General features: G+C 41.8%; 7 protein-coding genes across 8 annotated transcripts; 2 read left to right on the top strand and 5 right to left on the bottom strand.

Moving 5' to 3' along the window:
* Nucleotides 1-224: 224 nt before the first annotated feature.
* Nucleotides 225-11,007, bottom strand: utp4 (UTP4 small subunit processome component). The gene is made up of 16 exons (XM_086109839.1): nt 10,560-11,007; nt 9,252-9,440; nt 9,049-9,133; nt 8,803-8,892; nt 8,508-8,719; nt 7,386-7,557; nt 6,892-6,983; nt 6,627-6,723; nt 6,086-6,150; nt 4,585-4,707; nt 4,270-4,426; nt 3,299-3,405; nt 3,119-3,214; nt 2,829-3,014; nt 2,631-2,741; nt 225-484 (listed from the first exon to the last, which is right to left on the bottom strand). Exons 1-16 carry the CDS (start codon nt 10,716-10,718, stop codon nt 368-370), a joined length of 2,058 nt encoding a protein of 685 aa, XP_085965965.1. The 5' UTR covers nt 10,719-11,007; the 3' UTR covers nt 225-367.
* A 45-nt stretch (nt 11,008-11,052) lies between these two features.
* Nucleotides 11,053-13,822, top strand: chtf8 (CTF8, chromosome transmission fidelity factor 8 homolog (S. cerevisiae)). The gene is made up of 3 exons (XM_086109840.1): nt 11,053-11,230; nt 11,363-11,486; nt 13,058-13,822. Exons 1-3 carry the CDS (start codon nt 11,211-11,213, stop codon nt 13,319-13,321), a joined length of 408 nt encoding a protein of 135 aa, XP_085965966.1. The 5' UTR covers nt 11,053-11,210; the 3' UTR covers nt 13,322-13,822.
* Nucleotides 13,823-17,122: 3,300 nt separating this feature from the next.
* On the bottom strand, nt 17,123-29,207 carry has3 (hyaluronan synthase 3). The gene is made up of 5 exons (XM_086110324.1): nt 29,155-29,207; nt 23,373-23,466; nt 22,754-23,301; nt 20,156-20,257; nt 17,123-20,082 (listed from the first exon to the last, which is right to left on the bottom strand). The coding sequence occupies exons 2-5, from the start codon at nt 23,464-23,466 to the stop codon at nt 19,153-19,155; spliced, it is 1,674 nt and encodes a 557-aa protein (XP_085966450.1). The 5' UTR covers nt 29,155-29,207; the 3' UTR covers nt 17,123-19,152.
* A 4,316-nt stretch (nt 29,208-33,523) lies between these two features.
* On the bottom strand, nt 33,524-55,811 carry tango6 (transport and golgi organization 6 homolog (Drosophila)). Its single transcript, XM_086108256.1, has 18 exons — nt 54,681-55,811; nt 53,212-53,870; nt 52,860-52,976; nt 52,387-52,534; nt 52,194-52,297; nt 51,825-51,987; nt 50,102-50,169; nt 48,679-48,791; nt 46,375-46,551; nt 46,174-46,300; nt 45,391-45,597; nt 44,210-44,353; nt 43,334-43,819; nt 42,725-42,782; nt 42,456-42,614; nt 39,534-39,685; nt 39,223-39,336; nt 33,524-35,434 (listed from the first exon to the last, which is right to left on the bottom strand). Exons 1-18 carry the CDS (start codon nt 54,730-54,732, stop codon nt 35,258-35,260), a joined length of 3,225 nt encoding a protein of 1,074 aa, XP_085964382.1. The 5' UTR covers nt 54,733-55,811; the 3' UTR covers nt 33,524-35,257.
* A 132-nt stretch (nt 55,812-55,943) lies between these two features.
* cry2 (cryptochrome circadian regulator 2) lies at nt 55,944-72,100 on the bottom strand. The gene is made up of 12 exons (XM_086108258.1): nt 71,798-72,100; nt 70,455-70,563; nt 68,896-69,038; nt 63,420-63,604; nt 63,081-63,169; nt 62,678-62,818; nt 62,462-62,587; nt 61,351-61,536; nt 61,111-61,262; nt 60,295-60,497; nt 58,563-58,643; nt 55,944-58,460 (listed from the first exon to the last, which is right to left on the bottom strand). The coding sequence occupies exons 1-12, from the start codon at nt 71,953-71,955 to the stop codon at nt 57,913-57,915; spliced, it is 2,121 nt and encodes a 706-aa protein (XP_085964384.1). The 5' UTR covers nt 71,956-72,100; the 3' UTR covers nt 55,944-57,912.
* A 5,590-nt stretch (nt 72,101-77,690) lies between these two features.
* On the top strand, nt 77,691-97,373 carry LOC147205738 (C-Jun-amino-terminal kinase-interacting protein 1-like). 2 transcript variants are annotated; one of them, XR_015100742.1, is made up of 13 exons: nt 77,691-77,814; nt 82,231-82,306; nt 82,776-83,363; nt 84,538-85,116; nt 86,914-87,165; nt 87,513-87,588; nt 87,684-87,850; nt 91,381-91,484; nt 92,398-92,508; nt 92,963-93,033; nt 93,153-94,306; nt 94,732-94,828; nt 94,977-97,373. XR_015100742.1 is itself a non-coding variant. In XM_086109555.1 (13 exons), exons 1-12 carry the CDS (start codon nt 77,743-77,745, stop codon nt 94,802-94,804), a joined length of 2,268 nt encoding a protein of 755 aa, XP_085965681.1. In that variant the 5' UTR covers nt 77,691-77,742; the 3' UTR covers nt 94,805-94,828; nt 94,977-97,373. The 2 variants fall into 2 exon arrangements, 1 of the variants encoding a protein (XP_085965681.1); XM_086109555.1 differs by having other exon boundaries at nt 93,153-93,251.
* A 3,713-nt stretch (nt 97,374-101,086) lies between these two features.
* cstpp1 (centriolar satellite-associated tubulin polyglutamylase complex regulator 1) lies at nt 101,087-106,804 on the bottom strand. Its single transcript, XM_086110179.1, has 9 exons — nt 106,600-106,804; nt 106,327-106,429; nt 106,072-106,202; nt 105,541-105,625; nt 104,909-104,994; nt 104,132-104,333; nt 102,968-103,077; nt 102,046-102,109; nt 101,087-101,892 (listed from the first exon to the last, which is right to left on the bottom strand). Exons 1-9 carry the CDS (start codon nt 106,652-106,654, stop codon nt 101,724-101,726), a joined length of 1,005 nt encoding a protein of 334 aa, XP_085966305.1. The 5' UTR covers nt 106,655-106,804; the 3' UTR covers nt 101,087-101,723.
* Nucleotides 106,805-108,643: the final 1,839 nt, after the last annotated feature.

Here is a 108,643-nt window from a genome sequence, read left to right on the forward strand (position 1 = left end):
ATTCCTGGACTATCACTTCAGATCTCTCCTCTTTCTCTCTCGTTCTATGTATATTTATTGCAGACTCCAACTGAAATGTGATCTGTCCCATCGGTTGTGAACTTTGGACCGGACACAGCAGGTGTGACATCATTCGCAAGGATGATCAAACCAAGCCATTTAACCTTTGCATATCAAGTCCCTCTTGTGAGCATAGTGAACACTAAAATGATAAGAGGACAGAAAACAGTTGGATTGTTTATTTATCAAAACGCTTTAACAAAGTGGAAACCTTCGGCTATTTTTGGATGTGGTCCAACAAACCGCTCTTTGACTCATGAGATCTGTAGCGGCAAGCCGGACGAAAGCTGCTTTTCTGTGCTTTTGTTTATGTGCCAAACTTCTTCTGTCGTACGGGTGCAGGCAGCTGAGATTGGATGTCCGTCAGCGGGCGCTCCACCGCAACTAGGGACTGGTCATCCAGCAGAGTCAAACTCAAGAGGTACTGCGGGGAGCAAAGTGTAAACGTCAATGCTGCTACCTGCGATTCACTAAACAACACCGAGATTATTTTTAGTGTCGTTCATATTAGAGTCAATCAATACTGTTCAACTTGGCCAATTTCTGATCATGTATGTCACTTCAAAGAGTTTGTACAAGTATTCAGCACCACCTATCCGTGGCCTCTGTGAACAGGCCCCTCCCTGTATCGCTGAACTTATCCATCCCTCCTTGTTTTCACATGGTATGAAGTTCAATAGCGTCAACCTCTTTAGTGTCTCACGCGCCTGTCTAAAAACAGGTGGCAATTGCGCATTCCAAACAGTCGCTCCCAAACTGGCAAATGCTCGGTTGTGTTGGCGGAGTCAATGGAAAGATTTAAAAAGAACGGAGACTTTGCTTTTTAACTGGGCCATTTTTAATCTTAGGGGCACATTGTTTATCTTGTGGCTTGTTTAAAATGTTGTTTTTTTCCAGCCTACTTATACGTTTGAATTTTATGCACTTGAACTGTGTCTTGAAAAACACTTTATAGCCTTTGTGAAATTTGATCAATAAACACCAACTACAATTCCAGTCAAGATGACAAAACAGAAATACAAGGACATGCAAATGCTTTTCTGTAAGGCTATACTCAATTGAATAGGCTACAAAGACAAGGTATTTAAGGCTCAAACTGATAATCTTTGTTTTTTGAGGCGAGGAGAATATTCACTCATTTTGAATTTGTTGTCTGCATGACACTCCAAAAAAGTGGACACAGGTGAATGTCTACCACTGTGACCATCATCATCACTCAATAAAAGTGTTTGGGAACTGAGGACACTCATTGTTGGAGCTTTGCAGTTGGAATTCTTTCCTATTCAAGCTTGATGTACAACTTCAGTTGCTCAGCAGTCCGCGGTGTGCATTGTATTTTCAATAGTGCATCAACAATTGAATTGAATGAAGTAGCGTGAAAACATAATTTCCAAATACTGATACTTTGGGGCGCTGTTACTGTGCCAGGCGGGACCAGCGCTTCAGCCCTTGCGCCGAAGGCAGAAGCCCGTCTGTGAGGTCCTCGGTCAAGTTAAATCCTCCTCTTTGAATAAATAAATATCCGAGCCTGGATGCAGACTTTGTCACGTTCACAGCCATGTAACCTATCTAGAACCATTGGCTTTTTAGGAACGAAAGGACATTGTATGAATCGGCTTCCTTAATTCACAGAAGCTGTGCGCTGCACCCTAAATATTTTATATACAAGAATAAATATACTGTATATCCCAAAATAAAAACAAATTTAAAAAACACTCTTCTTCACGCATGTGCAGTGAATTTTATGTTTAAGTGTGACCTGCATCACCTACAGTTCTTAGCAGTCAGCAGTCTGCAATTGCAGCTTGCGATCAGAGCTGTTGTGATATCTTTTTTTTTTCTTTTTCAGTTTGTTTCATCTGCAATTCACCGATGCGACAGGCAAAGAAAGAATGGGAATCTACAGCGCCAGGAGAGGCATTTTAACTAATTCAGTACCGGCCAATTCTAGACCAAGTCTGAAAAGACGTTTAAAAACGTCTTTGAGAGTGAATGAGTTAAAATGGTGCGCGCGAGCTACGATGGTGATGTTTCATACGGTGCGTCCCATGCCTTTGCGTCAGGTCTCCCACGAAGATAAGCAGTGATTTCCTTTTTCACAAACTCTTGTATCTACTTTATTTTTCTGTTTTGTTCATGTTAGGGGTCGTTATGGCTGTTGCTCATCATGGCATGCATGCGTGCCTATGTGCACGTAGGCATGGGCGCGTGCGTGTACGCATACATGTGCGGTAGCGGTCGATCGCGAAGGTTGGTTGGCCTGAAAAGTAGCTCTTCAGTCAAAAAAGGGAAGGCACCCCTGCTCTGTCATACGTCCGCCAGGAGGAGTGGCCTAAAATCTTAAAAATATAGTGCAAAATGCTTATGTCAGTAATATTATTTTTTTCACAACAGAGCCCTAAATTCTCAATGTCGACATTTGAGGTCTGCACAATGTTCTCAAATTACATTGCAGTAAATTTAAAAGTTGGCCATCATTGATTCACAACGGGAAAAAAAATTGAGCCAGTATGCATCCCTACATTTCGCCTACCTTCTTAAGAAATGTACTGTAAGCATCATAAGGGTACCTGAAAGGTTTTACATATCTTGAATGCGTGGCTCTGTCTTATCCTCTCAGACTCCGGAAGACTCCTGAGTGTCATCTGGTTGGAGAGCTGAGACCTTGCTTCAGGGAGGGGCTATGTGTGGTAGACAAAATGGCCCCATTAACTCGAATTACACTCGTCACAATACAAGGCAGAGTGGCTTTTGGTCGCTTCACGCACCAGGCTCTTGTCGACGATGCAGAACATAAACATATCGTGCAGAAGTATATGAGCCGAGTTCTTGGGATTGAAGGTGACATGGGTGATGGGCGTGTCCCTCTGCAACCACAGAGGGTGCAGCCCTTGTTTCTGCAGCTTGCGACTCCAATCGGTGTATTCCTTTTGCACTAGAGAGAACTCAAATATCTGCGTGGGATAAATGCACATGCGAGATGGGCACGTAATGTGAGGGCAAGATTCATTTGGGGTATTATAAGACGGATATGAACAGCAGTGAGCGAGGTGTTCACCTGCTGGTCAGCGTGCGCTATGATGAGGTTTCTGGTGGTGGGGTTGATGGCCAAGGCGGTCGGACAGGAGCTGTACACCGGCACTGTGCAGTGAAGCTACGTGCGCAAGCAAATAGGAACAAGCTCATTTAGTGTACCGATTCACATTTTGTGCACAGAAAAAAAAAAATCTCACATCACCTTCAGCTTTTGAAGGTTGTAAACGTGGATCTCAAAGCCTGTATTGGCTGTAACGAGCCACTTGCCGTCATCACTTTCATGCAACAGGTGGACTGGGTGTCTGGAAGCTGAACCACACAAACATACATGCTCATGATGACCTGGTAATCACGTCTTAGGATGTGACAAGCAAGTATATCTATACAGTAAGTTTGTTTTACAGATTTAATTTCGAACCTTGTGATGACAGGTTTATGAATGTTTGAAATCAAAGCTAGCCCAATATCAAAATTGCTGTCTGATTTGTAACTCCACAACTAACATTCAATGCACGTTTCTACGCAAGTTCATTCATGGAAAAGTCGCACTGTTGCTTGGCTTGTCAATTGTACTTTTCACAGTACAGTCGTCTCTTGTTATATCGCGGATCCTTTTTTATGGATTCAGTGCATCACTGATTTTGTGAGTGCGTGTGTGTGTGTGGGCTGCACACGAGAGGCGAGTTTACCACTTTTAATTTCACTGTATGAGTTCAACTCTGCATAGTGTATGGTTTTTGGTTCCATTTTAAAATGCACTCAACATTTCTAGCTAAAAACATGAAGGGCACAGTATGGCCTTCAATTTAAGTTGCACTATCATTTATAAACATGTCAGAAATGAGCTGCAAACTTGATAAAAGTTGAAGATGCAATCATTTTAATTGTCTATTGTTACGAATTTGAACATACCTTAAATAATTCAAGCTGTAAGCCAATGATGGTTATATAAGAGCAGCTGCTTTACAAACGATACGATTAGTCGACTACTTGCAATTACTGTTGATGATAAGTCGACGATCAAAATCATTTGTGGCAGCCCGACAATAGACACAGCTATAATAAATACTTGATCACCACTTTGGTCATTTCATCTATTGCGGGGGTGGTCTGGAATGCAACCCCCAACGATAACTAACTCAAATGGGTCCAGACAAAGAAAGCCAATTTCACCTGGCTGAGGGTTGAGGGTGTGAACATATTTGCATTCCGACTGGCTGAGAGAAACCACAATGACCGATGACTGGCTGCAGGATGCAAAGAGTTTGGCGGAATCTGAAGAAAAGCAAAGCTGCTGGGCTGAGTTCAGGATCTTGGGTAGTTTCGAAACCTATGGGGAGGCAGAAAAAACAGGCAAGAGGTCACCCGGGTCGTCCTGGCATTGCATGCCATGACATGCAGACCAATCATGCAATATCCATGAGATGCGTCTGGTGGTTTTGCTACAAGTCAAAATCACATTTGTCACATCAGCAATGAAATCCGTACCTTTGTGATACGAATGTTGTTGTGGTCGATCTGTAGCATGTAAAGACGAACGCTGGAGACAGTCGAGTACGCCAGCCACTCTCCGCATGGCGACAGAGCACTGCACCGGATATGATCTTCACCCTGCACACATCAGCACACGCGTCACAGCTTATCGGTACAGTTGGAACTGGCTGCGAGCAAGATATTTGTCTCTACCGATTAGCTCTTTTGGAACCATTCACAGCATTGTCAGAGGGAGCGCGGTGGGTGCTTCAGTAAAACCAAAATTCTTTACAGATTAACATTGTTGATGGCAATTGTAGGGGGGGGGGGCATTTCATTCAGAAATGGGATTCTAATCAACTTCGAGAGACTCCCAACCTAAACAAAGCACGATGGACTGCTCAGTCATACTCGCTTGATGATGTCTTCATGTCAGAGGAAACTGGGGAAAGGATTTGCAATAAATGCTAAATAGACATGCTCAACCAACTGATGTAACAAGCGTCATGTAACAAGCAGCAAGCCACACAACTCACTCTCTGAATTCATTTTGGGTCTATATGCAGTTACATTAATTCAGTGCAGGCAAGTGTCCGGAACTCGAGGGAGTGGTGGGCTTGAACGGGCAGTTAGATGCTACTGTATTGTCACGACCATAGGGCGCACTGAAAAGTCTTCAATTTTCTCCAAAATGGAGGGGGCGCCTAATATCTATGCACTGAGTTGCAAACTCTGTGAATACTGTTGTGTGACATAGATGAGGGTTCTGCTTGACTCACTGAGATTTCACCCACACCTTGTTATAAAGAGGACAGCAAGCGCACGTTAAAGTGGGAAGGGTGGGCGTGAAAGAGGATGCAGAAGGCACGCCCCCAGTATGTAGATTGTTTTCAATACTTTTTATGAAAGTGAGGCGAATAGGATGATTAAGGTGCAGTGTGCAATAACACAAAAAATATATTACAAACATGCAGAGACACACAAATGTTTTTTTTTTTTCTCCTCTATACTCTTTGCGAACGACTTGGGACCAGTCCGCGAGCTACCGGCCGATCGCGATCGATGTAATAGGCACCCTGAAATACTTGAATCAAGTACAACCGAATTCGGTTGTGCTCCTGCTGCCTTTTTAAAAAATAATACGCTAGTGTGGATGGATGCTACCAAATTTTTTGATTCGAGCATACGTTTGACCACATCTGCCATCCAATGATGCAGTGCGTGTTGTGTGTGTTAAATACAGAAATAGCCCCCGTAACCGACACGTTGCCTCTTAATACAGTGCACCGTATGGTCGTGAAAATACTGTACGTTACATTCCGAATTTGCAATCTACTTGATCTGCTCACTTTTTAGATTATCTTGTACAGTTATGCAATATTGACGTCAAAATTCCATTGCATTTTATCGGTCTCCTCCAGAGATAAGCATCAGGCTCCCACGCGACACTATATTGTCACATGAGCTCTTGACCACTACGCGCTGGACATGTGAAATTGAACTTGACAGGACACACCTTCCTTTTCAGATGAATCAGTTTCTCTGGTTTCCTCTTCACAAGTAGACTCTCACCGGGTTTTCCTGATAACAAACAGTGATAACATGATACTCGGCCCAATATAAAGTGTTATAAAGTGTGTTAATTGTTTAAGAGGCAATATTAGACTTAGGTGACAAACTTTAAAAGCAAAGGTTAGGCTTGTCAGTGTTTATTGGTGGCTAGCAAGTGCTCTGTGGTAAAATTCCGTCTTCGGCTGAGGCAAGCAATGTTCCTTCAAAATTTCCATGCAACTCAGCAGTCACACAAACTCCCTGATCCTTTCTTGGACCACGGCGAACAAACGACACGGGCTTACTGGTACTACGTCAAACATGGGTGTTGCGCGCTCGACACACAGCCCAATACAGATTAAAACAGTTTTGTATACCCTGTGGGCTTTCGACTTGACATGTGACAAGCAACTACAAATAATCGCATGTTTACAAATTTATTACTGTATGTGTTGGCCTCCAAAATGAGCATATGTATGAGAATTGGTGTGTTATTGTCCTCTCACCCTGCCCCTCACTTTCTCCTAGTCTCCACAGCTCGAGATGATCAGAGAACTGGAACAGCAGCAGCCCAGACTTCTTGGCACAACACACGAGACTCCTCTGCGTGGAAAATAAACAAGACACCACGCTCTGTATTTTGTTCGATGTTCGGCTGACTGTCAAATAATATATTAAAATGATCCATCTTCATATTAAAAATGACATGTGGCTAACTGTATGTACTGAATCAAACATGAATTCCCTTGAGTACTAAAGTACAGTACTTACGTGAGGGAAGACTATTTTACGTAGAGCTGACTCTTGGGTGTTCTTTTCCCCCTTATCCAGCAGGGGTCGTACTACGACCTGGGTATCCATACCTGAAAGGAGACGCCAAGAAAACATTGGACTGTACCCACTTTCGATCCATAGCTTAATACCAAGCGTCAGATCACGTGTATCATGGCTTATTCTGCAAATGTTTTGAACAGCGATCAAGGCAACAACACACGGTGGGCCTCCAACGTGTTCACTTGTTGCTGCATGCAACACTTCATCTCCAATTAGATTCAAGTTCAATTTGGGAGGGCATTATTGGGTTGTGAATTGAAGAAAACATTGACGTTTTATGTCAAAATGAAGAAAAAATTCAAATGGTAAAAAAGAAAAAAAAGCATAACTAACAAGACCATTCCAAATAAATATTACCCCAAGTCAAAGATTCTAGATAAAAAGCATCAAATATAAATCAGACCAACCACAAATGAACAACCACAACTGACCTCCAGAAACAACAGAAATCTCAGTGTGAACCAGTGCCCTCACGTCATGTGTGTGGTTTTTAAAGGTTCTGGTTCGGACCCAGTCCTTATCCTGTTGGTTGACGGTGCGAGAAAGAAACTGGAACTGGACCACAGTGCCTTCTGATGTCCCGGCTATGAGACTGCTTTCATCCTATGAAGAACCATTTAGCACAGTGATTCTCCCAGCAATGTTTATATCGTGCAGCAGTCTAGCATCTTGACTATAAAATTTGCACCGCTGTTCAGAGACAATACAGTGAACCAAAAATATGTTATACAGCTTACACCCCTTCCATCCTGGGTTTCGGGTTCACGATCCTGGGATCTTGCAATTTTTTTTGTAAAAGTTATTCATTTTGTATTCCCACTATTTGCTGTCATTTTGCGGTGTTGTTTTGACCTGAAATCCCGCGCGTCACAATGAAATACTCGTACCTACTGGTTCAGCCAATTAGAGCATCACTCTCATTTTATCAGCTACTGATCGGCTGTAGTGTTCTGTCAGTAGATGCATCGTGCATTGCTCGCCTTGCCGATCACTTCTGCGTTTTCCATGCGGTACATAACATAATGTTAGTGGGGTGGGATCCTGACATGGACAGTTCCAAAACAGCATTGACAGAGTCACCTGTCACTTCTGCGCTCAGAGCTTCTTTTCTCATGCAGAGTGACTCTGAAACTGGCCAACTAACTGAAGCTCACAACAAACTCTGCAACACCCAACAATGCAGAACGAGGTCTGGATTGTTAGGACGAAGTAACGATACGTTGAAAGAAGCAATGATTTTCTGGAAGTAACCCTGCGAATAAGCACAGGATTTTTTTTCTCTATCCATTGATCTTAAAAAGGGACAGAAACCTTATTGTAGTAAAGAGCGGGCCTTTATCAACAACTGTTTTTGTATTTTGCACTTGTGCTCTGAATGCAGTATTACAAGCGAGTTATCCCACATGCGCCTTATTTTTGAAATTCAGCTTTTGGAAACGTCACTCCCAGTCCCTTAATACAATATGTTTAAATATATTTTGCACATGTATCGCGTGTATTTTGACTAAAATGATGCTCCATTTGAAAATGTGTGTCTGAAATGTTTTACTTGCCTGGGAGACAGAAAGAGCAAGCACGTCCCACTTGGTGACGAGATGAGTGTGGACAAGTGTTCCTGTAATTCCGTCCCACATCTGGACCTTTCCGGCAGAATCACCACTAATGATCGTGTGATTGGATAAGAAGACGATACTCCAAACGACAACCTCCCTGCTTTTGGAAGCTCCCACAAGTCTTTCAACATGCATTCTGTGAATGCTGTGACCTGAAATAAGGGGAATAAATTCATAAGGGTCATCAGTGTTTAATTATTTGCTAAAAAATAGTGTCAAGTTTGTAGCAATTTACCAGTCTCAACATCAAATATTCGGATCATGTCCACCACGCCAGCAGCCAGCAGCTTGCCAGAGGGATGCCAGGAAAGACTGATGATACGACCTCAAGATCACAGTAACAGACATAAGTACAATATAACAACATAAGTTGCCCTCACAAGACAATTACTGTCCAACCGTGTGTATGCGTTGGCAGAATGACAGAGAAGCAAGAAAAGGTTTTCTCAAAAACTGTAAAAAAAAAAAAAAAACTTCTTACATTTCTGCCTGTCAAAGCTCCTCTGAAACTGAATTCTGTCCTCCAGTATTTCAAATATCTTCACTGTCCCATCTTCACATCCAACCTGAAACAAAAAATACGCATTGTCACTCCAAATGACAACATTTACATATTGATTCATCACGGTGGGAAAAACAACCCACATGCAAAAGAAATAAGTGACCCATAACGTGCTGACTTACCGCCAGCAGCGTTCTCATGCTGTTGCAGCCGATGGTCCAGATTGGACCGCCATAAGCATCCACGCTGCACTTGGGCTGCAAGTTCTCCAGGTCATACTCTGTGATCTCTCCACGCAAACCAGCACTGAAGAGACGCTGACCCACCCAGCACAGAGCCTCAATGCCCGCGTTATCCCGACCGGGGATCACCTGGACCAAAATAGCAGAAATGGTCACCGCAGAATTCAATGCGCATGCACAAGGAGCCGTTAACCACAACAATTAAAACTGTAATTTATCAGTTCCAGAACACCAATAGCAATTTGAGCATTTTTCCTTTAAGTGTGACAACAACATTGCTTAACTGTGGCAAAAGCATTAGCCCATTTCCCGAACAGTTACATTTCATTTATACAGCTAAACTTAGAGGTTTTTCTAGAGTTAGAACCTGACTCTCAAATATAAGGACGTACTCTTTGCTTGTGTACAGCATCATAAAAGAACTCACAAAATACACTAAAGCAATTCCAAATAATAGAAGTATGATTAGGGAACTTACAATTATTTTAAGAATCAATTAAGCTGTCAATTGTTTTTAGGGATTTTATGAATTGGACTTTTTTTAATGTGTTCATTTCCATCCCTTTATTCAAAAACAGGACATTATTGTAAATTGGCAGTGCAGAAAATGCACAAATTATCATTAATTTACAGGTTCGGTCCATAACACCCACCAGAAAATCAGCAGAAACTGATTGTTATTTTCCCAAAATAAAAGCAGATATTTGCAAATGTATTTTTTTGTGTTGATCAGTCTGCCTTAATGGAGGACTACAGAAATCTCAGAATATTTTACTGTGAAATCCGGAGGATTGGTTACAATTTAGATTTAACAAGGTCTCTAAACGATTAACTGCTTATCCAAAATAATTATTGATTCATTTGATGATTGATTAGTTGTCGTTTAATCGTTGCACATCTAATTATGATCGTGACCTCTTGACCAAGACCAAATAAAAGTTCCTCACATGCATTCCTGAGCCAAGAAAGTACTTAGAGTTCTGGACAGGACGGTTCGTTTTAGTGGTTGAATATTTGCTTGGTTAAATGAATGCCACATTTACCATGAAATTGTAATTTATGAACTTGCTATTTTAAAACTGATCGACTAAATGAAAATATTGCTGCTTAACAAAACTAAACGCTGCAGACGCATCTGGTGTCGCGAGGGGGTAATAGTGCGACAGTTCATACTTACGGAGCAATTTGAAATATGTACGAGAGTGAATTGTGGCCGAATGCTGTGGAATCGATGAGTGAGGCTCTTACCTTCTCTTGGAAGTAGTTGTCTGTGAAGTTAAAGACCTCCACTGTTCCGTCAGCCCGGGCCACTGCAAGCCTCTCGGTGCGGCAATTGAACACCATGGCTCGGATAGAGCTGGGCATGTAGTCGAAGAAACGAACGCGGTGCACCTTAAACTCACCCATTTTCTCCAAAAGGGAGAACCACCCGCAGGTAGCTTCTCAACACCAGTATGGGAGGTTGGCAAACACGTGGATTTGGTCCGTGCTAGCGGTTTAAACAGCCAACATGTCGAACAATAGCGCTTGTAAGGTGACCGGAAGAACCCGTTCAAGATACAAAACAATGTGCTACCTGACGATAGAGGCAGCTTTCCCGCGTTATCATAGAGGCTCGCACAACTTTGAAAGAATTTACACACGCTGGAAAGACATGGGAAGCCACGTTGAAATCCTCTGACCCGGAAATGATAAAGAAGCCACCCACTACTACCGGAACTACGTCACTGGTCGGAGGACCATTCTGCTGGCGGGAAACGTGACTTGTGTCAACTACCTTTGGCTTTTACTTTTCGCTCCACTATACGGTATATGGTTAGCTGCGTTTATTTTGAATGTGTCCGTAGTTTACTGATCGTTTGTACTTCTTTAATATATTGAGAAGTACGAGTGTGCACAATGGTTCAAATAGTCATAAGGTAAGAGGTGAACGAACTTGTGATCTACCTTTGACAACGTTTTTAGTCCACGAAGTACCGTTTGTACAGTAATGACATATACCAATACAACGTGTCACTGTGTATTCTTCTGGTTGATGACTGCCTTTGTAGAGGGAGTGTTGATGGCAGCAGTCCTCCGGAGTGGCTGTTGATCGAGCTGCAGGGAGAGATGATATCCAGACATAACTCAGGCCTCGCAGGAAGCGTGATGGGAGACCTGATCTACACCCAAGAGGTAAACGATGAACAAGACAGGGAACAGTTTTAAACTTGATAACAGGAGATTGTTTACACTGACACTGAACAACACTCAATAACCAAAATACAGTGTTATTAATGACACTAATCCAATATTGCTGCTATACAAAGCCCTATATAGAACTAAACTTATTTTAAAAGTGTCACTTGTAATAGTATGAGTCAACAGAAAAGCAGTAAATCAATTGGAGTGCGTGGATTTTGACTGTTCTCCTGGTGCGTGCATGGACTTTCACCAGGTACTCTGGTTTCTTCCCATATTCCCCAAAATAAACATGTTAGTGCAATTAAAGGTGCCATGCAATCAATGTCCTATTTTTGCCTCCTGTTTTAATATGTGGTAGGTCAAAGTAAATCTGTGACATGGTTTGACAGTGGGAAAAAAAAGTCTTAAAAAAAGAAATGGATTTAATTTGGCATCAGTGTGACATAGATTCTACACTCATGGTTGCTGTATGCTTACTCAATCCAGGAAACGTAGCAGAGTGGCGACAGTGCACCTGTGGATGAGTAATAAACGGCTTCACTTTATTTTGGAAGAAACCCCGAAGCATTTTGGATCCAGAATTGTGTTGTGTTCAGGGACATTTCATGGAGGATCACTACATTAACTGTCTTAAGCTTTCAGACATGCTACAAATACATTTCCTGCTTTTCAAGCAACACAGTCACACACACATTGGTCACGAGCTGGCACAACATCACCGTGGAGGCAGCCATGCTGTTTTTTTTTTCTCCTGATGTTTAATCAGAATAAAATATCACATAACGTAATATTCTAAATACTAAAAACAAAAATGAAAAACAAGTTAGAAGACCAAGTTAAATCCTTTTTTTCTTCCCAACATTTTCTAAATGGGTCAGTTTGACCCACAACATAACAGGAGGGCTAAACCAGGTATTGACCTCTGTTTCGTTCGAAGTGAATTGAAGTGAAGAACAAAGGAAATGTTTTTTTAAAGTAGCCTTTGACAACACATGTACAGTATATTGTATTTTTAAAAGCAGTTTCAAAAGATTTTGATGTACTGCCATGAAGTTCCCTTAGCCAGAGTCTAAGTGTTTTTTAACTGCTTGTTGTAAGGTGTCCTTGAGTTCTTAGAAAGGCGCCCACAAATAAAATGTATTATTATTATGATTATAAGCTGCACTGTGTTTGTTTATAGAGTGAACCAGTGGCGAAAGCGCCAGGCAGCTGCACTTTGTGTTGCTTCTTTAATGTGTTCATTGTAGGAACTTGGTACGCCGCTGCACTGAAACGGAAAAGTCCAAATCAGAATATTCTGCAAGAAGTGTTTTACAGTAGTAGCTCTCCGCGACCCACACTAAAGAGGTCCGCAATGCACTTTTGGATCCTGCCCACCAGTTGTGAATCACTGTTCTAGATGACTCCTGTGATTGTCTTTTTCCCCCCTTAAATTTGACTAGGTTGTTAAAAACCAGACCCCTGCTCAGCTCTTTTCTGTCCAGTTTGGTTCAATCTGAGCTGCTAGTTCTCTGTTCTCCCTCGATCTTTCATCAGTCCCTTGTTCTTTCTTTTCCCAACAGGGGGTGCCCGTGTTGATAGTAGGACATCACATATTGTACGGGAAGCTGGTCAAATTGGAGAAAGCCTTTGCCGTCCTGACTAAGCATCCTGCCCAATCACAGGGCGTTCTGGGCAGCACCGGCAGCCATAATGCCTCCCAGGTTGCCATGGAAACAGAGCTGCATGGATCCACCTCCTATTCTGTGTCGGCACTCATCAAGAGAAAACTTATCTTTAAGACGCGACCCAAACCCATCATCACGAATGTACCCAAGAAAGTATAGTGTGGCCGGACCGCATGTTATTATGTAGTGTAAGCATATATTATGGAAAACACGTTTTAATGTTTGTGTACAAGTAGTTCGGTCTCTGGAGCTGGACTGGCTGAATTTCCAGAGCGAAAGAACCACTTTGACGATCATGTCAAGACTAAAAGTTAGGCAGAGATTCCATGTTAGCACATATTAGCGGTATTTAACTGCGGGACCAGCATTAGCTTCTGATAATGATAATGGTTGGCGATGGCCTGGAGCGGAGCAATATTTACCAGTAGTGTGTCTGTTTGGCGATGTTTCCATGTGTCAGAAAAAAAAAACACTTTCATTATCTTTGGTGCTCGTTTATTTTCCACACTCTGCTTCTGTTTTTTTAAGCTAGTAGCGAGGGGGGGAAAGCAGATCGCTAACTGCTGGCAATGTGAGGATTTATTGGAATGTATTTTCAAATGCTGTTGTCATTGTATGGGCCGCCTGTTTTGATAAACTGTATTTTATTAAAGCATTATAGTAAGTAGTAGTGTAATTTTATCTCTCTCTCTCTATCATGGAAACTTGCCTTTGCCCAAATAAGGTCCTTCCCAAAAGCAGAAGTTAGGTTGAATCAGTTTATTGGCTTAACCGTTGTGTACCTCACTGCTGTTTCCTTGGCAACATTCAGCAATCAGAGAGAGGAGGAAGAAGGGGAGTGGGAAGACATCCATCAATTCATCCATTTTCTGTACTGCTTATCATCATTGCCAGTCAGTCAAGTGCACATTTTGACGAACAACAATTGTACACATATGGACAATATAAGGCTTTTAAATAGGGGCCAGACAGTGAGGCATGCGTGCTAATCGCCAGCCTACTGTGTTACCAGAATACAAGAAATGACGCAAAAACATATCATGTGACCATCGATTATTGACAGACTCATACACAAATACTCTATATTAAATATAATATACTACAGGAAAGAAAGTCTTATATTCACAGGGAGTCAGTGACGGTGTGGTTGGTAGCTCGGATGACTTCAGTGCAGGCAGTGTGGGTTCAGTTCCCACTCAGTGATGGTGTGAATGTGTGTACTAACTGTTGTCTGTGCTCTGTGACTGACTGGCAGTCCGTCCAGGGTGTAGTAAGCAGGATACACGGTTGAGAAAATAGACGCATTGCACAACATCATTTGGTGCGACAGTGACTCAATGGGTCCAGATGCAAAATTACCATTGAGCATATGCAGTATATAAAGTTGCCCGTATGTAAAGAGTTCAGCAAAATGTCATAGTTTTCCAAGTCCATTTTAATAGGTGTCAGTGATTTGTGACAACATTAGAGGTTAATGATACAGTACATGGAATGCCTAATTGAAATGGTGTCACTGAAATGAGAATGGTCAGCATGAGTTGAGTGAGCTCAGCAAAAATTGTTCCGAGAGAATATCTCAACATCTAATCAGTTTCACGAGTGGGCTTCTGGCACAGCCAACATATTAGTACTGTGTTTCTCTGGAGAAGGCGACTCCCATGCTGTGTTTCCTCAGAGGGACAAAAAGCTTTTCTGTTAGTCCCAAAAGACTGAGTGGAGCAATTCATTTAGCTGCTGTGGCACTCATGGTCACCTTTTCTCACGTTTCTCACTCACCTCTCTCCCTCTAATATGCAGTCACACACACTGGCGGCAACACACTCAGTGCTGTGTTGTCTGTATTCGTGTCGGAGCTGATTTGAATGAAAAGGAGTGATTTAATACTCGGTGGTGTGTCAGAAAGGTTCCAGGACTACCCTCATAAAATACACGTTTCACATTTTCACACTATAGATTTCCCCCTTTCAATATGAGTTACAAGATTAAAGAGCATGTCTACAAAAAGTAGACTGTGACTCTTGCTTCATTCAGTGCAAATGTAGAATTGTGGCCGTCATACCATGACATTGTGCCTGCTCATAATGCCACAGTGCTGTGCATCTGAAAAGAACATCGCTGTACTGAAAAAAAAGACAACTCCCTACTCATCTAACCTGGCTCCGTGTTTGTTTTCCCCTTTTCCCCAAGATCAAGGGGGTCACAAGGGGATCCATTTTGATGATGTAGACATGAAAATTGCTGTGACGACAGGGCATGATGGCGTAGAAGAAAAGGCTATGTAGTAGATTCCTGAGGGAAAATTTGAAAACTTGTAGTTTGTAGTTTATATGTAGGTTATCCATCCATCCATTTTCAACAACACTTATCCTGAAGAGGGTTGCGGGAAGTGCTGGAGCCTATCCCAGCTGACTCCGGGCAAAAGGCGGAGTAACCCCTCAACTGGTCGCCAGTCAGTCACAGGGTACACATAACATCCATACACACCCACATTCACACCGTCACTGAGTGGGAACCGATCCCACGCTGCCCGCACACACGTCAGGCGAGTGTATATATCAGTGGTTCTTAACCTGTGTTCGATCGAACCCTAGGGGTTCGGTGATTCGATCTCAGGGATTCGACGGAGCCTCTGTCATGGAGGTTAAGACACACCGACACAACATGTCATTTAGTTATGACACGCCCGCTTGGCCATCACTGGCTGGTTCATTTTGTGCACAATTGAAAAAAACTTCAAGTCAACTTATGACTTGAATTTTTTGTAACTTTTTTTCTATTTATAATAAATGTTTTTATGTCTTGAATTTGTAAAAAAAAAATTAAATCATATTTTTATTTTTCGCAAATGAAGGGTACAGTGAATGTGCATATGAACTGGTTGGGTTTGGTACCTCTAACAAGGTTAAGAACCACTGGTCGGTTAAAATATTGTATATTTTGTGACACCAACGCTGGTAGCTTTTTTTTTTTTTAATGTACCGGTATTTATTTTTTATTTCCGAACGTCTGATCATCCTTCCAGACATTTACAATGGCGCTTGTCCTCATTTGGGCTGCAGGTGAGCTGGAACCTATCCAAGCTGACTTTGAGGGAGAGGTAGAGTATACTGGTCAACAACCAATCGGGAGAAAAAAAAAAGACAACTGTTCATTCCTAATCAAACCTTTGGGCAATTTAGATTTGGTCTAACATGCATGTTTTCAGAACGTGTTTATAATTTTGTCTGACAATGCACAGATTGATGGTTTCATTATGTTTATATGAGCTCAGTTCTGGCCTTTCTGCGTGAAGTTTATAGGTTCTCTCCATACTTGTGTGTGTTTTCTCCTGGTATTCCAGCTTTGTCCCACATTCCAAAAACATGCTTCTTGGGTTGACTGAAGACACAGCGGGGCAAGAATTGGTTGCTTGTCTATTTGTGCCCAGGTATTGACGAGCAATGAGTCCAGTCTACTCTCCGTCTGTCGTTCAAAGTCAGCGTGGCCCCTATGTGGTATAAAAAATGGATGGCTTGATGTACTTCAGCAAGTGAAAAGCCCTTTTTGCTGATTTGCTGAAGAAATCACAGACATTATGAAGCACCTTGCATCCAATCCATTGTGACCTATGTCCTTTTAAGGGCAAATGTTGTAAATTCAAGAGCCAATAGGAGGCCAAGGCTAAGGGTGGGAGCACAGAACAATTGCTCTCCTGTCGTTACATTTTTAAAGTGGTGCCAGATGCAAGAATAGTATTAATCCATTTGTAATATGATATCTACACATTCTAGAATAGCAGTCAATCCAGAACAGATGTGGTCAGACAAAAAAAGAGATTGGACATTGTTGTTGGATAAACCCCTTTTTCAACCTTGGTTTTAATGTGGTCAACAATCATCACACTATCCTCAGCCATATAATTTGCTACCACCACGACATACTTAATGAAATATACAAGTATGAATGAAGGGCAGCACTGTGTCAAAGGCAGATCATATTTTATTGACTGAGAAACATTCCAGTGATTTCCTGAGATCATCATCAAACAGGACAGATCTGACACACTGAATTGTCATTTTGCTTGGGTGACGTGAAAAAAAAAAGTGTGAAACAGAAAACACAAGGTTCCCAAGTCTCTCGCAAGGAAATGTCTTTGGTCCTCAGTTACAGTTAAAAATATTTTCTTCTACATTTACCGTAAAAGGTCAAGAGAACAGTCCCCTTTGGTGAAACCATAACTTGCGACACAGATGATGCTTTGGCACCTCGGCAACGTCTTAAAGGGATCACACGCAAATCGGAATCACGAAGCTAAAAAATTCTTCAGACCAAAATGAGACATAGAAATGGATATGCAACAGAATGTTAAATTAGACTAGCACCAAAATTACCACTGCATGTCACAAGTTTTGAGAACTCTTTCTAGAAGCTTGATCAAAGTTGGGACAGGCCAACACTTACATAGCCACTCTGTCACATTCTTTGTGCTTTCAATATAATCCATCCACTCTATGTGCTGGTTGGTACAGTCTCTGTCAACATATAGCCACGAGCGCATATCCAGTTTTGGGTCTTATGTCTCCTCATCACAATTGAGGCCCCCTCCGCTTCACCCAGGCCGTGAATTTCTGGTGAGAAAGCCGCATTCCGTGTTCTGTACAAGTGTGCATTGTTGAGTTGAAATGAAGCCTGCTGTGTACATTCATCAGCATTCAGCACCAAGAACATTTGAGTAATTTTCTTTGTGGTTGCCTACTGGTTCATTTGTCTGTGTTTTGTTACAATTACAAAGCACATATGCGAGTGCCAATTCGATGAGAGTTATGAAAATAGGGAAATGACATGGTTTGGGGTGCTCACACCACTGAAGCTTCAAATAAGATGAATCGGACCCTTAACTACCCACCTTTTTTGGCACTAAGAAGGTGTTGCTCGTGATAAATGCAAAATAAGGGATGTTTATTTATAGAGTTGAAAACAAAATCTACCCCCTCAGGTGGTTTGTGCAATATGTTGTTTGCAATCAGTTGGGGGCACACGCATTCTTTAAACACAGTAAAATCCCAAATTAATCCACCCATCCATTTTCTGTTCCGTGAGTGTAAATGGTAAAATTATCAATTATTATTATTATTCCTATTATTATTATTATTATTTTTGCAACTACTACTACTATTTTACAAAACTGTAAAACTTTATTTATCATGATACCTTTCAGTACAGGCATATTCAGGAAATTGACATTTGATTAAATGGTCGAGAATGCTTTACTGTATGCTGAGCATGATCAGGATCTTTTAGTGTGGTGGTTTCCTCAACATCTTATAAATTCAAATCATGAAATCTAAATGTAAATAGTGACTGCTTTTAGTCAGGCTCTTTGGTCACTTCAGTTGACGAACCGACCAAATCAGTTGCTCTTATGTTAATTTACTTCAGCCTCTCCTTGATCTCAGTCCCTATAACTGATAGGTTCCTTCAGTTGCGTTGCTGCAGATATTCTTTCAGGTCATGAAGTATCAGACAGAATGCAGCTTTGATCTCCTTTTGCTGTTCTTCTGTTAATTAACTTGACTTTCTCGTTGTTTGTTTCGGCTCTTAAGTTCTGTAGTTGTATGTACCGTTTATATGAAGTCAAAACATTTAAATCAGACCAACCATCTTTACTGCACTTAGTTCCATTTGATTCATTCTTTGCGCTAAACGCATCACGAGCACCATTCCGGACCGCTTTGTTGTGGTTGCACAGCTAACCCGTACCCATGGACTACGTGATGTTCAAATAAAGCGTATGAACACTGGGTCACTCCTTTCCGTGCAAGCGGCGTCATGCTTTATGGATGCAGTCATCTCACAAGTTTTCCCCTGACTGAATCGGATTTCACATGCCCACCTTTTTAGCACCGGTAGTACAGACGTGACCGTGCCGTTGCTCCGGCAGTTCACAGAGGTGTGCGGATACAGCAGTTGGTCTTCATGTTGTTGACCTGTCGAGCCTTCTTCAAGCAGTTTTATGCCTCGGCATATGGCAGGTGAAACTGATCCTCCCGCTTGTTGCACCGTTTGGCTACAATTGCAAGGTAAAGCACCAGCAGAATGAGCCAATAGCAGGCATAGAGTATTGTCCCCGCTATTAACAAAACCTTTTCGGACTCACTCAATGGCTGACGTGTTTCACAGTAAATCGTATACACCACGCCCCCGAGCAGCACCATCGTCCACACTGTCACAGGGACAGCACCGATCAGGTTTACCACGATCTTCCTGCGGCCCGAAGTTCCCCACCCTGCTTTGTTGATTGTTAGTAAAGCAAATATTTTGGCAGGGAGTAAACTGGACATGTAGAGCAGAGAATAGAGCGACATGAAGATCATGACCAGGCTACCGCGCAAGAAACAGGCGTAGGTGGCCTTCAACATCCCAACCAGCTGGACGGTCAACAAGAAGAGCAAAATGTTCCATAGCCTTCCGCGGTAGAAGAGATGGATGACCGTGGCTACCAAGAAGAACGGGAAGAAGCCAGTGACTACAGATTCATAGGTCATCCAGAGGCTGTGCTTATGAAACCACAAAGCGTTATAGAGCCACTCCCGGAAGTACGATTTACTCCAGCGAGTCTGCTGGTTGAGCCAACGCAGGTACTGTGTTGGCGTTTCAGTCTGACACTGCGATCGGGCTGTGTATTTTGTCTTGTAGCCGAAGCTCAGCACTCGGTTGGTGAGGTGACGGTCGTCGCCGAAGCTGCACTTGGAGCCCAGGAAGGTTTGATGGTACCAGGCTTCCAGGAAGCGCTGGAGAAGGCAATTCCTGTACATCCCCAGAGGGCCGCTGATACACTGGACACATCCGAAGTAGGACTGGCAGGCACGCTCAATATTGAAGGCCATCCAGTAACGCACGCTGCTGAGGAAGGAGATCCAGGAGTCGTACTTGTTCAGGATCTGACAAACAGGAAAGAACTGTTCTTCCATTGCAAGGAGATATTTTCGTGATGAACTCTGGCCGATGTTCTACCTGCACATCTCCCCCAACTCCTCCTACTGCCGCATCGGCTTCCAAGATCTTCAACATCTCAATGGTACATGCTGGGTCCAGAACTGTGTCAGAGTCACACACCTGGAAAAGACACAGCAAACATACCCTAGTGACCGTACCGCAATGTCTGTTGCCCAAATCTTCATGGGTCATGACTGTATCCATTGGCCAGAGAACAAAGGATGTACTTGTAAAACAGCTGGCATTTGGAGGTTGTTAGCCGGGGGATGGTAGCCATCAATTTTCTATACCACATAGCCTGTTTCGTGGATCTTTGGTATACAATGGTTGCAACTTACAGAATGCACTATAGTTACAAAAGACACACGATTGCACATCTTCTTCTGGAGTAAATGTTTTTGGTTACTGTTTTTCAGTTGATGATTTTGTATTTGTTGACAAATGATCTTTTTTTTTTTTTTTTTTTTTTGCTGTGACTGTGTGTCTCGACAAAAGTGTAAATTCAGGTTATATTGGTGTCATAGGAACCATGGCAAGGGCTGCAGCCGATCCCAGCAGAGTACATTGGACTGGTTGCTAGTCACTCGCAACATGCTCATCAGAGAAGCAGTTACTGCAGGGGGCTGCTGGAGAAACAGTCTGGGTGTGTCTGCTTATTCCACAAAAAAAGGCTTCAAGTATTCCAAAAAAGTGCAACAAATCCAATCTTTTCAAGGTTATAACATCTAATAACAGTTTAGAATGTTCACGTTTCTTCAGTACGTGAACAAGATTGGTGATCTTTCTCGTTCTCATCTCCTTGCTATGTAGCATACTGCGAAGTCCTCAGCATCTCGAGTTGAGTCATGACGTCAGATTTTTGTGCATTCAAGATGTGCCGGTGTGCGCCTGTGTTCAACAAAAAACACCCCCTATTGTTTTTTTTTGGGCAGATTTTGAAAACGACATAACTGGGACTTGGCGCCAAGTTCTCTTGGTGGGGGTTACACTAATATTGAACTTTCATTCCAAGTAGGAGGCTGCAAAATATTCTTCATAAATTTGAGACCCCTGATTTACTGGGAATAATTATGATGTTTGCAATGTGATTCACACTACCAAGGGCTTCTGCCATTTCTACATTTCCTTGTATTGGTCCAGTATCGAGGAAGCACATGGGGACTAGTGGTTTGCACTTTTACCTCACATTTGAGGACTGGCATTCTAACCTAGGTCAGGGTTCTCTGTGTTTTCTCACGTTACCCAGATTTCTTCCCTCATCCTCCGGGGCATACTTGTTGGTTTAATTGAAAACTCTAACTTGCTTATTGGAGTGACGGGAGTGCTGATAGTTGGTTGTCTGTAACCAGTCCTAGGTGTACCTTTCTTTCAAATTCAGCTGTGATAGGCTCTTGCTCAACTACAACAGGATAGAAAATGGATGGATGGTCCATTGTGGATTTACAATTAGTCCTGTATCAGTAGGATTTGTCCATCCATCCATTTTCCGAACCGCTGAATCCTCACTAGGGTTGCGGGGGGTGCTGGAGCCTATCCCAGCCGTCTTCGGGCAGTAGGCGGGGGAAACCCTGAACCGGTTGCCAGCCAATCGCAGGGCACACAGAGACGAACAACCATGCGCGCTCACACTCACACCTAGGGACAATTTAGTGTGTTCAATCAGCCTGCCATGCATGTTTTTGGAACGTGGGAGGAAACCGGAGCACCCGGAGAAAACCCACGCAGGCCCGGGGAGAACATGCAAACTCCACACAGGGAGGCCGGAGCTTGAATTGAACCCGGTACCTCTGCACTGTGAAGTCGATGTGCTAACCACTGGACTACCGGGCCGCCTCAGTAGGATTTGTATAACATTTAATTAATTTGAGTAATAATCTTCCAAAAATTGAGGTTCCAAATCTAAAACAAAGAATTACACATTGCGTATTGAAAACAACCACATAGCTTAGCCTTTGGGCTGCCATCTTAAGACGATGCTAACATGGGCAATGATTAGCATCTGTATTGATGATTAGCATTGATTAGCATCTGTATGATTAGCAACTGTGCAACAGATATTGGACCACAAATTGTGCAGCAACACATGTAGACAGACAATATAAGAGTACTCAGTCATATATTGTATTCTTTATACTCTGCGAGGAGTGATTCTATGAATCCCATTTGAGTTAGGCAGGACACAATCCTCTGCAATGATTGGCTGCTGAATCCGGGCTTGAAGCTAAGTGTGAAGTGACCTGAGCATGAACTGTTATTCATAATGCTCCTAGGTGGCCAAGGCACGCCCACCGGAATTAGCAGTCCAAATACAGGTATGCATTGAATTGGATGGGAAAGTATAACAACATTAGGTTGCTATTTAATGGGGGCTGAGAACAGATTCATGGCATTTCTATTCAACTCAATGGGAAAATGATGATGATTTGGAGAGACAATTTGAGAGTGTTCTGAGGTGCGAACATGGTCAAAGAATGAATTACCGTAAATTCGTATCTTAAGTGACCATTGTACATGATACAATATGACATGATAGCCCCCTCCAATCAATTGATAATTATGCCCGTTTTTACATGCAGTCTCATATTATCAAGACTTTTATTAGCGAGCGGTTCTTACCTGCACATAATCCACAGTGTCCCCCAATGCTTTAAAGGCCGTGTACATCACCTCCCTCTTCCCTCCCCACTCCTGCATGATACAGGAAAAGCGACAACCTCTGACCAGCCGAGTGACTCGTAACGTCTCCTCCACGTGAACTGTGCTCCCCCCACCTCTGTCAGCCCCTTCTCCACTCCCATCGCTGTGGTAGTTTCCCTTCCATACCATACTGCCCGCCTGCTCAGCCCCACCCATCACCTCCTGGAAAATGTCCATCATGTAACGGTCCTCTGGTCGGTTGCCATCCACTACCAGCACTACTTTTAGTCCTGGGAAAGAAATCCGCCTGATACTGCGCAGACACTTCCTTAAGTAGTCCGGGTCTTCCTGGTAGGCAGCGATGCAGAGGGCAACAGAGCGGCGGAGATGTTGAGGATGGGTGGGGATCTTCATGCGCCGATGCTCCAGAAAGGCAAAAAGGCTCTGGAGGAGAAGGTGGAGAGAGAGGAAGGCACCATAGAGGCCAAAGGAGAGGTGGTGCTGCTCTGTTTGGATGAACTGGTAACCTGTTTAGTGCAAGAGCAAAGTGAAGTCAGATATCTCATTGAAAATCAAAGAGGACGATCGACAAGCTAACCTGTGATATAGGCCAGCAGGATGGTGAAGAGGACCACCACTGCAAAAAGGGTGGTGACCACGATGTTCACCGCATTCCTGCAGCGGGAGGTCATCTGGGCATCACGCAAAAAGGCCAAAGTTAGGATAAGAAAGTAGCGAAAGTAAATGCAGCGCAGGAGAAGATGGGGAGAAATAACGATGAAGTGGGGGGGGGGGGCTGCTTTCAGTGAAGCATTCATCCGGTGTTGCAACATTCCAAGATTTCCAAATTGGAAACCAAGTGGCTAGGAATAACTGTGGACTGACCAGCTGTGCATAGAAAGGAAACTTAAATGTCTCATACGTACTGAAAAACATGATTCAGTGTTACTTTATTATTCCTGAACGTTTAGCTCAACTTCTCATGGAATGGTTTTGGAAAGTTCTGGGAACTGAATCGAAATGTTCTTCCCCTTTTCCTTCCACAGTCAGTCCTTTGACACCACCGGTGCATATGCGAGTCTTTCGGAACGCTTGAAAAGTGTCAATAATTGACCCAAGTGCCATGTCCTGGTGTTTTTTTTCCCTTCATCAGCTGAAAACACATCAACATTAGTCTCTGACATCATGAACACACAGCGCAAAAGACATGTCACAGGAAAATACAAATAAACTCATCAAGGTCGATTTCAATTGCTCTTGTCGTACTTCTCAGTCTACTCGTATGAGTAGAGCGCCCTGGGCAATGGGTTCTACGCGTAGAATGAAGAGAAACTACCGGTAATGTTCTTTTATATTAGTAAGATTTCCCACATTGGATATTCCACTTGGTTACATGAATACTGTTACTATTTGTGTAATAGTTGTAGGATTAGTGTACAACAGCAACATATTACTACAACAAATAAAAAGAAATATTACCACCAATCTGATAACCGCTCACAATTCAAACATAAAATTGCAGTCATTTTGTTTTATTTCCTATTCAGACTGCCGCTCTATTTTATCACCACCATTAAACTGTGAGCAGTGCCGGAGCTTATTACATTTCAAAATTCAATGTTCCGTATATATATATATATATATATATATATATGTATATATAAATTAAAAAATTCCTCGTCTCACCCCGCCTCGGGTGGTGTCCGTCCCTCATTCAGCTCGGGTCCTCTACCAGAGGCCAGGAAGCTTGAGGGTTCTGCGCAGTATCCTTGCTGTTCCCAGCACTGCACATTTCTGGACTGAGATGTCCGATGTTGTTCCCGGGATCTGTTGCAACCACTCATCTAGTTTGGGGGTCACTGCCCCGAGTGCTCCGACCACCACAGGCACGACTGTCACCTTTACCTTCCAGGCTCTCTCCAGCTCCTCTCTGAGCCCTTGGTATTTCTCAAGTTTCTCGTGTTCCTTCTTTCTGATGTTCCCATCACTTGGGACCGCTACATCCACTACAACGGCTTTCCTCTGCCCTTTATCTATGATCACGATATCTGGTTGGTTCGCCATTACCATCTTGTCAGTCTGGATCTAGAAGTCCCACAGGATCTTCGCTCTGTCATTCTCCACCACCTTCGGAGGTGTTTCCCATTTTGACCTTGGGGTTTCCAGTCCATACTCCGCACAGATGTTTCGGTAGACTATGCCAGCCACCTGGTTATGGCGTTCCACGTAGGCTTTCCCTGCCAGCATCTTACACCCTGCAGTTATGTGTTGGATCATCTCAGATGCCTCTTTGCACAACCTACACCTTGGGTCTTGTCTGGTGTGGTATATCTGGGCCTCGATGGCTCTGGTGCTCAGGGCCTGCTCCTGAGCAGCCAGGATGAGTGCCTCTGTGCTGTCCTTCAGGCCAGCCCTCTCTAGCCACTGATAGGACTTCTTGAGATCGGCCACTTCAGTTATGGTCCGGTGGTACATCCCGTGTAGGGGCTTGTCCTCCCATGATGGCCTCATCTTCTGTTCCCCATTGTCTGAGACATTCTCTGAGTACGTCATCCGTTGGAGCCTTCTCCTTGATGTATTCATGGGGCTTGGATGTTTCATCCTGGACAGTGGCTCTTACACTCACACTCACTAGTCCCCGGCCTCCTTCCTTTCGGCTTGCGTACAGTCTCAGGGTGCTGGATTTGGGATGGAACCCTCCGTGCATGGTTAGGAGCTTTCGGGTCTTAACGTCCGTGGTCTGAATCTCTTCCTTTGGCCACCTTATTATTCCTGCAGGGTATCTGATCACTGGCAGGGCATAGCTGTTTATTGCCCGGGTCTTATTCTTGCCATTGCCATATATATATATATATATATATATATATATATAAATTTCTCACTCTGTGAAGATTCAGCATGGGAATAAAGGGTTGCGGGTTTGAAACCTGCTGTGTATGAAAACAATAGAGTTGGAACTGTTTGTCGGAGAGATGCCAGTTTGCTTTTTTTGAGCAGTGACCATTTTGGATGTGTATAAATTGGTCCCATCGAGTCAAGCGCTTCCTGGATCCACACTATCAGTGTTGTGTCTTTCATCTTCCTCCATCCTGCCCCTCCCCAGACCTCCTCTTATACCCTTTTCCCACTGAAACCCGTGGATAGTAGTGATCCGTGGCGACATGCAACCAATTGGCATATTGTCCCTTTCCTATTGATCAACAGAAGGCAATTCTGTCCTCGTGATAACATAGCAGGATCTTGTGCAAATCGTAATGCTATGCAAACTGCTTTCAAAACGGCAACTTACATATAGTCTACTTCTGGGGGAAAAAAAGGTTGCGATATAGAGTTTAACTCTTTTTTTTTTTCTTTCATGTGACATTCTCACGAGGATATCCTGGAGCCTTTGTTGACTGGAGGGGTTTCAGAATTGATTAAAGGTCAGTCTGGGTGTGGCTGGTGCTCAGGACCAATGTACCTGGAGGTACAATCCACTCCTTTCATCCACATGCTCCTAACATTTCCTCCCAACCAGCCCCCATCAAAACCTTGAGACACAGCCCGATATTTATATCAGTACGTTCAGGTCTGGGCGGCCCATGTACACATGTACAGCTTGTTGAGAGACATTAGATTTGCATTAACCCACAAATCCCAGTATGTCTGTGCTTGATTTTTCTTATTGCAGTATAACCACAATACGGTGAGCACTATTAAAGGGGTAAAATAATTTGTTGTAGCTCATGGAGAAAACGATGACTGGTACAAAATAACAGAAATCAACCCAAAATGGTGCTCATGAACAGCCCAAATGAAATGCGAGCATCTTGGGCATTTGGTCTTGAATATCATTGTAGTTTGTCGGAAATATGGCTGTGTGGGAATGAGAAGGCAGGGCCGGCATGGTGACGGTAGGATGGAGGAAACTTCATGTTCTGGGTCTTTAGGTGAAGTAAACTGCAGCCTCTCGCAATCCCAATTTTTTGCAATGAGTCAGATTATGACTGTTTAAATTAACGTCAACAGTAAATCACCCTGATCGGAATCGAATGTGTGAATGATGGCTAACCATTGTGGAGTCCAGGAATGGACAACTTCAATGCTGGAAGGGGCTACCAGCATTTTATTTACCGGTATTTCATTAGCGCTACTGGGGGACCACATCGAATCACATCCGTCCTAACCAGATGCACGACAAAATTCCTTCAGGTCATTTTAAATATGGACCAAACACATGCGTATGTCACCTTTATATTGAACCAATGTACAGTATATCACAGTGTATCAAGATATTTCATTTTTCATAACTTGTGTGCATTTGTTTCACAAAACTCAACTCAAACTGTTCATATTATTTAGGTACTCCATGTTTGCCATGCATTTCATTCCAGATTCTGCAAAAAATATTATCAGACCTACTCACATTGTAGTATAAGGCAATGTAAGACCCAGGGTGAGTGCACCGAACACACATCTGTCATCTAGGGGTGTGTGGTCATATTCCAATTTATAACTATAGAGCGGATCCCTGCTTTTCACAGGCCACGAAGAGAGAAAATGCAGGTAGATTTCACACTCACTGAAATGCATTGGGGAATTTATTTAGTTTTTTTATACGCCCACCCCCCCAAAAAAAATCTTCAAAAAAATACAGCTGATATAGCCCGCCTTCCTCCTCTTCCTTTATAAAATGTTTTGTACATTAAAATTAACAGTGCTTAAATTGTTTTTAGACTTATGATGGTTAAAGATGTCAAAGGTTACTGACCAAAGTTGTGCAAACTTTTTTTTTTTTTTAAATTACAGCGTCAGTTTGACCTTCAAATTGGTTGTTTTATATTCCAGGGTGTCCGAGAAATTTTTGTGTATGTGTGTGTATATGTATGTTTCAGTGTCATTTCCATTAATGGCCAATATTTGCATTATATCTCCAAATTGCATGGCGGCCCGGTAGTACAGTGGTTAGCACGTCGACTTCACAGTGCAGAAGTACCGGGTTCAATTCCAGCTCCGGCCTCCCTGTGTGGAGTTTGCATGTTCTCCCCGGGCCTGCGTGGGTTTTCTCCGGGTCCTCCGGTTTCCTCCCACGTTCCAAAAACATGCATGGCTGATTGAACACGCTAAAAATTGTCCCTAGGTGTGAATGTGAGTGTGCATGGTTGTTCGTCTCTGTGTGCCCTGCGATTGGCTGGCAACCGGTTCAGGGTGTCCCCCGCCTACTGCCCGAAGACGGCTGGGATAGGCTCCAGCAACCCCCGTGACCCTAGTGAGGACTAAGCTGTTTGGAAAATGGATGGATGGATCTCCAAATTGCAATGATATAATATGTAAGTTGTGTGCTCTGCTAAATGCATGAACAGTAAGTCATCTTTTCAGTACAAAAAATACTCCAAGATGTATATACAGTACTTGTTTTCAAATGATAAAAATATCTCAAAACATGTTTTTCATTCTAACGTACTAAATGACAACAAATGTCAACATTTAATGTCATGTAATCGATGCTGATATACGCACGGTCTAACTATGCTGGAGTTAAGAGTCATATGGCTCATTCTTACAGCGGAGCAATGCCGACAGGACTGTTAAGTCCTCTCGGCACACATTTAACAGCGGCAGCATAAGGCACACTGCAGAATTGCACTGCGCCATACAAGGAGGGCGACCCAATACTGTACTGTGGCGTCCGTCGGAGAAATATTACACCGTTCATTAAGATGCCGTGCGAGTCCGACACTTCTGCAAACTACAACCGCAATAGTTCACAAAATAAAGATGAATGTCTGACGGTGTCAAGCACAACTGAACATTATTCCAATACACATATAAGATCCGCGTTTGTTGTAGAAGTAGGATTCCCCCCGACTCCCCAATGCATTTTAATGGTCGTCAATTACCCGCGGATTTTCACCATTTGCGAGTAAGCTCGGTCACGATCCCCCACGAATGGCAACGGTTGAATGTATAGAAAAGTGAGTTGCACCTTAACAAGCACACACACTCACGTGTGTACACACACACACCAAAAAACAAACAAACATAATTTCTCTCCCTCACTTCGTCCACTCAAACATGAACACACTCAGCTCTTTGTCTTCAAACTCAACTTTAATGTCGCTTCCTTGAGCTTTTAAAAACTTTTCCATTCAGGGTCGCTCCCTCAGAACATGTTTGCACATGGATGAATACTCTCATTCATCCTCCTTTACAACAAACCCTCACAATTGAATTCACCTAATTATTGCTTTAAGCGCAGTTACAATACTAAACTAAAAAAAAAAAAAACAAGAAAAAGAGGGGGGGGGTGGTATCTTTTCTCCTCTCCCGGTGGGCATCAATTTACATTATAAGGACACACTGCTGTCTCCTTGTCGTAGGAAATTGAATGACTTGCTTACCTTTCTGATCCAGTGGGCCCTCCGTCTTTGCCTCCCCCCCCCCAAAGATCTGTCCTCCCAGTCCGTGCGTTCGGCTGGGACGTTCTCTCCTTCCCTTAGCACAGCACTCTCCTTGTTCCGTCCCCCTCCCTCCACCAGTTCACACTACATCTTTATTCCAGTGTGCTCGCTTCATTCGCAGGATCCCAAAAATACAGCCGGCAGCTTAAACCACTGCGAGACCACTTCTGTGAGACAGCCCCCCTACAAACCACCTCCTCCACCACCCTCCCCCCGTTCTGTCTCCCAGGACGCTCTCTGATGAAGCCCTTGAAGACTGGATACGATCAGTCCAGTTCTTCTCCTAGTTCTCCATCCTGGCTGGCCCAGTGGGAGGTCAAGAAGGTTGAAGGTTGCCCATGGCTCATCCGCAGCTGTCCCGCTGTCACGGGCCGCAGTATCAGCTGCACTTCAAACCTCCGGCGCGCAGATGGTTTTCCATCCCTCTCCCACGGGCTCTTATCTCCCGCCGCCACCGTCCTGTCCTTGCCTCTCTCTCCCCCCCGCTCCCTCTTGTACCTCCACACTGAAGCCTTGCCTTGCCTTTCTCACTGCAATGCAGCCAGTGGAATCCGACAAGCCACGGTTTGGATGTGTGGAGCCACCTCTCGCCTTCCCTCGGCCTGACTCAAAGCATCTTTTATGGGCTTATTTATTCTTCCCTCCCTCCTTCCCTCCCCTGCTCTGAGGCTTAGCTGCCGGTTCCATGAAACAGACTGCCTGAATTCCTCAGTGGGATCAATAGGAGGCTGCCACTTACAAATACTTCCTTAAAAGCCCTGTAATAAATAGTATACATTTATCCAATAGGGAGATGAGGCAGAAAGGGTTCATCTTATTGTAACTACTTGATATTCATACCATCCCTGTCGTGCTTCTCTACATGAGTGACCTTGAGCTTGATGATTAGGGAACACGTGATGTGAGAGTCTCATCCCAAAATATCACAAACGAGTTTGATTATCTTTGGGACAATTACCAGGCAATTAAATGAGTCAAAACAATAAACCGGAGTAAGTAAAAAAAAATAGGCACTTGTGTAGGAAACTGGATCGTCGATTCCTCCTGCTAAAAGTCATTCAGCTACGATCAAAATGATTCATCGATTTGTCAACATTTGAATTAAGGTGACATTATGGTGAAATCTTTAATCTGGAATTATGACACAAAAAAGTGATAAAATACGATTTAGGGATATACCCAGCCATTTTCTATTACACAAGTCCTCAAGATGTAAAAATTTTGTTTTTGCAGTGAAGGTATGTGTTGTTTTTTTAATTGTAGAGTGATACTTAAGACGGTACGCTTTTAACGGGGTGGTAAACTCATTTTTGTCGCAGGCCACATCGTAGTTCTGGTTTCCCCCGAGGGGCGTTATGACTGTGAACCCGCATAAATATGATTGCCTTATCACATATACACAACAAATTGATGGATAACTAGTTTTGAAATTAGAAGCCAGTTAAGTTGTTTGTTCAACTATTTCTCAATTTATTTTAAAGGGGGGGGGGGATTGGTAACAAAAAAAAGCAATATCTCATATCAAAAAATGAAGACTATTTGCAACAAACAAGAAGTTGAGACACGATTTGCCGATGCTACATAAAATGATGCCGCAGGCTGGATCTGGCCCCCGGGCCTTGAGTTTGACAACCATGTTTTAAATGCTATCATCTTGCTCAATATCAAGAATAAGCAAAAAGTGAAGATGATCTGGAGGCCTGTGTAAAGATGGCAGGGGCGAGTTCCTAACGAGGTAACGTCAAGTTATTCACTGTATTTTTCATTTGTGATAATAAATCTCATTGAAAAAATATCGGTCATCAGTGTTAAATCAGGGGAGTCCAAACTATGGCCCAGGTGCCATTTTAGACAGCATTACTTGCATATAAAATGCTCATGTTTTGCTTCTAAATTTAATAATAGTGATTCAACTGTTGCTCAGTACAGGGGCAGCACTCTTCTAATGGAATAAAGTGACAAAAGCCATCCCAAAATCCAAAAAAATATATATCCTAAACTCTATTTTATACCTTTAACAGAAATCCGTATTGTAGCAGGTTTTACAGAAATTTAATCTCAAACAAAACAGAATTACTTATTGGCTTGGCTTTTGCAAGGTTTAATCAATGAACGTTAGAATAATTTTTTAATGACCCTTGCAACCTTCCGTTTTCAAGTCTGATACCCCCGCTTGAAATTGATACAGTCCCCGATAGTCATCAGCTCTTTACGAATATTCACAAGTGATTACACACATTTTGACAGTAACTACATTAGTGATGCACAACCACCAGTAGATGGCAGCGATGCACCATTTTAAATATGAAATCAACCTCGTTAGGAGAAATGGCTGCATTTTGTGAAACATTCAGAAGTTTTTTGAAATTTGAGAAAGCAGCTATGATTTAAGAGGTAATAACTTATTCAAAAAACTCAAAACAAGAACAAACATCAAGCAAAGAAGTGTATCTATCAAAGGTGTTAATCTGTGGAATAATCTCGAAACGGACCTGAAAATGAGTAAATCGCTTGCTGAGTTCAAAAACAAATTCAAAAAAATAGTACAAACAACCTACATCAATCAGAGTTAAAATGATAAATTCAAAACATGAAATATAATGATAAATCAGAACTAAGTTGATAAATAGAGAAAGGTATATAAATATCCATTATGAATACAAGAGAAAATTGACACAAGAGTGTCAGGGTGTGGAAGTATATAATCCCGATACAAACCAAAAGTTGTAAAAATATCACGGTTAAGGGTAAAGTATGAGCCTTAATGGAGACTTCTTTCTTCTTACTTTTTTCTTTTCTGATTGATATAAAAATGATTTATTAGATACAATCACATAACGGGGTAGGACTAGATAAGTTTTTTACTTCTTCCTACTCCCTTGAACATAACTGTGTTGAATGAAGATTGATTTCTTTCTTTTTACTTTTTTTTATCTACCTTATTTTCTGTCAAATTATTACTGTATATATGTTTTATGTTCAATAAACAAACAAACAAAAAACTCACCTCTATTGCTGATTATAAAAGAATTTAAAAAAAGGCAAAACTTGTCTTCATTTGTTCCTGGTGAAAGGAGAGACTATTATTTTATTTGGTTGGTGTGTATATAATCATATGGGTCACAATATCCTACGGGTCTTCAAAAAGTCAAAATGCTCGAAAATGTGGCAGTTAATTTCAACTGATGAAGTGTCTCCATACTTTTGTCAACATCATATATTCAGAGATTTGGTTCTGGAAAGCACCAAACCAAGTGACTCATTCCACTTTGAAGTCCCCACAGAACAGTATATACGACCCCAGAATAAACACAGCTTTGATTAAGATGCTGGTTCAGTGAGGCTGCATTTGTAAAGCGCCTCATGCCACTGCAATACCTCGATTCCGTATGTCTCCATGGAAACCAGGCTGAAGTCTGCCATGTTTGCCGTCTGAGGGGGGAGAGGGGAGGCTTCGTACACCGAGGTGGATGGATGAGAGGGATGGAGGACAAAAGATGGAATGCCTCATGAGTCGGCCCCTGTTCAAACCCTAAAAGCCATTTGGGCGTGTTTATTTGGCACCCCCACCTTCCAATTCAGTATAAATGTACAGCTTTGTATGACAATACTCCAAGGCACATTTCTAACAGATTACTTACATTGCATTTCCAAACAAATGCCTTACTCTGATCCTGTTGAAGAAAAAAAATGGCCAATTAAAATATCGGCGCTGTCCTGTGATGAACATGTATGTCCATCTTGGTCATTTTTTTTTGAAAGGTTTACGTTAATTGGATGTTCGGAATGCTCCACGAACGTAAAAGTTTTTAAAAAAAATGACAAACATGATACATGTTTTTCACAGGCTAGCATATGGTACTGACGTTAATTCATTTCAAATGTGCATAAAGGGATTCGAGTTATTCCACGCACATGCGTGGTTGACACCACTCAAAGCGGGATAAACAGATCAATTCTCTCTCTTACACCTTCATGTCAAGTGGGGTGGGCCATTTCTGGTACGTATCTAGAAGCGTTCCATGGAAATGTATTCAATCCAGATTGGCATTTTCCATGTTAAATAAGGATAACTCACGGAATTTATGCCGATTTATTTTTAGTTTTCACAATGAGTAACACATGAACATAATGAATATTTTAGTTTGTCATGAGCACAGTCAGGTAATCTAAAACAGTATATATAAAGTCACGTCCAAAAGAATTGGAACGGCAAAGTCGTTTCCTATATAAAGTCACCTCTAAAAGTATTGGATACAGTATATTGAAGACATTTGAGTTTCAGATCAAAAGATGAACCTGAGACAAGTTCAGAAGTCCAACTTTTATTTCATGGCATTTGCATCTAAATGTGTTGGACAACTAAGGAGAGAGCACATTTTGCTTGAGCCCACCCACTTCTCAAGTGAACACTAAGATTGTTGGTTTTTTTTTTTTTTTTAATATTATAGTTTAACTCATTCAATCCCCTCAGTCCCAGCATTTTACTGGATTTTGACTGATCTTGCAAGGCCCACATAATATTTGGTTCAAATGCTATATAAACATGGAACCTAAAATAAAGTTTGGACTCTCTTCTTTCAGGAAAAAAAAAGTTCTTCCATTGTTCAGCAATCGGGCATTACAAAATGGCTAAATTTCATGGAAATGGCGATTCCTGGGCAAAAAACAGAGAAAAATAGCTTTTTGTAAAAGCATGCATTTCAATCACGTGAGGCACCACTGCCACCGGTCGCTGTTTGACATGATTGACAATGCAAACGGCTTATTCTCATTCACAGATTGCATCGGACCCTCCTCCTTTCTATGACGCAAAACAAAGACTTAGACATACAAGTACGTCCTTGGTAGGCGGGCGCCTAATTTTAAAAAGACGTACAAGTACGTCTTGCGGAATGAACGAGTTAAATGATTTTGGGGAATGTTAAGCCAATATTTCTGCTACAACATGCTTTCCCCCAACGTTTATGTTGACAAACCTGAAATGTTATAAATATCTCATTCGTTCCCGTGAAAGCCATTAATATCTCATGGAAAATTCAAAGTCTGCAGCAATTTTTCAACCCTCATTCCAAATAACACAATGTGCTCGGTGGTTGCGCCTTCTCGGCAGCATGGGTATACCAGCACTGTTGACTGGGAGGAATGTCGGCGCCATTTGACTGTCGTTGCTGGACAGTCCCGGGGCGTTTGTGTCTTGCGCCTGTAATGGGCAGCATTTTTCACAGCCCCGCTTTGTTCAGCGGAGAGATCGGTGCTGTTGAACGGTCTGCGGCTGGATGGATGTAAGTCTTGAGGATCCGACGATGAGAAGAAAGGAGCGTTAGCGCGGAGCGCCGATGCGGATTTGGAACTGGGAGTCGCGGCTTGGAGTTTGAAGCGGATTACGTGGGACAGGAGAAGTGAACTCATCTCTTTTCGTCAATGGACGCTACAGCTTCGTGTTTGCTTTCAAAACTTAGCTTGTAGCAGACGTGTGCACATTTTCAGCATGACGTCTCTGATCCACTGGTGAAAGGACACTTTGATCCTCTCCTCTTTCATCTAGAACTGCTTCAGACAACAAAGTGTATGCAGAAAAGTGGTGAAGATTGCACGCCTATGTGTTGTGTTGTGTTATTTTTGTTATTTTGACTTCAAAATGGCGCCGCGAGAGTGGCTGCCTTTCCAGCAGCTCCTATATTTTGTTGTTCTACTTCTTCCTTTCATAACTTTGCTGCTGTGAATTGGGAATTTCTCCATTGCGAGACTAATAAAGGTTTTCTTATCTTATAATTCCTAAAAGGGTAATTAAGTCATACAGTACATGATAACAAAAACGTATTGACTCTTCTTCAGGCGAAGACATGATTAGTAAAACTTTACAGGATCAATATGTTAGACCACAACTGAATATACTGACATTGTCGATCCACTCGTCCTTATTAAAAAATGCAATGTGATGCACTGTGATTCTGTAGGGTTGCGGCCAAGACTATGTCACATGGAGTGAAGCATTGTGCTAGAAGTAAAGAAAAAAGTAATACTGTAAAAGATCTAACTTTTAGGGGAGGACAACTATCTTCTTCTCCAACTTTGGTTTGGGAAAGATGAGGCTTCGCATAACGTCATCCAGCTCCTCCAGAGCCAGCTGGGCGTGAAGCACGGCGACCTCATCCGAGTCAGATCGAAGCACCCACTTTAGAGCTCGGTACAGGTCCAACAAAACGTCACTGAGGACCTGATGGACACGGAGAGAAGTGATGGAAGTTACACCGGTGAAATGATGGTGAAGCCAGCTCCAATCCTTTTCGCACAATGAGATAATCCTGACATGACCCTTCACCCTCCACACGAGCGTCACCACCTGGCCTAACCTTTGTGATGTGTTTCTGCTCTCATGTCACCGGGTATCATTAAACCCTGTACAGCTGGTGCACTGCAGCTGCTGTTCACTAATGACAGAGCCTGGTCTAAGATCAGAACCACAGCCACACCTGAACCGCTCATCACATTTCTGTTTTGGTAGCGGTTGGAGGTCAAGGTTTTAATGAGTACCTAGCAGCGATTGAATAATAAAAGAATCAATAATGCTGCTTAATTCATTGAGGGCAGCCTAGAGGAATGGTTTGCATGACCGGCTCACAATTATGAGGTTCTGGGTGCAGTGTTCATGTTCTCTCTGAGCATGCGTGCGTTTTCTCTAAATACTCTGGCCTCCTCCCACATTTCCCGTGCAAAATGTAAATGATTGGTTAACTGACAACTCCAGTAAAGAAGACTCAATTGACCATAGGTGTGAATGTATCACTGAAATGTATCACCAAAATAAATACTTTTCAAATAAACCATGAAAGTTCCTTCAGGAAATGTATTGACAAAGATGCAACAGACATTTTTATTTTAGTTTTAGAAACGTAAAATGGAGTTTGAGTAATTTTTTTTTAATGCACTCTCGAACATTTGTTTTTTCTTGAGTTTGTTACTTTGTTTTCGTTAACTATTATAACGTTGATGTTCTATGAGGGTTTGAGAATGGAACGCTGTGTCGCGTTGCATTGCAAGTTGGGTGCTTGCCACACCGTCACACGGCATCAAAGTCGAAAGTGTTCAGTTCGAGGGCACCGTCGCATTGATGTGAGAAGGTGCATCTAATAAAAGACTGGCTGGTGCAGTGATTTCAGAGTGCTAACAGCAATAGTCCAACTAGCGGGAGAATCCTCTCTATTACATACAAGTCGTTACGTAAGGACCTCCAAATATGGGCAAGTAACGGTGTGTGCTTTCAATATTTTGGTGTGTCTGTCAAACATAAAAACACTGATGCAGGAAATTTGATTATTTACATAATTATGTCTGTTGTTTCCATAGGTAACTGCACCTGTGTGAATCAAGTCAAAACAGTTTTAAAGTTAGCTCAAGGACACGGCGCACACCTTGAACAAATTGCTCTCACGATTAAATGAATTCCACAAAACACTTGTGATAAAGTGTTTAGAGCAGTGTTTTCCGAGCCAAGGCACATTTCTTTCATTGAAAAATTCCGCGGCACACCACTACCCAAAAATGTGAAAAAAAGCTTATTTTAACAGTCGAGTGTTATATTGTTACTATAATATATACCGCAAATTCCGGGCTACAGACCGCACCTGATTAAGAGCTCAGATTTATGAAGAAAAATCTATTTTGTAATTATGTGCGCCGCACCGTACTATAAACCGCTGGCCAATGAGTAGGCGGGGGTTTGCTTCTGCGTCCCTGCCGCCGTGGAGCGCCTCCGGGTGAGGCCGCTGATGCGGTCCCCCGCTGAACCCCCGCAGAAAAACCCCGCAAATTTCTTAAGGTTAAAATAATCTCCATATTTTTATGAGCATGATAAATGCATTTGCACAACGAAATTACGCTGAAACACATAAGAGGCCAGACAAAGAGATCTTGATGTGCATTTGCGTAATTACGAGGAGAAATACTGCAACCCACTAGGCTTTAAATAGAATAATGCAAATCATATAAATGGGAAAAGATATATGAAATTATTTCTCTAGTCAGCCGCTTAAAAATGATCATCGTTGGCAGCTTTAGGCCCGATGCTGCGCGGCTCAAAACACAGGTAAAATGTGTTCTCTCGTGGCCGTTTGTTTTCAGTATGACGGCGGAGTCACTTTTTTCATTTACAGTCCGAGTGAGAAGCAAATCAAATGTCAGAGGGTCTTCGTCCATATTTATTATTTCATCTGGGCTGATGGAATTCTCCGCTATCTTTGTTTGTGTGAATGTGCGGAACGAAGCAAGTTTGTCCTTGTAATTGGGAGGGAGCTGCTGACACAACGTCGTGCGTGCCCTAATAGACAGGCTTTTCCATTTCATGAATCTATAACAACACGACGGCCCACCTTTAAAACCTTTAAAAGCGTTGGTTGTCTTTTTACACTGGCTCAGTTCTTCTTGCCGGAGCCTCCACCTTCGCACCATCGACTCGTCTATGCCAAGATTACGGGCAGCAGCTCGATTTCCTTCTTTAACTGCCAGAGTGATCGCTTTTAGTTTAAAAGCTGCATCATATGCTTTTCGTCTGGTATTCTCCATGTTGATCAGGGTTAGAAGAAAGACCGAAATAAGGAAATTGTGATTACCGGTAATCATACAATTTCATTGGACCCCTGTGTACTACTCATTCATTTTATTGGTCGACTGTTGCCGGGTAACACATTTTTCCCCCGCTATGGCAAAAAGAGCGGAAGTTGTGATTAGTCATACAATCTCATTGGACCTCAGTGAAAGCCTCATTCATTTTATTGGTCCACATTTTTCCCGCGATGGAAAAAATACATTAAAAAGCCGCTTCATATTACACGCCGCAATGTTGAAAGTGTGGGAAAAAAGTAGCGGCTTGTAATCCGGAATTTACGTTATTATTATTTTTTTTTTTAACGTTGAAAATTAACGCTATATTATAACACATTGAATAAGAATCAAATCAACAACAATCCAATATTTGGTGCATTCGTTTTAATGGCAAGTAAAATATAGCCAATTAGAACTTTAACTTGCTCAGGGTCGGATTTTTTTTCTGTGTGCCAGCCGGTTGTTTTTCTCCAACAATATCTCAATATTGTACCAATCCCTTTTCCCATCTTAAGTCTTTATATAATTCCAACATCATTCAAATGACTTTTTTGTTGAATGTATCGCTTGAGATAGTCCAGCTTCCATTTAGTCCGTATTTTTCCATCGGAAAATGTGCTTACAGTTTCAGCTTTGCTGCATGTTTTGCAGACCGCGGCACAGGGTTGGAAAAACACTGGTTTAGTGAATGTGTTGATATGGTATTTCCCAAATTATTTTGAAAATTAACTATACAGTCAATGGAGCCCTTTTGCGACTTGACTGAGATGGCCATGGGAGGAGCTTGATTTTGTCTCTGGTGAATCATGTCTACAATTTTCATTATGAGAGTATGTTTCTGCAATAAAAATTGAATTGATTTTCAGGCTATGAAACACATCTTAACCAGGGGTGCCAATAATTATGGAGGACAATGGAACATTTTTTTGTACAATTGGTCAATAATTGAATAGCAATATGTATCGTGATAGATCAATATCAATATAAAGATGCCTTCTATAAATGCTGTAGACATTATGCTGTTAGATGTGCGCTACAATTTCAAGCACGTACAAGGAAATTTGGAGGGTGTTTTGAGCGCAACCGAGATAGAATGATATGTCTGCCAAGTACGAAGAAGCAGCAGCTGAAACAAAAAAGAAGCGTGCCCATGTACACGGACGTGCGTATGTGGCACAGGGTGGGAAGATTCCCAGAGTAATCACAATTCATAGTCCATAGGATAATCGATTCCAAAAAGATTTGTTTGTGACAACCTGAGCTGCTTGTTTTAAATGCCGTACCACTATGCTTGCTTTGCAGTCCCATAATAATCCACTGTGAATTGAAAGTTGCAAGTTTGAGGAATATTTTATTTTGGGGAATGCAACACTATGCATTACGTAAATGACTGTATGTTTGTACCTGGGTGGTTTTGTCACTGAGGCCCCGGAGCAGCAAGGTGATAACATGGACGGCAGCTCTCCTCACCTCTGCTTCCTTCTCTGTCCTTATCAGAGCAGTGAGACAGGAGCTCAGCTGAACAACACACAAGTGAGACACATCACTGCTATGGAGATTTGCAACAATCGTTCTCCGGTGTCAAAACTGTTTCATCATGGAAACAGGAATATCAGTAGGATGCATCCTGTCACCGTAGAAGCATTTGCAATCATGTTTCATGATGTCCATCTGTTTTCATAAAGGTACAGTACTGCCATTTGTTTCAACTTTACCTCTTGGGCCAGCGGACCGAGTGCATAATCGAGTCTCTGGCACAGTTCTCCCAGGTTAGAGAGACTGCTGGCACGGACGCTTTGGTCACAGTCTCTGGTTCCTCTCAGGAACACCGAAATCAGGGGACGACCGAGGTGGGGCGCCAACTCCCCTGCAGGAGGAAAAGGGAAGAAGATGAGAAGGTGGTTCCATTGAACATGTTGCTTACCACAACTGCTGTTAGCCGAGTTGTATTATTTGTATTAAGATTACTCAATAAAGGTGGATGAGAGGGCCTAAAACAGGACTGACTTCTTAAAACTGAGGTAGTGAGAAACTCACACGAGTCTCTCTAACGCCGGCTTAGGAAAATTCCCGTTCCCTCCGGTGACTGCGTTAGAGTAGGCGAGGGACGATGGGAGTTTTAACCCTTTAAACAGAGTTGGCCAGGACTTTCCCAAGAGTCCTATAGGTAATCGGGATCTGACAATACTTTTGTAGTTTTACAATTTCTAGCTGTCTGCGAGGCAATGAAAGTTGAGAGTGAGAGTCTGAAGATGATTTGATGACCGAGGACGATGGGGAGAGCGAGCGAGCGAGCTTTTGTATTGAGGTGTGCACAGCACTGTTGACCACTGGAAAAAAAAAAATCCATGACATTAGAGATTATTCGAAGTTGACTCGACTATCATTACCTTAACGTCGACTACAACAAATATAAAGTTGTTCATCCCCTAATGTACTTACTATCAAGTCAATATGACAATATCATATACCGGTACTTGTATTGCATAAAAAATATATATTGATTTTGCTTTACATGCGATGATATTATTCCAATTATTGTTACTTATTGCATCAAGATGCAGCAAAAAAAAAATAAATTATTTGTCCCAATTATTTGTGCTTTTAACATTTCTAGGTTGCACATAGATGCATGGTGGAGAAGTACGATAAATCCTTATTCCCATTACCAACCAGTGGATCACCAAATAATTCTTACATTGTTATTTTGAGATACTAGCCAAGATCTTCCCCCCATAAACTGCCAAAGCAAACAGAAAGCCAAGACCGCTGGTGAGAGACGGCCAACATCAAATAACTTCACAGCCAAAAAAGCCTTAAAAAAATAAAAAAAAAAACCTTTACTGCTCACCACCCTGGAGAAGAAACACAGCTCTCTATCGACCAAAGAATGATTTCAGGCTGTATTATGTGCACTAGCTATAACTCTCACTCCCCTTAACAAGCTGTGATGATAGTTGATGCACTGAGAGTCTTGCAAAAAGTGAGAGCAATGGCAACTCAACAGGGAGAGCTGATTGGCTTATGGTACTGAGATCTGTTGAGTGCATTCTGTAAATTACAATTCCATTGACTCCATTGGGAAAGATAAACATCTCATTGATGTGTTGTTATCCAAGTCCACATCTCAGTAGGTAGTATGAGTCATGTTTGTAAAGGACAAACTGAAACGTCCAGCCAACCTTAAGGGATTTTTTTTTTTTTTAACTCTCTCAGGGAAACACAGCAATGGGATTCTGGCAGATAAAACCAACAAAAGGAAGGGGAGTTAAACCGAGATTTTAGTCATAGGTTTTGTGGTGAATGTCTTCTATGCATAAAATGAATAAAATATGCCTCTGCACTAACATTTATTGGAAAAATTACATGATTCTGCACGGGGAAAAAATGGATCCAGAAAATGTCATTTTACCAGGAATTTGGATGTTTCATTAAGCATAATTAATAATCCACGCAGCCTCATGAGGCTCACGGTTGAGCAGGAGCCTTTACAGTATTTCTGCTGACTTTACAGGGGAAACACAAGTGCACAGGTGACAAACTCGAGGCCCGGGGGCCAGATTTGGCTCACCACATAATTTTATGTGGCCCGCGAAAGCAGCTCAAACATGTCAACTTCCATGATCCTTTCTAAAATGTCGACCAAAATTTTAAATTCTCACATGTAATAAATAACAGATATATTCTCACCATTTTCTTGTTACCAACCCCCTCACGATAGTAGCTTAAACAATAGTTGAATCAACACTTACTTATTCTTGACTTCTTTATATGGTTTCAGTCATAACGGCCCTCCAAGTGAGATGGAAACTAAAATGTGGCCCGCGCCATAAATGAGTTTGACACCCATGCACTAGAGATTGTTCGCCACTCGCCAGCCAATTGCAGGCCACGTAGAGTACCTGTATACACAACCATTAACGTTCACATTCACAGCCAATTAACCTAACATGCATGTTTTGGGGAAAGTGGGAGAAAGCTGGAGTACCCAGAGAAAATCTCCACAAGCTCAGAGGTGAAATCGCAATGTTCGCCAATGTTCAAATTCACACTGCATTATGGTGGGAACATAGTGAAGCATCAACAGCATAATTCCTGCAACTACAGTACGGTACTTGCCAACAACCTGCATAGGGCACAATAAACTCAGGCCTGAAAGTGGTTTACTGCATGAATGGGATCCCAAATGGTTTGAAAAAGTAGGAAACGGGAAGAGAGCACATTTGGTGGAGGATGAAAATAAATGGAGAGCGAATGCAGTGAGATTCCCCAAGCTAGCAAAGGTAACATTTAATGGTGGTGCCATCAAAACAATGTGCTCTTCAACACTTAGAGGCTGTTTATATATTCTGTAATCATCTTGCGCATTTCATGCATCAGCTTTCTATCAGCGTTGAATTGCAGGCGCTCTTGTTGATCCTTCATGTTGAGGTAGCTTTATGGATAAATGTTATGGATGAAGGTGTATTGCCAACGCAACTATGTTGCACATCTTTGTTTCAAATATAATTTGACAACTATGTTTGTCCATTTGAGACTGAATTTCAGAAATCCCTTAGGAACATAAAGTAATGACAATATATCAGCAACTGTGAAGTAGCGATACACAAAATGCATAATGAGGTGATGATACCCACCCATAGCCCTGCTTGCCCTCATTAGGACTTCTCCCGTTTTAAGTCGAAATTCCAAAGACTGGTCCTTGTTGGATGTCGAGAGTGAGGAACCTTGTTGAAAATCTTTCAGGAGCCTTTCCAGAATTCTCTCAGGATAGAAATCAGCCAATGAAGCAAGTCCTAAAGATAGTAAACATGATGTCTTTGCATGAGGAATTAAAGATACTCAAAGAGTTCTCCCACAATTATAACGCTATATGTTATTCACAAACAAACAAAAATTACATTACCTTGAATGGCTGACAGGTAGACAAAGGAGTCCTCATGATCCAGGTTTTCAAGAAAGAGCTAGTGAAAACAAATGGACTGCTTTATTAATCGCCACATACTGAACACTAGAAGATGATGTACACAATCATATTTTAAGCAAGACAGACATACAAATCAAAGAGGACCCAAACTGGGAAAAAGCACCAAGACTACAAAGGGAATAATTCAAAACTCACCCCCAGGAATAAAGATAACCTCGCGTTACCATATGGAAAAACATTCATAAAATGACACAAACACAATAAAAATCAATATTGGGAGGTTGGGCTGTCCAGACAGATGGTTAATGGCTGTCCAATGTGAGAGCGAGGGCACGTCGATAAAAGAGAATATTGAAGCAGTTGTTATTCCTTACATGCGTGAGGCAACTAACAAGTCCCTCGGTATCACCGATGTTGCCCCGAGAGGAGCGGGCTCAAGTGTTCATTCATTATACACACAGACATACAATTGCACCAGAAGAGGCTGTCGAAACCCGCAGCACCCAACACACCTGCACCTCTTCTTAAAAATGGACGTACATTCATCGCACTGACTAAATGGGGGAAAATCAACAACACACAACTTACAATCAGGACTTTCTCCTGGGCTTGTACAATTTCTTGGTCTCTGGATTGCACCATTTGGGTCAATTTCCTCAGGGCAAATGCTCTGGTTGGAACATCGGGGTGACACGCCTCAAGCAGCCAATCAGAAAAGGCCTTAGAGGAATGTGACATTTCACCTGCCACAGAGTCCTCAGAGGACGTTGGCTCTTTGATATGGGATTGTTTAAGATTGTTCGTGACGGATAGAGGTGACGGGGGACAAGTCTGTGGTGTCTTTGTTTCAATCTCGCTTCTTTTCTTTGAAGGCAGAATGTCGCTCTTGGGTGGTAGGTTGCTGTCCTTGGAGCCTGAGAAAGCGCTGGAAGTGAGATGATAGGCACCGTGGGTAGCAATGACCGCTCTTAAATTTGAGGCCAGCTCTTGGATGAACACCTCCGGATGTTGCTGAGAAAGAGTCGCTAGCGGCCGGAGCAGTCTTGACATAGAAGAGTAGACGTCAGGGGAAAGCTGTGGATAACATTGAAGTACAAGTGAAACATTTCTTGATGTGGTATTTCATGACTGGAATGATCAAGAGCTGCCTCATTAAGGGAAGCCGTCGATTGTATCTGGCGAGCGTGAGGGATAAAATGAAAGCAGAGGGGAAAACGATCACTAACATGCAATATGTCATCATTTCTGATTGTAGATACAGATATTGTATGTCAGATGCAAACATTCGAATAGTTGCTGCCGGTCAATGTCATGTTGACTGTTCAGAACCATCGTGGTACAATTGTAAAAGTCATGACCCAAATAATGATGACGATACAACCACAGTGTATTCAAGAATCATATGTTTGACAAGATTGTTTTTCATTTGAGTGACTACAGTACATGTGTCTCAGAAGGGAGTACCTGGGGTTCAGAAAGCAGAGTTGCCACCAGGCCCATCGCCATACTCAGTGTTTGGTTTTCGATCGGGTTTTCAATGAGAACACCATTTGCCTTATCCAGAACGATGCATGCCCTCTGAAGCAGAGAATCTATAAAGTCGATCACCTGCGGAGAAGACAGAATGACATCAAACATTGTCTTTGGACAAACGCTGCCTCTTAAGTACAGTGTTGTGGAAAATAAAAGAGCAATCACTATTTTACAAGAGCAAAGACGTACAAAATGCTTGTGGGAAAAATTATGAGAAGTATTTTATCTAAGAACCTTCAACCACTATAACACGATCCAGAGGTTTGCGTGCCAGAAATAAGTTTATTCAACGATGTAATGCTAATGTACGAGAGTCATTTCTTAATCTGTCAGGCAACGTGTTCGTACTACATTTCAAACCAAACAAATATTTACTCTGCTTATCAAATACATTATCGAAACTGTAATGCCCCTTCCCTTAATCTGCTTCAATTTAACAACCACTGAGCATTTATTTTCCCAATAGTATGACTCAACATTGCCTGCTTTCATTATTTGACTCCTAGCCCGAGCCAAATAAGAAAATTGTTTTTTCCCTACAGCCATGAGTGTATCTCCCATTAAGAAAATAAATAAATAAAACAACAACCTTGAATTGCTGTCTAAATTGTTCATCTAGAATCTAGATCATACTACAAATGCCAACGTACACAGATATTTTGCCTGCCAATTTAACGGAGGAATAAATTGAATTGTGGTGTTTTGTTCATGAATGGATAGGGACACTTCAATTGTAAGGGATTCTTCAATGCTTTAAAAGTCGCTATCGTTGTAGGCCAGCTTTCTCTCTTTTGCTTGACGTAATTGCAATTGGTTTTATCATGTTATGGCTCCAGAATGGTGAGCCTGTATTCCGTCTCGAGATTACAGAGGAATGTGGTGACAATCTGGAAATCGACTAAATACAGTGAACCCAAAAGAACGAACAGAATGCATGTGACTGTTAAAACAAAGGCTGCACGGAAAATAATCAATCTTTCTTTGTGATGAAAAATGAAACATAACCAACCACGAAATATTACATTTGTCACTGTCCTAATGTAGCAGAAGGACTTATCATTGATTGTTCAGCATTCCAGATGCATCTGTGGGGACGTACATTGGTCACAAACCTGTATGTTTTTTCTCAGTATCACAGTATGCTGAAGGGACTCCACCATTATGGCCAACACCTGAAGCAAAGCCAATGTGTGGCCTTGCCTTGCAACCCGACCCTGTTGCTCCTGCTCCACCTCCAAGAGTGTCATGGAAGATATGTTCAAGTGCTGTCCATCCTTCTCCTCTTCTTCCTCAGCTACTGCCGTCCAGCTGGTTAGCTCCTGCAGGAACACCACCGCCCCCAAAAAACATTTTGGAAATTGAGTATTTATTAACCACGTTAATAAGAAACATTTGAAGTCCTTCATGATGCATTTCTCCGTAGTGTCACTTACTTGGTTCCCATTAGTTGAAGATATCGATTGTGCAGAATTAACAATATTTATTCCTCACAAGTATGTAACTGCAGACCAGCATTCATAAAGGAATATATTGAAGTTGCAATGGACCTAATGAACAATGAACTTAATTTGAGGATGGTCACAGTGCAAATCAGAGTGTATTCAGTTCATGCTGTACCCTCTTTTGAAATATCACTGCCACCAGTCAGCTAACCTTTTCCCTGTGGTTCATTCCACATCAGTGACCTAAAGGGTATAAGCAGTAAAAACCAATGATCTTCTGGTTGTGAGGCTTGTTAAAGGAGGGAATCGGGACAACTCCTGCCTTGTGTGGTGCATTATAGTTATCTCTGATTTTGACAAGATGACTGGATTTGCAGTCAGAGCTTGACCGAGGTGAACAAATGACAATCGCATTGTTAAAAAAAAAAAAAAAAAAAACACTGGTTTTCTCACCTGCAGCAGGTCAAGGAAGAAATCTCCGGGCACATCACTGTCTTTGAGTTCAGCCAGCAGGTGAGTCAGACATTCTAGCCTCCACTGCTCGCCTGTCAGCTTCTCATACAGAGCATCATCCTCATCACTGAGAGACAAACCATGGTCAAGATTATAATAGAGACCTTTTGTAAAGACCCCCCTTAGAACTAGATCCATCACCTGCAGCCTACTCTACAGCTAAGTTGGACTCCACCATTGCTGCCGGGGCTAAAATGGAAGCCTTTTGCTACGTCATTCTTGAGATACTGTAAACCTGAGAGCTGCCTGAGTAGCGATAGGACGGCAGAGGTCTCAGCATGGCTCAGGTACCACAGCAAAATATCCTGACATGGAGCTCTGTGAAGCAGAAAGAACACGCACACGCACACACACACACACACACACACACACACACACACACACACACACACACACACACACACACACACACACACACATTTGTCCAATGATCTATAAAAACAACAAACCATGTGACATTGCTCTCGTCTCTTATTGGTCAGTAGCGGCTACAAGAATGCATACAGGTTGGTTTGGTTCAGAAATTCATTCATCTTCCGAACCGCTTCATCCTCACTCGGGTCGCGGGGTGCTGCAGCCTATCCCAGCTGTCTTCGGGCAGTCGGCGGGGGACACCCCGAATAGGTAGCCAGCCAATCGCAGGGCACACAGAGACGAACAACCATGCACGCCCTCACTCACACCTAGGGACAATTTTGAGTGATCAATCAGCCTGCCAGGCATGTGGGAGGAAACCGGAGTACCCAAAGAAAACCCACTCAGGCCCGGGGAGAACATGCAAACTCCACACAGGGAGGCCGGAGCTGGAATTGAACCCGGTACCACTGCACTGTGAAGTCGACGCGCTAACCACTGGACTACCGGGCCGCCCTGGTTCAGAAATGTAAGGCGCAAAACTGTCCTTTGTTGATAACTTTAATATGTAGATGAAGAATCTATTACAGCAGTCTAATCACGTAGCGTCCTTACTGTATTTGTTTTCTCATCCTTCCACTAATCCCTTCCTCTCTTTTTCTTTCTGGCCTCCACCCTCCCTTACTCCCTCTGCCTGTCTCTCATCTCAACCAACCAAATCGAAGCAGACAGACTCGGCACACACTGAATCTCAGTAGTGTGGGTTCTACCCCCGATTCCACGGAGTTTATCATCAGAGTGCTTTCAGTTCATTTTCCTGAATGTTATAGCAGCGGGGTACAATTCAACTGGTGAAGAGAAGCTTTAAACCTAAGTCCACAAAATACAATCATGTGCAGTACTTGCAATAAGATCAATAGAGAATCATATTTCATTTTAGTGAAAATTGTGAGAGATGAGATTGACGGTGCGCTAACACTCGTTACGTTTGGTTGAATTGAAACCAACACCGGAGCTCAAATGTGAACGCAGCGCCGTCCAATGAAGAGGATCAGTAATAAACGCAGTTAGCATAGAGAAAACGCATAGTGAACAGTACAAACAAGCAAATGCATCGGAAGAGCGGGCTCTCTGCCAGTCTGTGAATGTGGGTTGACCAGGCATGCAAAGGTGTTTTTTAAAATACAAAAGACTGCACATTTTATCCACCAGAGAGCATTGTAAAAGCAGAGCAACCAAGACATGACTTTATGCATCATTTAACTGCTTAGCCTTTGGCCCGATAATAAAAATGTCAGTGTGAACACTAAATGAAAAGGGCACAATGTGCACAGAATGCACTTACAATTTATCCATCCATTCATCCATGGTCTATCTCGTCATGGATTTTTTAATTGCCTTTTACGTCCTCTGGTCTGTTTATAAAAATGTCAGTGTGAACATTAAACAAATTGGACTGAAGAGGGCACCAACTACCAGACACACACGTGTGTGTGTGTGTGTGTGTGTGTGTGTGTGTGTGTGTGTGTGTGTGTGTGTGTGTGTGTGTGTGTGTGTGTGTGTGAATGCAGCCAGGGCATCACAACCTCATTGGAGAACAAAATTATTTTCAAAACTAAACACATTTTTAACAACTACTGAATGTCTCTTCATTTTAGAATAATAAACAACAAACGACAGTTTAGAATACTCCTAAAAAGAAAAAACTCAATTCACATCACATAACCGAAAATGTATTGTTAATTTATTTATAACACTAATTATAATCTCAATTTCAACCTCTGTATATTTTCGTTGCACATCACATAGAGAATTAGAAGAACTGGGACACACAAACTGTGTTGTCCCCATGAACTGGGGTTAATCGGAGAGTTTGGTGCCTTAACAGTAGTTAGGATGTAGACAAGCATCTCTCCAACAACTAGTTTGCAATGACTTTTCTCTGCAGCTGCTCTTGAGGCATGACACTCCGTTTCCAAAGAGAAGTTCTTGCAGATGACCTATCGTCCCCAAATGTGGAGAAACTGGGAAGCTTTAAAGACACCATGCATAAAGAGCGAATGGCAGTCCTGATAAAACAAAAAAATGTACCGTAGGTTGCAGACGTTCTGCTTGGTGAAACAGAAGAGTGTGAAGACAACTGGAAGAACTTCTTCCAATGCTCTGAGAAGAGGAGTTGAAGGGCTGTTGCCCACAACCCAAATCTGACCACAAGAAATCCATAGGGAAAAAAAAACACTGTGATATGCATGACATTGGAGTATAAAAAATAAAACAAAAAACAAAAACATTTAACCCTATAAACTCATATATACTCATTAAACATGCAATAGAAAGAGTAGTATATAGGGGTATTCACACGGCAACTTTTGCTCCGGTGCAGCACCTGGGTTGCCCCCGTAGAACGTTCACACGTACAAAGTTACACCAGAGTAGCCCCTGAAAATAGCTTACACCGGAGCAAATTTAACCCTGCTCAAGGAGGTGGTTTAAAAATTTGCTCCGTAGTAAATGCTCGTTTGCGGGGCAGCACCGATGTAAAATGGTACGGGTGAACGCTACCTGGGTAGCGAGGGTAGACTCGCTACGCATGAGAAGAGTGGATTACATACGGGTAGTATGCGTTGCTTTCGTGCTCTGTTGTACTTCCGTCATCTTCCCTTTTGTAGGAGACTGGAGTGTCTTGGAGTTGTTTGTGTAGTTGGTTCCTCTGTTGTGTGTTCACAACCCCCCCATAGAATTTATTTTGTGATTTCCTCTCTTGATTTTCTGTTTGGCTTTTCTGAGTGTCCATTGAAGTCATCGTTGATTTACGTTTTCGGGGGCAGTCATTGAACGCCTCTCGAACAGAAGGCACAGAGACCGAGAAGGAGAAGAACGTGCCTGTAGTTGCTTGAGTTAAACAAATTAATACAGAGTATGTTTTAAAAAGAAACACCACGACAGCTCTTTGTTTTATTTCCGCATTAATACTATCTTATTGCACGGCCGCAGAAACTGCCATGTGAACGCAAGTGAGGCTGCACCGGGGTAAACACGCTTCTCTTTAGTCAGCAGCTTTTAACGTGTGAACGCTCCACAAAATTTGCATCGGTGTAAGATATATCGCAACAAAATACGTCAGTGCAGCACCGATGCAAATGTGTGCCGTGTGAACACCCCTTATTACTGTGGTGCTTGGGTACTGGTTTCGCTTAGTAATAGCAGTTGTTATAGAGGGCTCTATTTTTGTGTCTATTGTAAGTTTGGCGCAAGGTAAGATCTAAATCTGCGCAGGCGGGGGGAGGGGCAAGGTGAACTACGTTTTGGTAATTTCGCAGACCCGTGCAAGCCAGTTCATTGTAGCTCATTCAAGAAAAAAAAAAAATTGTGTCTTGTCGCATAGTGGCCGTGAACGCGACAGACCTTATTTTTGAAATTGAACTTCATCATAAACCGAGGACAACCTGTTTTTTTTCTCCAAAAATATTTCATTCTTATGAGCCACACTGCAGACGCTTCTAGACGAACTGACCTTGTTAATGTCCTCCACACATTGTGTCATCTCCCATTCCTCCACGGCAACTTGGCAGTCCACATCAGCTGGAAAAAAAATCAGGCAGTACTTTGTTTATTGGCATTTTTCCAATTGAAACAGGTGCTTACATGTCGATCACCAAGTGGACAGTTAGGTGTCCCCATTGTATATGTTGACAAAATAAAATCTCAATCGGAAATACTCATCGGTTTGCAGACGAGTAGGTAGAAGGAACGATAGTTTTTTTTTTGACCGCCTTGAGTTTGCCACCTTATTTGTTTTTGTTTTGAAAGGATAGAACACATTTTGGAGCATTTCGCTACAGTTGGATAATCATGAACATTTGTAAATAGAAATGTCTAAACAACACGAGACTTTTCACAAGTGCAATAAAGCATGTCAAACCACTCTTACATGTCTACTCCCCTGAGTGGCTTTAAATTGGATTTAGCCACTATGTTTTAGTCCAAAAATTATATCGCTCCTTCTGTCCTGTTACACACTTACGTGAAGCACAGTTTGACAGGTTGATATTTTGGGGCCCTTTGCTTGACATCAAAGTTTGTGCGGCCCCCATCTGTTTTGCCGTGGGTTTTTTTTCTTAATCACTGAGGGGGCTACCATAGCTGAGGGTCATGACAGCTTTTGGAAAACATCATTCCAGAGTGACACCAAGTATAAGGAAAAGGTATTCTGTCAACCAGTCTCAATCATAATCTTTTTCAAAACCTGCCGTGAAGAGAGAGCTTAAAGAGAAGAACAGGACACAGAATGTTTTTCTGTTGATCACAAGGGCACCGCAAGATGCCTTAAACGCAAAGAGAACGTTGCAGCAGTCAAGAAATCAAATGTCATTAGTCCACAAGACATGCTGGGGAGTATGCAACGTAGCAGGGAGATGAGTGAGAGAGAAGACCAGGTCACCAATCTTGCTCGCGTTCTGAAGAACCATGAATGTTCCAAACTATTATTCATAAAAGTGGATTAGATGTACACTTTTTTTTAACACATACTTGAACTCCTCTTTTATGGAATACCTGATGAGGCCCAGACATACTGTACCTAGTCGCTACCTATATAATAACTAGCCTAAGGGAGCAACATAGTGTAAAATATATTAAACTAGATGCTTATCTTATTTTTGTTCCAAAACTTCTTAGGACCTATGAAATTTTATGTCAACGGGTGGTAGCGAGCTCAAGAAAAACACCGTAATAGAAAACATGTTATCGCAAACGATGTAGACTTGCCACAGTTACGGTACCTTGAAAAAGTAACTTAGTTTACGGATTTTTTGTTTTTAACAGTAGCAAAGTTAGATTAAAGGCCCTACTTAAAATTCAATGTACTTAACCAGAAGTGCATTTTTAACAGTGATGTTAATGAATGAAGTTTGTTTTTATTAAAAAGAAAATAAAGAGAATATTTACTTTAAAAAGACTAGGGGGTTACTCAACATAACTGGACTAAAGTACTTCTTAAAAAAAAAAAAATATCTTCATTGTTTACAAACAATTACATTTGGGAACTCCTGCAGTCACATAATCCGGTGGGAATTTTACTTCAAGATTGAATGCATATATGATTAATTGTTAATGGAAAACAGACACATTTTGGAGTAACATCACAGCATCACTGGCTATAGCCCTACATCTGACAGATTTGACAATTTCATCTATTGAAAATAAAATCTTTTGCACGTGTTGGGATTGTTACTAACCAGCAGCCGTGATGCAGTGGTAGAGAGGACTCAACACAGGAACCAGCAAGTAGGGCTGAGCAAATCTGGTTTTCTCTTGCAGCAAATTGAGAGCTGCCCTTGTGGCCACACACTGAAACTGTTGAGCTGTAAGCTTGTCTTTGATATGCAAGAGCTCAAGGATCTACACCAACACAAACCAATCAAATTCATGCAATTAGATGAGGGTAATTAATGAAACTACGACAATGGACTCCAGATCAAACAACCCTAAATGGTGTAAACGGTTAAATTACAACACAGACTGATTAATATGTTTCATGATGGTGCTCTATGAGGCATTTTTTCAGTCCCATTATTTTCATAGTAGCTTTGAGTGTGTAAACTGACCTGAGAACAGACTTGCTTATAGTAGGTGTCAGCTGATTCAGACTGTTGGGGGCATGCTGTGAGAATCTTGGCTATACTGTCACATTTCTTCCAATCTGACCCACCTAGAGGACATAAGCAGTATCAAAGAAAGAAGCTCAATGAGACATTTCTGTTTGGCGTTTCTGGGATTCATCATTTGCCACTCGCCCACCTGTTCCTCCCTCCAGGATGGCTCTGACTACAGCCTGGACCCCATTAGGCTGCATCAGACGCTCAGATAGTAACTGACCACAAAGACGCCTCAGCCAGGCAGGAGCTCCCCTGCTTCTGGAACTACCAGAGCTTCCTAATGGACCAGACTTATGGGAGAGACATCAGACGGTACATTCAGCCTCCTTCCCATGACTGCATTTGGGCCTCATAGTTGCATATTGGTATTTTTCTTCCCTTTATTTTTATTTATTTCATCCATCCGGCCATTTTCTATACTGCATAATATTCTCATTAGGGTCAGAGGTGAGATGGAAATTATCCCAGCCGATTTTGGGTCAGAGGCGGGGTACAACCTGGAGGAGTCGCCAGCAAATCACAGGGCATACATTGAGACCCCAACCTCAAAACTGATGTACTAATCACTATTCCACCGTCCAGCCTCTATTTTATTTAAACAAGACTCAGGCATACCTGCTTGGCTCCACCTTGTAAAATGAGAAGCTCCTTGATAACGACTGGCTGATACACTTTTACCAGAAGACTTTGGAGAACGTCCCGACTGTTTCTACGTTCCTCTTCACTCAACTCCTAAAGAGAGAAAAAAAATCTCAGCCTGTGCCAGCATTTTGACAGAAAATTTTAAAACATACAGTACAATCCACCAAACACACAATTTGTACAATCTCATGAGATCCAATACAACAGTCATATTCAAGAAGGCCGCCTTGGGTAATGATGATTTCCTTAATTAGTCATGACAGAGACACACGAGTTGAATTCAATCAACGGAGAGAGCAAATAAACCAACATGAGGAAGCACTACCTGAACATTCTTTGTGCTGCTTGTCATCTTGGACTTCTGTGGCTGATAACCGAGCTGACAGAGTGCCGCTATCACATCTCCCAGGTGCCGGGTGAACACCAGCGTGGCAAGAGATGACAGTTCAGCCAAGCGCAACAACATAGTTGTTGTTGTCAGAAGCTGGTGTGCTGCTCCAACAGCAGTTTGACCAGACACCATTTTTTCCACCATGGCGCCAAATGCAGACCTGTGACCTAGTGGCACACCTACTCCTGGAGCCAAGAATGGACAGAGGCCAAAAGAAACCACAAATTGAAGGGCTGTTCCAATTGTTTTCTGTTGAGAGAAACTGAGGACATCTGGTGGTAACGGGGGAGCCATCTCCGGGGTGCGTAATTTGGCAGAAGGAGCAGGTGCCTGCTGGAAAAGCTTGAGTTCAGCAGAAAGGTGGCGTGCTAAGCTGAGCAGTAGAAGCAGACACTCCTGGACAAAGCTCCAAATCACATCCTCTGTATCATTTAAGTACCAGCTTGCGTCAACCAATACATCTTCCCTGAGTCTCCTTGCCTCCGGCAGACTGTTGTTACTGTGTAGCTGCTCCAGGAGAACATCTATGTTCCCCCGCAGTGCTAACCGAAGCGCCTCCTCCTTTGAGGTTTGTGCATTACATCCAGACGCTTCTGCAAACAAAACACCACCAACATTATCGTGACACATAACAATATGCACCTTGCTATGCAGTTGGTTGATAACGTAATCAACAAAATAAAGATCTACAAATGACCACAGATGATAATTCATTATACCATTAAAATGATTGTTTCTTGAAAAAACTAAAATAAATGCAACAAAAAAAATAATGGAGTTAAAAATCCGTTTTCGTTGTCGACCAGTGAGCCCATAATTTGCAAACTGAAACGGTTCCGTGTTATTTGTGGGCGAAGGTTTGCAAATCGGTGAGCACCAGCGAATGTTGTTTTTTTTTCGTCAGGGTTCCTTCAAGGTTGCACACAATCTCCCAAGATGTTCGCCAACAATGTAAACGGCCTAAAACAGGACCTCTTGTCGAAATAATAATAATAATAATAATAATACATTTTATTTGAAAGCGCTTTTTATCATACTCAAAGACACTTTACAAGAGCTTAAAACACAGGATAAAAATGTGCACTTAAAACAAGCATACATAATTTACAAAAGCACATTTAGATGAACAAAAAGCAAAAATGGGTAAAAGAGATTAAAATGTTTAATATGTTAAAACATTTGATGGTGACAAGAAAAACTGTTTGCAACCTTACAACTGTTTGGGAATGTCTGGCAAACGTATTTCCAATTGTTTGCAACATTGAACGAATCATGACACACATGCATAAATAAATAGACATCTGTTACGTGCGTAAAAAGCTTGGCGGCGATACGGGCTTTCGGAACGTTTCCAATTACGTGGTCATTTCCATTCAAACCGCTATACATTGTGAACCACTTACCAGCAAGGGGTTTCGTGAGCACATTCAATGCTGAGATTATTTCCGCAATCATGATGTCTTCAAATACACGTTTAACTTGTGAATGAGTCCTTCTTTTACAGCATGTTTTAGGAAAGTGTTCGCCAGATTATCAAAAACAAGTTATTGGCGCTGAAATAATACGTCACGACGCACAATAATTTGGTAATAGGGTTGCATTTAGGAACTGTCGGGGGAAAAGAATTCATGCAGAAGCTGCAAGTCTGGCCATGAAAATAGAATTAGATTGTAATCTTCCTTTCAATAAACTCTCTCTCTCTCCACACGCACACACGCACACTCTCCCTCAGATTTATGGACCGCCATAAAAAAAAAAGAAGAAATAAGAAATTATGTACCGCCATTGCTTGGCAATCCTCTCAAGGCTGTGGTCATCCCTGTCACACGTGCACCTTTCGTAACCGTATTTTCCCCTTTTACGTAACACTAAGTACTCTGTGCTGAGTGTTTCTAAAACAGCGCTCTATGAGCATCCAGATTATTTTGACCTTTTGCAATTTGTCACTGATGGTTTTGTGCACAACCATGAAGTAAATTGTCTCCCCCATGATTCTGAAGCCTGCTAAATCAGATTGAGGCAAATTAAAGACTGAGGAAAACCTTTGCAATTGCTTTGTGTTAACTAGCTGACAAACGTGGGGTACAATGTTGAACTTTGTCATTCTAACTTTGTGAAACACGGGATTTTTTTGGTATACAGGTATCTGCTATAATCATCAAAAATGAAGCAAAGGCTTGAAATATTTTACTTTGAGTGTAGTGACCTAAGATAGTATAAATGGTTCACTTTTTAAAACAAGTTATTGAAATAAATGGACTTCCCCCCGATATTCTATTTTTTGGGGAACGACACCTGTCTATTTGCATGTGAATACAAATTCGTACTCTCATGTTGAAGAAATGTTACAACCTTTTATTCATTCATTCATCTTCCGAACCGCTTCATCCTCACTAGGGTCGCGGGGTGTGCTGGAGCCTATCCCAGCAGTCCTCGGGCAGGAGGCGGGGGACACCCTGAATCGGATTCCAGCCAATCGCAGGGCACCACAACTTTTTAGTCACTCACAATACATCTCATGTTCACTGGCTGATACAATGAATACTGTTGAACATTAATTTTAATTATGGAGCCTGTAGGAAAAGACAACTACAAAAGTGTGCATTTACTGTAAATATGACCCTTTGTGTAATGAAGTCTATTAGTAAAAGAGACAGTGAATGAAGTGAGGTTTAAATATTTTATGTACAAACTCTGATAAATACAATATTTGGAGGAGAACACCTCAGGCTTTTTTCTACATTCATTAAATACAAGCAACATTATCAATTGCCAGAAGAAAAGTATGGCAAATATTAAAACTTGACTGCACTTTAGTATTATGAGACTTCACAAAAAAATCCAAGCCTGGTGCCACAAAGGATATAACAAATGCAAACTACACATTTCCCCCTTTGTCGAAGGACCCTGTAATCTAACACACTTTCTCGATTCTTCGAAGACCATTAAAAAATGATTTCTTTGCAGTGAACGCAAATGTATGAATTCTATTTTCGCATCAACTCTGCTGTGTTCTAACAAAGGTCAGTTGCTCCACAGGGGAAAGCAAATGGTCCATTCATGTTTGTATATGCTTGACACATAAGTAGGTGGGGTGATACTTCGTTGCAGCCGCCAGTATGGTTATAATCGAATGGTCTTTCTCATTTCTCTAAAAACATTTGTCCTGTCTCTTGTCGACTAAGGGTTCATATTTTTCCCATTACAGTGACTATGAACTCAGCGCATTCTGAGTAGGCATACAATCAAGGTGAAGTAGCCACAAGTTGTCCTGCCACAATTCCGATCTCTCAGGCACTCAACATAACAAATGCCGCAAGACCTCTTTGTCAAGGTGCTTGGTTTGTACTCTGGCCCACATTGAAGAGGGGAAACTCATAGTTTGGCCTTGAAAGACATCTTTCCAGTCACGGGACCTTTCTGACACCTAGTATACTGTATAGCTATACAGTACATTATATACATGTGTGCTACCAAAGGTATGTTGTGTATTGCTGTATATTGAAGGACCTACAATGTAATGAGTTCATTCCATTTGACGCCTGCCTCAATATTTCCATTTTCACCAAGTTGCAATGCAGACCACAGAACATCTTAAATCTGCCACCCTGGAAGCTATTCAGTATAAAATAGCTTTACGGCAAATGTCAAAACACACTGCTTTATCCCGTCAGTTAATCAAGAATTGTTTGCCCTCTGGGCTGAAGTGCACAGACGCTTCAGGTGATCCTGTGCTGTCGGATTTCAATGAAGATGTTCATACAAATCGGAGAAAGCAGGCAAGTCTAGATTGTGAAACAAGACTGTCTCGAGTAGCAATTCAATGTGGTGCTGCATGTTTGTTGAGTCCCTCACTTAAGATTCAACAATGTACAATCACCCAATTCATGTTTGAAATATTACACGGCAATTATCATTTACTTTCAAGATGCAACTGCAGTCTCCCATTTTGTTTTCGACCAAATTAACTCAAGTAAAATGCCGTGGGACTGCTTCAACTAGAAGACACTGTAAATACACACTCACCAGACTCTGAATTTGGCACACCTGCAGAATCTAAAGAGATCTACTCCAGGAAGTGTTTCAGTAAAGATGCCTTTTCAAAATGAGGCTTGGTTTATTTTTAAGGTTTATGTTTGACGTTGTGTACAATTGCATCATACCTTGAGGAGCATGAATAAGATTTTGATTGGGAAGTTCTGAACAACTGCAGTTGTTATTAATGTTGTTCATTCATGGAGTAAACACATTGTCAGTGTCAATCAAAACTGACATTTTGCTAGTCAAGAAAATGCAAAAGTCATTGAATCTAATCGGATTTTGCATCGGCACCTGTGGTGAGTGTGTATTTTTCAAAACACCTCATTCTGTCTATTTGTCCAGTTTTCCAGAACAGATGTAAGATGCTATTTACCCTTAACGATACAAAACAGAAGAGAGAAAATGAAATGTGGGTTTGTGGACTATTTGCGCTACTGAGATGTTGGCAAAATGTTGATTTTAAGCAACAACAAACAAAAATACAGAGAAATTAGTATTTGGAGCTGAATCTTCAAAATGCAATAATGCGTTTAATCACTCTGTTTTGACATGTTTCGAAACGCAATGAAGCTTTTAATGTATGGTGTATGACTGTTAATGTCCTGCGTAAGCTTCCTCTTCCATTCTCTCTTCTTCCATCTCAACACTTTCTTCCATCTTTTCATTTCCTTTTCCTGGCTCCGTCTCTTCCTCCTCACCTCTCCTCTCTCCTTCTCTGGCGACTGCATGGGAGCTATGTCGTCCTCGTTGCCTCTGACCACGGCGTACCTTACGGGTAAAGCTTTTTCTTCTTGTTCCGAAAGAAGATGCCTGGGTTTGGGCTGTAGCCGGACTAGGAGAAGGTGGCAATGTGGAACACCCTAAGGAAGGCGTGCACGTCCTAGCTAAGGGGCTCTGGGCCGGTGGGGGCACTAATGAAGAGGGAGACTCTACACCTGCTGAGTGGTCGGCACATGTTGATGTTATGGTTGCGGAGGGGTGCATTTGTGAATCTGAACAGTTGACGGGTGTGTGGGATAAGCATCTCATTTCATCGCTCTCCAGTTCGGGGTTTAAAACAGTGTGGGAAGATGTACAGACTGTGGATGAATCAGGAGGTGCAACACAGCCAGTTGCTTTGTCGTGAACTACGGAGGGAGAGTCTGGGGATGGGAGAAAGAAAACATTGGCATGCGCCGTTTTTATTTATGAAAGCAATTGTGACGTATTTGTGGAAGAATAAGAAATATGTGGTAAGCCCTCACCGGGGCCACTGCTGGTCTGGGACTCATCGGTCATTAGTGGCTCTGCCTCCTCCTGGATCGTTGGTACTGATGCAAGCAGGCCTGAAACACAAACAATGATTAAACCTGATACAATTACAAGACATATCATTTGCTAATTTCTGCCATTTATTTTCATATTGTCTAAAGAAACGTACTACGTACAGTACAAACAGACCTCTCCCAAGCCTTAAGTGATATTGCAGATGACTGTTTGAAAGTACTCTACAAACAGAGCTCAAGTGATTTGAGATAATGGCGCCCCTCTTGGGTAAATATGTATTTTCCATAGTTTTCAACTTTCTGGAACCAAACGTTGACACAACAATCCTGTTTTACAGAATAAAAACATGTTTTTCCAGCAGTGTTTGTTTCTTTGTTTTTCTTGGTTCAGGTAAGAAGCATAACAAGAAAAACTGACTTGCGCCTTTGTGAAATTTAAATTAGACATTACGATCAGGTTTTGACAATATTGTCATCGATACATGAAACTTTAAAAAAAATGCAAATAAGCTATCGCTTTGAAGTACAGTGGAGCATCAGTTCACAAATGCTCCAGTTAAAAATGAGGCTTATAAACAACATTTTTCAAAAAGATGAAATGTCAAAGGAGGAGAGTCGCTGCTAATGTGACATCAAGTGAAAAAGGAGAGAGGAGATTTCATGTTCCTTCCACTAATCATTACGTTGAGAGGTTACCCCACCCCAAAATGCAGACAAACCAACCACTGTTAGAAAATTGCAGTAGTTGATTTATATGCAACCGTAAGCTGCTGGAACCAATGAGTGACGTTGTGCACACTCATTGTGAAACTAGAAATTCAATCTCCCGATTCCCCGTCAGTAGCATGGGTCAACAGTTTATAAATAAACAAATAAATAAATAAAGCACGCCCTATTTGGCATAGAGCACGCAATAACTAAAAATAAATATGTAAATATGTACAACCTCTCAAGGAATACAGTCAAGTGCAAAGAACTGATTCGAATAAAGCAATGCTTCAAATAACATTTTGAAATATGCTCACTGCATATGCTCACTGCGTTTTTACTTTTTCCTCTTGGTACGACCATCCAACGTGGGGATTGAAGTGGATCAGTTGAAAATCACGGGATTGACACTAATTTCCAATCACGTGATCAGATTGGGACATTTCTAATATTGACAATTATACATACTGTACATCAGGCTTCAAACTTATGGAATAGTTACATGTAATAAATATGAATATCAGTGTTACTTGCATACAACTAACATCGACCATTTAGTTAGTCGGGCTCTACTTATTTTTGTACTTTCGGGTCTGATTAAATCCATTTATGGGCCTCATATAGCCCATGGGCCCTAAATTTGACACCACTGAGGTGGCCTGTGCACAAAGGAGTAAAACCTCGGCACCACCTATATACCAGTGTGAAGGAGGAATACAGCTCTCTTTCTCGCACCGCCCTGGGGAATATAGCCATGACTTTGTACACCTTGAGACCACGAACAGTTGGAACAGCAGGTTGCAAAATACAGTATAGGGGCCGACGTCACTGTTTGGTTTTATGTTCCTAAAAATGAATGCTTTACAATCTATTTTTTTTAAAATGCCGAAACACCTGACATTGCCTTCTGGATATCAATTACGGATATCTTAGTGAGACAGAAAATTACTTCTGGGCATGCCATACATGCTTTACACATCAACACAGCACAAGACAGACTTACTGAGTCCTCTGTAATGTGACAGTTGCTGGTAAACTTGTTTCATCCTCTCAATGTTGAGTCTGCTGCTCTCGGCGTGGTTGATCATTGGTTTGGGATAGTCCACTCCCAGCACACAGTTTGCCGCCTTCTGGACTGACTCTGGCGCGTTCCAGGGCTCATAGATGTAGCGATTTGGGTAGTCCTTTAAGATGGGGATGTAACGCCTGCAGGAGAATAAAATGTTTTACCTTAAATATATCTTTTAAAGATTAAGGGTGGCCATGTATTCAATATAGGGGAGGGGGCGGGGGTGCGGGGGGACAAAAAACACAAACAAAACAAAGCCCATGCCGCATGTGCCTTATGAAGGATTTTACTCTCTGTTGTGATGCATCTAACCTTAGAAGCAGTATTATGCACTGCACTCATTGCACTTCAAAGTCTGTAGACTGCTATATAGTACCTGCATTTGACCTGGTGGTTGCTCATCTGCTTATTTCCTGAAATATATTTTATTGTCGTTTTTATAACACAATACTTACTGTGCTGTTTATTTTTAATCACGCACATAAATAACGTATTTTTTCTAAAATCACTACAACTAATAAAAACTTATCAAAGGATTTTTTTTTAATGAATTTGAAAAATTTAAGTCAAAATGAAATAAAAACTCAGCATAATGAAAAATGTGAAAGTCTTAACACTGGACTGAGCACAAAAATAGCAAATATGAGAGTTTTTCAGAGAAAAAGTAGAAGTTCCGAAAGAAATCTGCAAGTAAGTGTCAATGCAAATGCTGTACCGCAAATATGAGATGTTGAACCACAAATTGCCAACCTGATGTAGTCTCCTGTTGGGTTAGTTCTTCTTCCGAAACCAACAGGACAGTAGCAGTGGAAAAACTGTTGAAAGAAGGCACTGCAAGACAGCCACATCCAACTGCCAGCATTTACACTCCAGTCCGCATCCAGCAGCAGCTCCTCAAACACCTGCAGGCACATAAGATTCTAAGAGCTGCCCCATGCATCACATTTATGGTACCTGGTAGACAACCAAGTTTCACTAGGTTTGTCCTACCTTCATGCCGCTCTCCCAGCTGATCCACAGGTCACCCCTAGTGAGAAAACAAGCCACAGCATGCCGAGCCAAGTGGTGGATCCAGCCCTCCTCTCTGAGCTGGGTCATAATGGCGTCAATCCAGGGGTATCCAGTCCGGCCCTCAGCCCATTTGGCTAATGCTTCTGGATTTTGATCCCATGGAATCTGGAGACAGATTTATGACCATGTTTGACCCAACACCATAATACTTCATGCATTTATTTTTTTTATTTGGGGCGTGGGTGGGGGGGAGATAACACGCACACTGTCTATCCAGTCATTGCTGGCTTACTGCTTGTCCTCATTCGGGTTGCAAGTGAGCTGAAGTCTATCCTAGCTCAATTTAGGCAAGTGGCAGAGTACACCCTGGACCAGTCGGCAGCCAGAGTGCCCAAAGAAACGCAAAGAAAGCACAAGGGGAACGTGCAAACTCTCACAGACGGGCCTAAGCAAAGATTCAAACCAAGGAATTCTCAATCATGAGGCAGACGTGCTAACAACTACCAAGTACTTCACTGTGCCAATTTACACATCCACTCAAACGCAGGTGTCAAACTCGAGGCCCAATGGCCAGATTCAGCATGGCACATCATTTTATGTGTCCTGCAAAAGCAAATCATATGCAAACCCATTTTAAAACTAATTATGAGCAATTAATTACCTTCCTTGACTTGTGATTTCCAAACTAGTGATCCATATTTTTTGAGCAGGCATTATATGAATTATACATTTATGGTTTGACAGTTATAAAGGTCCAAGCGAGGGAAAACAACTACAATGTAGCCTGTGACAAAAATTAAGAATAAATCTATTTACATGAGGAATCAAGCAGTTAAATTTATGAAATGCTTGTGGACACCAACTCATATCATAACAGCCAAAATGCTTCCGATCCAGGCAGGAAAATTATTTGCGCTCTTCAAATTTTTTTTTTGGGCACCGGTTCCTCATTTGAATTTGAAGATTATCAAACAATTGTAAAGATGAGACAAAGATATTCTAAGCTAACATAAAATGCATTATTTTAACATCATGGGGGGAAAAAAAACATTCAAAACTAAATGGGGCCTTAAGTTTGATCATTGCCCACCTGAACGCAAATTGGGTTTCCATCCATACGGTCAAAGTTTGGGTTGTTGGTGGCAGCAGTGTAGAAGAATTCCCTCCATAACAGTTGACCAAAAAGGGACAGAGGAGGACTGCAACGCTTCCGGAGCTAATTTCAAACAAGATGAAGTGTTGAGAGATCAATTGTGATGCAGCGGTTCAAAAAGCAGAACAAACTAGCCTGAGTTATATGTGGTACCTTCATATAGAGCTCTCGGAGGTTGTAGTAGAGGACCCGACAGGACAGGCAACCAAAGCGCAAATACGGACTCAGTCCGGTCGGACTGGCATACAGAGAGCACATGTTCCCCCGAGGATGCTCCAGGTTAGCCACCCACACCTACACACCCACAAAGAGAAACACTTAAAATAACTCGACAATTATTCGGATAGGGTTTGAAGAGGGACTCTATTTACTCGAAGAAACTGTGGATGGCAAAAACAGTACAGAACTCAGCTTCCTTTAATTGAACGTTAAAAATGTAGCTGGTTGCGTGAAACTGATTTTTGACTGTGACAATTGGGCAAGGGAGTCAAGGAATCTACCAGCCTGTACTCTGCAAAACAGCAATCGAATGTGTCAATGTGTGCATGGAGATCACCTTTTTGTCCAGATGTTTGCCGAGTCTGTCCATGGCTTCGGATTCTCCTCCACGCCACACTGCTGGAGGCAAACCTTCGGTCCTGAAACCTGGAGACATTGATGATGCCAAAAATGAGTGCAGACAAAGAGCACCACAATACCAGTCGACCAAGCCTGACTCCATTTCCTCCAAGCAACTCCAAAATCTTGGCTCTTATCAATCAGCGACAATGTGCAGAAACGAGAAACACTAACTCGACTTGTGCAACATTAAGGGTCTTTGTGTGTCTGTGTGGCTAATAATCTCGACACAAGAAAAGATCACGTTTCACGACCAAATGTAAAAACATCGGTTTACCCAATTCTTCCAGTGAAGGTATACTGTAGATCTGGTCATGGTTGTCTGTTATTTTAGTGTGGCATTTGTCCATCTGCTTTTGGTTGATGGAAGGCAGAGGTCTCCTGGGCAACTCCAGCCTGCTCACAATGGCCTGAAAGCGTTTAAAGGTCAGTGGAGGGCTGTTGTTGTTCATCTCTATTATCCTGCAAGTAATGGGGAAACGGGGACAGAATGGAACACGTATTAGCACTTAGCAATGTCACCAAAGGTAAAGTATCAACATGGAAACTGCACAGACAGTGAGATTCCCGACCAACAAGGCCGACGGGCAGTCTCGTTAGTACAGAGTGATCATCTAAACCAGGGGTGCCCAAACTTTTTGGAACGAAGATCAACTTTTCGATCAACCAACCTCCCGTGATCGACCCGCTACCGCGCACGCACATACACACGCACGCTATGATGAGCAACAGCCTGACACGGAGGCACTTTTGCAGCCTGCTAACTATCGCAGCGCACATGTCCCATTTTAAAGTGTTTCCCTCGGCCCTCCAGATTCCTATTCTTTGCCCGTGCCCTCGGTGAATTGTACACGAAACAAACTCTGAATGAGAATAAAGATGACGATAAAAGATCACAAGCTGCAATTGCAGACTGCTGAGCGCTAACAACTTCCGGTGACGCAGGTCACGCGCCACCGTAGGTTAAAGATTTCAAAAGCTTCAAAAACATCACCCACACTTGTATTTTATTGCTTAACTGTTTATTTGGCACTGTTTAGTCATTCAATGCCAAATACATGACAATGATGGGTTAAGAAACAGTAAAAGGAAAAAACATGTTGCACTAAGCATTAATACAAAATAAAATTGACCAGATTCATCAATGGAATAATCAATACAAATGATCTATTCTGAAAATAGTCAACCGTGACAGCCCTACCTGGTAGTTACTATATCACACCAAAACAACAGTAAATCCTGTGTCTGTTATTTGCATTTCAACTCAGTGGTTTATTTCCGTCTTGCCACTGGGGCTGATGACAAAGCTGTGTATTTTTACTTTCTATCTTATACAACTTGCGTATAAGTGTCTGCCATTCGTGGATCCAGGGTTGCTGGATTTGCAGCAGACATGTCTTCCTATTGGTCACTTCACCGTGACTGGTCAGAATGAGCACAGTAAGCACGTTGTCAAGCACTCAAGCACCCCCCCACCTCCCAGAACACACAGTACTGTACTGTATACACACACACAAGCATTAAGCTTCCTTCAGTCTCATCTACATGTACTCTATGTTCCAAATTAGGGCTGCCATTAATAATTCTTTCAATAATTCATTAACTAGACCATTATATGACTCGTTTTGATTTCTTTCCCTAAGCAAGCAAGATATTTTTTTTCAAACTGACAGTGCAGAAAATGCACAAACAATAATTTGTTAAGATTTTGTTCCTTGTTTGCTCCGTAACATGTTTGGAAATAGATTGTTTTCCAAAGCAAAAGCAGATGACTCTGTTCAGGTCTTAGAGACTGAAATTCAAAGAATTTGCACAATTTCAAATTAAACGTCTCTCAGTGATTAATCGATTATACCAAATAATTTGTGATCAACGTGATCATTTTTTTTTTGTTGTCAATTGATCAATGCACCTCAATACCAAACCATTATGTAACACTGAGCTGATCTGAGTACAGTAATCCCTCGTTTATCGCGGTTAATGGGGACCAAAACCACCCGCGATAAACGAAAATCCGCGAAGTAGCGTCCAATTAACATAAACAGGTTAAAAAAAAATTTTAAAGTCCGCAAACGGTCCGAGAGAAGCTGCAAAACAACAGCGAGTCACATAGAGCAACATATACAGTACTGTACTCCATGTATATGTTAAAATAAATAAATCAATTTAATTTTTTTTTTTTAAATATGTTTGAAAAAATCCACGATGCACTGAACCCGCGATAAACGAACGGCGAAGTAGCGAGGGATCACTGTACTCTCCTTGAAGCACACCAGGCATGAGGAAAGAAGGTGCACAAGAGCCATTTTGTCACCTTGGACGCAGTCTCATAATCTGTTCCTAACATTTAGAGAGCAGTGTGACCTAACAGGGTCATGCAATTGCATTTGTGATGGGTACTTGAGCCTTCTGGCCCCGCAGAAACTCTGTGCGGGTGCCAATTTACACATAAAAACAGTGCCAGTGGAATTATACCCCGTGTGATCGCTGGAACACCAGGAACACTGACTATGTTTATATGCAGCTGATATTCAAGCCAAGGTGAAAATTCTGGTTTCTGAAACATTGCCAATACGTGTGTGCAGACAGAGTTACCTCTGTATAGGTACATGGTAATTGTGATCGGTTTGAATATTCCCATCAAAACCGCAACACACAGACACCATTCTAACACAAATAGACATTGTTTCCGATACTTACTTTCTACTGTCAATAAAAAAACATTATATTCATGTTTTGAAAGGGTTATCGACTTGAATGTAAACAGAGTCACTGTTAGTGTTTTGGAGTCCAGTTTTGTGACTTGGATTGGACTGGCGGGGAGTGCCGGAGCCTATCCCAGCCGTCGTCGGGCAGTAGGCGGGGGACACCCTGAACTGGTTGCCAGCCAATCGCAGGGCACACAGAGACGAACAACCATGCGCGCTCACACTCACACCTAGGGACAATTTAGTGTGTTCAATAAGCCTGCCATGCATGTTTTTGGAATGTGGGAGGAAACCGGAGTACCCGGAGAAAACCCACGCAGGCCCGGGGAGAACATGCAAACTCCACACAGGGAGGCCGGAGCTGGAATTGAACCCGGTACCTCTGCACTGTGAAGTCGACGTGCTAGTGAGGATTGGACTGGCACTGTTAACTCTTAGCACACATCGTGAATAACTGATCCACCAACTTCTTTCACTCGCGCAAACTGTTCAACCACTCTCCTCTATGCACACTTCACAATATTTAGGTTGGGGCTGCGACTAATAATTATTTTAATAATTGATTAATTTGTCAGTTAATCGATGAATAGCGTCTCCCCAAAAACATGTTTTGGTTTTCATTCCTTTATGCAAACACAGGATCCCCCCCCCCCCCCCCCCCAACTGACAGTGTAGAAAATGCATAAATTATGATTCAGTTACTGATTTGGTCTGTCAGAAAATAGGCAAAAAAAAAGTTTAGCATTGTTTTCCAAAGTAAAATAAAAAAAATCATTTTGTTTTTGATTCAAGACAATGAAGCAGTCTGCATTTATGGAAGACTACAGAAATCAGACAATATTTACTGTTGAAAACCTGAAATTCTGAGCATTTGTACAAACTGAATTAAAAAAAACGAAATGATTAATTGATTACCAAAAATTACAATTTGTTTATTTTTGACAATCGATTCGTTGTCAATTATTTGTTGCACCTCGAATGTGGTCCTTGTTTTTTAGTTACTCAAAAATTGATGACACCCCTGCCCATCTTCTGATCCGCTTATCCTCACAAGGGTCACGGGGCATGTTCAAGCCTTGTTCTGTCGGTGTAGTCATCCCCGCACACAACCGCACGAGACACACAGCTTGAGTTGCTGTCAGTAGTCATCGAAACATGAGTCAGTCATTGACCGACTGAAAAGCTTTGTTGGTACTGACCGGGGAAGTGACGATTACAGTGACCAAAACTCACTTCAGTCGGTTCATTGTCTGTCTGTTTCCCGTCAGTCGTCAGCAAAACGAGCAACTGTCTGTGATGTTGGAATGTCCACCTTTGTCTTTTTTTTTTTTTTACTAAAAACAACTATGCACCTGTTCATTTGGTTAGTAATGTCTCCAGAGCACTCAATTCTCACGTCTTATCCGCAGCCCCAGAGGGCAAGACTGTGACCATACAACTGGAGGATTAGCTTTCGAGACCACATATCAAACCTTTGAAAAGCAAATCTGCCAAAAATCTAGAATATTATGCATCTTCCTCATTGCACTGGAGCCACGTCTACTACCCAAGCTACCAAATGGGCATGATTCACATGGCATCCTGCCCCAACTCTTACTCAACAGCACCAGATTTTGCAAAATGGTAACCCGCATCCTTTAGAACAGCGGTCATCAACCTTTTTTGTGTCACGGACCAGTTGAGCCAAGTGCATGTATGTTGTTTGCGGACCGGTGAGCATTTTTTTCATCGTTTTTAAATTGCCAATTTTAAAGCACTGCTACTGACAACAAAGATAACTATTGAGTAATGAAACATTCCATTAACGTAAGATTTTTTTTCATTCATTTCAAGTTATTCTACTGTACAACAACTGTAAAATAAAATAATAGAGAACTTCTAAAAAATGGGCCAATCAGGAAAAATAATTACACCTCATAATTTAAACATCATAATTCAAAGTTACGATCCTAGATACGGCATGAGCATCATTGCTACTTGCAAATGTGAAAGATCAAAAGATCACGATTGATTGCCGCATTCATCCGGTGACTGTCGGCTAGTTATTCGCGACTAAACTGCTAATGTTCACGTGGGCAGGCTGTGCAAACTCTGCTCACTTTTTCCATGCTTTCCACTTGATCACTTGGGTGCTACTTGTTCAAATGATTCAACAGGTTTCTTGTATTGCCTTGTTTTTGACAACATACAATGCACAACAGCTTCCTCCTCCAGATCGCTAGAGGAGGAACTTCTCTTGTCAAAATAGCCTTACCTTCGGAAGTCATGGCTGCCCATCAGCTGCGCGTATAGCTGTATGTTTGGCCAATGTGTAACTATTACTTTCTGTTTAATGGCTTCTTCTTTCATTTACTGGCAAATTCTGTTTATTTCAGGGCGGCACGGTGATTGACTGGTTAAGCACATCCACCTTACAACTCTGCCCTTCCTATATGGAGTTTGCATGTTCTCCCTCCCACATTCCAAAAATATGCATGGTAGATTACTGGAACACTCGAAGTTGTCTCTAGGTGGTCAAATTGGACAAATTGGTCATTTGTCTATATGTGCACTGCAATTGGCTGGCAAACAATTCAGGGTTTGCCTCGCCTACTGCCCGAAGACAGCTGGGATAGGCTCTATAGCACACCTACGACCCTGGTGTAATAATCAATAATTTAGGAAATGGATGGATGTTAATTTCAACTTGCAAACAGATGCTAGAAGGGGGAACTCCGATTGGTTAGAGTGGCGCACATTTCCGTCACGTCTGATGAAATAAGCTCACAGGTCTGTCTCTGTGCAGCCTGGTCCCAAATGGGCCGAGACTCGGTACTGGTCCACGGACCAGTGGTTGAAGACTCCTGCTTTGGAATACAGTACCGCGAAAGATAGTGTTTCAGTAGCTTTGTCAGCAATATGCATAAAAGAGGGCAAATTAAGTTTTCCTGATTTCTTATGTCATTTCTAACAAGAAGATACCCATTGAACCAATGACTTTGGCCATGACACAAATCCTTTTGTGCTTAACTTTATACTGCGTGAGCATGTAGATGTGTCACAAACCTGTCTAAGTTGTAGAGTGTATGAGAGTTTCTGACGATAGTCTCCACTCCAAACTCTTGGGCCATCTTGATAATGGCGCTGTCCCTCTCCTTCCCATACGGCTCAGGGTCATACTCAAAAGTTAACCTCGTCATTTTCCATTCCTGAAGAGAGACAAGGATTTGTTGTCTTTTTTTTTTATCAACAGTGTTTTTCACATTAAATAAATACTATGAAGAAATCAGATGTAGAAAATGTAGATTTCGCTGTTGACAGATAAAAAGAAAATATACACTACTGATATGAAAGCCTTCATTCAAGCCTCGAAGGTTGGACAAATGAGATAAAATACTCAGTCTAGAAAGGAATATGAGTGCTAACATTTGCAACGTGTCTATTCCTATCAAAAATTGTACATGAACAAGTGGCATCGTGTGAAAAATATCTGATTTATTATAGACTCAATATGAAGGAACATTTGCACATTTCTAGATGGCTAAGTTATCCGATATTAGAAAAAAAATGTCACATGACCTTGTGCGACAAGCAGGAACAGGGTGAAAGTACATCATAACCTTGTGCATGCCACAGTGGAAGTACAATTCTTTTACCATTCTAGCTTGACAAGCAACTCGTACTTAACATGGGATTAAAGAAAAAAAAAAGATCATAGTGCATTCAGTGTTTGGTGTTCTCTGCAGACTAATGACAGTTCCCCAGCTACCAGCCTTCTTTTGTTTTCCAGTCTACTGTTTTGTTTTGCTTCAAAATATCATCACTGATATCATTCTGAAGGGGTAAAAACACACAAAAAATGTTAAGGAAACTCTAATATGATAGATGTTCGGTACAGAACTCAACTGTATTTATAGAGCACTTTCAAACAGCCATCGCTGCATACAAAGTGCTGTACATGCTTACAGAAGGGAGATAAAATAATTTGACTAATAATAATAATTATACATTTTATTTATAAGCGCCTTTCACAACACTCAACGAGAAATATCAACATTTTTCGACGTGTCTCATTAGTAACATCCCCATTCAACCAACTGTTGGAAAGGAAATGCCAAATCAGATTGGGGTGTCGACAAAACATAATAAAACAACTTGAGAGCCTGTTGAAAATTTAAAATAATATGAATGTCCTGGACTCATAATAATTAATTGATTTAGTAGTGGATTAATAATAACAGTGCGCAGGGCACAGAGATTACAGCAATTTTCTAAAATCCTATTTTTTCATTTATTGGTTGTAGCCTGTGTAATCCTACTTGCAAACAAAACAACACTAATAATGCATCATGTTTGAACTGATTTGAAATGTCACATTGTCAGGGGGTTATAAAAGGGCACCAACAGCCTCGTAACGGCCTATTTTCTGTAAATATTTGTATGAAACACACGACAATGCCATAAATCTACAACATTTTAATGAGACCAGTAAGTGAGGCAGCAACTGGGCATACCTTCTTGTGCTGCACGATGAGGTTTGCTTATGCCTCTGGTCAAACTAGTTAATTGCACGCCACATTATAATATCATGGTGAGTACAATGATCACATGAGTAAAGATCAGACCTTAAAAAGTCTTGGAAAAACCTCCGCAGGCTGCCCTCTGACGACAAACAATCTGGCGTTGAGCTTCTTCAGACTGCAGTCCAAGTCCTCTAGTGCCTCCAACAAAAACCTTCAGGGGGAAAAAGTGAGCCATTGGACAGGAATTAAGTTGCATAATAATGCTACTGGACACTTTAAAAAGATGCAATGATTTTCTGCACCAACTGCACAACTGTTATAGTACTGTAGTCTACCAATGATCACTTTATCTCTGCCTGATACTTTGCACATTGTCTCACAGCTGTCATTGGGTGGTACTACCGCACAACGGTACCCTTACATTAGGGAATGCCTTTCTATACTTATTTGTCATGACTTTGTTTATCGCAGTTGCTTGTTATTGATGATACTAGTGTAGTCTGTACTACCGGAGACAAATTCCCTGTGTGTTCTACATACTTGGCCAATAAAGATGATTCTGATTGAAGACAAATGCCCCCAATCTTGAATAGTGAATGAAGGTGTTCTGGAAATGTAACCCGGCCTAATAATACAGTACAGTACTGCACTTCTCAAAAAGGAAATTTGCTTCAGTTCTGCCGCCAGAATCAATGTAATTGTGATTCTGACAACAGTAAAGAAGGGATATTAATTTCTTTCAAACACACACGCGCGCGTTTCTGATTGAAGCATCTCCACCCTGAGAATTACTGCTGTCGATACTTCGTTATGAAAGCAAAATTTACATAACATTTGTATCTACATAATTCCGTTTTTCATCGGCGAATACATTGAAAATATGGTTCTTAATTTCGTTCAGTAAATGTTGTTTCAGCTTGATGAGGAAAGTAATAAATGGCAACTGAACGCGTCACAGGGAATACATTATATAAATCTAACACATGTTTCCACCAAATTTCACCTGACGCAGCATGTTCATTATCGACGTTAATAACGCACTGACCATAAACCCTTCACGTAAAAAGCGGTTCAAGAAAATACCGAATCCGCTTGGAAACAGACTGAGTGCATCTAAACAACGCAAGTGCCAGCGAGACCTGCAACTTAAGACATTGGTGTCACAATTAAAACGATCCAATGGATTCATTTTTTTTCACTACAGTGATAACGTAAGCGCTGAGATTGCGCTCTCTGCGACGCATTGATGAAACGTCGATGAATACAGTATTACAGTAAATACGCACCGTCTCCATCTAAACTAGCATTAGCCACCTGACGTCAGGAGGAGGCCCGAACCTCAACTCCAGACCGTAACGGAATGAAACACACAAATTGCAAGATTATACTTAATATTAAGATATACTTTGTAAATAGCAACTACAGTAAATATGAACGTAGCAAACCTCCATCGGTTGATGCCAACGTTGGCGGCGCCAGCAAACCACGGGTCCAGGATATAAACACAACGCACTGTATTAGCTCCATTCAGGGCCTCTTGCAACGCCGGATTGTCGTGTAAACGAAGACATTTGCGAAACCAGTGCACTGAATTCACCACCATAATTCCTTCTCATTCTATTAAAAGAGCAAAATATAGATGGTTCAGTCAAGAAGTTACCAACAACAACAACAAAAAAAACAAAAGACGATTGGTCTAACACGGTCCCGACGTTTACTATCTGTCAAACTGAACTCGAAGGCGACTCTGTGGCGAGGGCAGCGCAAAGTAGGCGTTGACAGATTTCTCTCGGCTTCACTGGTTGGCTAGCCACATCATCGACAAAGATGTCAACATTTGATTGGTTTGATGAGATACATTGAAAACTAACGTCATGATTAATTTAAAAATGGCGACAAATTCCCGCGAAATATGTGCGCCAAATTTTATCCTACCGATAACGTTTACACATCACACATGTATGCAGCCAGGGATTTATTATTTTTTATATATTTATTTAACTAAGAACAGCGACTTTGCGATCTTCAAAGTACTCAAATTGAAAATCTTAAGAGTGAAAATAATACTTGAATTAGTCGTACAATTCTGACAGTAAATTCGAATCACATTCTTATAAAGTAGCTTTGATCCCGATAAAGTTTAGAAGAGGGGGTTAGGGGGATTTTTTTTTCATACGGTCCATTTGCATTTGATTCTCACAGGCTGTTTCTAGTTAGCTGTTAATTTGTGTATGGACACCTTAAAAGAGGGTCTCAGTGGTGCAAAACAATTGCAGACAGGCTCCTGTGCAGGTCACTTGGTGGGTGCATAGCAGGTAAAGAAAGGTTTTTGTTGGTGCTGTGGTTCTTGTTTTGCTTTTGCTTTTACTTTGACTTGAATTTATAGTGGTGTTATGTCATAATTTTGCAGACCTATCCAGACAATATTCCCTGTCTCCTCCACCAGTGTTATGTAAGTGACTTTGTTGTGAATATGATCAACTATACAGTAGTGGTTGGCATCATGGTAAAATCAAATGTTTTTTAAAAATACCAGCAGGATGTGGCATTTCTGTCTGCTGATTGGAAGCATAATCTGTAATCTTTTACAAACTGGTCAATTCTACACCATATGCACATGTTCACTTTTGTTTTTTTGCGATATAATTTTTATTCCCCCCTCCCAGATTATGGCTCTTGTGCTGCTGTGCCAGTAGCTGACTCGAGTTATTGGTCAAAAGTCTACCATGATTCATCTCAGTTGCCTGTTCCTCGAAGTTCCAGTGATGAGCCTGAAAATCATGAAAGCCAAAATGCACCTAATGGAAATGAGCTTGAGGGTGTTAGTTTGGGGGATGCTCCTTTTTGGGACCCTAGAATCCCTGGTGATGGGGCTGGTTTTCCAGTTTACGGTGACTGGTACGATGGTGTATATCCCGACCCGAATGTGTTTGTGCCACCACATCCAGATGAACAATGGCAAGCTGCTCCAAGTTCTGGTGCCAGAGATCAACTCAACAAGCCATTCTTTAGTAAAGCATCTCATCAAGTGCCAGTCTATTCCTTTGACTCTGAAGCAAGATACAAACGAGGGAGAGTTGTTTGCTCAAACTCGTTACATACCTGGTGAGCCCCGTTATCCCTTTTGGCCAGTCTACTGGCGTTTTGCCAGTAAGCAAGTTATGTCACACTTTGTGCCACGGGACCGCCCTTCTCATAATATAAAAATGATGTGATTCTCTTCCTGCTTTGCACTCGTGACCCACAGCCATTGTCTGTAATTCACTCATGCCCAGAATATTATTAAAAGCTTTGAAGAAACTGTTCATCGATTCCAGTGTTTTCATGTTTTGAAGAACCAACATTCTCCTCGTCCGAAATTCAATGAACACGCGGGGGAAAGGAGGCCGCTTTCCCCCAACACGCTGTCAATCAAAACGAGACCGAGACTAATCTAAAATCGTGCTGCAGGCTCAAAGGTGGTTTAGCATGGTAAAAGGGTAGCAGCTGCCACCCTTACCAATCGCTTCCAGTTGTCAAAGTCCCAGTTTTTGTCTTTTGTAACATGGTGCTGTTGTTATGCCGTGTGGACCCGATGTGGATTATTTTCAGCATTTTTGGCCACGACATTCGTCAAAGAAGAATCTGTGCTTGGTGGTTGCGCCTTCTTGGCAGCACGTGTGTATCAGCACCGATTTTGATTGGGAGGAATGTAGGCGCCATTTGACTGTCGTTGCTGGACACACCCGGGGCGATTGTGTTTTGCACCAGTAATGGGCAGCATTTTCAAAGCCCCACTTTGTTCAGCGCTTCTTGATGCTTTCAAACTGCTTTTAGCAGACGTGTGCACATTTTCAGCATGACTTCTTTGATCCACTGGTGAAAAGGACACTTTGATTCGCTCATTTTTCATCTGTAACTGCTTCAAACAAAGTATATGCAGGAAAAGTGGTTAAGATAGCACGACTACATCTTATAATAATAATAATACATTTTATTTATAAGCGCCTTTCAAGATACCCAAGGACACTTTACAAAAACAATAAAATGCAATACGGGTTGAGCAGCGGCAGCCCAACACGCCAGCGTTCACTCAACCCGGAAGTCAGAAAGAAACCACTGTGTTGTGTTGTATTATTTTTGTCATTTTATGTTAACTGTTCTTTTGATGGCGGCGCGGGCAACTGCAGCGGCTTGTCTTGTCTCTTTGGGAGGGAAGAAATTGAATCTGTGCTGTATGTTGCACATACAGCGCATTTGACAAAAAAGTTGTACTTCACTTCACTGGGCGGGATGGCCCGCGCCTTGCAAAGCAAAATGTTTTGGATAATGGGTACATAAAAACAAAGGTTTTATTTTAGTTTTCTTTAGCACAGCGCTTTTAATTTTACTCATATTTCACTGTCTACATAAAAAAAGCACAAACAAAAACCACCCAAATAGCCACCATACCTCATTTTGATGCCCACCCTGAGTTGGATGCCTGGTCCCACGCCTCTACGCCCCTCCTGCACATCAGGTTATCACATGTGTGATTTTGCAGTATAAAAAAAAATTATATATGTGTATATATATATATATATATATATCGAGCTGTATGGAAGCCAAAGGAACCTGGCTTTCTTGTGAGTTGAGCAAAAAGAGCCCATCTGTTAAGGAAGATTTGGAATTCCCATCACAAGAACACATACTTAATACACTTGGGGAAATTGACACAAAACGGATTTCTGCGAATTTCTCCAGTGTGAGACAAAGGTTTTATCTTATCTTAAACTGTTCTGTAAATTGTAGCAATCAGGGAAGGAGTACATTTTGGGTTGTAGGCATAGCTAGTGAGGTAATCGCACACTGTAGAGGTATTAGCAGGCCAAGTAATTGTTACAAAAAGGGTACATTCAGAAGACTGTTCGGGAACTCAGAGCGTTGCTGGAATGTGCTCTTTGGTTGTCCAAAGCGGCATCTGCGGGTGATGGAGAGGGCTCTCTGTGGTATTGGTACCTTGGCGCAGGCCCTTAATATTACACTCTCCTCAGTCACAAGAACCTCACAGATGTCATTCGAAGCCACCCTGCACCTACTGTCCAGGGGCGGAGCTACATGGTGACCATGATGTGGCCATGGCTACCTCATGTCACTCTCTGACCACTCTCACCTTGGGGAAAACTTTTCATGGGTACCATCATTTTTGTGCAGGCCTGCTTCATGAGTTTTTTTTATTCTTTTAACAACTCAAAAGAGATACATTTCTACATACAACTCTACTTTTGTCATTAAAGTTATTTCTGTGATCATCCATCCATTATCTCAACCACCTTATCCTCACAAGGATCGCGGGTGTGCTGAAGCCTTTCCCAGCTGACTTTGGGCATGAGGCAGGGTACACCATGAAACTGTTGTCAGCCGATCACAGTGGACACAAAGACAAAGAAAGACAAAGAACCATTCAAACTCACAGTCACATCGAGAGACAATTCAAAGTGTTCAATTAACCTACCATGTTTATGGAATGTGGGAGGAAAACAAAGTACAAAACCCACGTAGGCACAGGGAGAACATGCAAGCTCCACACAGGAAGGCCAGAGGCGTAATCGAACCCTGCACCTAACCAGAGGACACTGTGAGGTGGGGCTCATTCACCCTTCAATTTAATCTAGTCGGTGCAGTGCCTACTAGTACACAAACTTTGCTATTTCATCCTATGGTACATAATAATAAAAATGGTTAAGGGTGTGAACATACACTATGTACAGTATACACTGTATATGTTGTATTTCTGTGGCTTTTTGATGCATTTTGAATGGATATAATTTGCAATTCTAAATTTGAATCACTCCAAAACCTGTGGCTGAGTCTCACCCACCCATGAAAAAAGTAGTTGCTGAACCCCACACATTGGAGTGAGAGTTCAGTCGGGTTCAACCGCATCGGTCACTGTGTGGGGGCCCTAAGGGAATGAGATTGTTTTTCCTCCAGTTGGCGACCCTGTAGCGCTGAACGAGTGGAGAACAGAAACTCAGACCTCTCCTCAGCTTTCCACCAGAATTGCTTCATGTGTTGGCATGCATATGGTCCACTGCGCCAGATAACCAGTGATGGAATGAAGGTACTTGTATTATGTCGTCTGAGGGAGCGACTCATGCTGGATGCTCAAGTGCTTCATTGGGCGCCGTTTTAACCACGCCCTCAAAAGTAAGGGAAATTGAAATAGTGAAAAACAGTTTAACGCTATAGCTCTACAATTGAATACTAGTTCTCAGTCTTTGCACGTTCTCAGCAATTATGATCAACCATGTATACAGTCATGTATTTCGAGACAAAATTCTGAATTCACTTCAGTTAACTATGAGAAATATAGAAATGAGTGCAATGAGTAACAGAGAAGAAACATAATAGAGAATGAGTTGAAGATTAGTCACGGGGTCATTTTTTCCATTTACCCACTGTTGCCTGTGTAAAATGAAAATTGATTCCGCATTAAAAAAAAAATTCCCCCTAATTTAAAAAAAAGTCATTATTTTTGTTTTTATCAAGAGGGCCACTCAGAGTGTCAGACGACAGTTGCCCATCGCTGTGAGTTCTTATGGAGGAGTATCGCTGTGCTTCCGTGGGACTTTCACTCGGGGCAGTGTCATCCAGGGTCCAGTCGTTGTGTGACGGCTTGTGTGGGGAGGGATAAATCGTGTGATTGGTATTAAGTGTGACCATGTGGGGGACACACAACCTTGGAGCAGCGTGGTCTTCAACCAACCTGGACCAATTTGTTGCTTTACCATGAGAATTCCTTTTTTATCACCCTTAAACTGTTTACTCAGCATCCCTACTTCATTTGAAATTGATGATTTTGTGAAGAAAATGTTCTTTTTCAACTCATTCTATACGGTGTAGCCTACTCTTGTTTAACAGAACAACTGATGCACACTCATAGTGCTACCCGCTTACGGGATGCAGCATAAGCAGAGGAGATGATGATGTCATGCCTTGTGATGATTGGTTGGCGATGACTTCCTCTCCTCCCCCCTTTCGCCCTCTTCACCTTCTTTTAATCATCCATCCTCATTCACCCCATCTATCTACTACATCATCCACCCAGTCTTCTCTCTCCATCTCCCATCTTCCTGCAGTCTCTCTATCTCTCGTCTCTGCTCTGGTCCTGCCAGGAAGATGATGGTGACGGTGATGATTTGACAATGAGCCTGGCCAATGATCAAGCATGACGGGAGTATCAGGGGGTGTGTCCACTGTCTAGCTTGGGGCTGATTCAGGAGTCAGAGAAGGAAGAAGGAGAGAAACAGGGAGGTGGAGGAGACGGAAAACATACACCGGCTTAAAAAGGGGGGAAAGAGGAGGAGGAGGAGGAGGAGGAGGGAGGGTGGAGGCTGTACGGCTCCACGGGGGCTCAATCTGTGGTGTCATGGACAAATATCGACCAAAGAGGCCCACCACGCTAGCTCTTATGCCACAACGACCACAAGCCGGCACCCAGGTAGGGATTAGGGATGGGTCCACCCTTGTGATTTGGATGTCATTGAAAAGAGCTGAGTACGTTATGTGTCTGTTTGTGTTTGCGAGAGCGTATGGGCGGATCCTGTACTTAGAAGCAAGTGTCATTAGCCCAATATGTCTTCACCATGATACAGCGATGGTTGTGTGTTTGTGTCTGCCTTTGCGGTCAAGTGTATGTGTGCCGTTTCTGTCTGTCTGTGTTTGTTTGTGGCAAATTCACACAAATATAAATGCATCATATTGTCTCTGTAGCAGGTCAGGTCAAAATTTGGTTTAGCACTGAATATCCTCTTATAATATCCTTTATAGAAATGTATGCAGCACAGTACAAAACACCCATACAAACAAAGCCAGCTGACTCATAGTTTCATGAAGAATTTATCAACAATTTTCGCATTTCAGTAATGAGTCGTGTTCGGAGGCTCGATCGAGCAGGAACAGTACCTCTTTAAATGAGCTGCATCCTGTTTACGGTGTCAGTTCATATCAGAGTGGAGCCATCTCATTGCAGTATCCCTTTAGCATCAGCATTGAAGTTTCCCATTGCAACATGTTCTGTCACTTCATGCAAGAATACCAATAGACACAATATGTCTTGTTTAGATCATGCAGGGAATGTACCGGTAATCTTTTGTGAAGGTATAATGGGGGTGGTTAAAGTACTTGGAATTTGACCAGAAGGCCTAAACCTCTCACTTTTGATTTACTTTTTTATTATTTATCAGTAATTAAAAATTATTCTTCGTGATAACCAAGATATACTTTAGGCTAGCAAAAGTTGAGGGCAGAAAAATTGTAATTGCCAATAAAGCTTGGAATTTTCTTTTAGGCTATTGTGGAATTATTTGCACTGCAGATAGAGTTGGAAATACAAAGTACCAACCCAATTCCAATGAAGTTGGAAAATTGGGTTAAATAAGAATAAAAATAGAATACAATTATTTGCAAATTATGTTCACCTATATTTAATTAATTACAAAACAAAGACAAAAACACAACTCACAAGGGTCGTTGGCATGCTGGAGTCAATCCCAGCAGGCGGGGTACACCCTGAACTGGTTGCCAGCCAATCGCAGGGCACACATACATGAACAACCATCCGCACTCACACTCACACCCAGGGATATTTTAGAGTGTTCCATTAACATGACACGCATGTCTTTGGAATGTGGGAGGAAACCGAAGTACCCGGAGAAAACCCACGCAGGCACAGGGGAGAGCATGCAAACTCCGGAATCAAACTCTACACCTCTGCACTGTGAGGCCGACGTGTTAACCAGTCAACATCGGGCTGCCTAGCTAATAATCATGAACTTCAAATTTTATGCAGCCATCTCGTTACCTCTGCGTCCCGCGTTAGTCGCACAATTTTCCTGCGGGACGCACAGTTCCAAACAATCTGCGTTTTTGGGACGCAAGGAAAAACAAAAAAACAAAAAAACTACGGAACATCTTTTTTTCCAGTTTGACAATCGCTGCCATTGTTGTTTTGATCTCGTGTTGAGTAATCTCGCGTGACGAGATTTCCGTTCTCGCGAGACGAGATTGGCAAGATCAGCAGACGATTGCCAAGTTGTGTAACGTTAAAACAAGCGTTGCGAACAAGTGTTGCGAAAGATTATTGCGGAGACATCACAGAGGAAGCAGCTGAAGTTGGATTGTTTTTTGCAATAATAAGTTGACTTTAAGGAAGCCTTGTATCATTTGAAGCAGAGTAAAGAGAGGAGAATTTATTAACTCAAAGACTGAACCATGGGATCAAATAAGAACCTATTTCTCAGCAAATCTTGTATGCCTGAATTATTTAAATTTTTGCAGCATTTGTTTATAAGAAATAAACCTATTATCAATGTATATTGTTGTTGTTGGTGTTAATATCATATGCAATTTCAGAATTCGAAATTTGGGACTCTCTAAATGCATATGGGACTCATACTTTTCTGAGCAGCGAGTCCCTGGGACTCCCAGGGCTCAAACTGTAAAATTATCACTGTTTATGGTAACATGACTTGATTACTGGGCAGCACGGTGGTCACGGTGATAAGAATGAAGTATGTATGACGCTCCTTTCTGGTCAATTAACGTTGAGGGTTCATCAGGAGGTAGCACGGCGGTCGACTGAATAACGGTCATTGGTGTCAAACTCCGCTCCAAGAGGGCCACCATCCTGCATGTTTTCCATCCCTCCCACTTGTAACACAACTGATTCAAATGAACAGGATCAATATCAGGCTTCTGCAGCGATTGCTGATGAGCTGATCATTTGAATCCGGTGTGTTGCAACAGGGAGAGATGGAAAACATGCAGGACGGCGGCCCTCCAGGGCCGGAGTTTGACAGTTTGACTATGGTGGATAGTACATACTCCGGTTTCCTCCCACATTCCAAAAGCATGCACGGTAGGTTGATCAGGCACTCCAAATTATGTGATTGTGAGCGTGAATTGTTTGTCAATATGTCGATGGTGTACCCCGCCTATTGCCCAAAGACAGCTGGGATAGGCTCCAGCACGCCCGCGACCCTTGTGAGGATTAATGGATTAAAAAAATGGATGGATGGATGACTTGATTACTGCAGCCCTGATGAGAGGCTCAGCTCAATGGACTACAAGGACATACAAAAATGCTAATTAGCTATTGTGTCAAAGTATCACTACTGATATTGTCTGTGACAGAATGAAAATCAAATGCAGTTGTCAAAAAAAGTAATGCAGAACAGGACACATTCAAAGTCCCGTTCTGGCAAAAAGTAAGGGTTGAAAATTGAAACTAGTGGAATGCAATGGAACGATTGTTTTGACCTCTGCTATTTTAAGCATCTTGGATTGGATGTCAGTGCTGGTTTGTATCATTCAAAATCAATAATGTTTTTACCGTCACATGAAATGAACAGTAATGCTGTGATTTTATTTTGTGAAATTTTTTACTTGCTTCAAGAGAAATGGAATACCTGATTTACGTTCAATGCGAATATAGTCACCTGGTTATTATAAATGTAATTGCTGTGATGAAGAACTGTGCTGTACCATGTTGAGATGTGCTAATACTGTATTACAAACAAGGATTTGATACCCACTTATTGATTTATTTTGTCTTTGAAACAGTCTTTTAAGCAGAAGTGCATATTCTAAAGAAAACCAATGTTTACATGCATAAACAACTTTATGCTAGACATGTTTCAGTTTGACATAACCCAATTACGTGTTGATTATATATTTACTTCAGAGCTTGCTATAAAGTCAACTTCTGACTCTCCGCATGGGCAAAAGCGGTTTGAGTGGCTGCTATGCACTTTGTCCTCTCTCACCACTGAGCCAGCTGGACTGACCCCAGGATGCTGCATCAGCCAGATCACATCACATGCAATACCACTTTTTAAAACAAAATGTAATACAGTACTGACGTCCAAATACAGTACTGAAGGCTCTCTCTCTCTCTATCTATCTAATATATATTATTAGATATACAGTATATTCATTCATTTTCCGAACCACTTTATCCTCACTAGGGCCACGGGGGGTGCTGGGGCCTATCCCAGCTGTCTTCGCGCAGTAGGCGGGGGGGGGGGACCCTGAACCGCTTACCAGCCAATCGCAGGGCACATAGACAGAAACGAACAACCATTCGCTCTCACACTCACACCAAGGGACAATTTCGAGTGTTCAATCAGACTGCCATGCCTGTTTTTGGAATGTGGGAGGAAACCGGAGGACCCGGAAAAAACCCACGCAGGCACGGCGAGAACATGCAAACTGCACACAGGAAGGCCGGAGCTGGAATCGAACCCGGTACCTCTGCACTCTGAGGTTGGCGTGCTGGTCACCAGTCAATCACAGGCAAAGTTTATTCAATGGGAATTGATCGAATGTGCTCTATGTGCCCTTGGATTAACTGGCAACCGGTCAAGGCAACATAGCAATAGGTCAGAAGGCAGAATGAATGCAGTATAACATGTTACACTTTCCCAGTTACCAAGTACAAAAATGTCAATGTTGTTTTTATTCTTAACTATTCAAAGGACAATTGTCATCCCAGGCTAAATCATCAGAGCTTTTGTCAGGTTTTCTTGGAGCGCTTTCATTAATTTATTTAATGCTAAGATTCTGTAAGGAGGACACATACCAGTCCATTTACAAATGTATGCACGCCACACACACACACACACACACACCCACACACACACACACACACACACAAACATATACAGTATACCTGTATATGCACACCAACACATCCACAACACAACTGTCGTAAAGCTTTTGTTTGCTTTCTTTGTGAACAATATGTGTTATGGGTGTAATTAGAACAGTGATGATAGTTCAGTCATACTGCAGTTTGTATTCCACTCTCACACTTTTCTCTCCTCTCCTCTTCTCTTTTCTCATCATCCCTCACCAGGACACGATTAACAACAATTCTTTAGGGAAAAAGGATAGCTGGAAGGATTCTCGATCTTCTTCCCCACACATTACAGGTATGGACAATTGGACACATTGTACAATGATTTAGATGGTTTGATACATGCTGTTGTCATTTTAAACTAAAATTATGAATGAAATATGATAGCATCCACCACACACCAAGCTCAGAACCATCAAAATCCATCACATTGGGTTACACCACCTGCGCCAACTTAGACCTGCTTTCACCTGGTCTCAAGTCGAGTCTACTTTCTGTCGCTGCCAGGGGTGAAAATGAAATTTATTTTATCAACCTAAAATAATAATGAGCATTAATCTTAGATTACTTCATTAGCAGTGCACGTTTCCATACTGATACTTAAATAATAGTGATTCCTGTTTTAACAAAATAAGTACAAATCAAAATAATGGGTGGAAATCCAGACTACAGGACTGTCTCTTGTGTGGCTTTTCCAGCCCTTTCTAGATTTCCACATCAGGTTACCCTAATAAATAATCAGATGCTTTTCTTTGTGTTTAAAGGGGATCAAACACGACCCGATAGCCACTCAAAAGCAGAGGACAAAGTCCGACCCTGCACCCGCCGCCCAGCCCCTCAACCTCCAACTGTCAATGGGGCAAACAGCAGAGCCAGCACTCAAGCTGCAGCTGGCGACACACGGGCTCGACCGCGAGAAAAACAGCCGCAAGGAGCTACGCACACTCAGTCCTTTAGCATGCCTAGGAGCCAACGGAGAGGGGCAGCAGCGGGAGCAGGAAGAGGAAGAGGGGTAGGGAGAGGAACAGGCACGATGAGGGAGAGGAGCTTGGGGGACATCAGAGGGAAGGATGGAGTGACATCAGGGAGGGAAGAACGAAGAGGTGGAAGACTGTGTGATGAATCCAAGGGGAAGGAGAAAGACAAAACCATCAATCAAAGGGCAAAAGAATCAAATGGACTTAAAAGCTCAGGCTCAGATGGGAGGGCAAAACAATATTCCAGAAAGGATAATCCGAGTGGAAGAAGGGGGAAGCCCAACAACTCACTTCCTAACCAAGTTTACCTGACAGCCATGGTAGTCCCACGCACACCTGTAGCACCAAGAAAAGAGGACAAGACCCAGGTCCAAGGTAATAAATCATTTTGGCCTCAAATTGGAGAATGGCCCTATTGGTGTGTCCTCATGCGAGACACTTGATTGCATAGCTTTGCTGACTTCAGACTTCAAGACAGTTTCACCATAATACAGTACTACTACGACTAATAATAATAATAATTGTTATTATTATTATTATTATTACAAAACTCATTGTTTTACGACTTTATATAATAATAATAATAATTCTTGTTATTATTATTATATAAATTAATATCTAAATTATTATATAAAGTCATAAAACAATGAGTTCTGCAAGATATTGGTAACTTAAATTCAGTGTTTATTGTAAAAGGCTGGGCTGCCCGGTAGTCCAGTGGTTAGCACGTCGACTTCACAGTGCAGAGGTACCGGGTTCAATTCCAGCTCCGGCCTCCCTGTGTGGAGTTTGCATGTGCTCCCCGGGCCTGCGTGGGTTTTCTCCGGGTCCTCCGGTTTCCTCCCACATTCCAAAAACATGCGTGGCAGGCTGATTGAACACTCTAAATTGTCCCTAGGTGTGAGTGTGGGCGTGCATGGTTGTTTGTCTCTGTGTGCCCTGCGATTGGCTGGCAACCAATTCGGGGTGTCCCCCGCCTACTGCCCGAAGGCAGCTGGGATGGGCTCCAGCTCCCCCCGCGACCCTAGTGAGGATAAAGCGGTTCGAAAGATGAATGAATGAATGTAAAAGGCTGCTATTCAATGAGCATTTACCGTTCAATATGATTTTTTTTCTTAACTTTCAATATGAATTAGAACTTTCTTATTATGATCATTTTTGTTTATATGAAAACAGCCTTTCAATTAATATAGCTAATGGAGCTGCTAATGTGAAAAATGATCCTGGCATGACAGGCACCGACCAATTTAGGGCCCCGACTCCGGTGGGCCGTCTAAACAACGGAGGCATAGAACATGGCCCACTCAGACTCACTGTCCCCTGCCTCTCTTAGGGTACGGTCAAAGTTCTCCCATATGGACACTCCCATATGGATGCAGGGGCTATTCCTTCCAATCAGGCACTTGCAGGACTCACTGTCTTTGCCCGTAAAAGCACACAACAAGAAAGTCCTTCTCAAATTATATAAAATAGTCTTGGACAATAAAATATTTATTTAAAAAATTCCTGTTCATGAACTAATCTTTGTTTATTTGCTTTGTTTTCCAAGGCCAAAACCATGACAGGAAAAGTCATAATTCCACTGTTCGTTCCCAGTCGAGCAGTGAGGGGGCTACCAACAGAATGTCCCTTAGCTCAGACACTGAGGGACCTCCAGCAGAACCCCAGCATCCTCCTTTATCCCATCCTGCAAACCCCGACATCCGTGAAGAAGAAGGGGAAGGAACATATTCCACCTGTAAACTCCATCAAAGTACAAAATCCTGCCTAGAAAGTGATGCAAAATCAGAGAAGACGCAATTAAAAGTGAAGCCAGTGCATGGAAAGGGTGATAATGTGACTGAAGCTGAGAGCACTAAATCTGTCTCTCAGGCAGATCTTGTACGCGCACAAACTGTACCAATGAATGAAGCATCTGCAGTGTTAGACTGTGACTCTGTAAAATACACTTTAGCGGTTGATGAACATGATCAACTGGAACTGGTTGGCGTCAAGGGCAGCTTGCACGGTAAGAGTGGAGACAATGATGACAGTGATGCTGAGACGGTCTATCAGTCAGCCAATGAGGAGGAAGACCCTGAGTATAAGGAGGAGATGAAAAGGAAAGAAGATGAAGCGAGGAATCAAGGTGAGACATTTTTAATTCTAACTTGCAAGTGGAAGTGCTCAACGAGGAATTTTGTGGGGAATCTTTGTGCTTCAGTGGTTAGCATGTAGGCATTTCAGGTTTATGGTTCTAATCTCTGCTCTGGTCAACGTGTAGAGTTTGCATGTTCTGCCTATGCCCACATGGGGTTTCTTCAGGCACTATGGCTTCCTCTAGCTTAAAAAAAAACATGAAGGGTAGGTTCATTGACACTATGTGTGATTGAGTGAAATTCAGAAGTCAGCTGGATAGGCTCCATCTTACGTGTAACACGAATGAAGATAAGCAGTATAGAAAATGAATGGATGGATGTTTTTATGTGCTTTCAGGGTCAAATGTACATGCATAAAGCATAATCCTCTGAACACCCCTTCACTCTGTACCCTTTTTGCCATTCACACCTAAGGAAAAACAGGTCAACTAATCAATCTCCAAAAGAGAATCCAAAAGAGGGTTTTGGGCTCATGAGCTGGGGTTGTGGACCGTAGACAAAAGACTGTAGCAGACCAATGAATTGATATGGGCATACCAGATAAATTTGCAATGAAACTGGCTAAACATTTGAATGTTTGTTGGAGAGGATCTTCTAATACCCGCATTTTCAATAGCCCTTGAAGAATTCCTACTTCCAAAAAGGTTTCTCTGCATTGAAATGGTTCTCAGAGGAATCCATAGAATCCTTGAGGAACCCTTTTTTTTTTTTAAATTAAAAAAGGGGGTTTCAGTAGCAAAGATCTCCATGCAGAGCAGAACCTCTGCCCTTCAAGAAGAACCCTTTTGGTTTGGTTTGGTTTGGTTTGTTTATTGAACATAAAACATATACAGTAATAATTTGACAGAAAATAAGGTAAATAAAATAGTAAAAAGGAAAGAGAAATCAGTCATCATTCAACACAGTTATTATGTTCAAGGGAGTAGGAAGTAGTAAAGAACTTATCTTTTACTTGACTTGACTTGACTTATCTAGTCCTACCCCGTGTTATGTGTTTATATCTAATAAATCATTTTTATATCAATCAGAAAAGAAAGAAAGTAAGAAGAAAGAAGTCTCCATTAAGGCTCATACTTTACCCTTAACCGTGATATTTTTACAACTTTTGGTTTGTATCGGGATTTTATACATCCACACCCTGGCACTCTTGCGTCAATTTTCTCTTGTATTCATAATGGATATTTATATACCTTTCTCTATTTATCAACTTAGTCCTGATTTATCATTATATTTCATGTTTAGAATTTATCATTTTAACTCTGATTGATGTAGGTTGTTTGTACTATTTTTTTGAATTTGTTTTTGAACTCAGCAAGCGATTTACTCATTTTCAGGTCCGTTTCGAAATTAGTCAACAGATTAACACCTTTGATAGATACACTTCTTTGCTTGATGTTCTTGTTTTGAGTTTTTTGAATAATTTGGTACCTCTTAAATCATAGCTGCTTTCTCGAATTTCGAAAAACTTCAGAATGTTTTGGCAGAGCAGGTTATTGTGTGCTTTGTACATTAATTGGGCCATTTTAAAGTCAACCAGGTCATAAAATTTCATCGTATTTAATTTGATAAATAGTGGATTTGTGGGTTCCGTATATTTTGATCTATTAAGAATTCGAATTGCTTTATTTTGGAGTTTTAGAATAGGGAGTGTGTTTGTTTTGCAGGCATTTCCCCATATTTCCACACAGTAGGTCATATATGGTATGGTATATTTGGAACCCTTTCTCCAGAGAGTGTAAAGTATTCCTTCATCAGATCTGATTCATTTCTGTGTTTTCTGCTCCAAGGTCAGAGGAAAGAAGAAGAACTGAAAAGAAAGGAGGAAGAGAAGAGAAAGATGAAAGAAGAAGACCTGAGGAGGCGGCGGGAGGAGGAAGTGAAAAGAAGGAGGGAGGTGGTGGCGAGGGTCAGCAAGCACCCCAAAATAATGTCAACCAAAACATCAGACCAAGAAGAGTCTAATGGGGGCAGAGCAAGTGCTCCCAGAAGCAAGAAGTTCCTCAACCTCTTTTCTTCTGACAATGACTACAATTCCACAGGTTTGTTACCTCCTGTACTGTGGTAATTTTTATTCCTGTGTATTAGATACATTAAGAAAGGTGATACTACCGTACATCAATAGAAATGTCTTAATGAATGACTTTACTCTAAGTTCTTGAATCTCTTATACAATGCAATACATCTTGATTCATATAGCACTTTCACAACAGCTGCAGCTTTAACAAAGCACCTCACAGAACATTTAACATAAACTAACAACAATACAACAGAACAAACACTACAATGCAATTTGTTCCCATGAAGACCTCTTCTGCGATGCCATAATATGAGACATATAGAAAAACAGATCATGATTATGTGTATGACATGGATTCGTATTTTTTAGGTGCTGGCTCATTTGGTGTGTTTTCTTGTGTGTTGGATGGAGTGGAGCAACAGCAGAGCCACAGAGCTGTGTACAGGTCAGCACTTTTACAGTACATGCGAACACTGTGATTGTAGGCTTGTGTCAATCAAGATATCGGACCGAAATGTGTTGTTCTTTATCCATGATTAGGTTTGTTCCTCGTCATTCTGATGAACTGTACCTGGAGACAGATGACCCAGTCCTAATTCTCAACCAGTCTGAGGATCTGTGGTGTCAGGGTTATAACATGAGGACCGGCGCGACAGGAATCTTCCCTGCTTTCTATGCTGTCAGGCTAACCAAAAATACCAACAAAGGTGAAAATTTCAATTTAAACATAACTCTCTATATCAGTCTTGACATGTGAGTAGGATGACTTTGGTGTAATCAGTGGTATAGTGGCCAATGGTTTGTTCTGTCACCTCAAATCAAGCAGGTGACTTGTTTAAATATCTCAGCTCAAACTGGAGTTTATATACTGTATCTTCTGAAGTCTGTATTCTGCTCATATTTAGTCATGCTGTATAACCTTCCCATGCCCACAGCGTAGCTTGGCGTCCTTGTAACAATCATGTCCTAGAATTGGAATACTCTTGTATTATTCCTCTCTTCTTAGTTAGATTTGATGGTTAAGGTGTTATTCCTCTCGGTTAGTTGTGTTTGTCCAGATACTTGAAAGAAACAATGTAGAATGCTGTTGAAGGTATTTCCTGCTCACTGGGTTTACAATCACCTTGAGTGCCCCTCGACCCCCACCACTTTTAGGGCCCCCCTCCATAGGATATGTTTAACATCAAAAGAGGAACTGTTATCTCAAGTATCTGGGTTCATGCCATCACACCAAATGGTGGGTAGTGGGGGTCTAGTCTCCCCTCACCATTCCCAACTTCTTCCAGCCACACCAGGTCAGATGACATGTTACTTTCTTTGTTTCCGGCATTTGGTTGAGAGGCGTACCTCCCCGCCTCTCATTATCATATTGTCTCTATATAATCTCATGAATGTGTTTCTTTTACGCTTCCTGATTGAAATCTGGACCCCTCAGGAGCCCCAATCGATTTGTAAACTGCAGAAAAATAAATTAAACCCGTCGAAGGAACTGTTCATCGACTCCAGCCTTTATTTGGATTACCAACATTCTCCTCGTCCGAAAGTCAACGAACACGCGGGGAAGAGGAGGCCGCTCTTCCCCCAACAGTTCCCTCTGTGCATGTTTGGGTTTTTCTTGGTACTTCCGCCATCCCACAGTTCCAAACACAAACACGACTGCATATGTTCAAATTGTGTTTCCCAATTCGTTTGCCCTATTGTTTTTAGATATGTTAGCATGTACTCATTCAGGCGCCATGTCCCACCTGCCGGATCACGTCTTTCAACTTCGTTTAAGCTAGATCTACACAAACTGATTCAGTAATTGACCCACCTGATATGAAGTGATTGCTACACAGCCGATAACCAGTCTCTGATTTTTTGGGGGGACCTTTTGGGACTGCTGTCCATTGACGATGTCTTGATTCCTCTTTTGGTAGAATGGTCTCCCCCTCTTTTATATCTTCTTGTTGTGGCAACCAGGTGCACAACAGCTGTCTACCATTGTAAAAGTATGGCACCGTTTACTCAAAGTACTGACGATCTATACTGCGCAGAGGATTGTGGGATGCGTCACGTTGACGTTAGATGCGAGGCGGCTGGTTATTGAGACGCTCTAGCCCAGGGGTGCCCAAACTTTTTGGATCGAAGATCTACTTTTCGATCAACTAACCTCCCGGGATCTACCCTTACGGCACGCGCACACGCACACGCACACACACACACGCCATGATGAGAAACAGCCTGAAACTGAGGCATGCGACGCAATTTTGCAACCTGTTAACTATCGTAGCTCACACGTACCGTTTTAAAGTGCTTCCCTGGGCCCTCCTAGGTTCCTATTCTTTGCCCGTGCCCTCGGTGAATTGTACATGAAGCAAACTCTGAATGAGAATAATGACGATAAAAGATAGAGCGCAACAGTTCTGATCACAAGCTGCAATTGCAGACTGCTGAGCGCTAACAGCTTCCGGTGACGTCATCACGCGCCACCGTAAATTCAAGATTTACCTGCTTTATTTTATTTTTTAAATATTTTTTTGGTGAAAATGAGACTGATAAGATGATTAGGGTGCAGTGTACATTAACACAAAAAAATATATTACTAACATGTACAAAGACACACAAATGGTTGTTTGTTTGTTTTTCTCCTCGACACTCCTCGGATCTACTTGGGACCTGTCTTAGATCTACCGGTAGATCAGGATCGACCTAATGGGCACCCCTGCTCTAGCCTATGGTCGCTTAAAGTTTGCTCAGATATGATGCACTTTATTTCCTAATCACTTATTTTCATAAACCTCAACTAAAAATTTAACCTTTGGGCTGTTGGGAAATTTAAAAAAAAGACATTTAGGAGGGGTATTTTAAAAAAAAAATCTCGGAATCAACATTTTTGACCAAACGATCAATTTTTGTCAATACCGTAACACAAAACTAATCTCCGTGACACTTGCCTATTTTTTGTGAAAACACATCACATACACAGAAATAATGAAGATCTCTTCCAAATGTACTCACTCAGTGTGACTCAGTGGGACACAAAGCTACTATTCAATTGTATGAACGGAATTGGCAACAGCTGGATACATAGGTTAATTCATACCTGTCAACTTTTCGGAGCGCCAACCTGTATAAACTACCAAAAAAATCCTTATAAAGAGCAAAAAATCCTTATAACATACCAAAGCATTTTATAATAACGGCAGAAAAACCCCCACAAAATTTTCAATGATATTTATTGTAGAGGCGGCCCGGTAGTCCAGTGGTTAGCACGTCGACTTCACAGTGCAGAGGTACCGGGTTCAATTCCAGCTACGGCCTCCCTGTGTGGAGTTTGCATGTTCTCCCCGGGCCTGTGTGGGTTTTCTCGGGGTACTCCGGTTTCCTCCCACATTCCAAAAACATGCGTGGCAGGCTAATTGAACACTCTAAATTGTCCCCTAGGTGTGAGTGTGGATGGTTGTTTGTCTCTGTGTGCCCTGCGATTGGCTGGCAACCGATAGAGGGTGTCCCCCGCCTACTGCCCGAAGTCAGCTGGAATAGGCTCCAGCACCCCCCGCGACCCTAGTGAGGATCAAGCGGTTCGGAAAATGAATGAATGAATGAATTTATTGTAGATCTCCATAATACAATGTCTGGTTAATGTCTAATCATCATTCTACTTAGTGGCATTACTGTGTTCAGAGTTGTATTCCTGCGTTACTTTTTTCACCAACTCCAAACCCCGGAAATTTTCAGAATCCGTATGATTTGTGCGATACGGCCATATACGTAAGATTCGCCACAAAATCCGTATGAACTATGGCTAAACCGTATGAGTTGACAGGTATGTTAATTGTACCTCACACCTGTATGATCTCTCGTGGCAACACTGTGGTAGAAAAACAAAGTAGTGAGGAGATCTTACAGGTACAGACCACGTTTGCCCTATGTGGATGAACAGATAATGCAAAATGCCACGTAAGGGACGTAATGCAGATATTATCCACGATGTGGAGGCTTGTTGGGGGGGGGGGGGTTGGCTCACTACCATGTTTCCAAACACAAGAAAGAAAATATTTGCTCTAAAGGGGCAGAAAGGCTTAATGCTGGACTAGTCGATGAGATACATTTGCTGATACGTGGTGTGGCACAAATACAGTACCTGGGCGCTAGCAACCGATGCTACGTCACTGTTGTTCTGGCAATTTCCTTTTGCTTTCAGTGATTTAATGAATGAATGTATTACTTTTTTCTTCATCTCTCACTCTCTCAGGACAAAAGGATGGTTCGATCGAGCAGTTCCTGGTGCGATTCTTAGGTTCTGTTCAAGTCCCCATTTACAAAGGCAGTGATGTGCTGTGTGCTGCAATGCGCAAGGTAAACAAACACATATACTGTTTACCAAACTGTTCGTGTCATCAATGTGGAAGACGACAAGAACATTTTTAACATGTATTACAACTGTATGTAAATTAGGAACAGCAGTATTAAAGCCAATGTGCTCTCAATTGTTGATTTGATCTCACAATCTGTTGGTGGCATCTGTCTTTAAATTGTCAGGCAAGTTTCTGACTTGATCAGATATGTACACTTCAGAGTTTATTTTGCTGCTACCATTATGTTAATCATCAATGAAGATCACTGAGCCCACCCCAAACCTACTGTAAATGTTGTCAGATCCTATTTAGCTTTAGGACTATCGGGAAAGTTCTGGCTGACTCTCCGGTCAAAGGCTTAAAACTACTTTTATCCCTCGCCCGCGTTAGAGGGACTTGTCTAAGTTTCTCACTACCTCAGTTTTAAGCAGTCAGTCCTGTTTTAAGCCCTCTCATCCACCTTTATTGAGCCACCTTAATAGAAATGAGGCGAACATAAGGCCACTTCCTTTTTACGGTAGCTCTCTCTGTAGATCTGGAGTGTTTGTTAAGAAGTTGGGTTTTAGCTGCCTTTGGTAGATAGGACCGCAAGGACTCATTTATAATTTGATACAAAGCCGGAGAAACTACTTAAATTCGTAATGAGAAAATTGCTATTGTGCTATGTCAGGGGTGTCAAACCCATTTTCGTTGCGGGCCACATTTTAGTTACCATTTCCGTTGGAGAGCCATTATGGTTTTAAAATTTGCAGGAAACAACGACTTCAGCTTTGATGAATGCTTCTGCTTTATTCTATTTTTTTTCCAAGACAGAATTTTTACATATAGTAGCTTGCGTTTGTGTGTTTACAATGCTGCTAGTGCCTTTCCTCTGACAAGTTCACTGATTCACCTCAGAACTCATGTACCAACAGGTAGCATACAACAGGCGATTAGCAGGGCAGCCTCCCTCGGCCTGTGTGGTGGAGGTCAGTGTGAGAGGTGTGAAAATCAGTGTCCAGGACCAATGTCACTCTGCTCACAGGGTATGTGCAAAATGACAACTACAGTATTTTCCGCATTGTAAGGCGCTTTGGAGTATAATGCGCTCCTTCAACAAATGGCCAATTTTAAAACTGTTTTTCACATACAGGGCACACCGCATTATAAGGCGCATAGATTAGAAGCTACAATAGTGGCTGATGTTGCATTATGCATCCACTAGATGGAGCTACGCTAAAGCGAATACAATACAATACAATGCAGCTTTATATCACACTTTCACAACCGCTGCAGCTGGAACAAAGCACTTCACAGAACATTTAAAATAGTACGTCCAATAAATCTGAATATTGATCCGTAGATAAGGCCCATTAGATTGTACAACGTACTGTCGCCTTTTGAGACAATTGAATGCTTTTAGGTGTGCCTTATAGTGAAGAAAATATAGTACTCACTTTTTGTGGATTCATATTCTTATTTTCTTTATCTCTATTTCAGGGAGACCAGTGTTTCCATTTCTTCCATTTGAAGAATATCTCGTTCTGTGGCTGCCATCCAAAACACAACAAGTAAGTGGAGCGAAGGAGTTACCATAACTGTATTAAGGAAGCTGTCAGTTTAACATTGGCTCTTCAACGTTAATTGATTTCTGTGATCACTGCAAGTGACCTTAATAATTGTATTGCAGGTACTTTGGTTTCATCAGCAAACATCCTGACCAACAACGCTTTGCCTGTCATGTAATGATGGCAGACACAACTTTACATCCTCTGGCCAAGTCAGTAGGGTAATAATAATAATAATACATTTTATTTATAAGCACCTTTCAAGATACCCAAGGACACTTAACAATAACAAAAAACACAAAACAATACGGGTTGAGCAGCGGCAGCCAAACGTGCCAGCGTTCACTCAACCCGAAGTCAGAAAGAAACCAGAAGGGAAGGAGAGGGGGAGAAAAAAACCCACGCTCGAACTATCCTCATTTTGAGGATAATTTGAGTTAGGCAAAAAAAAAACTCCTGCACAAGCATATGACAGTTACAACAGGTCACAAGACATAAACAATGAAGACGGTGATACAAGGGAGTGTATGAAGGAGGGGGTGATGGTGGGGGACTAGCTTCCGTGCATACTTTTATCAGGGGAAGGTCGAGATAGCAGATGTTGTTTTGGTAGCAGGCTGCCCAAGAATTTAAGACAGCCTTGAGTCCGTGGCTTATGTCTTTTTAGTGGTGTCGATCAGCCGAATCCGTGATTTCTGTCAATATTTGAGCACGGATTCCAGTTTCTCCAAGTTCTTGACTTTTTGCAGAGACGCTCCAAAACCGCAACAGTTTGTGGTTGAGCACAGTCAGAGTCTTAGTGTTGGACATCCGCACTATGCCATCCTTAGACCGGCAGCCTCTTCACTTCCAATAGAGCCGCTCCCATTGGTTGAATTTTGCGATAGATCAGGAAACTGCTAACACCAAACAGCAGCATACCTGTTATCAGAAGGCCGATAATGTAGATGTCATCCACATCCTCAACGGACAGTGTTGACAGGCACACCATTCTCCGCTTCCTCCAAGGATCTAGGGTGTACCCAGCAGCAAAAGTCCCCGAGGGGCAAGTAGGCTCCCCACTGCCTGCTCTTCTCGTCGAGAAAATTTTGTCAATGGCATCGAGAGACCAGCCAACCAATTCCATGTTTGTTTTTCGGATGAAAATATGACAGGAGGCTAGGGAAAGTTATGCAAAAGACAGCACATGGACTGAGTGGCGAGCAGGGAAGGGGGGGGGGGGGGGGACAGGAGCAGAAAGCAAAAGCGTCCGCCTTCGTCGAGAGCCAAGCAAGAAGTGAGTAGGCTGTCTTCTATTCTGCTCTGTCGTGCACATTATGAATTATCCACCTCAATCTTACAAATTTACATTCAGTCTTTGAGGTACTGTACTTTACCATTGCCAGTCTATTTAAAAGTACATATTTAAAGGTAAGACCGAATGCTGATGTTACACTCTTGTTTACGTGGTAACAGTGAAATAAAATGACGTTTCAAATTGATTGTGTTTTTAACAATGACTTTCCGAAATGACAGACTGATGCCCCACTGCAACATCCTACACAAAGGCATAGTGTTTTATAAAAACTCACATGAAAAAATAGTTTGCTGTTGTGTTTTGTGGATTCAATAAATATGGTAGTAAATCTGAGGTACAGGATCAGACTTTTTTTACATCCTTCTTTCTGACGTATCTGAATTGTATTCCTTCATGTTTTACAGGAAGGCCTTCCATCAGTATTACAAGGAACACATTGGGTATTCTTGTCCCACTGAAGACATCTTCATTGAATAACACTTCTTTTTGCTTCAAGCAACAGTATGTCCTAAATTTGCACAAGCAGTTCAATTGTTTAGCTTCTCAATCATCACTTTGCAGGGACTTTAAGTGTTTTATCATACAGCAAAGAAAGGGATCCGAAATTGTCATTAGTTTACAACTCTGTTCAAATATCTCTTAAATTTAGGCTCTACGAGGGACTTTGAACAGAAGAAGCCTTTCAGAAAACAGTGGAAGCAGATTTGGCTCCAAAGGAGAAGTCCAGTTGCCTTGGAGGCAGGCTGAGTGAGAGAGTTAGACCACACACTGGACCACCTCTTTATTTATGTGAGACTGCTTGCATGTTTGATTTCCTTCCTGTCTGCATCCACGTACAGGCAACTACTCTCGCCTGTAGCTACTCTATGTCACTTAGAGATGTCTAGATGGAAGGAAGGTTGGACCACATGTGAACAATCCACAATTTTAACATACAGCATACTTGCCCTGGATCACGCACACTCAAAACAGAATGTACATCATGAATAGGCCTATTTGACCAAAAGACAACAAAATCATGTTTAGATGCTAGTGACAAGAAATTTGGGCAATATTCAACAACCTCACATCAATGCATTCCTTCAGTCAGTCAGACAGATTTGACCCTTTAAACCTGTGCAGTTGGGCTCATCAGTTGACGTACTCCTACGGCAGCTGTGTCAAAATCCGGCCATCGAACGCCGCTATCTTGCATATTTTAGATGTTTTCCTCCTCCAACACACCTACCGGTAATTCAAAAGATCAGGTTCGTTATCAGGCTCCTGCAGAAATTGCCGTTGAGCTGATCATTTAAACTCATCAGTCCTGTAGGAGGAGGTAAACATTGAACATATGCATGATAGTGGCCCTTGACGAATGGAGTTAGACACCCCTGCCCTAGGGTATGTAAACTTATGAGCACATCAGTATAAATAAATATGAGTTACAGCCACAATAAAAGTTTTTTGAGCCATCTTCAACGAACCAGTTACCTGTTCATCCATATTGACATGTCTATAGGGGTGTTCACACGGCACACATTTGCTCCGGCGCTGCACCGATGTATTTTGTTGCGATATATTTTGCACCGCAGCAAATTGTGTGGAGCGTTCACACGTACAAAGCCGCTGAGCGTGTCAGCACCGGCACAGTGTCGGTGCAGCCCCACTTGCGTTCACACGGCAGTTTCTGCAGAGGAGCAAAACGACAGAAAACAAATGAGCTGTCGCGTTGGTTCTTCTTAAAACGTATACACAACTCAAGAGACTACTGGACAGGCACGTCCTTCTCCTTCTCGGTCTCGTGCCTTCTGCTCGAGAGTGACCGCCCCCGAAAACGTAAATCAACGATGACTTCAATGACACTCAGAAAAGCAAATACGTAATGCGCCAAACAGAAAATCAAGAGAGGAAATCACAAAATAAATTATATGGGGGTGCGGGGGGTTGTGAACACACAACAAAGGAACAAACTACACAAACAACTCCGAGACAGTCCAGTCTCCTACAAAAGGAAAGATGTTACCAGCCAAGTCTTGTGTCGTTATTAAACAAACACATGACGGAAGTCCGACAGAGCACGAAAGCAACGCATTCTCGCCGTAGTACTCTTCACATGCATTTGCTCTGGAGCAAATTTAACCCAGTTGCGTTCACACGTGCAAATTTACATCGGTGCTGCTTCGCAAACGAGCATTTGCTCCGGAGCAAATTTTTAAACCACCTCCCTGAGGTGGATCAAATTTGGTCCGGTGTAAGCTCTTTTCTGGGGCTACGCCGGAGCTAATTTGCACGTGTGAACGCTCTACTGGGGCAGCCCCGGTGAAGCACGGGACCAAATCTTGCCGTGTGAACACCCCTTATGTCCTTGTATTGCACTTGAACAAAAGTATATGTTCCTTTTGTTCGATCTTTGCTCAAAAAGTGGTCAAATTGCAATTCTAGATTTGAATGAAAGGGGCATGAAGTGGGCATCAATCCTCAGCCAGATAGATGCATTGCTTTTCTATATTGTTTTGAGTAAAAGTCAACAGCTTGAACTAAAAGTCAAAATCCTTGTGCCTCTCTCCTGTCATTAAATTGTCTTCTTCATGGACTCAGCACAGCAAACAAGGGCTTCTGATTGACAACCTCGAGTCGCTGTTTAAAAGTTAGAACCATAAAGTAGTGCATCATTAAGTAATAGCCCTACTTGTTTCTTTGCACAGACTGTAAAGAAAGTGTTGAAAAAGAATATATAGAAAAATATACATTTTTCATATAACCCCATGACAATCTACTGTTGTCCAACTGTTCCCAGATAACTTATTGTTTGGGGTTTTTTCCACCACCACAAAAGCAGTATTCCCAACTAGGGGTTGCACAACTTCAGATTTAAGCAGAGATACACAAAAGCATTGATGTGCGCTGGGACAATGCTCGAAAGCTGTCCTGTTTTTGGGCCCATCACAGCAACCGGTTGTGCATGGTGGGAACTTGCCATGTTTGCAATAATGATGGACCTCTTCCTGTGGTGAAATAATTTCCCACTCTCTTTTCCCAATGATAAAAAATGTTCAAACATCTACTTGAGCTTGGCTTTTTCCACCTTCACTGGTTCTCCCTCACTAAACAAAAGCCACACATTCAGAAATACAAAACAATTTTAATCAATGAAGGTACAAGACTGAATTAATTCAACGCACTCATTTTTTACTGCAAGCTATAAACATATGATGAGCAACCTGTCGACTGGGGTGTTCCATAATTTTTGATCAGTGCGAACCGGGGGGCCACACAGGACCATACGCTTCCTAACCAGATGTGTGATCAAAAGGCCATTTTAAATATGGACAAAATACATGTGTAAGTACAAACTATTTTCTTTTAATGCATATCATTTTTTGGAATACATTTCTCAATGCAGATCCATTATCCTAACCCTACAACAAAGGGTTTGAAGCAAACAACAGAATAACCACATACTGTGATTTGTTTTTCCCCTGCGCAAAGGGCTCTCTTGCATAAAAATTACCACTCAAGGACAGCACAAAGCTGTTGAACAGCAAACCAACTCATTTTGTGCATTTTTTTCCCACAACAAAAATAAACGGACTCAAAATGTTAATATTATTGTGATACTGTGTTTGTCCTGCATATAATTCCAAATCTGCAAAAACTAACTCACGTTATACTATTGGGCAGTATAAGACCCAGTGTAAGCGTAATTAAGCCATGTCTGTCATTTCGCTGTGACTGGTGATGTAACAACTTCACGGGCACCGCTCCAGGATTTTTTCCTTCCTGGGGCTAAAAAGAGGCTTGACTGATACAGATGGGGGGCGGGGGGAAATAATTCATAAATATATTTTAGAATATCAAATAAAATGCCACAGGGTCTTAGGTGGGGCTGCACAGATTTCTGATGGGGCTATAGCACCCCCTAGCACGCGCGTAGCGTTAAACCTGCATCTTAAAACTACAGTGCAGTGGACCTCTGCAACCTCGCAGATTTACATTCTTTTTTATTTTTCATTTTATATATATATATATATATATATATATATATGGTATTTTCCTGTTTCCCGCCCACATTTCCAAGTGAAAAACATATACTGAATGTGAATCAGGGTTTTAAAGATGTATTTGGGTTAGTAAAATCTATTTCACCACCTATTGGGGGTGGGGGGGGGCTGGCTTAATCAAGGGGCCACTCAAGAGTGTGGTTGGTGGCCGCCGTTGCCCATCCCTAAATGATATTGTGGAGTAGTAAAGTCGACAAATCGACTGGTCTGTACAACCGCCATTCCTGACCTGCGTTTTTTTTCTGTACAGTTACAAGGCCCAGGTGTTCAATGCAATCTAGTGTAATGTTCAACGCCGCAGCTTGTTGTCATATCAGTCAACATCATTCTCAGCCAGGGGCACAGATGAATTTTGGAATTGGGTGGTGCGTGGACCATGGTTAATATTATAAAATTAATACAAATAAATAACCATAATGTTTCCGTGAGTACAATATAGCAAACAGCACAAATTCAGGCTTGTAAGATTCGTCTGCCTTGCTGAGTCGGAAATCCGACTTCAATCGGAGGAGTAACAAATTCCCACATTCTTGTGTAACTTAAATGCATCGGTAGTTACTGTATCGCACACTATACGCTATGCAGCATCAATGTCCTCTATTTTACCAGAGAATTTTGTCACTTTACGCGGAGACGCAAGTGGAGCGGGACGGATCGTGTTCATCATAAGTCTGTGGGGGACATGTCGTAGTTAATGTTAATGATGGCCCTGTTCCCAAGGCCATCTGCGCCCATGCCCACAGCTCACATAATGTTAAATTTGTTGTTTCCTGCTTACATCTGATCGCACCATGAGTGTGGCCCTCTGGAATAATGATGAAAGCATTTATCTCAATTGGAACTGAACTTATGTTTTCAAGAACCTCAGTGTATGAAACGCATCTGGCTTTCACACTCACCTGATCTGAACCGTGACTAAGAACATAAGCTGCTAAACAACGTATCAGATTCAAGCAGGAAATGTATTTGAAGCGTTTCTGGCAAAAAGAGTGCCTATTTATTTTCTTACATGGTTACTTCTGTTCTGTGTTTACTGTTGTCTTCAGATGCGTACCGTATTTGTACAGCTTGATTCGCTAACACAGCTTAACTTGGCTATTTCAGGTGGGGAAAATGAGCGGTAATAGTCAGCAAACCTCAGGTTTAAAGATCAACATGGAATTTTGAAGTCGAACAATTAGAACATGTCGGAATAAAGTTACACAATTGATCAACTCCATATTTTAGGAGGGAAAAACATTCCATGACAGATAGTCCAGATGCAGTGGAGGTAGTTTTGTCCACTCGAAAGTCTTCATCTCTTCTATTAAAAATCTTAGGGATCAACTGTACATAATTGTGATCAATATAAATACTGTATGTTTGTATAGAACATCTATACTGGAAGTTTGACCAAAAACATGGGAGAAACACTGCATGAGATTGATGTTGAATTATGCACAGAGTGGTGCTGCTGATGGTGGTTCATTGGTTATTCTTGTCAATAAAACACATTCACAACTGCTGAAATGTGATCTTCGTTTGTATGATATCGTACAGTATGTATCAACCGCCCAGAACATTATACATGCTTGCGCAAGTTAATAAGAGCCAGTACAAGCCCTGTTTTTTAAACATCTCTACACAGATAAATTGATTTGGCTTGATAGCACTTTTCTTAATGGCAAAAATTCAACAATATTTGTTAGGTACCCAACCAAAATATAAGAAATCGCTCTCAGTTATGAAACACTGCAATTGCACATCATTATAAACTCCATCCATTTTCCGATCCGATTTATCCTCACAAGGGTCACAGGGGGTGCTGCAGCCTATCTCAGCCGTCTTCGGGCATTAGGCGGGGGACACCCTGAACCGGTTGCCAGCCAATGGCAGGGGACACTGAGACAAACAACTGTCTGCGCTCACACTGTCATCTAGGGACAATTTTTGAGTGTTCAATCAGCCTGCCGTGCATGTTTTTGGAAAGCGGGAGGAAACCGGAGTACACGGAGGAAACCCACGCAGGCCCGGGGAGAACATGCAAACTCCTCACAGGAAGGCCGGAGCCGCGATCGAACCCACGGCCTCTACACCGTGAGGTCGACATGCTAACTGGGCCACCATCATTGTAAACTCCATTGTAAACTATAATAAACTTAATACCTCTCCAACAGTGTCAATCAAACCTGAACATTTGTTGTACACTACAAAAACGCCAAATGTGTGGTTGTGTCCCAGGGTAAAAAAACAAACATTTCTGGGATTTCCAAAAAAAAAAAATCAGTTTAACCCCCCCTCCCCCAAAAAATAAAAATGTGTAATTTTTTTTGGTTATCATAAGGTAATTTAGCATGTTTTATTTCGCAACATTAACAAAGCTATGGGTAAGCTAAGAAGAAAAAAAAAACATTTTTCATTCTAGGTACAAGCAGGGAGCACCAAGTTCATAAATGAGGGAATCTGTTTTATATGCAGTTTTTTTTAACAATTTATCTAAATTGTACAATTATAATTGACAGTAAAAAAAAGATTTTTTACTTACCAGTCTCTTTTATGAGAAGGGGGCTGAGGGTACAGAGTAGTAGAGTGTTAGAACTATAGTGATCTTTTTCTTTTGCAAGTGCTGTTGGCAACTGCTGTAATCATTTGTGAAGGCATCAAAAAGGTCATTCACAAGCAGTCTCACAGTTCCATCTTTAATAGCTTTATCATATTCTTCAGTCCAATACCCCCCCCCCCCCAAAAAAAAGAGAGCATTATGCTGTTGAGTGTATAGGTAAAGGACAGCTGGTGAGGGTGTCACGTAGCGTGGCGGTGGAAAAAAAGCAGGCAGGAGAGAGGAGCAGGGTGTACTTGACGAATTGTATTAAAACAGAGAAAACTAAATCGGATTTAGATACTTTGGACTTTGTTTAGGATTTAGTAAATCCTAAACAAAGTCCAAAGTATCAAACAAAAATCATGACTAAAGCTAAAACATAACAATGAACTAAACATGACTGAAACAAACATGACAGAAGCCAAGAGCAAACAATGACCCGACACTGAGTGTTCGGGCTGGGAGTCCTTTTAAAGCACTAAGTAATTACATAATGATCAACAGGTGTGCAGCTGCAGGGAGAGCCCTACAGTGCCACCTGTTGGTCTCAAACCGAATCACGACAGAGGGGAAATAACCTTTCCGTCTCCGTGTTCAAAAACCACCCTAACATTTGTACAGTGCGGTCTTTTTCTCATGCTTCCTTGAATTTGAGGTTCAGGAATTTTCATGCCACTACACTACTCACATGGGAACTAAACTAACTCGTGGGGTGACACAGGCAAGAAAGTTTTCTGCGTATCCTAAGAGATGCATCGTGGAATGGGAAGGCTCAGTTTTCAGAAGAGTCAGTCTCCTCCGTGGAACCGTCGCTTTCCACCTCCATCTTCCTCCTGTGGTGGATGTTCCTTCTAGGGGAGGCCTTCCGCTGCAGCTCTTTCAGCATCGACACTGCACTGCCGCTGCTGTTGCTGCTGGGGCTGACTGAGATCTGGGCGATGCTGCGGGGAGGAAAGCAAATTCGGCCAATTGAAGGAAACGGAACAATGATGGCATCAGGGAAAAAGGCATGAGGGAGGTATTTCAAAAAGGAAAAGCAAGTTAAAAGTAATGGGGAATTCAAATAAGGGGAATTCAACTGATGCATATCTCACAGTTTGTCCAGTTCCTGGTCCATCTCTGGGTCATTCAGTACCTCTGTCTTACTTGGTAAGGCTCCTGTGATCAACAAGCAAAGATGGAAGATTTCAATATTAAATCTTCCACTCTTTTCAACCCTGCCTTTTGAATCAGTGCTGTATTAAAGTGGGGAAACCAATTCTAGATTTCCGTTTTTAGGAATTTGTAAGGACACGAGACAAAATGACCACAACATGTGAATCATAATTGAAATCTAACAACACAAAAACAGAACATGACTTTTCAATGAGAGAGAGTCTGATAATTGTTTAAAAACCTTTTTTGTGGTTGTAATTTCCATAGGCATAAAGGGTATGGGAAGAAAGGATAACAGACCATTGACATGAAACAAAATACAATCATCCTCTATCTGTGGTAGAGCTGCACTTTTTAGGAAAAACAGGATATGGGTGTTGAATTTGCAATATCGATATTATTGCGGTGATTAACATGTACGGTACCTAAAGAAATGCTATTTTTCATTATCTAACGAAAGAAAAGAAAACGTCACATACTTAGCTAATTCATTGCAGTTATTTAGTGTAAGTAATGCCCTTAGATACGGCTTTCCTATTGGATGGCGATGCGCATCTCAGGTTGCATCTGATTGGTCAAAGTCAGATAAAAGCATACAGTTCTATTCATACAACATGAAACTTTTATGCAATATGAAACCTAGCGCCGGTCTTTGCGATACGCATTTCGCAAGTGCCATTATTGCGCTGACAATATTCTTTCGATATATTACGCAACCCTAATCTGTGGTACAACATTCTGTATAGTGGAATAAATGAAAGCAACAGCACACGGTTGTGAAGCAGCGCCGATACTTCTCAACCAACGAAACAGTTGGAATAACTATTGTGGGCATATAATAATGACAAGGAGAATATTTACCGATCATTAGGTTGATGGTTTCGTGTTTAGCCAGGCTCATCAGTAAACTGTGGTAGGACACCTTGCCAGTCTCTTCTAGCGCTTCTTGTAAGCAGGACCTAGGAGGGTGGCTACACATATTGCACGCACACACACAAGCACATGCAAACACAAACTTTTTGGTTTGGCATGTCTAGCAGAGTCCTGAACTGCAGAAGGTTCTTGGATGAGGTAGACAATCAGATGGAGTTGGAGCTAAAAAGGAAAGTTTCAGAGAATCTACAGGGAACGAAATAACAAGTATGAATTTGTTGACAATCACAAAAACAGAGAAAAGAATGTATTGCATAAAGATGCAACAATTAAACCATTAATGGACAACTACTCAATTGTCAAATTAATCGACAAGTATTTTGATAATCGATTCATCGTTCAGAGACCTTGTTTAGTTTATAAATGTCCAAACCCTCTGAATTTCAACCTCTCAACAGTAAATATTCTCAGACTTTTTTGGTCCACCATGAAACTGCTTTCATGGTGATTGACAGATTATTGTTGTGTTTGCTCAAAATATCTATCCATCCATCAATGCATTTTCTGAACCCCTTTATCCTCACAAGGGTCGCGGTGGGGGGGGGGGGTGCTGGAGCCTATCCCAGCTGTATTTGGGCAGTAGGCGGGGGACACCCTGAACCGGTTGCCAGCCAATCGCAGGGCACACAGAGACAAACAACCATCCGCGCTCACAATCACACCTGGGGACAATTTGGAGTGTTCAATCAGCCTGCCATGCATGTTTTTGGAATGTGGGAGGAAACCGGAGCACCTGGAGAAAAGCCACGCAGGCCCGGGGAGAACATGCAAACTCCACACAGGAAGGCCAGAGCCAGGATCGAACCCAGGACCTCTGCACTGTGAGGTTGACGCACTAACCACTGGACCACAAGGCCGCGTTTATTCAAAATAAGACATTTAATCAAATTATGTTTGTGCATTGTCTGAACTCTGAATTTGAAATAATGTCCTGTTTTTGTACAAAGCGTTGGAAACTAATCGCTCTCTCTATCTAGATAGATAGATAGATAGATAGATAGATAGATAGATAGATAGATAGATAGATAGATAGATAGATAGATAGATAGATAGATAGATAGTGTTGTTGAATAAGGACTAAAATTGGTCTACCTGTTTTTGATGCGGTCACAGAGTGCGTCTATACACTCAGCCAGAGTGGAAGCCTCCACTTCTAAATCCTGTTCCTTATTATTTTCCTCTGTGGTCAAGCCGGGAAGCTGTTCAACAGAAGTTGATGTGGGGACAATGACGGTGTTTGGACTCTTCCCTGCTAACAGATCCTGGTAGATCAGCAACACACTGTCGAGAAATTCTACAAGCACAATTGGGAGTATCAATGTATGATATGTCCTTTAGAACACACATAGAGAAGGGAATAAAGAACATAGAGTGGTAATGATGTTGATATTTTATTGTATTTAGTTACAAACAAAAAATGCCAACTGAAGGTAAATCTGTCAACACGTACAGTAGGGCTGCGTACGGTGGCCTTCAAATAAAATCTCAGATTTTCGGAGAGAAAATCTGATTTCTGATTTGCTTGTCAGAAAGAACACACACACAAAAAAAGTCTGTTCGGAACCATGTTGTTAATGCAAGCAGTGTGCTGCTGGGACAGATGAACAATTTATCACTAATACACTTAACACATCATGTCCCTGTGGCTTTGGAACACATAAGCAAACATCCATGCACAAGGTGGACATGCTCAGTCTTGCTCAAAACAAAAGAGTAAGGCAAAATGGTCACTTGAGCATTTAAAACATAGAAGGAATGACATGTGAATCATGTCGGAAGAGCTGTTTTGAAAGCACAAAGTGGATAAATGCTGGTGTGATTTCCCCAAAAGGCCCAGTGTTGATACATCCAGACGACATGAAACAATACCTTGGTAGTAGAATTGCAGCTGGAAGGCATAAAGGAAGTCTGAGAAAGACATCAGGCAGTCTAAACCATCATCCGTCAAAACAATTCTATGGGGAAGAAAGAAGAAAAGTTTAACACACTGTTTTACTGCCAATGAGCTGAAAGTACTGCCCACAAACCGTGTTAAAAAACAGTTATGTGAATATACTGTAGGGTGTACGTACACACATTATATCCACAAGTCATCAAACATCATATTCATCATGTTTTTTAACCTGTTTTAGCTGTTTGTAGATCATTTGTTTTCATCGCTGAGTTCAAATGCAGATTCTAAGTTAGTCCCACTGGCCCATTCGGAGGTTAACGAGTAAAAGAGAAATACTTGAACACAATTAAGTGCAACACCAGAGTTTTCAATTTTTAAATCTTGGTCAGATCTACACCAAGATTTATATCGGCTAAGCAGTCACACAAGTGTTGAACAAAGCTCGAATTACACCCCCACAACAGCGGTTATATCAGATCTGCATAACGCATTACAGATGAGGCTCACAGTGTACACATCCAAAATGATTTTGACCAGTGCAAGATAAGAAACAAAATATCCAGGAAGTGATTATTTATCGTGATCTGTGATGTTGCAATGAATGGACCTGGCTGCACTCTTGACTGTCTCCATTGGGAAGTCTGGACATAGCAACTGGAGCAGTGAGCTGTACTCCAAAATGGACAGCAGATCTGGAAGCAACAACCACGAGGAGAAAAGATTAATTGACTTGCAAGATGGAAGAAAGCTACTCAGTTTGGGTGCATGTTATGGTTTTCACGTATTAAAATAATAAAAAGAAAACATTTACACCATATCAATGGCATCTGTGATAAAACTAGTTCAATAATAATAATATTATTATATATAATTATACAACTCCTGACCACCATGCCCTAATAATATTATATTATATTATTATATAATAATAATATATAACATTAATAATTCCAGGAGCGAAACGCACCAATGTCTAAACACAAATAAATGGTCAATTAGTATTTGTCAACAAGTCAATTCCTATTTGTCCATATCTATATCCTAGAGAACTATGCAACCATTTGACCCCACACAATTTTCAAAACCATTAGGGAAAACATTCTCTTCTGACTATTTTAGTTTCAAGTGTTTCTCTCACCTCCACTCTTGCCAATTTGGCGGTAGCATCTCCAGAAGACTCTGATGAATGAGACTCTATTATGAGGAGTGGCCTTGATGTAGTTATACTCTCTGAAGAGGATGTGGTTACTATTTTTTACGCTGCTAAAACTACAGACACACATAATAAATAAATGAAAATATATTATAGATACACATATGTTGTAATCATATCCAAGTGACATGGATTAGATTACACTTCCTGTAAATGAGCAGCCGAATAAATATGACATACTATTCAGCGAAGTAGCGGATTACACCAAAATGGGTGTATTCTTCTTTATGTTCCAGCAGCTGGGTCAGAGCATCACTCAGGTAAAACAACACATTACTCTCAGCTGTGGAACAATTAAAAAAAGAAAACAAATCATTAATCAAAGACAAGATGGGACCCGGGAGGGCATGAGTTGTTGCAGTAATTCAAAATTCGTTTATGGGTGCCCCCTAATCTCCTAGTTTTGGAAGTGAAAGCGAAGACAAACGTGAATTAGTCGATGAAATAACCTACCAAGATATTCGTCGACTGTGATAGTTGGGTTAAAGCGATTCATTCCTGACGTCATATTGACAGAAACAGTCGAACATTACATGTAACCTTGCTAAAATGTATGCCTATCGAAAATGGACGGTATAAAAGTCTGACACTGTCGTTTTGAGATTTTCTTAGCTCATGTCTCTCTTTGCCCGGATTTAATCGTTCAGGACATAGCGGATGTTGTGAGTCACCATTTCAATTGCGTTAAAAAACACATCCGAAACCTTGGTTCCGACCCTCTTTGGAAAAGCGAATAGCCTTTAATGGCAACGACACTTGAATTAAGATATCCTTTATTTGTCCCGCAATGGGGAAATTACAATTGAAATGGTACAATGTCCTCACCAACTTAGCTTACAAAATATTTGGAACATTTATCTTGCAGAAAAAGGTTAACGAAACGACGTATTAAATTTATTATTGATAATTGGTGGACCGAAACTGCTGTATGATAAAAAAAAAATTAGCTTGTCTCTATAGCCTGTCGAAGTGAGGCATATGACTATGTACAGTGGCAATTGTGGCATAAACAGCGCCAAGGATCGCGCAACACTTGGGCATTGTCAGGGGCAATGTTACTGAGGCCGACAGCAAACGCGCTGCAAACGTCCGAAGGCTGCAAACACATGAATGATGGCAATAAGAAACATAAATAGATAAATGCAAAAAAACCCCGAAAGAAATGCTGCAATCACAGCAACAAAATCGGAAACAAACATTGCAAGGTAATAATAATTAATAATAATAATAATAATAAGAAGAAAAAGGTGTTGTTGTACAAGCTTTAAAAAAAACACGGTTTGAGTCATGTTGCTCTATTATAAGTAAATACTGTAGTGTACAGTGATCCCTCACTCCAACGTGGTTCACTTTCCACGGCTTTGCTGTTTCACAGATTTTTTTGGTGCCGTTTTTTAATGCCTTTAACCCTTTAAATCAGAATGTGTCAGCGGCGACGCGTGTCGACAGTACAGTATTTCCAAAAACTATTACAGTTATTCGTTGAAAACGTTTGGTTTTTTGGAATTGGGCCTGAAAACAGGCTTTGGTCTTTGATTTCATTGTATATATAGTTAAGTATTGTATAATAACTGTAAAAAAATAAAGTTCACTACTTTCACGGATTTCACTTATCACTGGTTCTTTTTGGAATGTAACCCCCGCGATAGACGAGGGATTACTGTATAGTAAAAGATAACATCAATGTGTTTAAAAAGACATGATGTAAAACATATCTTTTATTTCTCCCAAAGATAGCCAGTTACAGTACATCCTTCCATCCATCTGATCCACATATCGTGCTGGAATCTATCCCAGCTGTCTTCAGGCAGTAGGCGGTGTACACCCTGAACTGGTTGCCAACCAATCGCAGGGCACACAGAGACAAACAACCATTTACACTCACAGTCACACTTAGGAACAATTTTAGAGCGCTTAATCAACCTACTGTGCATGTTTTTGGAATGTGGGAAGAAACCCATGCATGCACAAGGCATGCAAACACGATACTGGCAGGCCGGAGCCGAAATCGAACCCCCTGACCTTTGCACTGTGAAGCGGAGATGCTAACCAGTAGTTTTGTCTTATCTTCATTTTTTTTTTTATCTGCGATCCAAACCTCAGTGCACATCTTGACGTTCCAATCCTTTTGGAGGGGATTATGTTAATCTGAAAAATGTTCCAGTTCAAGGTAACATTTTAATATAACATACTCGTTATGGCCTTAAGAAAAATGTTTTGGGGGAGGTGAGGTAGTGCCCAATAGAGACCTGTGACACAGCTTTATTCTTCAGCCCCTTGCAATACTTTTACTTTTCTACTTGAAACCATTTATTTCGTGCCTTTACTTGAGTAAAACCACAAATTGACTTCAACTAGGGCACTCTTGGACATAAGTACAAATAAATTGTCAATGCATGGTTTTCAAGAAAAAGTCAACATTCAGAGGTGAGGTCATCAAACACTACTGCTGACTGGCTTGGTTCAAGCTGCAAAAAGGAATTTTTTGGGGCACTTT

Source organism: Hippocampus guttulatus, chromosome 4, assembly GCF_054856545.1.
Source record: "Hippocampus guttulatus isolate MCC_2025c chromosome 4, RoL_Hgut_1.0, whole genome shotgun sequence".
NCBI classification, from domain to species: domain Eukaryota; kingdom Metazoa; phylum Chordata; class Actinopteri; order Syngnathiformes; family Syngnathidae; genus Hippocampus; species Hippocampus guttulatus.

Coding starts and splice junctions, on each gene's coding strand:
- cry2 (XM_086108258.1), bottom strand. CDS start 71,955: ATGGTGGTGAATTCAGTGCACTGGTTTCGCAAATGTCTTCGTTTACAC. Junction 69,039..70,454: donor TTTTTCCAAGACTTTTTAAG/GTCTGATCTTTA, acceptor GTCTCTCTTCAG/GAATGGAAAATGACGAGGTT. Junction 62,588..62,677: donor TCCGAGAGCTCTATATGAAG/GTACCACATATA, acceptor GTTTGAAATTAG/CTCCGGAAGCGTTGCAGTCC.
- cstpp1 (XM_086110179.1), bottom strand. CDS start 106,654: ATGACGTCAGGAATGAATCGCTTTAACCCAACTATCACAGTCGACGAA. Junction 104,995..105,540: donor ACAGTCAAGAGTGCAGCCAG/GTCCATTCATTG, acceptor TCTTCCCCATAG/AATTGTTTTGACGGATGATG. Junction 102,110..102,967: donor AACCATCAACCTAATGATCG/GTAAATATTCTC, acceptor TGTTGATCACAG/GAGCCTTACCAAGTAAGACA.
- chtf8 (XM_086109840.1), top strand. CDS start 11,211: ATGGTTCAAATAGTCATAAG. Junction 11,231..11,362: donor ATGGTTCAAATAGTCATAAG/GTAAGAGGTGAA, acceptor CTGCCTTTGTAG/AGGGAGTGTTGATGGCAGCA. Junction 11,487..13,057: donor ACCTGATCTACACCCAAGAG/GTAAACGATGAA, acceptor TTTTCCCAACAG/GGGGTGCCCGTGTTGATAGT.
- utp4 (XM_086109839.1), bottom strand. CDS start 10,718: ATGGGTGAGTTTAAGGTGCACCGCGTTCGTTTCTTCGACTACATGCCC. Junction 8,893..9,048: donor GAGCTTTGACAGGCAGAAAT/GTAAGAAGTTTT, acceptor TGTGATCTTGAG/GTCGTATCATCAGTCTTTCC. Junction 485..2,630: donor AGATATGTAAAACCTTTCAG/GTACCCTTATGA, acceptor TGCTCCCCGCAG/TACCTCTTGAGTTTGACTCT.
- LOC147205738 (XM_086109555.1), top strand. CDS start 77,743: ATGGACAAATATCGACCAAAGAGGCCCACCACGCTAGCTCTTATGCCA. Junction 82,307..82,775: donor TTCTTCCCCACACATTACAG/GTATGGACAATT, acceptor TTGTGTTTAAAG/GGGATCAAACACGACCCGAT. Junction 87,589..87,683: donor AGCCACAGAGCTGTGTACAG/GTCAGCACTTTT, acceptor ATCCATGATTAG/GTTTGTTCCTCGTCATTCTG.
- tango6 (XM_086108256.1), bottom strand. CDS start 54,732: ATGATTGCGGAAATAATCTCAGCATTGAATGTGCTCACGAAACCCCTT. Junction 50,170..51,824: donor CCACTGCATCACGGCTGCTG/GTTAGTAACAAT, acceptor TTTTTTTTCCAG/CTGATGTGGACTGCCAAGTT. Junction 39,686..42,455: donor GAGGGCAAGCAGGGCTATGG/GTGGGTATCATC, acceptor TTCCTCCTGCAG/GGGAGTTGGCGCCCCACCTC.
- has3 (XM_086110324.1), bottom strand. CDS start 23,466: ATGACCTCCCGCTGCAGGAATGCGGTGAACATCGTGGTCACCACCCTT. Junction 23,302..23,372: donor CCTGCTGGCCTATATCACAG/GTTAGCTTGTCG, acceptor TGCACTAAACAG/GTTACCAGTTCATCCAAACA. Junction 20,083..20,155: donor GAGTTGGGGGAGATGTGCAG/GTAGAACATCGG, acceptor CCTGTTTGTCAG/ATCCTGAACAAGTACGACTC.